This window comes from Cricetulus griseus, chromosome 2, assembly GCF_003668045.3.
Source record: "Cricetulus griseus strain 17A/GY chromosome 2, alternate assembly CriGri-PICRH-1.0, whole genome shotgun sequence".
NCBI lineage: Eukaryota > Metazoa > Chordata > Mammalia > Rodentia > Cricetidae > Cricetulus > Cricetulus griseus.
The window spans coordinates 177563090-177707268 of NC_048595.1; the positions used below are offsets into that span (position 1 = coordinate 177563090).

Genomic DNA, 144179 nt, shown 5'->3' on the forward strand with positions numbered 1-144179 from the left:
TCCAGGAAGGTAAGCTGGGCTAGAGCAAATGATTGCACATATATGTATGTGTGTGTATGTATGTATGTATGTATGTATGTATGTATGTATATCTTGTTGCCTGTGTCGGATGTGAGGCGGCTTTTCCTCATGAGAAGCTATTCATTAAAACAAAGGAACGATTCAAACGACGGTAAGGAATCCAGGCTTTAAAAGTATACTTTTGAGTATACCGGCAAGGCCGGGGAAGAAAGGATCAGAAATCCGAGATGTATTGAAGGGAGAATTGGCCCGTTAGAAAAGTGCTAACAGAACTGGATCCAGGAGGCAGAACTACGGCTCCTGCGTGCCGGTCAGTTGGAGGGGAGAAGTGCACCTCTCTTACAGGTGCTGGTTCTTGGCCCTCTGGAGGTCAGTGGTCCGGCAGAATAGCTGTCCACTCTACATTCGGGCAGAACTTCTGAGAACAGTACCTTCCGTAGCAGAGAGGGAGCCAGTGGCGGAATAGGCAGCCTTCTGAACTCTTATGTGAACTGGGAAGCCCAGTTCGCCCCTTTCCAGGCCCAGTGCCTTGCCCTCCAGGTTGTTTTGAGTGGAAAGCCTGGTTACCTGGCACGCAGTATGTGCTCGACAGAAGGCTGATGCCGATGATACAGTTCAACAAGGCTGTGCCAGTTAGGAACGACCTGGAAAGAATTGGGCTGTATACACAGTAAAATAAAAGGAAAACTTTAAAAAGCGTGTACGAGTGGAGCTGGGGAGATCCCAAAAGGGTAGCGCCTTGCAAGCAAGCGTGAGGGCTTGAAATCGGATCCCCCACAGCACTTAAAAGCCTGGCCCTTCTTGGGGAGTCTGTAACTCCAGCCCAAGGGTTGGGGGGTGGCAGACAGAGATAAAGGGTTCTTCAAGGCTTGCTGGCCAGCCACCCTAACCAAATAGGTGAGTTTCAGGCTCAGTGGGAGACTGCCAAAAAATAGGGTGGAGAGAGACCAAGGGAGACATCCTGCTAGGACCTCTGGCCCCGATTCACATGCACCACCCCAAAGACAAAAATGTACCCATGAAAGTATAATAAAATCAACGAGATTGTGACTAACAAAACACAGCACATACCCTAGTGAGAGTTCCTTAAACAAGGGTAACAGTGAAGTACTCCACTATTTTAAAAATACTTACATGTATTTTAATTATATGTATGTGTGTGCCTGTGTGTGGGTGTGTGCAAGTATGTGCAGGTACTCTCTGGGGTGAGATCCCTCCTCTCCCCATGGAGCTGGAGTTACAGGTGGTGAGCTCATGACATTGACAAGGGGAATTGAACTTGGGTCCTCTGGAAGAGCAACAACCATTCTTAACCACGGGGCCCTCTCTCCAGCCCTTCGGATTCACTGTGTAACCCAAAGTCAAAACTGAAAATGGAAACTACCAGATGTTCTAACGAGGATGGTTCCTAGGCTTCACTTGCCTCTTTCAAATGGAGCCAGAACCTAATGGTGTGTTTTTAAATGAGGGGAACAGGACATGAACTGGGACCTGGCAGCACCATTCTTGTTCAGACACACAGGCTTATTGAATGTCTGCCAGGGCACAGGATTCACCAACTGCTGGCTTGAATATCCCTTGGCTCAGCAGATTACCGTGGTAAACAGTGCCTTGCTTGATTCTGCCCCAGCTTAAATCAATGGCTTTTTATTTAACTAAGGAGGAGGGGGTGTGTCCGAGTGCTGTCACCAAAGCAGCATGACATTTATCAAGCTTGACACTCCACAGCCTGGTACTTGTTTATTGACAGACTGAAGAACTTTAAATCTGTGAATCTGGGAATTGTAAAGATACAGTTTGGGCAGACCCACTGATCTATAAAAGGACCTACTCTTTAAAAAACAACAAAAAAAAATCAACAACAACAAAAACAACCAAAAAAACTGTGTGGCCTCCTTTCTCTACCTGTCAGCCTTCCAACGAGAGCCAGGAAAGGGCAAATAACTGGTGTTGTTTAATTTGGGTTAAGACACATACCACCTGTCTGCCCATATAGTTACATAGTTACAAAGAGAAGGAAGGTGTGTGTGTGTGTGTGTGTGTGTGTGTGTGTGTGTGTGTGTGTGTGTGTGTGTGTGTGTGTGTGTGTGTGTGTGTGTGTGTGTGTGTGTGTGTGTGTGTGTGTGTGTGTGTGTGTGTGTGTGTGTGTGCTGTGTGTGTGTGTGTGTGTGTGTGTGTGTGTGTGTGTGTGATGTCTTTGCTCTTTCCCACCTCTGTATCACTGTTTTCTTAACTCACAGGACTCACAGGAGTCCTTTTTTCTGACATGGTTATTTTTAAACTTATGCTATGATTTTTGTTTCACAGTTGCTTCTTTCCTTTTATTTTATTATTTTGTGTATATGGCCTATGAGTATGTAGTAGTCCTCAGAAGCCAGAAGAGGGCACCAGATCTATCCCCTGGAACTGGCTTTAAAGCTAGTTTTGAACTGACACATGGTGCTGGGGATTGAATCCAGGTCCCCTGGGAGAGCTGTCAGTGCTCTAAATAGCTGGCCTGTTGCTCCAGCCTCCCCTGTTTCTAACGTTTTGAATTTTGTTTTTTTAGAGGAAAATCTATAGCAAACATGCTTCCTGTCTTAGCAAAAGGCTCCTCCACATTTTATGGCAGCTGTGTCCCCCATTCCTCCCCAAGACCCACTTACTGCATTCCCAGCAGAAGGGAATTTCCTGAGAAGTGATTTATAGAACACTTACAACCAAAACTCCTAGACATTTGCTAAAATGCTTCAGCCTAGTCCACTGAGCCAAAACTATCTAGGGGAAGTTCTGTCCTTCCTTCCTTCCTTCCTTCCTTCCTTCCTTCCTTCCTTCCTTCCTTCCTTTCTTTTTTTCCCAGAGACAGGGTTTCTCTGTATTGCTTTGGAGTTTGTCCTGGATCTTGATCTGTAAACCAGGCTGGCCTCGAACTCACAGAGATCCGCCTGCCTCTGCCTCCCGAGTGCTGGGATTAAAGGCGTGCGCCACCAACCACCGCCTGGCAGGAATTCTGTTCTTAATAGGTGTGTGTTTCTGGTGATTCTCATACCCTGTGCGCTGTGGGCGGTGGTTAGCGTGAAGGACTGTGCCCTCCTCTTTACACCCCTCTGTGTTGTTTACTTACTTCTATAATGAGCAAGCGCCTCCTTCATAATTTAAATATTAAGAATTTAAATATAATAAATTAAAATAATATTTAAAATATTTTATTTTATAATTTTATTATAAGTGTATTTATTTAATTGAATTATATAACTTAAATGTAAAGATGTGGGTGGCAATGAAGTGCTTGAGAGGGTGTGCACAGTTATCAACCTCAGAGAAATGAAAAAGACTGACTGTGCTTATGGTGACCTGGAAGCAAAGCAGACGAACTCACAGTGCTGTTGGGAATGTCAAGCCAGACATTTCTGTGTAAGTTAAGGAACCCTAGCAAGTGACCCAAACATTCTACAACTAAGTCCAGCTCTGTGGTAACAGAAGAACAAGTTAAGTAACAGGAAACAACCACTTGTTTATTCAGTATGTTGGTAATCATATTGTACTGACAAACATACACCCATAACATAAATATATTCATAGCAACATATGTACATTCATAGCAGAATATTATGCAGCTGTAAAGAGTGGTGAGGTATTCCTACATGCTACTGCATGGTCTGATTGAAAAATAATTTTCTGAAAGAAAGAGACAGCCATAGAGAATACATAACAACTAGTTCCCCTTTGTATAAAATTCAAGGGGAATTGCTGTTCCTTTTCTGACCTCAGCTTTTTTGGTGTCTTCCAAGAAGAAACTTGTATAAGCTCATATTAGTCTAACTCTGCATGCAGCAGTGCCACTGGCAACTTAATAATGGTTGTTTATGTTCATCTATATCATTCATTCAGTTTATTAACAGAGCACATATTATGTGATAACTTTAGAGCAGACAGTAAGTAATATATTAGTGAAAAAAAAATAAGACATGATCCCCTGCCCTGGCGAAGTTCATATTTTGTTGAATGAACTACCGCATAATAAGACAAATAAGAAAATTTGTTATTGAGGGCAGGAATGATTTCTTGGAAAGGGTATTGGAGTCAAGGATACTGGTCTAAGTTTATTTATTTATTTATTTATTGGTTTTTTGAGACAGGGTTTCTCTGTGGCTTTGGAGGCTGTCCTGGAACTAGCTCTTGTAAACCAGGCTGGTCTCAAACTCACAGAGATCCGCCTGCCTCTGCCTCCCAAGTGCTGGGATTAAAGGCGTGCACCACCACTGCCTGGCTGGTCTAGGTTTTTTAAAAAATATTTGTTATTGTGTGCATGTGTATGCACATGTATGCAAATGCCATGACGTGTATGTGGAGGTCAGGATACAACTTTTGGGAGGCAGGGTCTCTTGTTTCTGCCTCTGCACTGTGTATGCCTGGAAACTCCCAGGGTGGCTTCTCCATGCTGGCTGACCCAGAGGAGCTTCCAGGTGATTTTCCTGTCTGTACCTCAGATCTCAACATGGGGGTGTTGGGATTGCAGATTACATAAATTCCAAGGATTGAACTCAAGTCTCCCAGCTTGTGAGGTGGAGCATGTCCCCAGTTCCTCATCTGTCTTTTAGAGGAGTAAGGTGACCAATTTCATGGTTTTCTGTTCTGTGGGGTTTTTTGTTTGTTTGTTTGTTTTGTGTGTATGTGTTTAGGGCATCAAACTCAGGAACTTGCATAGGTTAAGCATAAAGCCTAGCCTTGAGAATACAGCTCATCCCTCATTCGCCCTTAAGATTTTATTAAAGCTATATCTATTTTTAAATTTTATTTATTTATTTTTATTTGTATGCGTGTTTTGCCTGTATGTATGCCTGTATACCACATGTGTGCCTAATGCCTGAGGAGAGGGGGTATTTTCCCCCTGGGATTAGAGTTACAGACAGTTGTGAGCTGCCCCGTGAGCTCTGGGAATTGAACCTGAGTCTTCTGGAAGAGCCATCAGTGCCCTTAACCACTCATCTATCTCTCCAGTCCCTATTAAAAGATATTTCTCAAAGATGAATCCTAGCCATCACGTTTTAAAGACAATGGTTATGCTGCTGCCATGCAGTCAGGAGTCTGTCATACTCCCCCAGGAAGAAGGTGGAATTTGAACTCAGATGGTCTCTAAGATAGGAAACACTGGAGGAATTAGTAGATATTGGTAAATAGGACAGAACTAAGACGTTTTACCAGTTCTTTTGTTTATGAATTTAAAAAAATTATTTCACAATTTCATATGTGCATACAAAGTATCTTAGTCATATACACACCTAACTCCCCCTTGCATTGTCTCTAGATTCCCCACACCCCTTTCCTACTTCACGTCTCCCCATTTTTTACTACTCCATGGAGCTAGTTAGTTCTGCCTGCATGTGCATGAATATGGAGCCATCCACTGGAGCACCTGCAACCTGCCAGTAGCCACACCCCTGGAAATAAAACACCCCTTCCCAGGCAACAACTGCCAATAATTCTTCAGCTAAGGGTGGAGTCTCATGATCCCCTTTCCCACCCAGGATGGAATGTTGACTGTCTCGATCTTGTGCAGGTAACCCACAAGTTTGCGAGTTTTCGAATGCGTATCATCCAGGCATGTCATGTCTAGAAGAGACTTTTCACAGCACGCCCCCACCCCATCCTCCAGCTCTTACAGTCTTCCCACTCTGTCTTCTGCCGGATCCCTGCAGAGGAGATAAAGCAAAGTGTGATACAGATGACCCATTTAGGACTCAACAGTCACTTATCCTCAGCTGACCAGTTATGAGTCTCCACATTAACTTTGGCCCACTGTAAAAAGAAGCTTCTCTTGCTAAGGTTGAGAACAACACTGATGTAGGGGTATAAACAAATATTTAGAAGTCAGTTTGACAAAATGTCTATTTAATAAAACAAAAGTAATTAGGCTCCCCACTAGAGCGTATGACCTTCCTAGCCATGGGCTTTTGACAGGATAACAGTGCCAGGCATTAGTTCCTTTGGAACAGGCCTCAAATGCAATCAGAAAACAGCTGGTTACTCACTAACAGTCATACCATGATTGCACCAGGGAGCACATCTTGGTGTCAAGTTTTATCAGTTTTTTAGTGCACATAACTGCCTACCAATGCATTTTTCCCCCCAACTTCCACAACCAGGTTTCCCTCCACCCCCTTGTTTTTAAGGATGTCTTGAGAGAATCACAAGACCTTGCTGGGCCAGGTTGTTGGACTACATGGCCTACAGCATTCCTTTGATCTACTGATGCAGCTGGCTGTCAGGAAGGGAATGAGGATAGTCCGGCATGACCTGTTTTTTTTTTTTTTTTTTTTTTTTTTTTTTGTTTGTGTGAGTGTGTGTTTTAAACTTTTTATCAGTCTGTGCTGACTCCCAGTGACCTGTTTCTTTTCAAGGGCTAAAAAACCATTTGTTTTGATCTAGTGGCGGAAATCCAATTCAGAGAACCTTAAGCCAAGGTGGAGGTAGAGAAGAAAAATGTATTTGCTCTTGTGAAACTAAAACCTTAAAAGAATCATTCTCCATTATGACTAGATTAAGTTACAGCCTCAGCACTCAGTCTCTCTCTCAATCCCTCAGTTCTATTTTTGGGGCAATAGCTGCAATTTCAGGTTATAACTCAGTTCTTATTAGCAGTGATGATGATGATGATGATGATGGTGATGACAGCAGTAATCATTTTAGTCACGATTAGCAGTTCTGACTCTATTTACCTGAATTTGATTGTTTGCAACTAAATCAGTCAGCAAGTATCCTTATATAACTTTTCGTCCACCTGGCCAATGATAATACTAGCTTTCTAGTTTAATTAAAAAAAATAGTAGCAAATAACAGACGAGAGCTTATCATGTTCTCGACACACTGTTAGACATTCTCTAATGAAATCTTCTAAGAACCCAATAAGAATGGCTAGATAAGCACGCTGGGAAAGCCAGCAAATTGATCACAGAATCAAAATTTCAAATCAACAGCTGGGTGTGGTGGGGCATTGCCTGTAACCCTGATGCTTGGAAGTGGAGACAAAAGGACCAAGAAGTCAAGGCCAAGAGTGGCTCTATAGGAGCTCAAGTCAGCCGGGGCTACTTGAGACCCTGACTCAAAAAGCCTAAAAGCAAAACAAACAAATGAACAAACAATCAAAAAAACGAAAAAGGATTGAAATTAGGTTTTCTTGGCTCTAGGCCTGGAAGCCTTCACAGTCCCTCTCAAAAGATCAGTTTTAGGGCCAAGAAGATACAGCAGGAGCCATCAAGTCATATGCCTCTTTGGAAGCATATTTTCCCCTCTTATTGAAAATAGATTTGTTTTTCCTCTCACAAACTGTATCTTGATATGGTTTCCCTCCCTCTCCACTCCTGCTAGTTCCGCTCCACCTCCCTTCCCATCCGGATCCACCCGCTTCCTGCCTCTCTTTAGAAAACAAACAAGTCTCTAAGGGATAATAATAAATACTGCAATAAAATGAAATATAATAAAAAAAAGAAAAGCTGCTAATACATCCGAATAGGACAAAACAAGCAAACGGAGGAAAAAGAGCTCATTCACACACTCAGGAATCCTATAAAAACACTAAACTGGAAGCCATAATATACATATACAAAATGGACCTGTAGAGTAAGAGGAGAGAAGAAAAAAATATACAATAGAATTAAGATTAAAAATAAGATAAATTTTTTTTTTAAAAAGGGAAGAAAAAGGAAAAGCCCTGTCATGACTTTTTTGTTTGTTTTTTGAGACAGGGTTTCTCTGTGGTTTTGGAGGCTGTCCTGGAACTAGCTCTTGTAGACCAGGCTGGTCTCGAACTCACAGAGATCCACCTGCCTCTGCCTCCCGAGTGCTGGGATTAAAGGTGTGCGCCACCACCGCCCGGCTTGGTTTTGGTTTTTGAAGACAGGGTTTCTCTGTAGCTTTGGAACCTGTACTGGAACTCATTCTGTAGACCAGTGCTGGTCTCAAACTCAGAGATCCACCTGCTTGACATGACATTATGAGACAAGGAGCCTCCTAAGATGCCATTGAGTTTGTTTTCTGTTGACCATCTGCTGCTGGGCACAGAGCATGAATCTTAAGAATATACATAGTAGTGTAACTTGAGAGATGGCTGAGCAGGTAAAGGCACTGGCTTTGCAAGCCTAATAGCTTCAGTTTCCTCCCCAGAACCCACTCAAGAAGCTGCAATGGCACTCATTGAGAATGCCAGCACATCTGCGGTGGATGGAAGGTAGAGACAGGGGAATCTCTGGAAGGTCAAGGGTCAGCTAGCAGGATGTACAAAGCCTAGCATTAAACAACAAAGACAAACAAGGTAGAAGGCAAGGAGGGTGATTAAGTAGATGACTCATTTTAAAAGAAACTGAGAAGTTATTTTTTGGAGTACTGCGCCCAGGAAGAGTTGGAGCCTTGAGAAAAAGGCAGATGAAGGGTATTTGTCATGGAATGTTCTTGATCTTGGCTCTACCAATGTCAGCAGGCCCGTAGTTGTACTAAATGTAATTCTGCAACTGACCATGTGAAACATTGTATAAAGGGCCCTTGTAACTTCTCTTTGTGTTTCCTTTTATAATTTAAAACTTATATTTATTTATTGTGTGCAGAGTTGGGTCTTTGCTTTCATGATGTGTGTCCTGGAAATGGAACTTCCATCTTTGGACTTGGTAACAAGTGCTTTTACTTACTGAGCCACCTCACTGGCCTCTGTTTCTTATCACTGCATGTGATAATTTGAGCTCAAAGATCCAGCTCATAAGTTGTGTTATTATTATTAATTTACAGAAAAATTGAAAAAAATCTCATTTTTTTCCAGTTAATTTTCAGTTTGCATCAAGGTTATAAAAATGTAAATTGAGCCCCGGTGGTGGTGCATACCTTTAATCCCAGCACTCTGGAGGCAGAGGCAGGTGGATCTTTGTGAGTTTGAGGTCAGCCTGGTCTACAAAGTGAGTTCCAGGACAGCCAGGAATACACAGAGAAACCCTATCTCAAAAAACCAAACCAATTGCAAAGTATAGTGATCCCTATTTCCATTAAGTTTGAATAAAGACGATTTTTGCTTGGCAAAAAAAAAAAAAAAAAAGAAAGAAAGAAACAAACAAAAAAGAAAGACCAAACCAAAACAAAAAAACAAAAAAAGTAAACAAAAAATGGAACTTGGGCTGACAAGTTGGCTCAGTGGGTAAAAGGCATTCGTCCCCAGGTCTGACAACTTTTGGTATTTGAGTCTTCTGAAATAAATTGCCAACAGATCAATAGGAAAAGATCACCACAGGTATATTTGGTCATAGTTTTAGCCTGACATGGAGGCTCCAGCCTGGGAAGCTATCTGACTTTGATACCCATGTTGAGATATGACTGGGAAGAATGAGGCATGACCCATGAAAATCCACCAATGGGGAATCCCAGGAGGCCTGCTCAGGCACTCGCCCTTTGTGTACAATATTTCTTCCTCCAGAAATGGGACAAGAGTCTTTTGTCTTTTTTGCACAAAAATTGCTATAATTTTTGTTTGTTTGTTTTACTGGTTTCTTAGTTTTCTATGGAATGTCTGTGAAAATGCCCCCAACTAAACACCAAAGTCTATACTAATTTAATAAGTGTTCTCGATTTTTTTTTGAACCTTCTGAAGTTCTCTAGCCCTGACTATTTTCCATTTGCATGGAGCCAGCTGTCAACTCTTGTTTTCCCCTCCCCCAAGGATTCCTTTGGCTTCTCTCCAGTATGTCAATCAGTATTCTCCATCTTTCTCTTTCTTGATTTATTTCTTTGGTGGGTGAATTTTTGCTCCCTGACTCATCATTTCACTGAAGGAACTTTTTTCCTGGTAAATTCCCAGTTGGCTGAGACTGGCCATGATTTTTCCTTTGTCCCCCTCCACTGTGGGCCACAATGGTACCTGCTCACTCACCCCTGGTCTGATTTAGTTCCCAGGAGATTTCTCTCATGCTTTTGTAAGCATAGCTCTACAGTTAAAGTCACATCTGTTTTGACATCTCCAAGTGTTTGGTAGTAGAGAGATTCTTCAGGTAATCTTGTTCATATATATCTTATATATATATATATATATATATATATCATATATCTTTTTATATGGCTTTAAAATCTAAAGACAACAGAGTAGGTAGGAGTTTCAGACTCAAAGGGTGAGGATCCGGAATGTGCTCAGAAAGGAGGAATGCCGGAGGGTGGAGGCTGGGAGGGGCACAGCAGCTGCAGAGAAGCACAGGGGTGTATAAGCAACCAGTGCCTTCTCTCTGGCTGGAGGGGAGAATGAGGGTGAGGAGGAGGGAGCTATGAATGCTGTAGGTATCAGGGAATGAATGCCATGATCACAGCTTGATTCAGGGACTTTAACCCAGAAACACATACCGGACAAATATGAACGGGTAGCAGCGATGGAGAAGCAGTCCTGGGACCTTTGAAAATCACCTGCTGGATGTGGTGGCACACACCTTTAATCCCAATACTCAGGAGGCAGAGGCAGCTGGATTTCTGAGTTTGAGGCCAGCCTGGTCTTCATAGTGTGTTCTAGGACAGCCAGAATCACACAGAGAGACCCTGTCTTGAAAAACCAAAAAAAAGGAAAAAGAAAGAAAATCACCTGGCCATGAGCTCTATGTTGTGACCGAAGGTGGGAGCCAAGAACCATGGGGAGCAAAGGGGAGAGGACTTAGCTGATCCAGAAGAAATGTAGGTCAACAGCTATGCCACTCCTGGGCATTCACCAATACCCCAAGTCAGTGCCTCCAGAGATACGTGAACATCAGTGTTTACTGTAGCACAATTCACAGTAGCTAAGTTATAAAAACAAGCTACATGTCCACCAACCGAGGAATGGTGTGGTTTAGAGACTGATGATTTCTTTTTAGCCCTAAGGAAGAATGGAGTTGTATCATTTGTCGGAAAACAGATGCACCTGGAGCTACCATGTTAAGTGTGTCTGAGAAAAACAGGTATCACAGGCTTTCGCTCACTCGTGGAGTATTAGGTTTCATACAGGAACAAAGGGGAGGACATGGAAGGGAAGGGTTGCTGGTTATCAGGAGAAAATGTGATCAGAATACATGTATATATCTACATGGGCATGGCCTTATGAACCCAGCATAATATATTTTTTAAATGAATGAATGAATGAATGAATGAATGAACAAATGATTCTGGGTCAAACTGGGGGAGAGGGGATAAAAGAAATTTAAGGAAAGTACATTGACTGAGTCCTGGGAAATGAATTTCAAATGTCATCGATGACCTGAGCTGTTGCTTGTCCTCTCATATTGTAGAGTCACTGCCCACAAATACCAACAGTTTCTTGACTGTTTACTAAACAGTTGACTCTGCTTGCAAATAATGTTTCAGGCCACTTGGTGACTGGCCTTCTAGTTAGGGACAGCATTTCCCAGGATACGCAACGAGGAGACCTATCTTACAAGTGAATGGTTTGTTTTGTTTTTCCCAGAACCCTTGGACATGGCTGACTTTGGAGCAGATGAGCCCTCCTCCAGGTCAGAGAGTCCTGAGCCAGAGGGCAGGGGCTCTGAGGACAAATCACTGCTCCATCAGAGGCTGGCCATCAGAGAGCTCATCGACACAGAGGTCTCCTACTTGCACATGCTCCGACTGTGTGCCTCAGACATCAGGAGCCGCCTACAGCAGGTACTGATGCAGCCCCACCATCTACTTCATAGGAGCAGGTGTGGGCTGCCTCCAAGATCTCTTATTCCTGTGAGGGCTTGTTGGAAAGGCCCCTTGGTGGGTGGGAGCCTGACCAGCCTGGAGGTAAGCCCCAGGACTTTATTTATTGTCCACGAAAACTTCAGTAAGGCCTTGAATGACTTAGACGTGTCTAACTTGTAGCCTATTAGCCATACGAGGCCAAGTATAGCTGTGAACTTAGCCCAACATAAAATAGTAAACTTACTTAAAACAGTATAAAAATATTATTGTTGTATTCTTTTGTAACTTGATTTTATAGTTTTTTTAAAAGATTTATTTTTATGCATATGAGTGTGTGCTATGTTTGTGTATTCCCTTTGTGTGCCTGGTACCTGAGGAGGCCAGAGAGGATGTGGGAATCCCAGGAGCCAGAGTTACAGATGGTTGTGAGCCTCCATGTGGGTGCTAGGATGCTGGGTCCTCTGCAAGAAGAGAAAGTGTTCAATTAAATGAGGTATTGGATAGACAAAAAGGGAGCAATAAGCAGGCTGTAAAATCTTGAAGTTAGCTTCCAATAACCTATTTCTTCTAGCAAGACGTGCCTCCTAAAGGTCCCATAGCCTTTCCAAATAATGTCCCCAACTGGGGAAGAAGCGTTTAAACCCACGAGCCTATGAGAACATTTCACATTCAAATCACAACACTAACCCCTGCCCACCTGCAACTAACTCACAAGATTTCCAAATCTTTCCAAACATTGCATTGGGCAGTCTTCCCACCAGCAGTAGGACCCCAGACAGCATGAATGCTCAGGACTGTTCCCTAAAGCTGTTCCCTCAGGACTGTTCCCTTTCGGATCTCCAGTCTCAGCCTTTTTTGTTGCTTCCAGCTGCCACCAGGAGATCTGGATGTCCTGTTCTCAAACATTGATGACATCATCCAAGTGAGCGGCAGATTCCTTCAGGGGCTGCAGGAGACAGCCTGCAGGGAAGAGGAACAAGTGCACCTGATTGGTAAGCAGAAGTCCGGTGCCAGTGGCCTTGCTTTTCCTTGCCTTTGTCCTCAGCTCGTGCTCCACAGCTCCAGGGAAAAGCAGCAAAGGGGAGTTAGGCATGTCAGAGGCAGCAGGGCCCTCATGGAGAAAGCTTGTAACACAGGAACTTGGGAGGATGTGTTGAAACCACAGTGCCTCCTAGTTTAGTCTCAGCATGGTACTGATTTATCTTTATTTTTATATGTATGAATGTTTTTGCCTGCATGCATGTCTGTGCACCACTTGAGTGCCCGGTGCCTGTGGGGGTCCAGAAGGCATTGAATCCCCTGGAACTGGGGTTGCAGATGGTTGTGAGCCCTCATGTTGGTGCTGACAATTGAACCCACTTCTTTTCCTTAAAGATTTTATTTATTTATTATGCATACAACATTCTGCTTCCATGTATATCTGCACACCAGAAGAGGGCACCAGATCTCATTATGGATGGTTGTGAGCCACCATGTGGTTGCTGGGAATTGAACTCAGGACCTTTGGAGGAGCAAGCAGTGCTCTTAACCTCTGAGCCATCTCTCCAGCCCGAACCCATTTCTTTAGAATTCTAGAGTAGTAAGTACTCTTGACTGCTGAGTCATCTCTCTAACCCCTAGTTTTTCTTTTCTTCTTTCTTTCTTTCTTTTCTTCTTTCTTTCTTTTTTTTTTTTTTTTTCAAGACAGGGTTTCTCTGTGTAGCTTTGGATCCTATCCTGGCACTCGCTCTGGAGACCAGGTTGGCCTCAAACTCACAGAGATCCACCTGCCTCTGCCTCCCAAGTGCTGGGATCAAAGGCATGCACCACCAACGCCTGGCTAGTTATTTTTATTTAATAGATTTTATTTCTTTAGAGCACTGTTAGGCCTATGGAAAACATTTGTGTTTTGCCTGTATGTATGTCTGTGTGAAGGTGTTGGATGCCCTAAAACTGGACAGACATACATACAGACAGGTGTGAGCAGCCATGTTGGTGTGGGAATTTAACCCGGGTCCTCTGGAAGAGCAGCCAGTGCTCTTAACCACTGAGTCAACTCTCCAGCAACACCCCGACCTGAATCTTATTTTTGATAAAGCTGTCTTCTTTGCCTCTTATCCCTATAGTACCACCCCTATTCCTTTATTCTTCCCATCGTATTCTACCAGCTCCCTGTAAGTAACTGGTTTCATATTTAAAGACACAGAACACTTTAGGCTATTGCACCAGGTCTGTTTCATCTTCTCGGTGCTGTTCTAGCTTTACTGTAGCCACTCTTGAAATAGAGCTTTCTGACGTGAGACCCCGCCCCCCCAGGCCAAACCACTCCCACGGCTTCCTGCCACCATTGATATACAAGAGGGGTGCCTGGCTGCATCCCACTTACTCAGATGTCCCATGCAACTTGGCTTTAGTGTCCTATTTGTCTCCTCCCCTTTTTGCCTGGCCCTCTCTGCTCCAGACACACCAGGGTCTGTGGCTGTCCTTGGGCCAGAGTTACCTGACTCTGGGCCTTGCCGTTGCCATCCACAGGCTTGGGATTTGCCCCTTCCCCCAGCTTCCTGGGGCTGGCTACTTCTGCTCCCTGGCAGATGGCCACATTATCCGTGGAAGCCTTCTTCAAATAGACACCCTCCTTCACAGCCACCACCCAATCTTTGATGCTTATTGGCCTTCTCTTCGGTTCCTATAACCCTTAATCATCCCTTGGTGTCTGTAAAGGATGGTTTTCCATGACACCCCACCCTCCCTCAGGTGTTCAAATAAGTCCCTGGTATAAAATGACATAGAATTAACATAAACTTACTGAAGTTCCTTTGCATACTTGAAACTATCTTTAGACCCGTTATGACATTCAGTGCCATGTCAGTGGCATATAGAAGGTTGTTATACTGTATTGTTCAGGGAATGACAATGTCGAGAAAAGTCCTCACATGTTCAATACAGACACTCTTTTTCTTTAAAGAAATGTTTGACACAATTTAACTGTAGAACAGAAGACAGAAGAGTGATTTTTTTTTTCCTGAGACAGGGTTTCTCTGTAGCTTTGGAGGCTGTCCTGGAACTAGCTCTTGTAGACCAGGCTGGTCTTGAACTCACAGAGATCCGCCTGCCTCCCAAGTGCTGGGATTAAAAGCATGCTCCACCATTACCTGGCTCAAGTGATTTTTTTAAAAAAATGATGAAAATAGCATTTTAATTGCAAAGGGCATGAAAATTTCTAATGTTCTGTTAATTTGTGAGTCTTTTTAACCTGCTGACCATGGGGAAATGAATACTGAAATTACAACAGGCACAAAGCAATTGTTAAGATTCCTCAGCTCTCAGTGGGCAGACTGAGAGGCAAACAGGTCAAAGGTTAGCAGAAGTATTCAAGGTCATTTAAAAAATTGTGGCAAGTTCTGTCCTAATTCAAAGCCAATTTTTTAAAAATGTAACTCAATTTTTAAAAACGAAACTCAAGTCAAGCAGCACATTTTATTTACTTATTTTAATTTTTTATTTATGTGTAGTATGTGAGCCTGTGTGTATATATGTCACTTGTGTACTGGTGCCCCAGAGGCCAGACGAGGGTATTGGATTCTCTGGAGCTGGAGTTATAGGTGATTGTGAGCCACCCAGTATGGGTGCTGGGAACCAAACTCACACCCTATGAAAGGATGGCAGATGCTATTTCTCTAGCCCTCTCAAGCAGAAAAGTCAGGTATTCCATCACAATGTAATCCAAAGACACACTAATTTGGTACATATGGAATGATAGTGGACAAACATCTTAAGTCTTTGTTTTCTAGAACTAAGCATTCTGGGTTTTTTTTTTTTTTTTGGCCTTTTTCCTTAATATTTACTTATTTATTATGTACACAGTGTTCTGTCTGCATGTATGTCTGCAGACCAGAAAAGGGCACCAGATCTCATCACAGATGGCTGTGAGCCACCATGTGGTTGCTGGGAATTGAACTCAGGACCTTTGGAGGAGCAAGCAGTGCTCTTAACTGCTGAGCCATCTCTCCAGCCCTGATATTCTGCTTCTCTAAGAGCGGAAAACTTTGTACATACTGTGAGGACACTGCAGTGCCTATCGTGCAGTAGTCTCTAGTCTGAGCCAAGCTGTTGCAGGCAGTATTCACTGGAGGTGGTGGCATGATGACACACACCTGCAGGGCAAAGCAGGAATGTTGTGTGTTCAGAACCAAGGCTGCCAAGATGTTTCATGATGCAACATAGGTGGGTGTGTCCAGAAACACCTCAGATTCATTATAGGTCTGCTTTAGAACTAATCTCAGGTGCTCTGTATTTGGAAACCTTTTACTCTTCCCAAACTTTTCCAGACCCCACTTTCAGGTCTGCAGCCAGCCCCACCTGGGGTTATGACTTACAGTTTAAGAACCTGGATTCAGCTTGGTGCATGGTGCATGGTGCATTCAGATGGTGCATGCCTTTAATCCCAGAATTTGGGAGGCAGAGGCAAGTGGCTCTCTGTGAGTTAGATGCCAGCCTTGTCTATAAAGTGAGTTCCAGGACAGCCAAGACTGAGAAAGAAAGAAAAGGAAAGAAAGAAAGAAAGAAAAAGAAAGGAAGGAAGGAAGGAAGGAAGGAAGGAAGAAAGAAAGAAAGAAAGAAAGAAAGAAAGAAAGAAAGAAAGAAAAAGAACCTGGACTGTTACTCACCCATGCAGCAACTTTACGAAACAGATGAAAAATCGATACAGGAAGGCTAGGTTGCTTCTACATAGTGACATGCTGGGCTGGCAGCCTCACCACAGAGCAGACCCCGCCTACCTTTCCAAACAAGGGACATGCGCACTTGCCCTTGATAACTCTTGCTGCTTGTTCGCCATCAGGTAACTTATTCTTAGAATTCCAAGAGGAGTTTGAACGAGTCTATAAAATCTACTGTGCCAACTACGACCAGGCCCTGCTGCTGGTCAAGGCATACCAGAAGGAGCCGGAACTACAGAAGTCGATCCAGGGCATCATCGAAGCAGCAGTGTGAGTAACATGTCCAGAGACAACCAAGTTTTGATCCTGTTCAGGTCTTCTCAGGCTGCTTTGGGCCTCTGTCTGTCTGTCCAGAAGGCCTTACTGCTAAGCAGTGCGCGCACACACACACACACACACACACACACACACACACCCTCAGTAGTCTCAAACAAGGTTCCACATCTTCCTTGTGCGCCTGTGCATTTCCTAAATATCTAATCTTATTTTCTCTCTTTCACATGTATAATGGTTACAAATATCTAATCTTATTTTCTCTCTCTTTCCTTTCCTTTTCTTTTTCTTTCTACTCCTTCTCTCCCCCCAACCCTCTCTTGAGACAGGGTTTCTTTGTGTAACCCTGGCTGTCCTGGAACTTGCTCCATAGGCCAGGCTGGCCTCAAACTCAGAGATCTGCCTGCCTCTGCCTCCTGAGTGAGTGATGGATTTAAAAGTGTCTGCCACAACTGCCTGGCTAAACTTCTAAACGGAAGCCAGTTACATCTATCTCTTTCCTGGAGGTCCTTCCATGTAAACACATGTCATTCCTTGTCATTTGACCCTCAGCACAGCTCTTCCACCAGGTGGTCTGACCTGTGTCTGTGGGTAGACATTTGGTTTGTTTCTCTCAATATTCTCTCAATATTATTAGTGGACCACAGCCCTTTTTTCAGGATCCACAGTCATCTTACTCTGCCACAAGGTACATTTTTTCAGGAGTGGAATGGATAGATCAGAGGAGATATGCATGGATAATTTTGATAATTAAAACCTCCCCTGTAAAGGTGTCCATGTATAGTCCTGTCAGCAGCAGATGTCTGTTGTCTCCCACAGACTTTCCGAAGCAGTGTGTCACCAAACCTTAAGATGCGTGCACTGGGTTAGGTCAGGATGAGGCCTCATCTGTCTAACTTTATTTGGCATTTGTCTTACATCAAGTTGGCCATTTCTTTGGATATTTAAGAGTCCTGTATGGATATTTTCTTGTGAATCTTTTTGTTCCCTTTTCTATATTAAAAAATTGTATGTGTGAAAAACAGATGGGTGGGAGACAGAGGCAGGTGGATCTCTAAGTTGGAGGCCAGCCTGGTTTACAGAAGAGTTCCAGGACAGCCAGGGCTACACAGAGTAACTTTGTGTTGAAAAAAACAAAAGCCAAACCAAACAGATTTCTCATTGTTATTTGATTTCTTTATTATTGATTCTTATCTTACCTTTTTCCTTCTATCACAAATTTAATAGTCCCTTAATTTTTTTTTTTTTACATTTTTTGAGAATTTCATACATGAGTGCTGTATTTGTATCCACACCTTTCCCTGCCTTCAGCTCCTTCTGGGTCCCATTGAACTCCCTCTCAAACTCATGACCGCTTCTCCTTTAACTATTATTGTTACATATATATGTTACATACATGTAACAATAATATATGTATAGATAACAATGATATATTTTATATATATATATATACACATAAAGCCTGCTGAATATATTTAGTGTTGCTCATATGTATATGAGCTAAGATTTTATGTATAAATGAGGGCTGACTTCTTGGGATTGGATAACCTATCAGGGGGCTCTGATTCTTCCTCACTTGGCAGCCATTAGTTGCCTCTAGCTCCTCATCTAGAGGGCTGGTCTTATTATTTTTTTTTTTAAAGAGGCCAAGGCAGGAGGATTGCTATGAGTTCAAGGCTCACCTGGACTACATAGCAAGACCATATCTCATAAATCCAAAACATGGCTGGGCACGTTGTTGCACACTTTTAATCCCAGCACTCAGGAGGCAGAAGCAAGAGGGTTTCTGTGAGTTCAAGGCCAGCCTGGTCTACATAGAGAGTTCCAGGCTAGCCAGGCTAATATAGTAAGACCCTTTGAATAAGCAAAATACTACAAAGCCAACAACAATGAAACCCCAGAAACAACCGCAAATCCCCAAACAAAATTTAAAAAGCTTGCCAAGTGGAAATTGACAGTTCAGTTTTAGAAACCAGAGTGGTGGAGGGAGGACAGAGGAGCCATCGTTACCTCACCCAGGTGCTCCTTCATGCCTGAGAGAGTGTTGAAGCTGGTGTGTGCAGTGATGTCATTTCCTGTGAAGCCCACCAGCCTTTCTCATCTGCCTTGTCTTTCTCTCACTTTTCAACCGCCCTCCTTCTATCAGAATCTCTTTTTCAAGTTCCATGTCCTAGATCCCCCACAAAAGATATTTTCTTCTCATTGGTTTCGAAAATGTAGGCTTTTGCAGGGCCATTAGATGTGTTTCTAAGGGCGAGAGGCAGATTATAGGAAACTGGGAAGCTAGAGCCCAATATGGGACAAAAGAGAGGAGTGAAGACTCTGGTAAAAGGGAGATAACAGACCCTGTGTAGAGCATGGCATGGCCTTAGGAGATTGTTGCTGTCAGTAACTGTCAGATAACCATCCCAAACAATACCTTAAAACAACATTTACTGGGCTGGTAGGGTGGCCCAGTGGGTAAAGGCATGTGGTGGTTTGAAAAAAAAAATGGCTCCTATTAGGAGGTGTGGCTTTGTTGGAGTCGGTGTGGTCTTATTGTAGGAAGTGTGTCACTGTAGAGGTGGCTTTGAGGTCTCATGTGCTCAAGATACTACTGCTCAGTAGTCTCAGACAACCACTTCCAGTCGCCTGCAAGATGTAGGACTCTCAGCTGCTTCTCCAGCACCATGTCTGCCTGTATGCCTCCATGTTCCACCATGATGATAATGGACTAAAACTCTGAAACTGTAAGGCAGCCAGGCCTAGTTAAATGTTTTTCATTTATAAGAGTTGCTGTGGTCGTGGTGTCTCTTCACAGAAATAGAAACCCTAAGACAAGGCACTTGCCTGCTGCCAAACCTGACTGCCTGAGTTCATTTTCCAGAATATAGTAGGAGACAACAGACTCTCACCAGTTGTCCTCTGGCCACATACATGTGCTGTGGCTCATACATGCCCACATGCATACATCACAAATAAATGCAAAAATATTAAAAATAGGACACTTACTTAGCTTACACTTCTGCACAGTATCAGTTTAGCTGGGCTCAGCAAGTGAGCCCTCTGCTCCTGGCTGAGCCTTCCTGTGTATCCACTATCAACTGCAGGTCAGCATTGCTGATTTTTTTTTGTTTTTTTTTTTTTTTTTTTTTTTTTTTTTTGAGACAGGGTTTCTTTGTGTAGCTTTGGAGTCTGTCTTGGCACTCGCTCTGGAGACCAGGTTGGCCTCGAACTCACAGAGATCCGCCTGCCTCTGGCCCTCCTGCCCCCCCCCCCCCCCAGTGCAGCATTGCTGGTTTTTCTGGACTCCTCCAAGTATCTGAGACACAGAGCCAGCTCAGGTCTGGGCACATGGCCTGTGTGCTTCTTGTAGCTGTTTTGTTCATTTGATGGTCACAGGGCTCTAGTTCAAGGAGGAGGGCAAACCATTGGATTATTCTTGGCCATTCAGGTCAGTTTTATACACAGTCCAGAAGGGACTAGGGAAAAGGACAGCATTGGTTGAGGGGGCTTCAAAGTCATAGGAAGTGCAACATTTGAAGCCATTTTCCTTGGCAAACCATCTGCATATGTTGCATATAGGAATGTGAGTCCTCTCTGGCCAGAACCTCTCATTTTTCCAAAGCAGCAGAAACTTAGGTGGGACACTTCCCATGTGTTCAGTTCTTTCCAGCCCTGCTAGAAGCAATTACTGGATGACAACGAGGCAGCTATTTGTCCTGTTTCTGCAGGTCTGGAGCCTGGCTTGCATGGTGGCAGATCTGGCCCAGCCCCTTCTTGTGAGAGCCATTTCACATCTCAAACCCAATTTCCTTATGGGTCTGATGGGAGCCTTAACAGCACTTGGTGGTGCGTAGACACATGGCACAAGGGACACTAAATATGTCCCAGCTATTCTAGTCATCTCAGTCAGGCAGGAACTGTGTCACACTGCAGTTCTCAGTCTTATCAGTAAGTATATTTATTATCCTGCAATAAATCCTGGAAAATGAACCATATATGTCTATATCTATATCTATCTATCTATCTATATATACATATATATAAACTGGAAAAAGTCAATATAACAAAACTATAACATGAAGGAGGAAGAAGAGGAAAGCATTTTCTAGTAATGAGGGTTTCAGTGTGCATTCAGGCACCACGACTCCAGAAGCTATGAGAAAGCAGTCTAAAATTAGCTTGCTCTATGTGTAGTATTAGTTTGGAGGCCAGAAAAGAAAGTCCTGAAGCTATTCTGCTTCAGAAACACAAGAAAATGAAGGAGCAGAGGGAGAGTGTACCCAAGGACAGCAACCCACAGTGCGGGCAGTCCTGACTTCCCTGTGTATGAGGCACTAAAGATAATGTTGTGGTTCACCCACCGAGGAGGTAGGGAAATGAGAATGGATGATATGCTTGCAAATAGCCTAAGTCTTTTGGGGGAGGGGGGCGGGGTTCGAGACAGGGGTTCTCTGTGTAGCTTTGGAGCCTATCCTGGTATTCGCTCTGGAGACCAGGCTGGCCTCGAACTCACAGAGATCCGCCTGCCTCTGCCTCCTGAGTGCTGGGATTAAAGGTGTGCGCCACCAATGCTTGGCGCCTGAGTCTTATGTATCAAAGGTAGTGTATAAAAAGCCCAGTATTGTGTCATGTGACTTGGCAATGTCTGAGAGTCACAGAAATATTTTGGTTCTTGAACTCATAGTACAGTTTGAGGCCCTGTTCAGGCTCTGCGTGTTCATGTGAGACCCCCAAGCTACTCTCTGTAGCATGGGTCTGTATGCAGGGCGTTGCCATTCCCAGGTAGCTCTCTCTTTGCTTCCAACTTGTGGATCAAGATGTGAGCTCTAGGCTATTCCTGCTGCCATGCCATTGTTCCACCATCACGGATTCTACTCTACACCTGTAAGCTCTAAATTAATTTTTTTTTTGGTTATGTAAGTTGCCTTGGTCGTGGTGTTTTACCGCAATAGTAGAAAAGTAGGACAGCCCTCTAGATTCCCCATGACGACTTCACCTTCAACTGGAATAGCAGTCAGGATAGCCTGCCCTTTAGGACAGAAACACAGACCAGGCAGGGAGCTCTGTATTGGGGAGTACCTTGCACAGACTGGTGTGGGAAAGGAGGCTTGCTTGGCAGAGGTGGATCAGCCCCGGAAGCCAAAGTTTTAGGAGGCTGCCTGGCACAGCAGTGTTTGCAGAAGGAAAACAACCTCTGTTTTCCCTTATCAGCTAGTTGTATTTATTTTAAATATAAAAGTAACATTCAAATCATACTCAAATCCATGAAGTCCGTTCTCCATTGGCTGAGGGTTACCGTCCTCTGTTCAGTTTTCTTCTGTGTCGTTAGAGACAGAAGGATACAGAAGCAGGCAGGAGGTGGTGGTGTTTTTAAAAAGCCTTTTACACTATTCTAGAACTTTTGTTTAATTGTAGCTGTGAATATTGTCTCACGACAGTGGGAATAATTTCTCCATGTTCTTTCCAGGACAACTCACAGACTCTACTCACACATTCTTTTATTGATGGACTTTTGTTTTTGTTGTTGTTCAGAGAGGTTTTCTCTATACCTTTTGGAGACTATCCTGGAACTCAATCTGTAGACCAGGTTGGCCTTGAACTCACAGAGATCCATCTGTCTCTGCCTCTCGAGTGCTGGGACTAAAGGAGTGTGCCACTACCGCCTGCCTGATGGATTTTTCTTCTCAAAGAATAATTTTTTTATTAATTTATTTTTACATTCCAATCCCAGTACCCCCTCCCTTTTCTCCTCCCGCTCCCTCCACTCTTCTCCTCCCATCTGCTCCTCGGAGAGGGTAAGGCCTCCCCTAGGAAATCTACTAAGTCTGTTCCATCATCTCTTTGAGGCAAGACCAAGGCACCTCTCCACCCCCACACCGTGTGTCTAGATTGAGCAAGGTATCTCTCCAAAGGAATTTTTTTAAATCATGGAGCTGCTGAACAACTGACCTCTATCCTTGTTTGCTTGAGCCAAGATTTCTGTGGGTAGATATTGTCTAGGCTGGGGTTGGTAGAGCAAAGGATTTGTGTATTTCTAAAATTGCCCAACTGTCCAAGATCTCAGCCAGTGACAATCTCTAGAGAATGTAAGAAGCCCTCTCTTATCACACTCCCCCAGCCTCCCAGGCTATACTTCCATTCTTATCGTCTATACGAGAGACTGCATACAGTTTTCTTCCATGTTACTTTAAGAAGGCTACAGATGTGAGTGGCTTCCCCCAGAGTGCACTGACTGCTTGATGATATTAAAAAGAAGAATTCAGTCATCTCTTTCAGGGCCCCTTGGCCTCTGATTTGTACTATGGTGGCAGTTGTCCCTGGGAGGCAGCTGGCTCTTTCCCATGGAATGTCAGTCAGCCTAGAATGGAGTTTCCAAAATGCCTGCCCACAGTTATCTGCGCTCAGGACACCCATGGGGAGAGCAGATGGACAGTGCAGGCACAGTCCCCCCGCTGCCATCCCAGGGCTCCCACCTGCCATGCCTATTCTTAGCCTCTGAGCAGTTTCTTTCCAGAACATTTGGTCTGAAGACTTTCCCTTAGGAGGGAGTTGAGGGCTCCATTATGAGGTACTGGTCGCTGGCCCCTAGGAGCACTAGTGAGTCTTGTAGGAGGCACACTGAGCCTGCGAAAGCCGCTCCCCCGTTGCCCTTGACCTGGGGAATTCTGATGAAATCTCAGACACCCAGCAGTCAGAGTCTGTTGTTCTCCTAAGTGTCAAAGCCCCACCCACAGTGCTTTTTAAAAAACATTTTCTAATAAAAATTCCAAATTTACACAAAAAACGAAGGTGATGCTATGAATATTCTCACACCTACCACCTTAAATGAGAAAGAGTTAACTTTTTTTTTTTTTTTTTAAGATTTATTTATTCTATATACAGTGTTCTGCCTGCATGTATCCCTGCAGGCCACAAGAGGGTACCAGATCTCACTTTGGATGGTTGTGAGCCACTATGTAGTTGCTGGGAATTGAACTCAGGACCTCTGGAAGAGCAGCCAGTGCTCTTAACCTCTGAGCCATCGCTCCAGGCTGCCTCCCCCGCCCCCAGTTAACATATCTATATCTATATCTATCTATCTATCTATCTATCTATCTATCTATCTATCTATCTATATTGTTGTTGTTTGTTTGTTTTTGGAGACAGGGTTTCTCTGTGTAGCTTTGGAGCCTATCCTGGCACTCACTCTGGAAACCAGACTGGCCTCCAACTCACAGAGATCTGCCTACCTTTGCCTCCCGAGTGATTAAAGGTGTGCGCCACCAAGGCCCGGCTAACATATCAGTATTTTTATGCTAAACTATTTAAGTGAAGTTGTGACTTTCCTACACATACTCTAAAAATTACATTCCTGTGATTTTTCAAAGCATTTTTAGATTAAAATTTTTACACTTATTACTTATTACTTACACTTATTTTGTGTGTGTGTGTGTGTGTGTGTGTGTGTGTGTGTGTGTGTGTGTGTGAATGCACATGTATGTATGTGGTGGCCAGAAGACAATTGGTGGGAATCACTTCTCTCTTCCACCATGTGAGCTGTGAAGCTTGAACTCAGGCCCTCTACTTGGAGATAAACACTTTTACCTGCTGAGCCACCCACTGGCTCTCAAACTGTTTAAAGGCAACAACCTATTTTGTTATGTAAAATATCAAGTGGGCAACCTCTGGGAGTTGTTCTTGGGACATTATCTGAGAAGAGATAGGAAGTCACAGTTGAGGGTACTTGATTGAGCATGTGAGTCTGGTGCCCTGGGACCAGAGATGGAAATGAGGGCTTGGGGTATTGAAAGCTATAAGACCACGTGAAGTCACCAAGGAAGCATGTAGATGAAAGGGGTCTCCAGAATGCTCTGGTGACACTGGACACAGGGTCTCTGGGTCCTGCTGAGTTACACCCACCAAGGAAGAGGGTGTGGTCAGCCATGTTTGCTCCTAAGAGGGTGGATGTAGTTGATAGAGCACTGGATTTTGTACAGACTGGGAATCAAAGCCCAGAAATGGCTCTGTCTGCCCAATATCTAGACTCTGTAAGTTACAGGAAGGACCACAGGGAGACAGTGGACTACCTGATAACACACACTGAGCTAAGTGACAGAGCTGGGCAACCACCCCAAGCCTCCTAGAACCCTAAAAGATGGTTTTTACCTACCTAACAGCAACCTTCTCCCTCAGGCCGCAAGCTGGACCTTCAGGTCTCAGTTTCTTGCTTGTAATCCCTCTGCAGAGGATTACCAAGTACCCCCTGCTGCTGCAGAAAATCCTGGAGAACACACCCATGGATGCCATTGCCCACCCTGTCCTTCAGAGAGCCACCTCTGCCCTCCAGGACGTGAACAGCAATATCAATGAGTACAAGATGCGCAAGGAAGTGGGTAAGGATTATGTTTAGGGGTGCATATGGGCAGCATTTCTTTCTTTCTTTCTTTCTTTCTTTCTTTCTTTCTTTCTTTCTTTTTTCAAGACAGGGTTTCTCTGTGGCTTTGGAGGCTGTCCTGGAACTAGCTCTTGTAGACCAGGCTGGTCTCGAACTCACAGAGATCCGCCTGCCTCTACCTCCCGAGTGCTGGGATTAAAGGCATGCGCCACCAACGCCCGGCTGGGGCAGCATTTTTAGTTCCAAAACTCATCCTGAGATCGCTTCATCTAGAATGAGAATGATGTGGGCCTGGTGTGGGTGCTTCTTGTCTGATATGTGTAAGGCCCTGGGGTTTTTTGTTTTTGTTTTTGTTTTTGTTTTTTTTGTTTTCCAAGACAGGGTTTTTCTGTGCAACAGCCCTAGCTATCCCGGAACTAGCGCTGTAGACCAAGTTGGCCTCAAACTCACAGAGATCACCTACCTCTGCTTTCCAAGTGCTGGGATCAAAGGTGTATGCAACCACCGCCCTGCAAGACCCTGGGTTTAATCCCCATCACTGATGGAGGTAAAATGGTGTGTATAAAGTGTGGGATGAATTCATCTCTTAGGTTGCTGCAGTAGAAAGGTTTGCAAAATGAAGCAGTGACCATGGGTCAAGAAACTCAGTTGCCCACTAAGAACATGATAATGAAAATTTAGCTCATGTTGACTTTTTAAAAAGTATTCATTTTTATATGGTGGGTGTATGGGGGTGTTTTGCCTACATGTATGTCTGTGCTCACATACTTGCCCAAGGAAGGTGTCAGATCCTCTGGAAGTAGAGGTACAGGTGGTTGTGAGCCACCGTGCATGCGCTGGAAACCAAACTGAAGCCCTTTGAAGAACAGCCAGTGCTCTTCTCTCTAGCTCTCTAACCCTCATGTGTCCTTTTAAAACAATTACCTCAAATTCACAAATATCTGTGGGGCAGAGTGTGATACTTCCATGCACATATACAAAGTTCAGTGTTTGTTTTTGTTTGTTTGTTTGTTTGTTTTTTTCAAGACAGGGTTTCTCGGTTTAGCCCTGGCTGTCCTGGAACTCACCCTGTAGACCAGACTGGCCTCAAACTCAGAGAGATCTGCCTGCCTTTGCCTCCCAAGTGCTAGGATTAAAGGTGTGCACCACCACCACCCTACCAAGTATATATTTTTTAAAGGCTAATTCTGCTATCCTTTTTATTTCAATGTCTTATTTGATCCTTGCAATGGCTGAGGTCATCCCAGTTAGTCCCATTTCTGGGCTGGGTAAACAGTGTGTACAATTTGCTTGTAGTCACTGGACTGTAAGAAACAGAGTTAAGTTCCAGACTTCGGCCTGGGGTCTTCAGGTTTTCTCGAATGCTTGTCTCTTTATCCATGTGGAGAGGGCAGAAGTGCTGAGTGGGGAGACAGAAATATGGTTTTGGTTTGCCTTGATGAAACTGGCAGGGGAACTAGAAAAATGTCCTTTTACACCTACTATCTTAGGTGACCCTCCCAGCAACCCTACAAGCTAGGAGTCCTCAATTTACAGAAAAGGAAACTAGGGTGCCATGGAGTGGTTACCTGTTAAAGTCCAGGAAGCAGAACACTCTTCAACCAGGACTCATACCTGGGACAAAGAGGACCCAAGTACTGGGCTTCCTTGTGGGACTTACCAATCTGCTAGATGTAACTTGGTGGGGCAGAGTGCCAAGTCAGGAGAATGTGGGGTTGTTTGCTTCCTGGGTCAGCCTCAGTCACCCACAATGCCCTTATCTTCGGTGTCATGGCAGCTTTAAAGTATACCAAGGTGGAGCAGCTGAGCCTTCGGGAGCGGTTGGCCCGCATCAACACACATACTCTTTCCAAGAAGACCACCAGACTGAGCCAGCTGCTGAAGCAGGAGGCGGGGCTGGTACCCAGGGTGAGTGTGCTGTTGGGGAAGATGAAGGGATGGAAGTAAGGTGAGGTACCTTCAGGAAGCGAGGCAGCTGAAGCAGAGAGTGAGGGACCATGATGAGGCCCACCATTTGATTCTCAACAGCCAGTGTTGGGGGCCTCTTTCCTTCCAGGAGAGCTAGGCAATGAGCTTGGGCAGAGCGCCAGTCTGAACGGTTCCTAGTAGCTGCTTAGGCTGTGTGCGTACTTCTTCCACAGCAATAGCATTTGAGCGGCAGGGCTAAAAGCATCCTTATTTCAATTTCCCACAGAGAAGCAGAGGCCCCCAGGAGATGAAATGTCTGCCCACAGCCACACATCTAGGAAGCAAATGAGCCAGGACTCACACCCCAGTGTCCAATTCCATAGACTGATTGCAAAGACTACCCAATCACACTGCGGTTTGCTTTTAAGACAAGGCCTCATTCAGCTGACCTCACCATCCTCCTGCCTCAGTCTCCTAGGGCTTACAGGCATGCACCACCACATGCAGTTCACGCTGCATTTTAACTGTAGTATGCCAGTTGCAGAGCTGGACGGACCAGCTCTTGCCTTTCCACATTCTCTGTGGAGAGGTTGTCCCCAGTGACTTCCCAAAGCATGGAATACAGTTGCATACTGCCCCCGTGTGGATATTCTGACCCTCACATGGATGACTTTACAGACTGAGGACAAGGAATTTGATGACCTAGAGGAGAGATTCCAGTGGGTGTCTTTGTGTGTGACGGAGCTCAAGAGCAACATGGCTGCTTACATGGATAATCTGGAGGTGAGAAGCATGCAGAATCCAAATGCCAGGCCCACAAGATGCAGAAGTACCAACTGCAGGGACTCTGGGGTGAGGTGTCAGTCAGGAGGGCTGGCAAGCACACTATGACCCATAGCCACAAAACTGGGGGCTAAAGGCAGCTTCTCAGCCCATTGGAGGTCTCATGGGTCAGGGTTAAAGATCCCCTGGAAGTAGAATTACAGATGGTTGTGAGCCACCATGCTGGGAACTAAACCCAGGTCCATTGCAAGAACAGCAGGTGCTCTTAACCACAGAGCTATCTTTCCAACCCCGGCCTTTTCTTTTTTAATGCACTGATTTGAATAGGAGTAGTTCGTTGGCTTACAGAAAAACTTGAATAGAATCTGTAGGACATACACCTGGCAAAAGAATCACCCAGGGGGCACACAGATAGGTGCGATGATCACAGGTGTCAAAGGAGGGAAGAGATGCCCTTTTAATCTCCCAGGGACAGAATGATGTAAGTGCTAGCTTGTAATAAGGCTGTCTGTGGAGGGCCTGGAAAACTGCTTGGGAATTGGGGGTTAGAAGTAAGATGGCCATGGTGGGACCTAACCACGTATCTCTTTTGGCCCCAGGCTTTCCTTTGCTTCCGGCCACACGAATGGATTCTGGACATCCCAGGGGGGCCTGCAGAACAGTACTGCAGCCTAGCCAGGGACCTTCAACTCGAGGCCTTCCTGAAGTTTGTGAGTGGGATTTCTAACTCCTGCCCCCTACTTTGATAGGCAGGAGGTGGAGCTGATGAGAGTAATATTTAGAAGTCAGGCACTTATACAATTGTTGTAGCCAGTAGGGGAGGGAGTGCTATTCCTGCACAGACTGATAAAAATAGCCCAACTGATGTGCAGCAAGCTGCACCCTGTACCAGGCGCCGTGCCCACCTTTTCCATTCTTGACCTCATTTACCCCTCAACACATGCTTTGGGGTGAGACTATTAATAGCCCCATTCTGCTAATGTGAGCTTGAGGCCTAGAGAGCGCCATCTTCTGGGTCATTTACACAGATGGGGTCTGAGTCATAAAGTAGCATTCTACGCAAATCTGTTTCAAGCTCTTTATGTAATAACAACACTAAGAAGTGCCAGGGATTGATAACCTTCCCTGGGCTGCACTCTGTGTACATTACATACCATCCTTATTATCAAACCATAAGACAAGACTAGGTGAGATTAGAGCAGGACTTCTGAAGTTTTTCCACATTGACCTCATTACCTGAGGAACTTCTATGTGACCTGGATCTATAGGTATATATAAGAGGTATACAAATTTACTGATAATAAATCATAAGGAAATTTGTTTTACAACAATTCTTGCTATACATATAGTTTGACTATTTATTAAAGGTAAGAGCAAATCTGTGCACTAATGATCAGATGATGTGCTGTTTATTTTTACATAAGGGGTTACATGTTGGCCTAATATTTGATACAGATATAAGATCTCTAGACATAGAACATCTTCAAATGGTTTCACAGTTGTTGAACGTTTCAATTTAATAATCATCAATGCTGAGACCATCACTTCACATAAATACATATTCCAGAAGTAATTTTGGGTCATTGCTTGTTCAGAAAACTTTCACCAAATCTTTTTCAACACCCGTGTTCAGTCACAACCCTACATGGATTGCAATTCATAGTTTAGGCAGCTGGAGATTAGGATATGCTACAAGTTACAGTTTGTCAATGGAGGGGGCCTGGAACCCCAGCTCCCTGCCTTCACTGCCCCGCCTAGCCCCTGCCCTTTGCCACCTTATATCCCAGCTCCCACGCTTCCCTTTCCTTGCAGAAGCAGCGACTGGAAGGCCTGGTATGGGGACCACTGTGCAGCCTGGCCAGAGCCCTGGCTGGCCCTCAGAACTTGATCAAGAAGCGTCTGGACAAACTCTTGGACTTCGAGCGAGTGGAAGAAAAACTGTTGGATGTGGGCAGTGTGACCTATGAGGAGGAAGCAGCCCGGCACACGTACCAGGCACTCAACTCCTTGCTAGTGGCTGAGCTCCCACAGTTTAACCAACTAGTCACGCAATGGCTGGGCCAGATCCTGTGCACATTTGTGGTCCTCCAGAAGGAGCTTGCTGATCAGGTGCTGAGAAGGGCAGAGAGCAGCATGGCCCTGGTAAGGCTACTGGGACTAAGGGTGCTGTAGAGCATAGTCAAGCAAGACCCTAGCTGCTGTCAGGGCAGAAATACAGGTAGAATGGGCTAAATAGGCAGCTGAGACCCAGGACCCAGCAGGGACCCTGAGATGTCTCTCATGCCTTTTCTCCCTCCCTCGGTAGAGATAGAGGCCAGGCTGGACTCTAGGTCATCCTGGAACTAGGGAGCTGAGGAGGTGTTTCTGAGAAAACAGCAGCAGACCCGTCCCTGGAGGATATGATGAGACGGTAACAGAGACAGGAGTCTCTTCTATCTAGTCAGGAGTAGAGGTGTCCAGCTGGGATTCCTACCAGTAATGCTAGCAGCCATTTCCTGTCGCGCACATATTGTGTGCCTCATTCAGTCCTCAAGCAATCCTATACAGTATGTGGTCCTTTCATAGCAAAAAAGCCAAGGCCCAGAGAGGGAAATGGCTTGTGCAAAGATGCACAAACGACAGTAGGTTTTGATCCCTGACTGTGCAGTGACAGAACTCTGAACACAGTGCTGGAGTCTTTCAAAAGGAACTCATGCTGAAGGCATGGGTAGATCTCAAAGAGCTCTCCACAAGCCACCACATGCAAACATGTGCTGGAGAATTTAGAAGTCTGAGTTGGTACAGGAGGGAATTGGTGGCAGTTCCACAGCTTGCTCCGTAATGTCTATGTCAGGGCTGAATGGCTCATGAGTCAGGCCTTGGGAGCCATTTCCATGTTCTTCATTCCAACATTGCCTTCTGTGTTTCCCTGTCATCTGACTCCTCACCCTGGACTCTCCTTCATTTCCACTTCCTATCTCCCTCCTTACCTCCTCACTGCAGCCAACTTTCCAATCTATGTCCCTCCCTCCAATACACTGCTTGAGTGTCACCGTGTCTCCTTCTACAAGCTCTTCTTCAGCTTGGAAATACCTCCTCAGCTGACCCCCAGGCCTAGTTCAAAGTCTGCTATACAGTGACAGATGAGCCAGGCTTTTCAGGAAGCACTCAGAATCCTTGTTGCTCTGGGGGAGTGGGAACTATGGCTTCCTTGCTCTCCCTCGCTACACCAGCAGAACATAGGATACATTACTGCTTGGTGCTTACCAGAGTCTGCCTTCTGCTGGAGTGGTGGGCAGCCACACTCTCCCTCAGTCAGAGGTGGGGTGGGGCGGGGTGTGAGTGGCTCCTCCTCTGGTCCTCAGTATTTAGTACAGGGCCCTGCCTCAGGCATACTTTTTGAGTTGAAGTAGGCCCAGAGCTGTGCAAAAAGAAGAGTGAATCTGATTGGATAATCCTTTTACAGTCCTCCAATTCCTCCCCTTTCTACCAGTCTGCAGTGTGGGTGGGCAGGGCTAAGAATGCCAGTGGGAGGAGGTTTATAGCTATAGGAAATGTGTGTGTGGTGGGGGTTGGGGGAGTGGGGAGAAGTGTGATGTCTCCTGATTGGTCTGTGCTATGTATAGTCAGGGTCTGCCTAGGATTGTTGCCAATCCTCCCTTGAATGTATCCAGTGGGTCATTCACCTGGCCTCACTCCTGTGGTCCAAGGCCAGTGTGGCAAACACAGTCTTCTCTCTGCAGCCCAGGAGAAAGGCTCTGTGTCACAAGTAAAAGCAGGGAGTCTGGCAATAACCTGGAGGGCTGGACATGCTCTTGGCTGTGGGGTCTCACTCTTGAGCTGTCTGATCAGAATGTAGGAGAGCCTTAATGGGGTGGGGGCCTGATCCCAGGAGGGGCCTGATCTAAGTCCATGGCTCTCCCTTGATCTAATCGCAGTAGCTTAGGAGAAGGGATGCCAGGTCTACCATCCAGCCACGAGACTAGCGTGTCATGATGGTAGAGGTGCTCCATCCCCATGGAGAGATGCTTTCTCAACAGAAAGATGGACAGAAAGCAGAGAAAAGCAGCAGGCAGATGTCTGGGACTAGAGGGTGGGTGTCCAGGCACCCCTTGGCCCCTTCCCCTGCAGAGGCTCTGCTGACAGCATCTTCTCACCCAGCTGCCTCATCAGCATGTCCTTGAGCCTGACTTCCAGAAGCTGCTGGAGGACACACTAGTCCAGAACAGCGGCCAGCTCCGTTCCTTTCAAGAGAACTTTGAGAAGGTGCTGCCACCCCCCACCACTCAGGTAAATGTCTCTCCTGCCGCTAATGCCAGCTACCCGCCACCCCCCACCACTCAGGTGTCTCTCCTCCCCTAACATCAGCTGTTCCCCTGCAGCTGGTGAAGCTTCATTCCCTCCTTTCTCTTATTTCTTTCCCCCATTACTCATTTCTTCTTGCCTCTTTCTGTGAAAAAGATGAAAAAAGCCCATATCCCAACACACACACACACACACACACACACACACACACAGAGGCTATCTCCCAATCCTCTTGAACAGCATACCTAGGCAGCCTGTGCTATTGTATTTTATTTTACTTTCTGTTGATTTTTTAAAGATAGATTTGTTTTTAGATAGATACCTCAAGCTGGCCTTGAACTTGCTACATAGCTAGGGCTTAGTCCGAGGCAGCTGTGAAAAGAGAGGGTAGCTCCAGGAATCTGTCAACATCTGGATTTGAGAAAACTGAAAGTGCATTTAGTCATATGAAATGTGAAATCCCAAGCCAGCACCATGACTTCCCAGATGGAACCAGAGGCTCCAGGGAGGCAGAGAAGCAAATGAAGGGCCTAGGAGAGTGGGGCAGGTAGAGGTGGTCTCCAGGCCTGTCAGAGGGCAGAGGGCAGCCGCTTGGGAGAGGCTGCCTCCTGGGCCCCTCTGTCCCACCCTCATGCCTCAGTGATGCCAGCAGAGTTCTCACAAGGAGGCCATGGACCCTGCAACTATGGGAAAGGGAGGGGACAGAAAATGCACACTGGGAACCTCCTTTCTCTTTGTCCTTAAAATCTTCCTTGTTGAAACAGCAATCTATCCTTCCTGTAGAAAACAGTTACAAGTCACATGAAAACGAAGCAAAAACAGAAACACGTGATCTCCTGGGTTGCATTTTGTAGGAAGGGACATCCCTCTCCTATCCTCCCTCCCTGCCCCACAGACCTCTGATTCTTCCCTGTTCTGGCTGCAGTCATAAAAGCAAATGGAAGTAGGGTGGCCCTGGACAGGGGCTGTCCTGGTCATCTTTGTGTACCTTCTCTGGGGACTCTCAGGTGCTGCTCTATTCTGAACTGGTTGATGCTGGTTGTTTTATACTCTTTGGCTCTTTGGGAGGTGGGGCACGACCCAGCTCTCAAGTAAATCACACATGGAGGCTTATTCTTAGTTATGAGTGCCTGGCCTTAGCTTGGCCTGTTTCTAGCCAGCTTTTCTTATCTTAAATTATCCCATCTACCTTTCCTCTCTGTGCTTTTCTTGTTCTCTTACTTCTGTAATTCTCCCTCTTACTCTGTGGACTGCTGTGTAGCCGGATGACTGGGTGGCTGACCCCTGATGTCTCCTCTCTCCACGATTCTCCCATTTATTCTCTCTGTCTGCCAGCCCCACCCCTGTGCCTGCTCCTGCCTTGCTATTGGCCATTCAGTTCTTTATTAGATCATCAGGTGTTTTAGACAGGCAAAGAATCACAGCTTCACATAGTTAAACAAATGCAGCATAAACAAAAGTCACACACCTGAAAATAGTATTCTAACACTATCCAAGTTGAGACTGGATGGGTTTGATAAAGAAGGCACAAAGTCTTACATCCTGGTTTTATGATTTTTAGTGGCAGTTTTTTTTTTTTTGTGGGGGGGAGAGGCTGGCTTTTGAGACAGATCTCACTGCATAGCCAAGGCTGGCCCTGAAGTCAGAGATCCACCTGCCTCTGCCTCCCAAGTGCTGAGATCACAGGTGTGCATCCTGTTTTTGTTTTGTTTGTGTTTGGTTTTGTTTTGTTTTTACTTCCTGTTTTTTTTTAAGATTTTATTTATATTATGTATACAACATTCTGCTTCCATGTGTATCTGCACACCAGAAGAGGGCACCAGATCTCATAACAGTGGTTGTGAGCCACCATGTGGTTGCTGGGAATTGAACTCAGGACCTCTGGAAGAGCAGTCGGTGCTTTTAACCTCTGAGCCATCTCTCCAGCCCTACTTCCTGGTTCTTAATGCTGACTCTGCATCAACACTATGGCAAGGGTCTTTGCCCAGATGTCCCCGATGGACATGGATGTCTACCTGCCCTATACCTAACACCTCCCTACTCCAAAATAACCATGTGCAGTACAGTGAGTACATACATGCATACATACAGAATAAGTGAAGAATATGGTAATTTAGTTTACACATTGGGTTCTCTTTGGTTTCACAAAAGGAGATAATCATACTGGAAGCCCTTCTTGATAACACATTTGTTGAGAATAGTGAATGGAAAAACAAAAGAAATGCCAGGCAGGCAGTTTGGGAATAAGCTTAGATCCTCACTCCCAAATCTCTTCTCCCAGCTAGATGGTAATTTCTGTCTGAGCAAAACTCTGCTGTAAGTTTTTGCTGTGCCAGGGCATAGTGTTCTTACTGTACAAAATATTCTGTCAGGGCGGTGGTGGCGGCACATACCATTAATCCCAGTACTTGGGAGGCAGAGGTAGGTATATTTCTGTGAGTTCAAGGCTAGCCTGGTCTACAGAGTGAGTTCCAGGATGGGATCCAAAGCTACACAGAGAAACCCTGTCTTGAAAAACAAAACAACAACAACAACAACAACAAAAAATCTGGTGCCTTGAATACAGAAGGTGCCGAATACTTGTAGAGTGGAAACTCCCTGAGTCATAGCTAGCTGTCCTTCATCCATCCTGTATTTCCTGTATTGGCCTCTGAAGATGGCATATGGCTTAGGCCTGGTACATCATGAAGCCCACAACCTGGTATTGTTCAAAAACCTGGATAAGACATTTCCTGTGGAATGACTAAGCATAGGTTATAAACAGAATTTAGGGCCCAGTCCTACCAGTTCTATAACTGACAGACATCCACACTTGAATTAATTAGAGGTGTCTTCTAAAATTCCATTGGAAGCTGAGAGCCAGCCATGTAGTAGAGGGCACGGTTATCCCCATCAGATAGAACTTTCAGTGACAGAGGTAGGGCTGGACAAGATTCTTAGGTCTCAGCTCATGTTGACACAAACCTTGACACTTAACTCAAGCTCCGGTGTCTGTGTCTACTCTCTCAGCCACTCCTCCCAGGCTCTGAGTACCAGCTTCAGGCTCTCCTGACCAGATATGGCCCCGGGAAGCTATACCAGGTGACAAGCAACATCAGTGGGGCTGGGACTCTGGACCTGACACTGCCACGAGGCCAAATCGTGGCCCTCCTACAAAACAAGGATACCAAAGGCAACAACAGTCGCTGGTTGGTGGACACAGGGGGTATGTCAGCCTCTGTGACTCCTTCATCTCCTTTGGGAAAGCCAGTTGCCAGAAGCTGGTAGGGAAGCACGGATACTCTTGTGTGCCAATCTGGCTGTGCAAATTCAGGAGGGATGAGCCCCGTGACAGATACAGTAGCTCAATCAGCTTACAGTGATTCGGTGGTGCATGAAATGCCAATAAGAGTCAGGGTAGCCTTTCCCATCCAGTTCCTGGGTGCTGTGCAAGGAAGACAAGCCTTAGAGAACTTACAAGCTATTGGGTGATAAGATGTGTGGAAGGAGCTAGAAGAGTACCTTGAAAAATACAGATGTGTGCTGAGAAGGGATGCTTGGTTTCCAGCCACACTCTCAGAATCTGATTTAGGCCTGGGACAGTAAGACTTCTACTGGTCATGGTCTTGGGATGTGCCACTAAGGTCTGGGGGTCATGTGTAACTGGGATGAAGGGAAGCTGTACTGTGAGCCCAGGATAGCAAAATAGCCCAGCAGCATATTCTAAATATGAGGGTTGCATAGGATTATTGTGGGAGACCTATAGACAGTTGTTTCACTGCCTCACAGTGATATAATAGTTATTTACATACTTTTATGTGTATTATAAAATGCAGCTGGTCCATAAACTCATGATTGTGTTGATATTGTTGCATGGCATAAGGCCAAGCTTTAAAAAGCAAGTCAGTTTTAAAAATTGTGTAGAGCATTGTATGGTGGTGTATACCTATAATCCCAGCATTTGGGACTCAGAAGCAGGAGAACGACCCCAAGTTCAAGGCCATCCTAGCTCTGTAGAGAGATTTAGGAACTATACAGTGAGAACTCTTCTAAAATAATAATAATAATTTTAAGAAATAAATAAGATAGAAAGTGGTACAATCGAAAAACACATCTAAGGAGTTTTAGAGGAAAGTTCCAGGGCTTTCCTAATTGGGTGGTCACAGGGAGCATAGAGCTTCTCTGAGCTCAGCTTCATCAGCATGAGACAGAGACAGTGACAGTGACCCAGACAGATCTCAGACTGGTATGAAGACTGTAACCACCTGGGAAGCAGGAAGTGATGGATACTCATGGTGACAGCAGCTGGGCAGTGCGAGGATAGGTGCTGGTGAGAAGGACCCAGGAAGGACACCAGTAGAAGGCAGGCCTGGTTCTGAGGAGAGCTGGGGAAGCAGCCTTGCTCCATGTGGCCACTAAAGGACCATGAGCAGTAATGCCACCCATTAGAAACTGTTGTCATACCAGCTCAGGGATGAACTTCATCCTGTGGGCTGTCCCACTGGAGAGCCTCTGTCACTGGGGGTGAGTAAGCAGCAGCTAGGAGCAGTGAATACAGAGTGGGGAGGTGGGAGGGAACTCTCAGGGTTCCCGGATGACCTTGTGCCATCCCTTTAATGCTGGGAAGCCAGACACTTAGGCACTTACATTTGCTGGCTTTCCCCACCACTGAAAGGAAAGGAAACTGAGTGGCAGCCAGTGATTGAACTTTCTGCCTGTTTCCTAGGACACCGGGGGTACGTGCCAGCTGGAAAACTTCAGCTATACCACCATATTGTTCCCAGTGAGAAGGAGCTCAGAGGCCAGACGGGGATACATGAAGACTGCTGGCTTTCAACTCCAGAGCCCACCCAACCCTCTGTCCCCACTGTCCCAACCATGACCCAGGTGAGTCTGGGAGAGGGCTGAGGGCTTGCTTCCCCAGGGCCTGCTCCTTGAGAAGTCAGGCTGTGACCAGTGATAAGTTCTTATCTTGGCCAGGGATAGAACCCAGAGAGAGAGACTTCCCATGTGAACACAAGGGAGTTAATCTGTCAGTGCCACCCCCACCAGCAGAGCAAACAGGAGTCCTCCATTCACTCAGCATTTGCCAGGGGTGGTACTAAATGAGAGTGGCAATGATGGACAGAAGTCATGGTCCTATTCAAGTTTACAACCTGGGGGGAACAGTGATTAGATTATCAGCAAGAGTGTGAGTAAATGCAAGGTTCCCTGCTGTGGCTGGGCGTGTGGTGCACACCTTTAACCCCAGCAGAGGCAGGCAGATCTTTGTGAGTTTGAGACCAGCATGGTCTATAAGAGAGTGTTCCAGGACAGCCTCCAAAGCCACAGAGAAACCCTGTCTCGAAAAACAAAACAAAACAAAACAAAACAAAAGTTCCCTGCTGTGGCAGAGTCCCAAGTTCCAGGAAAAGAGAGGCCTTCCTAAGGAGAATGTGTTTGCCTCACATAGGAAGGGTACATAGAAGTTAACTGGGTTAAGTGGGGTACCTGGGACATGAGTTCTCAGAAAGCATATAACACATGCAGAGAGGCCCAGAGATAGGCGAAGAATCAATGAAACCAGAGCCTGGGAGAAGAGAGAGGGCAGGATGTAGCAAGGTACTTGTGGCAAAGTCTGCAGGGGTGGGCTACCAGGACCATGTGATCCTTGAACAAGGTGTCAGTCTTCCATACAAAAGCAGGAGGAGCATAGTCACGCTTGTTCATGGAAGCATTCCTTCTAAGAACCCAAGTATCACCTGGCAATGGTAGTGCATACCTGTAGTCCCAGTGCTTGGGAGGCAGAGGCAGGCAGAGCTCGAGGCTAGTCTGGTCTGCAGAGTGAGTCCCAGGACAGGCTCCAAAGCTACACAGAGAAACCCTGTCTCGGAAACAACAACAACAAACCCCTAGTATCCATCATAAGGTAAACCAGCTATGATATAGCCATGTTTTTAGAACTCTTTCCCTGGAAAGATGGAAGCAAATGTCTACTACCTCCTCGTGGGGCACCAACAGCAAACCAAAGTGGGGACCTGTGACTTTATTGGGCTTACTTATAGGAGATGGGTGAGATGTTACTCTTAGAAGTGTGGGTGACCCCAAAGTAGCTGGTAAGTCTCACCCCACCATAAATGATGACTTCCCCAAAGCTGTAGAGACGGAATCCTCCTTTCAGTTAACCTTCCACTGTCTATATAATTTAGCACCTCCAGATGCCATGAGACCACGTGCGGTTGGTGTAGAATCACACTCAAATGGCTGAGAGGTGCAGGAGGAAGTCGCTGGAATCTCAGATGAGGCTCCAGTGTTCTTCCTCACACTCCTATGAACTTGTGTGCTTCTTGCAAGTAGTCACAGCTGTTCTGATGAAGACAGTAGCGCTTATTACTGGAGGTTAGGGTTCTATGGCACTGTGGAATAGAGTATTATTTTGATATAAAAATGAACAAAGTAGGTCAGTATGGGCATGCTACAACAAAGATGAGCTTGCTAAGTGAAAGAAAGGCCAGAAACACATGGGGTAGGATCCCATTACATGAATGTTCAAACTAGGTAAATTGGTGGAGAAAGAAAATAGATTTGTGTGTGTGTGTGTGTGTGTGTGTGTGTGTGTGTGTGTGTGTGTGTGTTTGTGTTTGAGACAGGATTTCCCTGTGTAATAGCCCTGACTATCCTGCAACTCCCTTTGTGACCAGGCTGGCCTTGAACTCACATAGATCCACCTGCCTCTGCCTCCGTTGTGCTGGGATTAAAGGCATGTACTACTATTGCCTGACTAGGTTTTTGGTTGGCAGAGGCTGAGGTGAGGGGTGTGGGAGAGATTGCTAACTGGTATGGACTTTCTTTTGTCACTTTTGTCCCAATGTATTTTGAAATTACAGTGGTGATGGTTACAGGCATCTGTGAGTATACTAAAAGCTACTGAATTGTATACTTTCAAGGGATGAATATTATGGGATATGAATAACATCGAAAGGAAGGAAGGAAAGAATCTGTGGTAGGGATACAGCTCAGTAGTAGAGTGCTTGTCCTGGGCAGAATAACCCCTCAGATCTGGGGAGGGAGAGATTACTGAGGCTGTGCAAGGTCCTGGTGCTTAGTCCCCAGTGCACTGAAGGGTCTGGCTTTACAGGGCTAGGGATCCTTGACCCTCTCAAATAGCCCCTTGGGGGGGGTGGTGGCTTGGGAGGATTGGGTAGATCAGTAAAGCCAAGCAGGTCCCGCTGTAGACAATCACAGAGTCTGCTCTCAGCCAAGGGAGAGCCACAAAGATGAGAGATGAGTGACAGAAAGACTGGACAGAGAGGGGTGGGATCCAGAGATGCTGAGGACAGGTATGGGATGCCTTGGGTCAGGGCATCATGCAGCCTTGAGCCAGCGTCCATGGAGGTATACAACTTCCACCACACCTACCTCCTTTAATGTCAGCCAGATCTACGTAGAATCCCCAAGAATCCCACTAGGGACCTGACCAGCCTACCCAGTACCCCTCCCCCATGAGGAAAGTGAGGTAGCTGCAACCATCCAAAAGCTCTGCCTAGTATCTCAGTGGTCCATCTGTCCTTTCCTCCATTCCTGGACTCTCTGTGGGACTCCCAGGTACCTTCCCATGATGCTTATGGCTCCGAGGCTTGGCCCTCATCAGTCACACTAATGGTAAAGAGTCAGAGCAAGCTGCATTGACTGTGCCCTTATTCTGCAGCAGGCACTGTAAAAAGCCTGCTCAGGCACTCATCCATTCTGTTTTCCCAATAACCCAGAGGGTAGGATGCTGTTGTTGACACTTGTAGGTGATGACAACGAGGCATATAGAAGTTAGACAGTAGTTTGATTAATGCCCTCCCTTCTTATTGTTTTTTTCCAGTTCAATGCTTGGCCCTAAAAAGGAGCCATGTCTCCCAGACCTCACTATACCTAGGTTAGAAACTACGCTGGACAGAGAAACCAACTCCCTAAGTTTGGGAATGGAGAGGCCACTGAGGCTACCTACCAGTGTGGCTGCAGGGGTTCAAGTATACCTGCTCTTCTGAGCAGTGGTGGTGCACACCTTTAATCCCAACACTAGGGAGGCAGAGGAAGGCAGGTCTCTGAGAGTTAGAGGCCAGTCTGGTTTACAAATTCAGTTCTAGGACAGCCAGGGACGGTTACACAGAGAAACCCTGCTTCAAAACAACAACAACAAAAAACAAACAAATAAAAGTCCCTATACTGAAATCATGCAGGCCTGATTTTACAGTTATATGATTGTTGTGACTGAGGAGTTCCTTGACTTCTCTAAGTCTCAATTTCTGAAGGAAAAAAAAATCCAAAAAACTACAGGGATGAAATTGTTGTAAAAAACCAAAGCCTAGGAAAGTGTTAGAACAGTGGTGGCCACCCAGGAATTACTAGCTACAGTGCTAGTAGGCATAGCATCTTTAGTGCTTGCTGTCAGGCATAGCGTCTTTAGTGCTAGGAATGTTCTTTGGAAGTGATGTACGACCAGCAATAGAAACTAGAGTGTTATGTGAGGATGGGAGTATAGGATGACATCCTTGATGGATTAAACTCAGCTATCTACCACCCTGACCTTTTCTGTGTCACTCCCATGTGTTTCAGGTGGTGGCAGTGTACCCTTTTGTGGCCAGGAGCACGCATGAACTGAGTCTACAGGCAGGCCAGCCTGTAACAATCCTAGAAGCCCAAGACAAGAAGGGGAACCCAGAATGGAGCCTGGTGGAAGTGAATGGACACAGGGGATATGTGCCTTCCAACTTTCTGGCCAGGACCCCGAGCCCAACTCCCTGGGGCTGGAGCCTGCCCTCTTAGCATGCCCTCTTTGGAGCCCCCATTTTTCAGGAAAGGGAGAGGCTTCAAGGTTGTGTGACCAAACAGTCATGATGTAAAGCAAAATGGGGGTGAGAGGAGGGAAGGGCATTGAGAAGGCAGCAGGCAGTGGTGACAAGGCCTTACAGAATGCCTGGTGTGGGTGACCATAGTGGGTGGTTCAAGCATCATCACTCGTGTCTGCATAAAGAATCCATCTCAACGCCACAACTGACCAGCCAGGGCTTGCCACAGCTTGAAGCTGGTCCTACTTGTACCTCTTGCCTCTTTCATGTCTAGGATGAATGTAGCACACACGTGGGGGCATCACTGAAGAAGAGCCGCCTGCCTCAGTAGTGCACTTCCCACAGCACTGCCAGGAGCCACCATTGCTTACTGGTTACCTTTTCTTTCTTGCTGCCTTGAGTTGAGTTACTACTATGGACAGGGAACTGTGGAAAATCGTGCTCATACTTGAAGCCATGGGTCCAGGTGATTCTCTACTGGCTCTGGGAATGGGTATGACCTAAGCACAGTTCTGGAATGTGTGTACAAACCCTGAGGTGGTTCCAGGGAAGAGGGGAATTTGAAGGTGGATGAGCGGGGTGTGTGAGGCTGATGCCAATCGTGTATCCTGCTGCTGTTTTCTTTGGACGAGGAGACAATGGGACTTGGCACTCAGTCACGGTGGAAGCTCTGTGAGATAGGTGACTACTGGCCTGGTGGGTTGGATAGGTGAAGAATAGCTTGGTTTCCCAGCTCCGGATGAAGAGCCAGGGGAACCCACGTGGCCTAGGTTTGTCTGGCGGCAGCAGAGAGCTTCAGTCAGATGGATGTGGGGGCTTAGGCATAGGATACAACTACAGTTTTCCACCTAGGGGGGAGGGCTGGAGAAATGGCTCAGTGGTTAAGTTTTCCACCTAGAAAGAACTAAGTCACAGGATACAGTAAAGATGACATGAGGAGGATGCAGAGGCCCCTTGTCAACCAGGAAGTGTGACACCCATGCAAATACGGTTAGTGGTGTTGGCGTGGCCCAGCCATTGGCTAGCCTGGATAAGCAGACTGAAGCGGGCCTGTGGCCACCTCTCTTCTCATGTCTATGCTAACAGTGTGCCCTTTACCTTAAACCTAGGGGCCCAGTCAGTATGGATTAACAATAGACACATTTTGAGGCAAACCCTGTTAGGGGCTTTTTTTTTTTTTTTTTTTTTTTTTTTTTTTTTTTTTTTTTTTTTTTTGTGAACACCATAGAGTGTGCAAACTAACAAGATTACAACATTACTAGGTGATATCATCACATGGGACCATGACAAATACACAGCCATTGTCTGAAGTTGACGGCTGCATGGTACAGAACAAGAGTACAGTCTAAGTAGCCAAAATCCATATTTGGTGAGCAAGGCATTTCTCAAATCTGGAAACAGAAGTCCCTCAAAACTAGATCCTGTTCCAGGATGAGAGACCCACTGGAGCAGTGTTGGGTGTAGTCACTACTGAACAATGAATGTCCTTAGGCTGTTGCTTTAGGCCAAGAGTCATTGGAAGATCCCAAGACAGAGAAAAGGGTAATCCCCTGTGATCTTTGTACAGCTGACAAACTTGGAATCAACCTTCTTGAGACTGAGTGTAAAACAGGTGGCTACTTCAGTATTTTCAAGACTATATCTGCTTTTCAGCTCAAGTGCCTGTTTGTTATCTCTGGCTTTTGAAGGGCTCTTGAGAAAGTCATCCCTGTCTGTGTCAGATGGTCTGTAATGTGCCTCCTCTGGGCTTGTGAAAGCATGGAGACTGTATGATGCAAGAGCAAGACTCCCCAGTCCCTTTCCCAATCTCAGGTTCACTCAAGTGTTCTCAGTTCACTTTTCCTTTCTGTTTCCTTCTCAGCCTCCTGGTAAAAATAGGAAGCACAGACAGACAGGTGACACAGCGGGAGCCGTACCCGAGGCTTCCACACGTTTTTATTGACAGTTCATTGTGTGTTGAGACGCTAGCTTGGGGTTCTTACCATGGCTTGCAATGACCTGGGTAGAACTGCAGCAAATCAGGAGCCCACCCAGAGAAAGCTGACGTCTTTGTCCTGGCCATGGCCATGGCCTTAGGCTTCAGGAAGGTAACCAGGTGAATCTCACACACAACCACTTTAAAGACCTCTGCCCTAGACATGACGAAGTGAACAGTTAGACATGGGGGCAGAGGTGGGAAAGGGTAAGATAGGTTGAATCCCAGCCGAGCTTTATACTAGCTGTCGAAGCAGGAAGCGTTAGAGGCAGTTTGAAATAGGACAGCCTGTTCTGTCAGGTCCCAGAATATGTATTTATTAAGTGCCATTAAAGGGGACCCGAACAAAATTGGATGTTCTTGTAGTCATAAGAGAGAAAAATGAAATATACTTAGAACCAAGGCTATCTCATGAAGGGGAAATAAAAATGCACTCAGTACATGTGGGTTATGGTTTCTCGGACCAGGGGTGAGATTAAAAGTCACTGGAGAGTGAGAGAAGGCATACTGAGAAGATGGAGCGTAGCCTGGATTTTCTCCAGGGGACTCTGTGTAATGTGCCTTTTTACCCCCAATGCCTAGAGCCATCGCACTGTGTCTTATTTATTTCACTCTTGGGCTGTCACGTGCATACTCACCAAGATAGTTGCCTAAGAATGGAACAAAACTCCCAGGAGTTGAAGGATAGTTCACATGGTATCCTTGCTCCTCAAAGTGAAGTCTGAACTCATTAACCCTTTGAGATCCAACTTAGTTTAGGATACAAGGACATTGCACTACATAAGGGGAGATGAGTGGATTCTTGATTAACATGATGCATGACATGACATGAATGTTCCTGGCAATAAAGGACTTTCTATGACTCCTGCCATTGGCTAGTATACCATTCATTCACTGGTCTTGCTCGATATGAAAATGGCACCTTGTTCATTCATGCGTTTATTTGAGTGTCGACACCTTTGGTGCCTCTAAGATTTGGGCATAGATGCTGGGTATATAACAGATGAGCTGTGTCGTTTCTGAACCCACAGTCTTGGCAGGGAAGTAGACAAGTCAGCCCTCGGTTCCGAGTATAAGTATCAGGAGAGGGCAGAAGCTGGAGCCCAAGCGAGGTGTGGAGCGCTGACATGGACGCAGTGACCAAGGAAAGCTTCCTAAAGGAAGTGATATATGACTTCAGACTCAATGGGCACCTGAGTTTAGATGGTCAGAAGGGCATATGCAAAAGCTAGTGGTGGCAGTAGATGACAGAATTGAAATACTACGAAGTCAGAACTCAGGGATGGCTGGGTGTGGCAGAGGCAGTAAGAGATATTAGTTGGGGACTGGAGAGATGGTTCAGAGGTTAAGAGCATTGACTTTTTCTAGAGGTCCTGCGTTCAATTCCCAGCAACCACATAGCAGCTCACAATCATCTATAATGAGATCTGATGAGATCTGATGCCCTCTTCTGGCTTGCAGGCACACATGAAGACAGAACACTGTATACATAATAAATAAATCATGAGAGAGAGAGAGAGAGAGAGAGAGAGAGAGAGAGAGAGAGGTCAAGTCAGCAAGGTAGAGAGCTTCAGAGTGTGCATGGGAGCCAGTGAAGAAGTCAAAAAGAGAGTGAAATGCTCAGGGCTGCAGTTTTTGGGAAATCACCTGGCTCTGGCTAGGTGCCTGCTGTGCCCATAGATGACTACACTCTACAAGGACAGGACATGCTACTACCTTCCAGAACCTTCTAAACCTCTGCCATGAGCCCCACGTTAGAGGTGTTCAATACATACTGACAGCATAGATAACTCACAGAAGGTTCAGGAACACTGAAACCCTGTCCTTATGAAAGTCATAGGACTTTCTTGAATCAGGCTTAGAAGTGCTCAGACAAGGGGAGATTGAGAGGGTTGAGGTGGTCGTGGTGGTGGTGGTGGGGGTGGGGGGGATTCCTGGAAGAGATGGGAATGGATTTGGGACCTTGGAGAGAAGTAGGATTGGAAAACCAAATGGGAGAAAGGAGATCTCCAGCTAGAAGAAGCCTGGTTCTAGGAAGCCCAGTGCAGACACATCAGGGCAGATGTGTGTTCAAACTCATAGAGACTGTGACAGCATGCCAAGACCTGAAGCAACTTGAGCCAGAGGAAATCCCAGCATGGGGGAGGGGAAGTGGGCACAGAGTCTCACCCCTAACCAAGAAGCTGTTTGAAACTGATAGCTATTGGGAGAGGGAAAATCAAATGCTGGGTGGTGGTGGCACACGCCTTTAATCCCAACACTCTGGAGGCAGAGGCAGATGGATCTCTGTGAGTTTGAGGCTAGCTTGTTTTACAGAGTGATTCCCAAGACAGCCAGGGCTACACAGAGAAACCCTGTCTTGAAAACCAAAGAGAGACAGGGAAGGAATCAGTTTTCTTCAATAAAGTGACACTGGATATATCAACCATGCTCAGAAATGGCTAGCCAACACAAATCAGTCTCTATAGTTGGTTGGTATTTTGTTTTCCTTAATTTTTATTTATTTATTTATTCATTTATTTATTGAGACAAAGTCTTACTATATAGCCCTGGCTGGTCTGGGACTCATCTGATTGCCTCTGCCTGTTGAGTTAAAGGCATGTGCTACCATGCCTGTTTTTTGTTTTTAACTACTTAATTAATTTATATTTAATTTTTAATTTTTCTTTCGGTTTTTCAAGACAGGGTTTCTCTGTGTAGCTCTGGCTTTCCTGGAACTCACTCTGTAGATCAGGCTGGCCTCGAATTCACAGAGATCCACCTGCTTCTGCCTCCTAAGTGTTGGGATTAAAGGTGTGGGACTACTACCACCCAGGTTTTTTTTTTTTAAGAGAGGAAAATAACATGAAATTGGGTGGTTAGGGAGGTGGGAGATGCTATGGAATGAGTTGTATTGAAATATGTTGTATAAAATTCTCAAAAAATAAGTAACAGCATTTAAAAAAAGAGGGTAGGCTTGGTGGTGCACACCTTTAATCCCAGCTCTCAGGGACAGAGGCAGGTGAATCTCTGTGAGTTCAAGGCCAGCCTGATCTACAGAGTGAGTTCCAGGACTGCTAGGGTTGTTACACAGAGAAACCCTGTCTCAAAAATCAAACCAAACCAACCAAACAAACAAACAAAAAAGAATCAAACAAGAGTCTGAGAGATGGTTCAGCAGTTAAGGACACTTGTTCTTGCATAGGACCTGAGTCTGATTGCCAGCACCCACATGGTGGCTCACAACTGTCTGTAACTCTGGTTACAGGAAATTTGATACCCTTGTCTGACCTCTTAGGGCACACAGGTGGTACACATGTATACACAGATAAAACGCTCACATACATAAAATTAAAATAGATAAATCTAAATATTTTTTAAAGAATTAAACGAGACTTTTTTTAAAAAAAGAATTGAGACAAAAAGAAAGGGTGTGAATGGTGTAGGGGTATTGCTGATGCTAATTCAGGAAATGTTTGAATTGTGACCACCAGGAGGCAGCAGGGCCCTTCCATTCATCCATGAAGGTTTTTGGGAGGCACCTTTGGGGTCAAACTGCAATGCCTATGCAGCTAGCTGGGACAGCAAGGCAGAGAGAAAGGCTGGGAGAGGGACTTTAGGGAATAATGGAGACTGCATTGTATTGGAGCTTGCACACCACATCAAAGGGCCGCAGCTTCCTGGTTCCGAGCCAACTGCTGCTATATCCAGGTGTCACTGCTGGCATTAGACTGACTGACTTTTCAAAAGAATCCCAGAAACCAGAGGTTTTGTTTGGCTTTTATTATTTTCACTTGTTTCGTTTTGTTGTAACCCAGGCTGACCCGATGCTTGCATCAATTTTCCCTCCTTGGCCTCCGAAGCACTGGGATTCCAGGCATGTGCCACCGCTATGCCCAGCCGTGTCCTCCTTTTTGTATGGAAGTCTTTATGTGGTCTACAACAGGCCCACCTTTGTACCTGTGGCTGAATGTGGGTTGACTGCCCTGGGTGGAGAATCTTCTCTAAAGAAATAGTTTCGTGTCTTGACTTCATAGGACATGAATTTCCCTCCCTTGGGTCTCTGGGAAGTGCAGTTTCCCTTGTGTCATTCCTTTCTGTCAGTTCCTTAGTCATATCTTACCACAGGGCCACACAGGGCCTCTGAGAGCTAGTCACCAAGATTCCCTGAGAAAGAGAATGGCACATTGATAAATCCCCTTGCCTAGCACTTGGCTCGTCTCTATGCCCAACAACGTAACTGTCATTGGGGAAGCTTGGGAAGAAATGTGGGGAATTCGCAGCATGGCAAGGAGGAATGGCTACACACCTGTGTAGAAGCCCCTGTCGGTGTGCTTGGCATGGGTCCTCCGGGATCTGGGTCTCCTTGGAGCCTGAGTGGCATCAGAGCTCTTCACAGTGACTGCAGACTGGGGCCGTCAGGATTCCCAGGTGGCTCAGGAAGAAGGTACACAGAAACTGCTGCCATGCTTGCTGAACAGCTAGCTCTTGTCTTCCTCATTTCCTTCCCCTGCAGATGTGAACTGCAGGAAACATTTATTTCCAAGGCCCCTTTGCCCTCTGCTCAGCTAGTAGGTTGGATCTGTGGGAGGCTTGGCCAGTGGGAGGAGCCAAGGTAACCCTGCCCTTCTCCAATTATCTGCTGGAGTGTGGTCTTTCCTGTGGTCTCTGGTCACCCTGAACAGGCCTGGCTATGCTTCCAGAGTCAGTTGGGTGGCTCCAAATCCTGTGTACCAGTGGCACTCTCTACTCAAGGTTCGTCAGTCCAGGTGTTCAAATGCCGTGATCTTGCCAACCTTTGAGTGTATCCTTCCCCTGTAAGACACAATAGAGTGGTTTCTGGGTTCTGCCTAGACTGATCTATCACAGAAGCCGAGGTTCAAGGAGAGGCTGGGTCTTCAACTACTTGGACTTCTCAGATAGCCCATCTTATGAGGGACACTGGAGGCCTTCACCAGCTCTGCCAGCACTGTCCAGGGCCAAGGTGTTATGAATACAGCATCATCCTTCTTCACCTGTAGCTATTGAAGTGTCTTCAGCTACAGACAGCTGAGTAATGGCTGGAGGAATCTGCTGAGCTGGTCCCATCTTGTCCAGCTGAGCCTCTTACCTCAGGGCCCAGAGCAGACAGCTGTGAGAAGACCCATGAACCACAGTGTCAGGGCAGAACTGTGGGTGAGGCCAAGCTCTGGAGGAAAGGGACGAGAGGGACAAGAGTCTAAAGCCATAGTGTCTCAGGAGGGGCAGCAGGCCCCAGATCTGAGAAAAAGGAAGGACAGACTCCTGACCAGAGAAGGGGCTGCTTGTCTTGACTCTGGCTTCTGGGTCCCTGGCTCCTGGGCCCATCAATGGAGTGTCAGACCAAACCAGCATGTTAGTAGCCATAACTGTCGCTTTCCCTTATCACTCATAGGGCTGTGGGGAGGTTACATGAGGGAATCCACGTTACATGATTAATTCAGCTCCTGTCACATAGAAAGCTCTGAAGAACAACACTTTTTTTAAAAAACAAAACAAAACAAAACAAAACAAAACCTATCAAACAAACCTCAACAGCAACCATGGCAGCCAGCCACTGTGGAGTTCTTTCTGTAGGCACCCCAAGAGACAAGCATTGGGATTGAGCCCCGGGCCTCTCCCCTGAGGCAGGGCCAAGCCCAAGGGTACAGATCTAGTTGCCAGAGCTAGAAGAGTTGGGTCAGGAGAAAGAGCAGAGAGAGTGAGAGGACACTGTGACCCTTGGGCACTCTCCCCAGGGATGGGGAGCAGCAGGTGTCCAGCAGACACAGCCGCAATGGGACACTTGGGGACAGGCATCTCACAGTGTCCAAACAAGACAGAGGTCAAAACCAGGTTACAGCATGGGCAGCAGGATTCCAGACTTTGGGCCATAGTTCAAATAAAAGGCTAATAGGGGACAGAGACAACTTAGTGACACCACCCTAATGTTGGGAGATAGTATTGAGAAAGGGATGCAACAAGGCTGGGGTCCTACTATCAGCGCAAGGGACTTTGCACTGGGCCCTGGATACCAGCCTGGAACTGCCCCAAACCCTTGCATTTGGGGACAGGTTGGTTTTCAGAGCTAAGGGAACTGACTAGGGGAAAAGGTATGGGAATAAAGAAAAGGAGCTACGGGGAGCCCTGATTTTTTCTCTTTGCAAGATGCTTGTATTCAAATCCCGACCCACAATTGTGGGCTGGGTAACCTCTTTGAAACAAGTTACTTAATCTCTTTTAAAAACCTAATTTTCATCCAGGTGGTGGTGGCGCACGCTTTTAATCCCAGCACTCAGGAGACAGGCTCTGTGAGTTCAAGACCAGCCTGGTCTACAAGAGCTAGTTCCAGGACAGCCTCCAAAGCCACAGAGAAACCCTGTCTCACCTCCTCCCCCAAACAAGCAAGCAAGCAAACAAACAAACAAACAAACAAACAAAGCCAACTCATTTTCCTCTTTGCAGGTAAGTCACAGGGTGGCTGAGATGTTGAAACAGAATAAAAGCATGGCAGTCCTGGGCAGTGTGTCTTCTGTGCTAAGGGCTTGATCCCTGTCACCAAACCCTTTTCTGCTTCCCTCCAAGCTTTCCAGGCTCAGGACCCCACACTGCTTCAAACCTTTAGCTCTGATGCCCTTGCTCCCGACCACTCACTCTGCTAGGCTGAAATGCTTGCATAAATACTTCCAAAACTGAAAGCAAGTAGAAGTCTCCAAGCAAGTAGAGGCTAAGGGTCACTCCCTGCCCCGCCCCCAAGTAAGTGTGCCTTGCCCTCAAATGCTCTGTGACCCACACATCAGCCATCTTGGATTGTTTCAGTCTTTGAAGGACCTCCTCAAGCTGTTGACCATGCAGTTGTAGACAGTTTGCTGTTGTGGAAGATTTCAGGGAAGGTCCTTCCTTTCCCCTACTTTATTTTTGGGCTTTATTTTTTTTTCAAATTTCTTAATGTTTTTATTTCACTTTTTAAATGTCTTGTTAAAGTCTGTGGGATAGAATAGTAACTGAAATAAACACACACACACACACACACACACACACACACACACACACACACACTTGGAAAAAATCTCAACATATATACATCTATCCTTTGCCTTTTACAGACGCCTTGCTTTATCTTCCAGGTTAGTGATTCTAAAGTGTAACACATCCCTTCAGGACCACATGTCCCTCCTACCTCCTTTCCTCATGAGAGCCGCAGTCAAAATCTCAATACCTGGATTTATTTCCATAGTTCATATTGTGAAGATATTTTTCATAACTTACCAAAATATGCATATAATACTTTACTCCACCCAGAGGGTGTTGTGCTTCTTTAGCCCTCCAAAAGTTACAACATTTAGAGATGCCTCTCCCACACCAGGACACCCAAGTTGCATAGTCTTCTCCTCAGGAAATTGTCCATGCCGCTAACCAGGGATCTCGTCTCAGTTCTCTGTACTCAATCCTTGGGTGAGTCCTTTTGGCTCTACCTTCAAAACCTCCAGAGATCGCCCCACATCCCTTCCACCTGCATGCACCACTGCTTTCCCCAGCATCTTCGGCCTGGACCTGTGTAGCGGTCCCTGATGGCCTCTGTCTCATTGTGTTCTTCACTTACAACCCACTCCTCAGAGAGGGACCAGCCTGATTCACAAAAGCAAGTTAGAGAATGCCTCTCCTCTGCTTAAAATGAACAAAATCCCAAGTCTCTTCTCTGATCCAAAAGACTGTCCTGGAAGGTCATCCTACTCTATGTCCACGACAGGCCCCACCCAATGTCTTCCCACTTGTACCACTCTCTTTTTGCTCATCTTTATGTGGCCGTGGTCTCTCCAAGTCCAGCTCTGACTCAGGGCCTTCACATTAGCCGTTCTCTTCCCTCACACACTCCTCCATCATAAAATGATACTGAGTTGGATGAAGGAGCAGTGAGTTGAAGGACACTGTGACCCTTTTCAGGGATAGGAAAGTAGCAGGAGTCTGGTGGTCAGGTGATCACACAGTCCGAATGTCCCGCCCTCCCACCCATGAACTGTCAATACAGAACAGACTATTTTTTTATTCGCTAGTAGTTGTCATTTATTTGTTGTGTGGTTACTCTGTTAGAAGACAGGTTCTCTGAAAGTAGGTGCATTATCTCTTATTCAATGCCAAATTCAAACAATCTGGGATATAATCCTGTATTAAAAAATTATCCATTATTTATCTGACATTCAAACCTAACTAGGTGCCTTGTATTTTAAATGGCAATACTACTCAAGGCTCGTGGGGCCATGTCTTGGGATCATGAACCCAAGGGAAAGAAGTTGGCGTGAAACAAGAAGCGAAGGGTAAGAGGCAAAGCAGTTGCTGTTGGACTCTGACGTCATCTAAGTCTCAAGTTCACTTTACCCCTGACTTTCCTATGGTTTGTTTTTCAGGTATCAATAAATTGCCTTGTTGATTAAAAACAATCTCCTGCATTTCTTGAGCATTTGTGCATCCCAGGCACTGAGCCAAGTGCCTCGGATGCACAAACTTATTTATGCTGTTACCTCACAATGACGCTTGGGATGCTACTGCCACACTCCCTCCAGAGGAAGAACTAAGGACTGGAGACTTTAAATAGCACACCACGGTGCTGGAGATGCTAAGCAGCAGAGCCTCGGGAGTCAGATTGTCATTGCTAGGGCTCTTGGCCACTCCAAGCCCTCACTGTTGCTTTAACCAAGGAGATTCAGGTGGTGGTGGCACATGCCTTTAATCCCAGCACACTGGGAGGCAGAGGCAGGTGGATCTCTGAATTCGAGGCCAACCTGGTCTACAGAGTGAGTAACCAAGGAGGTCTTCATGGAAGCCGGATGAAGTAGCCTTAGCAGAAGGACTAACTCAATAGTGGGTTCAGGCCCCGGAGCCTCAAAGGCAGGATGGCATATGGGCATGGAGCAGGACCATAGGTCAAATCTAAATCCCCTTAACCCACAACATGACTTCAGGGTAAGTTCTTTAAGTACCTCGTCTTGGGGTGTTACGTCTCTCTCTCCCCATTAAAATATTAATAGATACTGGTTGTTATTTTTTATTCATCTCTTGCACCCAGCATAGGGTCTGCCACAAAGCAAGTGCTTAGGTGACTTTGGTGGGTGAGGATGACGTAGGAGAGTGTTATCTAGGATTGTTAGTGTTCATTTAACATCTACCATATACAAGCATTGTGTTGAGCACCTCATGTGTTGAGCACCTCACACACAGCTCAGTCTCCATGCCATCGGTGTCTTATAGGGATCCATAGCTCCCTTTTAAAGATGAGAAAACTGAGACATGAGGACTTGTCTCAAGTGACCAAAAAGTCATGGAAAGAGGCCCAGAACTGGGATTTCAGCTCTGGTCTGCGGTTGTGTTGCCTTTGATGAGGCTAGAAAGTAGATCGTCACATGGGGAGCCTTTTTTGTGGGCTGAGCTTTGACCTCTTACCAGTGTTTTCCCTGGCATCCTCACATCCCTCACATATGGGTCTCCACAGTTTTCAATGTGCTGTTGTCCCATTTGATGAGTTTGAAAAGCCCCATACTGTGATGGAGTCCTAGCGGCCAGGGATGTGTTGAAGGCCATCTAGTAGTTAGGGAATAGCACAGGATTTGAACATGCCTTCATCTGACTCCAACTGCAGTCTGTCCACTGTACCTTTAGAGAGGTACAGTGACAATTGTCACCTAGAGCATGTAATTGTCACCCAGAGCATGACATCCCTCGGACAGAGCACCAAATCACCTGCCTTTTCTTTCCCCACATTCTAAGTTTGGGTTTCATGAGGACTCATGTTGGTTCCTACATGACCTGTGTGTATTTCCCATTTCCAGTCCTTCTACCTGCCTTCCAGTCTGCAGAGGCCCACCTCAGGGTCTGCCTCAGATATGCAGATCTGCTGTCACTCCTTTCAGGGCTCTTGACCATGGCCACATGTCTGGCTCCTATTTTCATCCCCTCCTTGAACTGAACTCCCTGGCTGAGCAGAACCATCTACACTGCTGTCTCTGACCTCTTCACCACATACTCTTGCTTCAGAGTGGAACATCTGTATCTCTGTGTTCCCACTTGAAGCTCGTTCAAGTCTCAGTAATTGTCACTTTCTCCAAGAAGCTTTCCTTACTTGGCTTAGGCATTCTTCCTATGTGTATGTCTGTGGGGCTCTTCTTTTGTTGTGAAACTTTCCTTAAGGATCTCTCCCACTGAGCTAGCTCCACAAGGGCAAGGGTGTTGTCTGTCTGCTCTGGCTGCAGCCCTGGTGCCTGACATGGTATCCGGTACATGGCAAGTGCTCGGTGAAGCACCGCTGAATAAATGAACAAATGCACAGGTGAGGATTCTACCCCCCACCGTCAGCATTTACCACCCCCACCGTCAGCATTTACATTTAGCAACAAGCTATATTTGCTGCACATCATAGGCTCCCAAACACATCCAGTAATAATGACTGAGTGAGTGACTTAGTGATTTCTATGGCCCAAGCCCCCACCCAGTCTCATTTGTCTTCTCTTGGCTTTTGGACCTCTCCCTGTTTCAGCACCCTCTTGCTGAATAAGAGGGATCCTTGAGTGGAAATACTACCACTCCTTCACCAAGACGACTTTAAGGTTACAGAGGCCTTTCTGTCTGGGCCTCAGCCTCATTTCAGAATGGCCTCAATCGGTCCCGAGCTGACTAATAAAGTGTGAAATTGACTTCATCCTCCACCAAGTCTCCCCATCCAGCTGGTCCCTGTAGCATCTCTTTGTGCTCCAGCAGATGCAGCAATACTGACATCTCCTCCGTCACTGGCGGACTAGAGCGTCATCAATGCCCACGCAGCCCCAGGGCCCAGTGCTCTGCAAAGCCCACAAACGTTATTTGGCCAGAGGCCAGATGAGGCTTTCAAAACCAGAAGAAACCAACGGGGAGTGTCTGCAGTGCCTCTGAGCCAGTCATCGGCTCCTTCTGTCCTTGTTTACTCCACTGCTATAGGCTTCTTAGGCAGGGTGGGGACCAAGCCCAGAGGCTTGCAAGAGGAGATTAACGGAGACCCTAGCACCTTGGGAGGTGATTGGTGTGCTATTCTAACACAATAAAGACCATTGGGTCTATTTTGTTTATTCACCCCTGTTGAAGATTTGCGAGAGTAAAAGAAATTCCGTGGCTGCAGTATGTCCTACTTCCCTATCTTGTCTATGGATCAGAATTAACCAGCAATGAAAGAAATACATCCTGTGAGCCCAGTAGCACTTATTCTTGCTTAGTAGCATCCATTTGCTTCTTCTCTGAGGAGAGCTTCTATGTTTCCTTAGAGAGGCATCCTTAATCCCCCCCCCAAATCCATGTGGTTTCAGGGGAGATCCTGACTGTTCCCCTGAATCTTGAGGGGACAAATGTGTCCTATACATGGCCAATCAAAAGGAAGGTGAAAGTCTGGGGCCAGAGCCAGGCTGTAACAATAGCAGTCATAGCAGGAGAGAGAGAAATCCCTTCCTCCCTCAGAGGTCCTAGGCTAGTGGCTGTCATCTTGGAACTGCCAGCTGAGAAAGGAGCCAACACAGAGGCGAATCAGGACAAGAGGGAGGGGCTGCTGACAGACACACACAGAGACAGGCTGCATGCTATGAGGCAGTTGGATCCAGGCTTACCTTAAACTTGACAATAAATTCTGCTTTTTGTTTGCTTTGTTGTTGTAGTTTTCACTTCAGCTCATTTGGTGGTCACCTCAGTTCTACTAAATTCAGAGTCCTGTAGATAGAGTCGAGAATCTTGTATTTCTCAAAAAATTTTACAGGAAATCCTGAAAAGTTTTGCTCCAGCCTGGGACTGATTAAAACCTGAACAGGGGCCAGTGAGAAGGCTCAGTAGGTAAAGGTGCTGGCCACCAAGTTTGATGCCTTGAATTTGATCCCTGCAACCCACACGATGGAAGAAGAGAGCTGATTTCCAAAAGAGTTCCTCTAACTTCCACATGAAAGCTGTGGTATACACCCACTTACTCATCTACCCACACAAATAAAAAAAACATAATAATATAAAGTTTAAAACTAGACAAAACAAAAACCTAACCAAAGTGGGGCTTTCCTAGAAGGAAGAGGACCATCATTGCTGGGGAGTGTCTGCCCTAAGGCTCTGCTTAGTTTTCCTGAGTATTTGCCTTTCTGTGGTTCTAGAGGTGTTGACTTGGTTTAGTCACTCTCGTTAAAAATTTCCTAGGAAGATCAAAAGATTCTGTGGCCAATGTTTTGAAAGTGCTACCTGGGAAACAAAGGAAGTTTTAGGAAGTAGAAACCACTGAAACATCTTTAGATCATGGGGAGTGGCCTTCAAAGAGACTGTTTGTCCCCAGTCCCTTCTTCTTGTCTCCTTTACTTCTGGGGTGAGTGGTTTTCTGTGTCATATACCCCTGTCATGTTATGTCGTCACAGACACAAAGCAATGAGGCCTATTGATCATAAACTGATACCTAAAAGCAAGAGCCCACACAACTTTTCTCTAAGCTGATAGTTAGAACCACTTGTTATAACATACAAGATCTCTCTCTCTCTCTCTCTCTCTCTCTCTCTCTCTCTCTCTTTTTTAGTTTTTCGAGACAGGGTTTCTCTGTGGCTTTGGAGGCTATCCTGGAACTAGCTCTTGGAGACCAGGCTGACCTCGAACTCACAGAGATCCACCTGCCTCTGCCTCCCGACTGCTGGGATTAAAGGTGTGCGCCACCAACGCCCGGCACAAGATCTCTTTTATTCCCTCTTTAGGAGCTGTGAGCTTTGAAAGAAAGTCAACTGTCAGTTCAAACACCTCCCACATATCCCATCTTTCCAGCCTTCCAACACTGCCCATAAGGCAACCTGAAGAAACCTTGCCCTTAGACACTGCCGGACACTCTTTCTGGCTGCACAGCTCACTTCCTGTTGGATTCATGCCTGGCCACTTCTTTGCCAAGAGGACCAATAAGGTGGCAGGCACTTGCTGTTGCTACTTGTCACTTGTTTCCCTGCTTCTGATCACAGAATGCACACTGCCTCTTAGGTACCCATACTTCTCCACTCTCAAGCCCTGTGGTAAAAGCAACCCAGACCCCATTAACTCTTCTTCCACAAGGGAGTGTCTGCCTGGGGTCTGTGATTTAGGCCTATCCAATCCCTGTGTTTGACGCTTCTTCCACACAGTTTGATTTGTGATGGACAACATTCTTGGTCTGTTCTTGTGAAAAGCCATGTCCTATGCCTTGGGCTCACAGCCTTGAGTGAGAGTTTCATTTTTACAGGCTGCAATGTTTGAGCCTGATGCTTTCAGCAATCTTCTTGAAACTTCTTGGAAGAAAACTTGTCTAGGAATGGAATTATTACAAGAGGCAGTAAGCTACTGGGTCTGGCTGAGCCGGATGCCAGAAAACTCCAGATACACTGTCATGTGATCCACAAGTCTCTTTGATGGTCAATCTGCCTTGGTGCTGTCCTTGTAATCAGAAAGCAACAGAGACAGCAGGTGACTTTGACGATGTTTTCTTGTGACAGGGACATGGATGTATGAGGGGTGAAATGGGTGATAAGGTTAGGTGAAAATTGGACAACCCTTAGGTGGGCCACTTGATCTTTGAGATCATTGAGAATGTAGTTTTTCCTGAGGCCAGGTGAGCCTGGGACTTGCTAAACAGGCTCTCTGCTGCCTTGAGAAATTCATTCATGTTTCCAGAGCTGCTGATAAAGTCGGATTCTTGGCCTGCAGCAAGACCATCCTCCAGGGATGCTTCAGTCAGAGGAGAGTTGGTGAGTTCTGCACTGCTGAGGATATTGTACACAGCTGGGGATAATTCTTCATAGCTGAGGATAATTCTGCATAGCTGAGGATATTCTGCATAGCTGACGCTATGCTGCACAGCTGAGGATATTCTGCATAGCTGAGGATATTTGGAGACCGGGAGCTGCTTGTATTTATTAACCAGAGTGATGTGGGTACGGGAAAAACTAATGCATCTTACAAGAAGGACTGAAGATACCATACAGTAGATCCATGTTCCTCTCAGATTGCCTAGAATAGGCCACAGGCTGGTCACAGTGATGGGACAGATATCCTCTGCATCTTCACACAGAACTACTTCTTTCTTTATTTATTTTTATTAATTTTACTTTAATTTACCAGCCTTGCGCATGTGAGAGTGGACTGGATTCAGCAGCTCAGCAGCAGGGCATCAGGCTTGCATGGCAAGAGCTCTTATCTGCTCAGCCATCTCACAGCTTCATGCACCTACCTACTTCCATCAATACAGCCAAAAGCACCAACTGCTTTGCATTTATATACACGTCAGGCACGTTGCTATTAAGTCTCCATGGCCATTTCAGGTGTTCTTATCTTTCTCCCATCTGGAGAGAACCATCCCCACATTTGTCTTCCTTTAGGATGCCAGGAGTCAAAACCTCTTTCTTGGGGAGTTGGGTGTCAAAGAGGAGACAAGAAAACATCATTCGTTCTGTCCCTATGACTATTACTGTTATTGGATAGCACCAAACAAGACACAGGGCACTCTCGGGATCGCCCTTGTAACATGTTACCTGGACAGCAGCACCATGATCCCACCAAGACCCTTGGAGATCAAATTCCATCCACAAACTGTTATTCACCTCATTTGCACACTCTCATGGCTTTGACAGTTTTCCTCTGAGGTCTTCCTTTGAGTATCTGAAAAATAAGGTTTTCCCAAAACAGGTCCAGGGCTACCATTCCTTCCAACTAACTTTAAAACACAAGAGAAATGCTTAATTCTTCCTAGCCATAATCACACTTATTTATGAAAATAACACGACGGACTGAGTAAGTCAATGATTTTCATCCATTGACATAGTTAGCCCCAAAACAATCCACAGAGCCCCTCAACATCCCCTTCTACTATATTTTTTACATTCATTTATTTTATGGGTGTGTTGCTTGCACGTAAGTATGTGTACTGTGTGTGAGCCTAGTAGCCATGAAGGTCAGAAGAGGACATTTTAACTCTTGGGACTGGAGTTAAGGACAATTGTGAGCCACCGTATAAGTGCTGGGACTTGAACCTGAGTCTGTTGCAAGAGCAACAAATGCTCTTAGCTGCTGAGCCAATTTTCCAACTCAATATGTCTTTTTGATAGAAGATGGGACCAAAATGTGTGCAGATTAAGTGACCTTCCCCAGTGTCACAGATCAGAACTTTGAAATGAAATAGTCCGTACCCTTAATTAATCCTGTACCAAGGGCTGGCATATGTTTTCTGTAATGGCACAGGTAGAATTTTAAACACTGAGGGTGGCTAGACAAAGTCTGCCATAGTTGTTCCCATTGCTGTCATGGCAGCACGTTTGTGTGCTGTGTGCTGTGTGCCGTGGGCCGTGGGCCGTGTGCTGTGTGCTAGTGTAGGCAGGTCTGTTTCCAGCCTTCCGATTGCACATCATGAGCTATTCGTCTCTTGACTCCCTTCTAGCTATTTAAAAGCATAAATCAAATGTGGCTTTGTGTTTTGTTTGTGTTTGTGTCTCATGTGGTCTTGCAATGTCGATTAAGACCAGCCTCAAAGCTGGTGTTGGTGGAGCACGCCTTTAATCCCAGCACTCAGGAAGCAGAGGCAGGTGGATCTCTGTGAGTTCGAGGCCAGCCTGGTCTCCAGAGCGAGTGCCAGGATAGGCTCCAAAGCTACACAGAGAAACCCTGTCTCGAAAACCCAAACCAAACCAAAACAAAACAAAACAAAAAAAACCCAACAAAAACAAAATAAAACAAAAACAAAAAAGACCAGCCTCAAACACATGATCCCTTTCCTCAGCCTTCCAAGTTACTGGGATTACAGATTTCAAATCCATCCTCGACTCATGTGCTGTGCTTGTGTGACTCGTGGTGGCCAGACCTGCCCTGTGCTGTCCCAGATTCTGACACTTTCCTTTATTATCTTCATTTCCCAGCAATGAGTTGAGGAAGTTAAGGACTTATGCAAGGTGTCCAGGGAGAGGCAGGGTCAAATTTTCTAGCCTTTGGCCTGCAGAGTCAAGAGGGCTAGCTAGGCAGGGAGGTAGGAGGCTAGACTCAGCATTGCCTGGTTTGCCTTGACTGTATCAGTCCACCAAGGGCTGGCAGAACTTCCTTGCCTACCCCAGGAATTGAGTACAATAGCCGAAGGACCTGCTCTGGTTGGTGGGTGTGTGTGAGGGAGGGTGGGGGAATTTGTTGTTTGTTTTGTTTTTTGAGACAGGGTTTCTCTGTGTAGCCTGGCTGTCCTGGAACTTGCTTAGTCGACCACCACGCAGCTGGAAGAAGGACTCTTTTTTTTTTTTTTTTTTCTGAGACAGGGTTTTTCTGTGTAGCTTTGGAGCCTATCCTGGCACTCGCTCTGGAGACCAGGCTGGCCTCGAACTCACAGAGATCCGCCTGCCTCTGCTTCCTGAGTGCTGGGATTAAAGGTGTGTACCACCAACACCAGGCTGGAGGAAGGACTCTTAATTGATAAAATGCCTCCATCAGATTGGCCTATAGGCCAGCCTGTGGGGCATTTTCTGGATTGATGATCAGATTGATGCTTAATGTGGGGGCCCAGCTTCCTGTGGGTGGTGCCACCTCTGGGAAGGTAGTTGTGGGGTTTATAAAGAAAGCAAACTAACTGATCAAGTGGGCAGGGGAGGGGAGCAAGTCACTAAGCAGCATTCCTCCATGGCCTCTGCTTCAGTCCTGCCTTGGTTTCACTTCTTGGTGATGGGCTATAACCTGTAAACCAAGCTGATTTTGATCATGATGTTTATTACAGCAACAGAAAGCAAACTGCCCCACGGACCACTGCTGTCTGGTTCCATACCCTCCTGGGATTTGTAAGCAACATAAATACTCGACGTTCCAAGCCTGGAGCCAGAGTTCCAGCAAAGCCCAGAGGCTGCTTTGCCTTGGTCTAACCTTGTCAACTACAGCCACTAAGTGAGGGAAGACTCAAAGGGTCCTGAGAGGTCACCTGTGAAAATATTTCAGACCTGGCCTGGTTGGGGAAGGACAGTAGGGAGGGACCGAGAGCAAGCAGAAGGAGAGAAGAGGCATAGACCCAGAGGCACACAAAGTTGGGAGTTGCAGACACATGTACATCTTTGCACACACACTCAGGCACACTCATGTTGAGATTGTGTAAGAGCGGATTCTCAGCCAGGCATGGTGGCTTATGTCGATAATCCCAGAACTCAGGAAGTTCACAGGATGGTCACAAGTTGAAGCCAATTTGAGCTACACAGGAAGATGCTGTCTTAGAGACGAATTGTTCTTCTGAACCAGAACACTATTACCTTGATCACTAATGCTGTAGGAAAAAAAAAAAAAAAAAAACAAAAACAAAAAACAAACAAAAAACCCATTATTGCAGCCAGAAACCTGCCTGCTTGACTTATTGCTGTTTTTCTTTTATAGGCTCCTATATCCTTAACGTCATTCAAAACAATGAGCAAGGTCCTCAGATGAGCAATACAGAGATCACTTACCTGAGAAAGGACATAGGGCTCAGAGAGTTCCAAAAATTTGCTCCAGGCGCACCAAGTTAATGGTCAAGCTGGAGCAAAGGTAGCAGCTCCTAATTCTGGGGGCTAGGGCTGTAGTGGGGAGCAGAGCAATTGCCTAGCATGTGTCAGGCCTTGGTTTCTGCCTGTAAAATCTCTAAAACCAATCTCCATGACAAAAGCAGTGGGGCCGGTGTGATGACTCAGCAGGTAAAGGTACTGGCTAACATACCTGACAGCTGGAGTCCAATCCCTGCAACCCACATGGTCCAAAAAGAGAACTGATGCCCACCTCCAGAAAGTTGTCTTTTGGCCTATGCATACCCCTCCCAACAAATAAATGAATAAACAAATAAATAAATGTAAAATTTAAAACAAATAAAAATCCCAAAGATTCCTGGATCCCAGAACAAGATGTGCCAGGGGATTCTGCAGTAAGGAAGGCACATATATTAAATGATCTTCCTAAAGTCTCTAAGTGGCAGATCATAAACTTGAACCTGAGTAGTTTCCATACTCACATCTGTGCTGAGGGTTAGCAAGCTTCACATGAGTCGGAAGCTCTTGATTGGGGGTTGCATGGCTTCCAGTCTTCCCCGAAGGACACCATGGGAGGGCCCACTTTCTCTCCTCCCTTCAATAAGTGTGACCCTGAAATCGGTTCTGGACCAGGACCGGACAGTGACCTCTTATATTGAAGAGAGCAAAGCTGTGACCAGGCATGTCCTAGTAGTCAAGAAAGCTATGAGATGGACTCCAGGGCAGCTGGGTAGATTGGAGACAACAGAAGATTGTCACCATGGGATGGATGCTGATGGGTCTTTTTTTAACCAAGGATGTTATGTCACACAAGTCTTCAAGACTTAAACTCGATGACTTAAGCTCCCACCCACCACTTCTGAGAATTCTTTTTTTTTTTTTTTTTTTTTTTTTTTTTTTTTTTTTTTCGAGACAGGGTTTCTCTGTATTCCTTTGGAGCCTGTCCTAGAACTCGCTCTGTAGACCATGATGGCCTCGAACTCACAGAGATCCACCTGCCTCTGCCTTCCGAATGCTGGGATTAAAGGTGTGTGCCACCAACGCCTGGATTACTTCTGAGGATTGTTTACCCAGTTTGGGATCCTTTTCCCAGGGCAGTTCTGGAGTGATCACTTAGTTTGATTTCCATATCCAGAGGAAAATAAATTGATCTTTGGGGCTGCAGTTCTGGGTTCTGCCACATTAGGACCCTGTTGAAAAGACATAGCTTGGTTGCCTGGTGGCAGGAGCTAGGGAATAGTCATTAGCACCTGTGGGCCCAGCCTAGATGAAGTCCCTATACTCTAAGGATTTTTTTTTTTTTTTTGGTGTGTGTGTGTGTATGTGTGTGTGATGCTAGAATGGAGCCTACTGCTTTTATGGTCAACATTGTGTCCTCAGTGATGTTGCATTTGTTTCTCAGCATGTTTTATGAAAAAGAATGGAGATCTTCCATATAGCTATGCTTGCTCATGGCCACACAAACCTGAACATTTCATGTGACAGCTCTTTACTTACATATACACCCTCAAGAACAAGTCAGTACCTCCCCAGACTTACCAGCAGTGTGCAAAGGAAGCGAGGTCAGGACAAGATCCAGGTTTGGTGGCAAACTGTACCTGGGAGCAGCATTCCCCCAGCTCTTACCCTTTCTGGGCTGCAATGTCAGAGCTCTTGATTTGAGTCTTACAGCCTCCCTCCATCATCCTAAAGACACCCCATCCCATGGAGGGAAGTGGCTGCTCCCCACTGCACCAGAACAGGGGCTATTCTGGTTCCTGAACTGCACTGATGACTTCCTTCAGTTATAGTCACAAGGGTCTGACCCTTCCTCTTTCACCTCTCTGGAGTCAGTTGGTGACACATAATCTCAAATGCTCTTTCCCGGAACTTTGAGTCTGGCAGTGAGAAAGCAATGGGTTCCAACCAGTGGGTTTGAACTCTCTGACCTTAAGTCAGGATGAAACAAAGCCATTTCCATGGGCCTCCGGCATTCCACTGTTCCTCAGTTTCTGGAGCTTGTTTCAAGAATCCTATCTGATTCAGTCTCCCAGGGGAGAAGGCCTTGCCCTTCTCTTCCTTCCAATACTTGCTTCTGTTTGTTCCCCAGGAAGACAGTTTGGGTACCCAAGAGAAAACACCTAGCTTTCCCTATATAAAATTTCACAGATTAAAAACAAAACAAAACAAGGCTAAGGTAATGTGCTTCTTAAATGTTGGCAGTGACAGCTGGGTTGGTAAGGTTCCTGGGGGGACATCATGGTTCCCATTTTGTTCATCATTGCCACACATTCTATTGCAGTTGCAGACAGCTGTAATAGAACGTGTTGTTTCTACTGCAGCCAGAGAACCTGAGACAGTGACAGAAAGGCAATGAGGGCCGGCCAAGTGCCCTATTCCATGTCCTTGAGGAGCCTTGGCTGGCACTATGGCGCTGCCTGCTGCCTATTATCACCTACTGGCTTGGGTGTAGTTATTGACACAACCAATGACCGATACCTTAGTTGACTTTGCATATGTGACTCAGGGCAAGTCCTTGGTCCCAGGGCCCCCAGTCTCCCACTCACACAAGGAGGGGATGGGACAAAGTGACCTCTAGAGACCTGCCACTCAACCTTGGGCCTGATGAAAGAAGCATCCAGGGAATGAGCTGGGGTCACATTCCAGAGCCCGGGAGGCACAATAAGATCCCACACAGTCAGGTCTCTGTTGACTGCACAAGGCACATACCCACCCAAAATGAGCTTGGACAAAAGTGTGCGGGAGTAGGGGGTCAGTTTTTGTTTCATGGCACTGAGAAGTTTTGGATTCTGAGTGGCTGGGTGCCAGGAATAAACAGAGCCAGGAGGACTCAGATCTCTTCTTGCTTCATCCTTGGTTATGTTCTCCCCAGACCAGTCAGCAGACCTCATGAGCTCAGAGAATCCACTGGGTGGATTCTGGTGACAAGCCATCTTTCACCCCTGGAGTTGGGATACAGAGGAGTTTCAAAAGTGATTCCTAGGAATGGTTTTGGGGGGGCACACCAGGACTGTTCCCAGAGGTGGAGATCATGATGGGAAGAAAAGACCTACAGAAATCCCCTCAGGCTAAGCAGTAGTCCCCCAAGTGTGTCCTTGCATGGGTGTTATCATTGAAGAGTTGCTAAGAAATGCAAACACATAGGCCTAGCCTGGTGAGAGTTCAAATTCACACTGAAGCTGAAAAGTTCTGCAGAAACAGGGCTTTACCCAGATGGCAGCCCCTCACTGGGGAGTGTTCATGATGCTAGGACCCTGCTCCCAAACAAGCTGCCTGTTTAGATAGGATCTTGCTACATAGCCCAGAGTGGCCTTGAACTTGTGCACTACCATACAAAACTTCCAATCAGTTCTTTCAGGGTAAGGAGGAAGTAGGTCCATTTAGAAAACGTTTCCAGTTCTGGAAGCAATGACTCAGTTGTTAAAAACACTCAATGTGCTTCTGGACAATCCCAGTTTGGTTCCTAGCACCCATGTTGGGTAGCTCACAACTGCCTGTAATTTGAGCACCAGGGGATTCAGTGCCTTTTTCTGGCCTCTCTGCCCTGGCCCCCTCACACTCTCTCTCTCTCTCTCTCTCTCTCTCTCTCTCTCTCTCTCTCTCTCTCTCTCTCTCACACACACACACACACACTCTCTCTCTCTCTCTCTCACACACACACACACTCTCTCTCTGTCTCTGTCTCTCTCTCATACACACATACATACACACTCTCTCTCTCTCACACACACACACACTCTCTCTCTCTCTCTCTCACACACACACACACACACACTCTCTCTCTCTCTCTCTCACACACACACACACTCTCTCTCTCTGTCTCTCTCTGTCTCTCTCTCTCTCTCATACACACATACATACACTCTCTCTTGTACACACATACACACACTTAATTAAATAATGTAAGTTTCTCCCAAATGGTCCCACTAGAAGCCCCACTGAAAGCAAATCGCGTCCTCCACATGCTGATGAACAAGAATGTGGGTAGGCGGTCTGCCAAGAACTGCCTGGGAAGAGTGACTTGGGAGGTGCCACTCACACCAAACCAAATGAAGTGTGACGCTGGGGTTAGTGGTAAGCCAGTGACTGTGGATTTTGAACCTGGAACTTCCTTCTTACAACAAATTAACCTGTGCACCCTTAGGGTTGGTTCACCAAAGACAGGGAAAACCATGGGGCAAAGTAGACATGGTTCCAAAGTTATTTTGTATTTATCTCATTTAATCAGACACAACCTTGTGAAGTGTGTAATAAACAGAAATATAAATATGAGTTAGGTAATTTTTAGGAGAAATGCAAAGTATGAGGTTGGTAATATTAAAAAGGACTGTAACTGGGTAGATAAGTGCATCCATGCACCGTGTGTGTGCCTGGTGCCCACAGAGGCCAGAAGAGGGTGTCAGATCCCCTGGAACTGGAGTTACAGATGGTTATGAGTCACTATGGGGGTGCTGGGAATCAAACCCAGGTCCTTTGGAAGAGCAGCCAGTGCACTTAACCACCGAGCCATGCCTCCAGCCCCAACAAATGTACCTGGCAATCTAGCAACTCCAAAGACTATCTTCAAGAAATGCTTCCCCTCCACATGCTGATGAACAAGAATGATGAGCAAGAGGGCTTAGTGGGAAAAGGTGCTTGCTGCTAAGCCTGAAGACTTGAGTTTGAGCTCTGGGACCCATACAGTAAGAGAACTGACTCCTGCCCATTGTCCTCTGACCTACCCCCATGTTCACAGAGTAAATAAATACATAAGTGAATAAATGTAATAAAAAATGTAAGAGGAATCAAACTGTTTTCCCTACATACAAGAGGCTGGTGGTGTACTGGTTGGGGACAGCCAGCAGCCAACACCAGGAGATGTGTGTAATGGCATGGAAAACTTCCCAAGGGCTACAAGGAAAAAAAAACAGATCTCAGAGTATATTTGGTTATTATACCCCCCCCCACAGTGAGAAACTTCATATCTACTACGATAGCTATATAGAAAGAAAAGACAGATGAAGACAGAAACCGGAAGCTTATGTATTTTAAATGAGAATGTAGAATAGTGCAGCCACTTAGGAAAGCAGCCTAGAAATCCTTCAACATCTAAGGTCAGAATTACCATGTATGTGGCGAGTAATTGGTGAGATTCCAACACTGAGGGGGTAGAGGCAGGAGAGTCAGGAGTTCAAGGTCATGCTTGGCTACATAGTGAGCTGGAAGCCAGTGCAGGCTACATGAGACTTATTTCAAGCCAAACAAAATAAAAAGAATTACCATACAGCTTATTAATTCCACTCCAAGATATATGGCAAGCGCAAATAAGAACACAAACTCATACATGAATATTCATAGAAACATTATTATAATAACCCAAAGTATGAAACAACCTAAATGTCCCAGAAATGGATGAGTGGATAAATAAAATAACTGCATAGCCACAAAATGGAATCTTGTTCATTCAGCTGTTAAAAAAAAATAAGAAAAGAAAAGCTGACACGTGGTACACAGACAAATCTTGACAACCCTCCTAAGTGAAAGAAGCCACTCACAAAATACTCTTCATGAGTATGAATGCCCCAAACAAGCAATCTACAGACACAGAAAGCAGAGCATGGTGGACAAAAGCTGCAAGAGTATGGTGGGGCATAGATGAGGGCTAGATAGGGAGTTTGGCAGATAAGGTCTAAATCTGTAAAAACTCTCACCCTGAGTTTTATACCTGAACTAGGTAAGTGATATGGTGTGCTGTCTATGTCTCAGAAAAGACCCAAATAGATGCAGAAGTTTTACAATGGCACATGCTACAATGCAAAAGACGACAAACAGCCTTAGTGTTCCTCAATCAGAGATGAGCTAAGGAAATTATGGTGAAATCGACTGCCACGACTAAAATGAGGATGTCTGTGTGAATGGGTATTGCATGGTCCCACAGTAGGCAAACAAGGCGTACAATGGTTTGTTTCCTCATGTCACATGCAGAAAAAACTAAGCAGTGAGAGTGTCTATGCATTTTATTAGCTTGTTTGTGTTTAATGTGTAGACCAGACAGTAACAAAGTACAGCTCCCTCGTCAAGTGCAGCCTGTTGCCTCTTGTGGTATAGCCATCGATAAGAATGATATTCAGAGTTTTCAATAGTTGATAAACAACAAAAGCATTTAACTAGGAGATACAGCTTGGTAGTAGAGCACTTGCCTAATGGGCACATAGCCCTATCAATCCCTAGTACTAAGGAGTGATGGTACTCAAAATTAAAATTGGTGTCTAGGAATAAAGTTTTATTGACATGTAGTCATACTTATCTGTTATGTGTTGTCAACAACAACAGCTGTTCTCTTAGTGAAAGACTTGATTAGTTGCCAGAGACCATGAACCTGCAAAACCTAAAACATTCACAACTAAGCCCATTGTAGACAAGGTTTGCTGACTCCTGGACTAGTAACAATTAAAAGAAACACTGAAGCCTTTTTGTCCAGTGGACTGAGCTGGCAGGGGATTAGTTCCTGGAGGCAGAGGTTAAAGAGAGTTAACTCACCCTGAACCCTTTGGACCAATTAAAAGAAGTCAACACAAGAAGAATGTGACGGTAATACAGTAATCCCAGCATTTCAGAGCTGGAAGCAGGATAACCAGCAGTTCAAGGTTTGGTTTGATACATGATACGTCTAAAGACAGTTTGGGCTACATGATACTCTGCCTTAAAACCCAGCAACAACAAAAAATGTCAACTCAGTGATGTCTGTATGCTTCCATATTAGGACATTCGTGTATACATATTGACATGTATGTTTTTGTTTTTAGACAGGATCTTATTATGTAGCTCTGGCAAGCCTGGAACTCACTATGTAGACCAGGATGGCCTCAAACTCACAGAGATCCCCCACTCCCCCAACATCCAAGTGCTGGGATTAAAGGCATGTACCATCATGCCCAGTGACATATATAAGTATTTTACTTATGATTGTTTTTGTAGCTGTACCCCAAATGGACAACTGAGGCTCCTTTGAGAGAAGATCTAACTGAGAAGAAGGAAATCAAGTGGTTTCAACTATATGTGTGTGTGTGTGTGTGTGTGTGGCTGACATAGTCTTTAAAATTTAACATTTGTTTGTGTATGTATGTGGACAAATTGCAGGAGTCAGTTCTCTCCTTCCACCATATGGGTTCTTGGGGCTGAACTAGGATCATCTGGCTTAGTGGTAGGTTCCTTTGTTGGCTGAACCATTTGAGGATCCCATCTATTGTTGATGTTCAATAAGGAGAATCATTTATGTATAGTGCATGTAATTAAAAATAAAGAGCCTTGGCTCTAAACACTACATGGAGGTTTGCTTTGCACCCTCTGTACTTTGTACTTAGGCCCTCTGTGGCTCTTCCTGGGCTGTTATTGTCTGGAGACAGGCTGGGTGGTAGTGGTGGTGCCTTTAATTCCAGCACCCAGGAGGCAGAGGCAGGAAGATCTCTGTGAGTTTGAAGCCAACCTGGTCTACAAAGTGAGTTCTAGGACAGCCAGGGCTGTTACACAGAGAAATCCTGTCTCAAAAAAATCAAAGTAAACAAACAAAAAAGCCCAAACAAATCAACACGAATGATTCTTGCTTTGGTAGCACATATAATAACATTGGAATAACATTGGAATGGTGCAAAGATTAGCAAGGCTCCTGAACAAGGATGACACAAATTTGTGAAGCCTTCCATATTTTAAAAGGAGGAGGAGGTAGCATTTGTACAGTGACCATTGCACTTTTAGAGGCCTACGTTCAGACAGGTTGTAGGCTCTGCTGGGGCACAGGGTAGCCCCTTGGCATAAATCATGGTCCCCTGCGGCCTATCTCAGTTATAGGGTGAATGGGAAGGAACAAAGAATGTGTTAAGAGGAAGATGTGCACATAAGGAATGCACACTTAGGGAAGAATACGTCTGGCTGTGATAGAGAAACCCAGGAAGATATTAAGTCTAGAATGGCAGAGATGGGACATTACCCACAATGCCACCTTATCCCATGGCTGAAGCTGCTAGTCTGCAGAGCCTTGGTTTAGGGGTCCTAGCTTTTCAGCCTCTCCCGCTGCCCATTCCCCATAAGGGTCATGCTTTGGTCTGTCTTCACAGCTTCCTGAAGGACAGTGAAGGAGTCTAGCTGGGTGCCTCTGTAGCTACTGCTAGCTGTCTTGTCAGTGGGGTCCTTAGTCTCTGGGAATGGCAGGAAGACTTCCCACCGGGAATCCAGAATCCCCTACCCAAGGACCAAGCCTTGGTGGCTGCAGCAGGACTACATGCCCAGGGACAGTCTGGCTGACTGAGGACCATCTCTTTTGTTTGCTCTCATTCTTTTTTTCCCTAAAATTCTTCAGGTCTGCCAAACCCTGCACCCCCCCCCCACACACACACACACAAGCATGCTCCCACGCAGGCTCACTACCCTTCATGACTGAAATAGTTGGGCACCCTGAATTATTATTATTATTATTATTATTATTATTATTATTATTATTATTTTGTTTTTTGGGGACAGAGAAATCCTGACTGTCATGGAATTCACTCTATAGTCCAGGCTGGCCTTGAACTCAGAAATCTACCTGTCTCTGCCTCTGGAGTGCTGGGATTAAAGGCATGTACCATCACTACCCTGAATTCTTTTTCAATTTAAGCAGCATGGATGGAACTAAGCCAATCCTGGATACAAGATTGGGCCAGTCAGATTATTCCATTCCCCTGGTCACTGTGATGGTTCAGAGTTGGGCATGTGTGTCCATGAATGGCAGTCCCAGACTTTTGCTAGTGCTCTCAAAAGAGGGGGCTGGGTTGTTATAGGAGGTTTTTTTGCCACTATGCAGAACAATCTAGCCGGGGAATAAGGCTGTGATAGAAGCAAGCGGCTCTGCGAGTGAGAGACCAGTTCCTGGTGGTCCTGTTTGAGTTGGCTCTGTTGTGCTTGAAGCCCTTACCTAGCTCTAGCCTCTTCATTGGAAGGAAGACAGATAGTCCCTTTGCTCAGGCTGCTTAGCATTGGCAAGAGTCATGGCTGCTACTCAGGCTTGGTGGAGCCTTGGCTCTGAACACTACATGGAGGTTTGCTTTGCACCCTCTGTACTTTGCACTTAGGCCCTCTGTGGCTCTTCCTGGGCTGTTACCTGTCTAGAGACAGGCTGCTTCTCTAGCCTGCTGATTTTCACCCCTGGGTGAGGTGTCTGACCTGTCGAACATCATCCCATTCCTCTGAATTCTAGTCCTTGATTCTTCAGGCCTGCTGCCTGCCTGCCATTTCTCTCTCTCACACACAGACATACACACACACACACTCATCGCCCTTTGTGACTGAAATATAGTTGGGCACCGATTTTGGCCTTTAACCTTTATTGAACATTTCCTGTGTAACAGACTGTGCCAAGCACACTCATGGATAATCTCCTTTGGTCTCAATAACTCTTTCCACAGGTTTTATGATTATTATTCTCATTTTCAAGCAATGGGAAGCAAAAGCTTAGGAAGATTGATATCAAACAGCCAAGGCACACCAGAACAAAGCAGGCCATAACTGGGGACTAAGCCCAGAGGCTTGCCTCAATCCCTGAAACTGTGCTTCTACTCTGAATGGGCTCCAGGATTGCTTGAGCACAGGTGCCCAGCCCAGAACCTTCCCTTGCCAAACATGGGGTCACGCCTTAGTAGGTCTTGCAAGCCTCTTGGTTGAATAAGTGCCTCAGAGGACACTGAGACAAGGGTCTCCTCATCAAGTAAGTTAGTCAGGGTCTCCTTATCAAGTATGTTAGTTAGGGTTTCCTCATCAAGTACGTTAGCCAGTGTCTCCTCATCAAGTAGGTGGCTCTAGGATAGACTTTGGTGTAGCCAGGTGTCTTCTTGCAGGGGTTGGAGGTCTACCCTGGCTGAGGAATGGCTGCAGCACAGGACAGCTTCTCTGCTGACAGAAAGAAGAGACTGAGAACATGGACGAGCTGCTCCAGCTCGAGGGGGGAAACAAAACTTCATTCCACTCTTCAAGGGTGGCTTGTGATCTCTAAGAGGTAAGGTCTGTAAACCAGGGTCTGAGAGAAATTCAGATTCTATAAGAATTCTAAAAGAAGAAAAGATTGCTTCATTTTCTCTCCTTTTAATTTTTGTTCATTTGTTTGTTCAAGATAGGGTTTCTTTGTGTGGCCTTAGCTGTTCTGGAACTAGCTCTGTAGACCAGGCTCGCCTTGAACTCAGAGGTCTGTCTGCCCTGCCTCCCGAGTACTGGGACGAAAGGTGTGTGCAACCACTGCCTGGCAAATTTTTTTAATTCTTCTTCTTCTTCTTCTTCTTCTTCTTCTTCTTCTTCTTCTTCTTCTTCTTCTTCTTCTTCTTCTTCTTCTTCTTCTTCTTCTTCTTCTTCTTCTTCTTCTTCTCTCCTCCTCTTCTCTTCCTCCTCTCTCTCTCTTCTCTTCTTCTTCTCTCTCTCTCTCTCTCTCTCTCTCTCTCTCTCTCTCTCTCTCTGTCTCTGAGACAGGGTTTCTCTGGGTAGCCCTGGCTGTTCTGGAATTCACTCTGTAGACCAGGTTGGCTTTGAACTCACAGAGATCGGCTTGCCTCTGCCTCCTGAGTGCTGGGATTAAGGGCATGTGTCACGGTTTAATTTTTAAAAGAATTTTATAGACTATATTTTGATCATACTCTTTCCTCTCCCCTAATTCCTCCCAGATAGTCCCACCTATCCAAGTCCATGTTCTTTTGTTCTAAAAACAAAACAAAAAAGCGTGTGCGCGCGCGCGTGTACACACACACACACACACACACACACACACACACACACACACACACCATAGGATCTCTCTTGTGTTGTTCAGCTACTCTTGGGCTTGGGGCCTGCTCTTGAGAGATTGATATACCTAGTGCCCCTTCACTGAAGAGAACTGATTTTCCCTCTCCCAGCAGGCACAAATAGCAAACAGCTTCCTGGCTAGGGATATAACTCTGTACCCAATTCCCCTTCCTTGTGCTGGGGTTTTGTCTGACCTGAGTTTGTGCAGGTCTTGTGCATGTGTCACAGACTCTGGGAGTTCATATGTGTATCTGCCATGTCTGGCTCTTACAATCTTTTGGCGATTTAAGGCCGCCTTCTCTTCCTTATACATCTCTGAGCCTGGAGAGGAGGAGTTTAATAAAGACATCCCATTTAGGACTGAGTGCTCCACAGTCCTTCACTTCTGCACACTGTCCAAGTGTGGGTCTCCCTGTTCATTGCCATTCACTGTAAGAGGCTGAGCGAGTCACTGATCTATGCGTGTAGCAGAATGTCACTAGGAGTCATTTGGCTGCTGTCTTCCTTTAGCAGAACAATAATAGCAGACTTTTCCAGGGCTCATGATCTATCTAGTCTCAGGCTCTTGGCCTCATTGTGTTGGCTTCCTCAAAAAGCTAAAAATCAATTTACCACAGGATTCCCTCTGTATCAGTCTTGGGCATATACCCAACGAACTCTGCATCCTACTACAGAGACACTTGCTCAACCGTGTTCACTGCTGCTCTAGTCATAATAGAGCAGATATTGGAAAGACACCTGGATGCCCGTCAACTGGGAATCAATGGTGGAAATGTGGTACACTTACACAATGGAATATTATTCAGCGGTTAAGAAGAATGAAATTATGAAATTAGCAGGTAAATGGATGGAGCTAAAAACAATCACCCTGAGTGAGGAAACCAGACCCAAGAAGACAAATATTACACATTTGCTCTTTTTAAAAAATTTTGTTATTTATGCAAATAAATCTTATTTTGTGTATGTGTTTTGCCTGAGTGTATGTATATACACCACATACATGCTTCCTGTCCACTGAGATCAGCAAAGAATAGGATCTCTGGAAAATGGAATTATGGATTATTATAAACTACCATTGGGGTGCTGGGAATCGAACCTGGGTCTTCTGCAAGAGCAGCAAGTGCACGTGCTCTCTGGGGCCATCTCTCCAGCCCCACATGTTTTCATTTATGTATGGTCATTAGCTTTTAAGCTTTAGGTATATATGTGTATGATCTAGAACACTCAAAGACATTAGACAGATAGTAAGGGAACAGGTAGGAGGAGGGGATTCTCTAAAGAAGGGGAAATAGAATGTAGCATGTAAAGCAATGAGGAGGAGATAGTTAAATGGAGAGGGAATGGGAAGGTAGGGTAAAGGAGGGACTATGGGAAGGGACAAATAACACTAAAGGCCTTTCAAAGAGTCATATAGAAACCTAATATTGTAGAAGCTTCCTAAAATATATACACATATAAAAGGAGTTTAAAATATATACACATATAAAAGGAGTTTAAATATAGTCACTTAATGGAGGACAGTATCCCAACTAGACATCATATGCTACCAAATAAACCCTCAGCACTGGGAATGTGTTAAATATTTTTGAGATGTTGGCCAAAGGAATACCATAGAAAGCCTCCCAAGACATTAGAGGTCAAAGAAAGTGGCTACCCTCCATAACGTGATGATGAGGCCTTATTGTCAAAGATACCACATACTTAGGTGTGAAACATGAAGAAATCTAGCTAGACCCCAGGAATCTACATCCCTACTGACTAGGGTCCACAGTTCCAGAAGGTGTTATACACATCAGCTTGAGGAGAAAAATTGTTGTTGTTTTGTTTTTGTTTTTTTTTTTTCCGAGACAGGGTTTCTCTGTGTAACAGCTTTACATGTCCTGGAACTCGCTTTGTAGACCAGGCTGGCCTCGAACTCCCAGAGATATGCCTGCCTCTGCCTCTTGAGTGCTGGGACTAAAGGCGTGTGCTACCACTGCCCAGCTTACTTGCTTTTCTTACCATGTCTCAATCCTACCACTCATGCTGTATTTGATATGTATGGTTTTTATCACTGGACCATGAGGTTCCTGAAGGTAGGTGGATGTCTGTTTTGTTCTCTATCATATTCTCAGAAATAGACACACTATAACAATTCACTGAATGAACAAATGAGCAAATGGAAATTGAAAGAAATCAACCAAAGCAGACACCGCCCCATCCAAAAGTGTAAAACCCAATAATTATATACTGATGACTTATGCCTTTAATACCAGCACTCTGAAGGCAGATGCATGCAGATCTCTGTGAGTTTGAGGTCAGCATTGTCTACATAGTGAGGCCCTGTCTCAAAAAAGAAAAAGAAAAAAAAAAGATATGAAAACCTAAAAGCCATGCTGGGCGGTGGTAACTCACACATTTAATTCCAGCACTTGGGAGGCAGAGATAGGCAATCTCTGTGAGTTCGAGGCCAGCCTGGTGTACTGAGTGAGTTTCAAGACAGCCTCCAAAGGCTCCAGAGAAACCATGTCTTGAAAAACCAAGAAAGGAAGAAAGAAAGAAAGAAAGGAAGGAAGGAAGAAAGAAAGAAAAAAGAAAGAAAGAAAGAAAGAAAGAAAGAAAGAAAGGGAGAGAGAGGAGGAGGATGGAGGGACGGAAGAAGGGAGGGATGGAGGAAGAGAGGAAGAAAGGAAAAAGAAAGGAAGAGAAAACCTAAAAGCCTGGCGCAGGTGTAGGTGCCGTTACCTACAGTGATTTTTATGACCACTAGGTGGCACACTGCTGTGTATCCTAATTGGGAAGGATGGTAGGGGGTAAAAGTGAAAGATTGGCAGGTGGATGGGATAGGTGAGACTTCACAGGGGTTTCTGATATTCTCCAAAAGGAGGGCCTGCACTTTGCTTGTGTGCTCAGGTAATTGCCTCACTGTAGAACCAGCTCCACCCCCACCCAGGCTTACATCCCCAGGGTGCTACAACATCAACGCTTTTCTGCATCAAAAATATGGGTTTTGTTAATGCTTTGTTTGTTTTTGTGATTGCTTGAAATGATTTTATGGATTCCTTCTTCTTCCCACTGTGTAGGATTGAAAGACCCCCGAAGAGGTACTTTCGTAGAAGGAGACCCGTACCCAAGAATCAGCGAGACCACGAACTTGGATGCAAATAGCAAGAGGCTTCATTGGATACACGGGTACCCGGGGCGACTTAGCTTCTGTGAGGCCAAGCTCGCCAAGCCAAGAGAGAGGGGTCCTTATATAGCAAAAAAGCGCAAGCGAGAAGCAGGGATTCTATTGGATAATTCAAATGAGACGCAGTACAGAGCTATTCCCATTGGTCAATGTAAATGAGGCGCTACTCAGGGTTATTCAAATGAGGCGAAGTATAGAGTCATTCAAATGAGGTGAAATACAGAGTCATTCAAATGAGGCAAAGTACAGAGTCATTTCTATTGGATGGTTCAAATGAGGCACAGAGCCATTCCAGACCAGCATATTCTCAAGGTCTGGTGTCTGGTACAACAGACTCAATTCCCCCCTCCGCGTCCAGATGGCTGACCTTAGGGGCGGAGACCGAGTGTTCCCCATCCGGCGGGGGGTTCGGGGGCAGGGCCCCAGGCCGGCCCACCTGGTGCTCGCCCTCGGGCCGGCCCACCTGGTGCTCGCCCTCGGGCCTCCTCGAGGGCTCCTTGCTCGGCCCCAGCCCCGGGGCGCGGTGCCAGGCGGGCGGGCAGGGGGCACGGGGGCCCCGCCGGGGTGGACCAGCTTTGGAGGGAACCGGCGGCCGGACGTGCGGCGGCGGGGGAAGTGGAGGCCGGCGGGGGTGGAGATCGGGGAGGCACAGGAGCGAGGCATCCGCCGCGCGCCCCATCAGCTGCCGACCGGAGGAGGAGGCAAACTTAAGAGCTAAGGGGCAGGGGTCTTTCAGGATTTGGATGGACTCTTGTCACTTTTAGCATCTGAGCCATTTTTTATTTATTTATTGTTTTACTTAAGAACAAACAAACTAATACTTCTCTTATCCCATCACAACATAAGTTAGCTAAACTTTCAAGGGACCACATTTTATATAAAAAGACAACTCCTGAGTGTGAGTGAGTGAGTGTGTTTCTGGGGATTGAACCCATGCTAGACAAACACTCTGTCACTGAACTACAAGCTCAGCCCAGAGTTAATGTTTCATATTACTTCCTGAGACTTCCAAGGCACATAACAAATAATGACAAAAACAGAAAGACAATGTTGGGGCTGGTGAAATAGCTCAGTGGGTAAGAGCACCAAGCATGATGACCTAAGTTAGATCTATGGTACCCCAGAGTGAAAGGAGAGCACCAACTCCCAAAAGTTCAAGTTGTCTTATGGCTTACACACACACACACACAAACACACACCACATCAATCAGTCAATTTAATTTTTTATTTGATTTGCTTTTTGAGACAGCATTTCTCTGTGTAACAGTCTTAGCTATCCTGGAACTCATTCTGTAGATCAGGTTGGCCTCGAACTCAGAGATTCACCAGCCTGCCTCTGCCTCCCTAGTGGTGAGATTAAAAGCATGTGCCACCACTGCCCAGCTCAATTTAATTTTTTTTTGAAAAGTAAATGAACCTAAGGCAGGAAGCTGATGGATAGCTGGCATACCCACAGAGCCTCACACTCTGATTAGAATGCAAGTGTACCCCACAGAATCTTTTTTCTCTGGAAGCTCATAAAAACCCTTGTTTGGCAGAGGTTCAGTACTTTGGAGCCTGTAAGAAGTCAGGAGTTAGGGATTGGTCTGGCTGGGTTAATCCTTGACTCCAGTTGGTGTTCCCACGAGGCTCCTAGCTTCTTTTGCCTTTCTTGTGCATCTGCCCAGTGAAGGCAGCAAGGCTGCTGGGCTGGCCCTCTGAGGGAGTGTAGGGTGTCCTCTTTGCACATGTATTTGATTTGGAGCTGGTTCCAGATCAGTAGAGCCACAGAGGCAGTTACAAAGACCTCTGGCAATCTCTCCTTGCTGGACTCCCCAGTCGATGCCAGTTTTGGCCCATTATAGTCTTCATATCTGAGCGGTTTGGGAATTATTTAGAAACGGTCTTATTTGTTCTGCAATTCAGCCAGTATGACAGCCATAAAGATTGCTTTGTGGCCCCTTGAGCTGTTGATTGGAAGGTGCAGAGGGAAGCAGAGCTGACTCAATCAAGGGCTTTGGCACAAGGTTGTCCAGAAAGGGCACATTGCTAGTGAACTTGGCTAGCACCCAAGGCCAGGGCTTGGAGGCTCAGGTGGAGCATTCACACTCCTGGGATGTATGCCATGTTTGTGCCTATGTCTCTTGTGTGTCTCTGAGTGTCTATGCATGAATCTCCACATGTGTCTCTGTGTGTCTTTGTCTCTGAGTGTGCCTGTATATCTGTGTGTAGCTGTGTCTCCATTTAGACACAAGGTAGAGGAGAAACATATGAGCTATTAAGTTGCATCCTTCTCTTAGCTGAACAAAATCAGTTTGGTGTTAAGCTGTGAGTTAGATTTGGCAGGGATTTCTTGGCTATGATACTAAAGGCATAGGCAAAAAAAGATAAACAGCAAGTTGGACTTAATGAAATTTAAATATTTTGTGCATCAAAAGACTTTCTCAACAGCTATGATTAAATTTATATTAAAATCTTTTTAAAAATAAACTTTAACTTTGCCTCAAAAATCAAGCCAAATATACTTAAAAACAAAACAAAGCAAACAAACAAAACAAAGACTCTTTTGATAAAGTAACAAGCCAGGCATGGTGGCTTACAACTGTAATTCCAGCACCTAAGAAGTAGAGGTAGGAGGACTGCTGCAAGTCTGAGGCCAGTTTAGTCTGTCTACACGGTGAGTTCCAGAGGCCAGCAACTGATTAGTAAGACTCAACTAAAAAAAAAAAAGAAAGAAAAAAGAAAGGAGCAAAACTACAGTCTGGCGGTGGTAGCTACACAGAAAAACCCTGTCTAAAATAGAAAACCAATCAAACGAAAAAGAATAGGACTACAATCCCACAGAATGGCAGAAAATATATATGGATAATGTATCTGATAAGATACTAACATCCAAAATATATAGAGGACCAAAAACAACAGAGCAACCTAATTTTAAAACGAGCACAGTATTTGAGAGTTTGCCCAAATAACATATGCTAATGAGCAATAAACACATAAAAAGATGCTCACCATCATTAATCATTAGAGAAATGAAAAGCAAAACTACAAAGCTAGCCGTGATAACACAGTCTGTAACCTCAGAACCCAAGGCAGAGGCAAGAGCTCAATTCCAGGCCAGTCTGAGTTCCATAGTAAGCTCCTATCCCAATATCACTCTCCCACCTTAAAAAAACACCTACAATGAAATGCTACCTCACACACTAGGGTGGCTATTGAAACCAAAAAAGGAATAAAACAAAACCCAGTTATCAGTGAGGGTGTGGAGAAACTGGTAGAAATATGAAAAAGTCTAGCCACTGTGGAAAATTGATGGCACTTCCTCAGGAAATTACAAATAGTATTACCACAGGCTCCAGCATTTCCACCTCTGGATAGATACTGGAAAGACTACAAAGCAGTCCAAGAGATATGTGTACACTACCCTCCCAGCAGCATCACACACAATAGCTAAGGTGGAGAAGCTAGCTATGGGAGTGAATGGCTAAGCAAAGAGATGGAATGATATTCAGCCTTAAAAAAGGGAGATGGCTATGACCCTGGGGGAAGTTATGTAAGTAAAATAAACAAGTAAAAAAAGACAAAATCCATACAATCTCGCTGGTTTTTGTCAACTTAACACAAACCTGGGCATATCTGGGAAAAAGGAATCTTTTTTTTTTTCTTTTAGATTTTATTTATTTATTATGTATACAACATTCTGCTTCCATGTATATCTGAACACCAGAGGAGGGCACCAGATCTCATTACGGATGTTTGTGAGCCATCATGTGGTTGCTGGGAATTGAACTCAGGACCTCTGGGAGAGCAGCCAGGCTCTTAACCTCTGAGCCATCTCTCCAGCCCCCAGAAAAAGGAATCTTTTTTGTTTTGTTTTGTTGTTGTTTTTTTGGTTGGTTTGTTGGTTTTTTGAGACATAATTCCTCTTAGTAGCCCTGGCTGTTCTGGAACTCACTCTGGAGACCAGGCTGGCCTCGAACTCACAGAGATCCGCCTGCCTCTGCCTCCCAAGTGCTGGAATTAAAGGCATGCACCACCACCGCCCTGCAGGAAGAGGGAATCTTAATCAAGAAAAATGTCTCTGTAAGACTGGCCTGTACACAAATCTATGGAGTGTATTCTTGATTAATGATTGGTGTGAGAGGGGCCAGCCCATTGTGGGTGGGGCCATCCCTGGGCTGCTGGTCATGCTTCTGTAAGAGAGCAGGCAGAGCAACCCAGGAGGAGCAAGCCAGTAAGTAGCACCCCTCCATGGCCTCTGCATCAGCTCCTGCCTCCAGGTTCCTGCCTTGAGTTCCTGCCCTGACTTCCTTTGATGATGGACTATGATGTAGAAGTGGAAGGTGAAATAAACCCTTTCCTCCCTGAATTGCTTTGGTCATGGTGTTTTATCACAGCAATAGATACCCTGGCTAAGACAGATAGTTCAGCACAAAAAGCATTTGCCTGGCAAGCCTGACAACCTGAGTCCACCCCTGGAACCCAGGTAAACAAAGTCCATGCGGTGTCTGGTGCCTGCAATCCTAGCACTCCTGTGGAGAGACAGGAAAATTGGCTGGCCAATATACAGGACAGTGGCAGAAATGAGACAGGCTGACTCTAAAACAAGGCAGAAGAAGACAACTGACTTCCCAAAAGTTGTCTTCTGACCTCCATACCTGTGCTGTGACATGGAGTGAACACACATACACACACACACACATACACACACACACACACACACACACACACACACACACACACACACACACATCAAGTAAATAGGTATAATATATCTTCTTATAAAAGCAATTCTAGCTGGGTGGTGGTGACACACACCTTTGATACCAACACTTGGGAGGCAGAGCAGGCAGATCTCTCTGAGTTCAAGGCCAGCTGGGTCTACAGAGTTTCAGTACAGCCAGAGCTACACAGAGAAACCCTGCCTCAGAGGGTGGGGGCGGGGGTGTTGGGGAAGCAATTCAGTATTGAGCTCACTGTGGTTGGTAACAGAGTCAGAAGAAACAAGATGCAGTCCCTGGCCTCAGAGAACCTGAGGTGTAGTCAGGAATGCAGAGTCAATAAACCAAGAAGATAGGGGTGCAAGGCAGCTTCCCTGTGACTTGAGTGTCAGCTGATGCCCTGCGTCCTGAAAGATTAAGAATTGGCCAGAGTGTGCCCTGTCTCCAGCAGAAGCTAAGTGCCTTCCAAAGGCTCTTACAAGTTCAAAGGGCAACTGAGTCCATTCCCTGGTTCTCAGGCCTGGGGCTCAGCACTCCCTGAGGCTGTGTGGTCCTTGGGTCACCAGACCTTGCTTTTCTTGTTGCTCTCCATGGAATTCAGTCCAGCCATCCTACTACTAACAGCTCAGTGTAGTCTTAGAGGCAAACAGTTGTAACTTAAACCCTGGCAGATCTCAGTTGAGGTTTCAAGCCAGCAATATGACCCCTCCTGGGCCACCTTCTTTCAGAGACTTCATCTGTGTGTGGGTGCCTGGCCTGCCACCTCAAAGCCCACTATCTGAGCCACCCTATGGCTGTTTGCTGGTTTTTTTTTTTTTTTTTTAATCCTCCATCCCCACACCTCCCAATCCCTGCACATTCAGTCACTTTGTGGAATTCATGACAAAGTCATTTAACTGTGTGACACACACAGTAACATTTATTTCCAATGAGCCAAGTAACTACTTTACAAGGCCTTCTTAGGTTCTCACCATTTACTACAGAGACAATGCTATAACTCCTTGTAGTTTGAACCTACCGTCTCTTCTCTTCTTAGCCTAAGACAAGAAAGCCCAAGGGGATTCTTTTTCCCCCACCCAAAAGAATTCTGCCTTCCCTCTCAGGGAGCAGAAGTCATCACCATGAATTTGAGTTTTACAAGACATTTTCTGTCTTGCCTCCGTTATCGTGGGCACTATCCCATCCATTCATTTAACAAACAAGTGGATTAACAGAGGCAGGTTTTGTGTGGCCTGGAGTGATCTTGTGTGGCTTCATGGGAAGGATGCAAGCTGACCCAGGGCTTCACACCTTGGAGCGGATAAGTTAGATAAATTAGCAGATGTTAGGATAAGATGAAGGGCAGGGCAGGTCTTGAGGGGGTATGGGGATTGATTGGCACAGATAACTCAAGATCTCCATGCGGTGAATGTGTATGAACATTCCACAGAGAGGTGGTCCTGAGACAGACCCTCTAGCAGACAGCAGACATGCGTGCCCCCCACATAGCATGAGAGAAATGCAAGACCACAGGGTCATAAGAGGAGGAGGCATCCCAGGAAGACCTGGGGGGTTCCCAGGTGAGAGGGCTGTTTCAGTTGAGTGTTTGTGAGGAGATGCCTGAGTGATGTGAGAAGCATAGGTTCAAGCTGAGAGAGTACGAAATACTCAGTCAAGCGGGCTGGGAGGGGTGGAGGGTAAAGCTGGAGAGGCATACAGGTAGGCTGCTAGTAGGGTGTGCTGAGCAAGCAGGGCAGGAGAAGGGGCTGTGGCCCTAGGAACAGGAGAACAGGCCCAGGCCTCTGAGCCCGTGTAGCCTCAGCACCTGGTGGGCATTTGCAGATATTGAAGGAACAGATGTAGGAACACGTGGGGCGCCAGGGAGGCCAGGGAGGCCAGGGAGGGAGTTACAGCTGTGCTAGGGAGCTCTGTTTGGTGGCAGAGGTAGAGCTTGCAGCTAGAAGGGGGCCGAAAGTGATCAGGGACACATTGGAAAACAGGAATCAGCCTCCAGTTCTGGTGAAGAGGCCTGAGCTGCACTGAGGACTGATGATGAGGCAGAGAATCCTCTCCTCTCTGGGAGGGGCCTGCGGCTCCTTAGGTTTGTCTGAGATCAAGATAAAGGCCTCTGTGGGGTGGAGTCCAGGAAAGCAGGCAGGCATGATGGGCGATAGAGCATTTGCTCACAGTGAGAAGGAAGGCCTCTCTTTCCCAACGCCTCAAGGCCTCAGGGAGAAAGCCTAGGCCAGTGCTGGAACATGTTGCATTCATTTTCATGGCTGTCTTCTACTTACAATCAGGGAAACCAGATTTCCAATTAAGGCAGTGACAGTGACGTCTGTTTTTCAAAAAAGCCTGACTACCTTAAAAGTATGCTAGGTAGTTGGAGACAGGTGATGCAGATTGCTTTGGGAGAACAAGGAGCCTGGAGTTTGGAGGCCTGTGGGGTGTGTGAGTGTGTAAGCACTTGTCCTCATGGGGCATGATGGGTGCCATGGTTGGGAAGGGGCTTCAGGATCCTGAGAGGGAGGCCAGTGAGGGGTGGCTCTGGGGACATCCTGTTTCAAAAATCATAAGAGAAAGTAGCGCCATGGTGACTCTCCTGGTGGATCAGACATGAAGTGGAGCTGACCATGTGGGAATAAGGTAGTACATTATTATTATTATTATTGTTATTATTATTATTCCAATAACTTTTAAAAGAAATAAAACCTGAGAATATGGCTCAACATATCACGTGGCTAGCATGCTCAACTCTCAGTGTCATTCCCAGATGAGAAGGGAGAGAGGGAGAGAAATTCTCCAAAGATGAAATGATTCAAAGTAAGCTGGACAACCACCTCCAGGCCATGTTTGTTCTCAAGTGGTGTCTTACATTGAACTTCAGCAGAATTTGGAAGGTCTGGTATCCCTAGAGTCAGCTCAGTGTAATCCCTTGAGTGGGGTAGACAGTCCTGGCCTCTGTCAGCAAGGGGAAGCAACTCCAGGGCTGGGGATTGCCACAGTTGCAAACTGAGGGCATGGTGTCCCATCCATGGGGGGGTTTCCTCTCAGAAACTTTCCATCTTGGTGTTGGGGTGTGTGTGTTTGTGTGTGTGTGTGTGTGTGTGTGTGTGTGTGTGTGTGTGTGTGTGTGTGTTCCTGCCTGTGGCCCTATTGCCAGGCTGTAATTAGAAGGCTTCCTTCAGAGCTACTAGATGGTCACCTTAGTTTAGCCTGTCTGTGTTTACTTGTCATTTAAATTAAGAGGACAGAGCTTGCTCTCAGCATCTAGCCCAAACACCTTTCACAGCAAGTGCTGCTTGGCGAGTCTGTGGTGAAGTTCACTGCAAAGGCCAGGGGCAGGATCCCACTCTCCTGCTTCCTCCCAAGGCTCCAGACAGAGGCATTAGTGCACGAGCGAAAATGCAGAATTGGGAGATCGGCCTTTTCTTGCCCCTGTGACCTCATAGTCCATAAACGGGATTAAAGAATGAATGCTCTCAAAATGAAAGCTCAAAGAGTTTGAATGGCACTGAGATCAAAATCTAAAGCAATATTTCAGGAAAGCTACTATGCTCCCATTTACTACCCAAATGGTCCCTCGGCAGAAGGGTTGGGATGAAGAAGGCTCCTGTGGCTCCGTGGATCTCTGAGGATGGATGGAGATAGATTGCCCAGGTTCAGTCTCATTAGTAGGTTCACTAAAGTTCTAGGGCTGACTGGCACCTCATTTTCATACAGAACTACTCATGGCTATGCTTTCAGGTTGGGTTCATATCTTGTCTGTCACTTGATAGCCATATGACATTGGGCAAGTCAATTCAATCCCATGAGTAGGGATAATCATGGTACCTTTGATTACTTGAATGGATACATATAAAGTTCTCAAGACTGTCCTGCCAGGTGTGGTGGTGTGTACCTTTAATCCAAGCACTGGGGAAGCAGAGGCAGGTATGTATGAGCCTCACTTCTGGAGCATGTTCCAGGCTAGCCAGTGCAATATATTGAGAATCTGTCTCAAAAAACAAACCAGTGTTCTATATACATAGTAGGTACTCAATAAAGATAAGCTCTAGGCTGAGGCAGGAAGATCGTGAGTTTGAGGCCAGCCTGGGCTACATAGTGAGACACAGTCTCAAAGAAACAAAATCAGCTTTTGGACTGAGGATGTAGCTCAGTTAGTAGAGTTCTCACCTAGTGTGCATAAAGCCTGTACACACTAGTAATCCAGGCACTTGGAAGGCAGAGACAGGGCAATCAGAAGTTTAAGGTCATCCTCAACTACATAGTGGATTTGAGGCCAGCCTGAGCATCGTGAGATCCTGCCTTTAGCTTTAATAATAATTATCTATCTCACCTTCTCTTAATAGCCCAGTTCTAAGCATAAAGAACCATAAATTGTTTAGAGGGAAAATATGATTGACTATTACTAACCAATTAAATATGTACTTATTATAATGAGATGATTCCAGAAGAAAAGTGCCATCAATGAACTTGGGTGCTCCCTCCTTCACCATCTCAGACATGTCTCTAAAGATGTGTGATATCTGTTTATTTGCCCTAAGTGCCCCCAACACCAGAGGCCTTACCAAAGTCAAGTGTGACTGGTTTCTGCTCTCCAACAGGCAAGCAGAAGCGAGTCCTTAAAGTGTCATCACTATATCCAACAGATTAACAGCTGACCATAAAATTATAATTATTGTCTGAAGGATTATACTTTGAAATGCAATATACTGATGGTGAGAATTTGTAGAGAAACTCAATTTATACATAATACATTTTATGTCCCTAAGCTAATACCTTTTGACCTAGATAGAAAGGGATTGCACTCAATTTTAATCCTCCTTTAACTTTGTACCCTGCCCACTCGGTCTCTCCAAATGCTGCCAAATATTCCCACAGGGTCTTCACACTGCCACCAGCCTTCCATTCTGCTCTGGACACACACATCTCCCCTTCGGTAAAATCAGCTTTTGGCTGGAGGAATCAATGTCCCAGAGAGTAAGGACATGAAGGGGTGGTCTGGGGACCTTCTGGGAATGAGATCCATCCATCTCCCTGTCAGAAGTCCTTGGTTTCCTTTCGGAAAGGAAGGCATTCCCTTTTAGTCATTAAAAATATAGGTGTGGTCCAGTCCATCTGTAATCCCTACATTTGAGAGGCTAAGGGAAAAGGATCCTGAGGTTGAGGCTAGCCTGGGCTCAAAATAAAATCATGTCTCAAAAAGAGAAGAAAGAAACAAGAAACAAAACAACAACAAAACACAACAGAGATTGGGAGAGCAATATCTGTTCTTTCAGAACCAAGTAGCAGGGTTGATCCATCACCATCATCTGGCTTTTCTGGGTACATATATACACCTTTTGTTGTTGTTTGTTTGTTTTGTTTTTGTTTTTCGAGACAGGGTTTCTCTGTATAACAGCCCTGGCTGTACTGGAACTCACTCTGTAGACCAGGCTAGCCTCGAACTCACAGAGATCCACCTGCCTCTGGCTCCAAAGCTACACAGAGAAACCCTGTATTGAAAAACCAACACCCCACCCCCCAAAAAACAGATAGACAAAAACCCCAAACAAAGCAAAAGAGGCAAATTGTAGAATTTTGCTTTCTTTTGATGCCCCACAGCAGGAGTCCCTATTTTATCAGGGAGGGATGGCGCAGGTTGTATCAGGTGACGACATCTTATCAGCCAGGTTGTTGTGAGTGCCAGCTGGGGCAGCTCTAAAGTTGCTTGGTAGGCCTGAGGATGAACAGACACCTCTGGATCAAGAGTATCTTTACCTGTGTAATGGGAATGATGATCATATATAATGACCAGGCCCTTCCTCCACACATCATGTGGAGATGTGCTAATGGATGGACAAGTGCTTTATAAAATATTAAAGCAGCCTGACAGGCAAAGTAGGAAGAATGGTGAGATGCACAGTAAGAGGAAATGTTATTGAATGAGTTAAAAAAAAAAACAAAAAACAAAACACAAGTGTTTATTAAGCAGCTACTATGCACCAGACATTTTACACACACTCCTGGGAGTCCTCAGCACCACTCTTCAGGGACCTTTCCCAATCTCTTGCTGGGGGCAGGGCATCTTGCCAGGAGTCACATGGTTTGTGTGCAGTGGAGCCAAGATTTGAGTCAGCATGGTAAGGTTCTCCTGCAGGCAGTGGATCAGGGCCTGGGTATGCTAGGGAGAAGGTCAAAAAAATAAGAAGGTGAGGAATAAAACAAGCATCTCCTGCAGGGGTCACTCAGGCCGAGACAAGGCCCTGAGGGGCTCCAGAGAACTTCTCTGAAAAAAGGCAGGAACTAGAGACAATGGCTTAAGATTTTGTAAGAGTTTCTAACTCTCAGTCGCTTTCCCTTACTGGTTCTTCCACTACTCGGGCTTTTTGCCTATAAGTAAGAGGCAGTGAAACCTACCCTTCTGGCTGCTCATATTTATTAATGTTTCATTGTGGTGCCAGGCAGGCCAAGGGCATGGAGCTAGACACATTTATTCACAGACAGCAGGGAGAGGGCTTTTGGGTCCAACTCTGCATCCGCAGTAGGGGATCCCCAAATAACAAGGGTTGCTAGAAAGAGAAACAGAAAGCTCATGGGTCTCTGAAGCCCTCAGAGAAAAAGCAGAACAGAGGAAGGGACCGGCCCCCATTACACCCTCTGAGCTAGGGTAGGCAGAAAAGGGAGAGCACCTGGCCCTGTCTCTGCAGCGGGCTACCTCAGGGCTAAAACTGCCCTTGAACTGGCCTGTGTCCTCTCTGGCCCTCCAGGCCCTCAAGTTTCTCCTCCTCCTCCCTCCTCCCTCACCCTGCTCCACAAGGGCCCACCCGCATTCTTAGGGAATCATAGACTAAAAATAAACGTTTGCCACCAGACTAGGGCACAGGGGCAAACTGGTTCAACAGAGGTCTTGTAGACGGTGAGATGGGTTTGGTGCAAGATGGAAGAGATGGAAATTTAAAGTCCCCAGACCTCCCCCACCCCAAACTGGTGATGAAAATAATTCTTTCTTCAGTGTGGCTCTTGGAGAGCTACACTTGCCTTCAGCTCGGTGACCTTCTATGGCTGGGACTATTTGGATCTCCAGTAGTGTCACTGTGCCTGCTGGAGAGATAGACATGTGGCAAAAAATAGCTTCACCCCTTTGCAATATTCCTACCATAACTGGACACAGCAAGCCTTTATCAGCCCAAAGGCATTTCCCCCGCTAGAGCAAAGGTGCTTTTCTGGGAAGGCAAAACCCGTGACTCTCCAGCCCACAGAAGACATAGAGGGGGCTCCCGTTAGTGATAACATGGCTGGACTCCTTCAGAAGACAGTCCAGCTTTAGGAATGGGAGGCAGGGTGAGAGGTGGGGGCCCATGTCAACTGGCAGCACATATCTGTCATCTAAGGAGCCTTCCTGGGTCTTAGCTGTCCCGTACTCTCACTGACAGATATGAGCCCTCTCCTGAAGCTTACTTGATGGACTCAGGGAATATTATTCCTACTGAGTTGTTGCTTCACTTTGACTACAAGAGTCCAGGGGCCAGAAGACCCTCCTGGGCTCCTATTAGCTTCATGTTTAGCCATATTAGAGACTGCTTCTCCAGGGCAAGGGGCCTGGGCTCCTGAATATTCCTGGCAGTACTAGGTCTCCTGGGCTGAGCTCTGCTGATGAGATGCATTAGGCTCATCATGCCTTTATGTGGCTGCACATGGCTAATCCAGCTGAATCACAACAATCCTAGAAGGCCATATTAGATATTCCTGTCCAGTTTACAGGGAAAATGACACTGGATAGTTAGGCTGCCTGACCATACACTGGGTGTGAATGATGACACCAGGCCACTGATTCTTATCAGTTTGGCTCCTGGTTGTGTGCATTGGGCCCCAGCAAGAAACATTCCAATTCAAATGGAAAGGGAGATGGATGCTATGTCAGCGGCAAAACCTTGAAGTGTTTGCCTGAGGAGCTGTCACTGTGCTCTGTCCTCTCCTGTCCACAGCGTTTCAGATCATGACAGTGCATATAAGCATCTGAGATCTCTGGACTTTTCATGTGCAGTGTTCTCTGCTTCTCAAATTCTCTTCTCTGGCTCTGAATGGTCAAGTTCCACCCACCCTGGAGGTCTCAGCTGAGCAGTGATTTCTGCAGGGAAGACTAGTCTGGCCAGGTTTGGTCTCACCACACCATACTCTCCATTTTGTGGACTTCAACACAGGTACTATTGAAACACATGCAAGAAGCATTTTGTGGTTACTATCTGTGACTCTGGCTGTGATGTAAGCAGGAACTCACCAGGCTATTGGTGCAATTTAACCTATCCCCCAGCCCCAGAACATAGTAGGTGCTCAACAAGTCCATGTGCATGAAGGATGGTAGGAGTAAAGGATCAGTTGGGCACTAGCTGGATCTGGCTGGTTGGAAACAGCAGCCAGGCTGACAGGAATGAGAGGTGGTGTGAGAGACAAGGAACAGGAGAGGACCGACCCAGTCTGTAATGGACTAGAACACCCTATGATTCCTACTGGGGTCACAGATTTAAGGGTCACACTCCCTAGGTGCTCCACCCTCCACCTCCTGTTATCCCTGAGCTGTCATCTTAAACTTCACAATGTGAATTCTGAACTTGATGGGGCTACGGCTAATAGAATTGCTTTGAAATGGTGCTGGTGGAAGATGGGGGTTCCTGTCATCTCCTTTCTTCTTTGCATATTACTGTAATGACTCCTTCCTCCTTCCCCTTTTTCTTCCAACCAAATGTATCCTTTCTTCTGTATTAGGGTCTCTTCATAAATGTATGACACGGAAGTGTCTCCCTTTTAAGAAGTTTATAATTGTAGTAAAAGGAGAGAAAGAGGAGCTTGGGTGTGCCAAGCTAAAGCAACACCATCGTTGCTTACTTTTAATTGTCTTTATATATATATTTTAAATTGTCATTCAGTGAAAGTGACTTTTTTGTGCTAATCCAGTTCTATGAGTTTTGACATAGGGTGTAGTTTTTGTAACCACTACCACAATTGAAATATAGATTTGTTTTGTCAGCTGAAAAATTCCTACAGCCTTTCCCAGCCCTGTGAGATCTTCATCCATCCCTCTGACTTTGTTTTCAGAATCATTTTGTACAGCTGGGAGGTGGTGGCTCTCTGTGTAGCTCTGGCTGTCCTGGAACTTTCTCTGGAGACCAGACTGGCCTTGAAGTCACAGGGATCCACCTGCCTCTGCCTCCCGAGTACTGGGATTAAGGGCGTGCACCACCATTGCCCATTTAGATTTCTAATTTTGATGAAGACAATATCAGTCAATTTTTTTCTCTGCTAGATTATGTCTTTGATGCCATATTTAACAGCTCACCTGGTATCATTATTTGTCATCATCTTTTTTTACCTTCCTATATTACATAGTTAATTAATAGTTACTATAGTCCTATGAACTTGGCACTATTTCTGTCTAACTTCAAATATTCCTGATGGCAAAACAGAGGCACAAAGAGCTGAAATCAATTCCCCAAGACTCACCCAGATTTTACCAGAAGACCCTGGGGCCCATGCCTGTCCTCCTTACCTTTAGATCAAGATGAGGGAGGACAGTAAGAACTCTACTTGGGAACACATGAGGGCCAGGACCCAGTGACAGTCACCCCTTGTTGTATATAGTTCTTAGCTTAGATGCCACCACCTCAGGGATCTTCCCTGCCTGCCTCTCCCAAATCATTCCTTTATCTCCCCTCTCTGATCTCCACTCCTCTCGTCTTCCCTCTCCCACCCTTCCTTAGTAGAGCATGAATGTCTCTGGGTACAGCATCTCTCTATCTGGAATTGGTTAGGTCCCTCTGGTTACGCGTTCTCTTCTGCATATTTTCTTTCTCGCTCACTGGAATGTCAACAGGGTGAGAGCAAGGACCTTGTCTTCTCACCTCTTTATCTCCAGCCTGGAGCCTTGTACCTGGCACATAGTGAGTGATCAATAAGTGTTTGTTTGCAGACGTTAGTGGACAGATGGATGAGTGGGTGGGTAAGGTTCTTTGTGGTTGGGGTTGGCCTCTTGAAGGAGCTGTAACCTTGTAGCTAATTCAAACTGGATAGAAAGAATGGAAATTGCCTTCCCTAAGGACACACTTGTCTCTGTGTGTGCATTTGTACAACTCTAAAGACATTTAGTAGCTATGTGAAGTTTTTTGATAAAGCAGTTCAAGAAGCTGCAGCACTAATTATTTTCCAGAGGAAGAACGAGGCTAGGACATTAGGGAGAGAATGAGGCCACTTTTCATTTTGAAACCTTACAATATTTGAGTTTCTGTCATGTGTGTATCTCCCATCCATCCATCCATCCATCCATCCATCCATCCATCCATCCATCCATCCATCATCTTTTTTATTCCCTCTCCTTTTCTTTGGTCTTTCCCCCTTTCTTCCTTTCTGTTTCTCTGTCTCTCTGCCTGTCTCTGTCTCTCTCTGTCGTCTCTGTCTCTCTGTGTCTGTGTCTGTGTTTGTGTCTGTCTGTCTGTCTGTCTGTCTGTCTGTCTGTCTGTCTCTCTCTCTCTCTCACACACACACACACACACACAAACTCAGAGCCCTGCACACACTAAATAGGTACCTGTCATTGAGATGTTTCGCAGTACCACATATTTCTAACATAATAATAATTTAAGGTTTCTTTTCTTGAGGAGCTGAGCAGCAGAGCAAGGCAAAGAGGTAATCAGAGGAAGGCATTGCGAAAGCAACTAACTCCTTCACCCAGGCTGATGTCATAGGGACTAAAACAGGGCCAGAGTGAATGCAAAAGGTTTCCCAAGACTAGTTGGGTAGGAAACACTGAAGCTATTGCTAGCAGACAGTGCTTATTGGCAATACAATCACAGTGCTTATTGGCAATACAATCTGTACCCCTTGCAACAACTCAAACTTGAAGGGGAATCTGAATCCCATCAAACTCTTCTGACACAGTTATTCTCTCTCTCTCTCTCTCTCTCTCTCTCTCTCTCTCTCTCTCTCTCTCTCTCTCTCAGTTTTTGAGATAGGATCTCTCTATGTAGCCCTAGAGGTCCTGGAACTCACTTTGTAGACCAGACTGGCCTCAAACTCACCGAGATCCAGCTGCCTCTGCCTCCCAAGTGCTAGGATTAAAGACATGCACCACCACCACCCAGCTACTCTTTAACATCCATTTTCCTTCAGATGTTTTAGTGATGACCTTAAACTGGCAAGCATGGGACTACCTTACTTGTTTTAGTAGCTACACGATATATAATAGGATTGACAGGACTGCAAGGTTTTGTTTTTCCTTGTTATTACAGAGAGTTGCAATGAATATAGGCACCTTTAGCTATTCGTCATCCATTTATCTACTCACCTACTTACCGATCTACCTACCTAAGGATCAGTCTATCATTTATTTGTCATCTATCCAACATGTAGGTCTATCATCCATCCATCATCTGTTTATGATATGTCTATAGATTCATCTATCATCTATTATCTATTATCATCTATTATTATATATATATAATTACTTCCATTTCTGAAAGTTGACATGCATCCTTAGTCCTCATACTTTCTTTTTGTGATGATATTTTGAAATTATTTTGTAAAGTCTGTTATGTTTCACAGCTTAACAATGGTTATGCAATTTTTGTGTTGTTATCAGCCATAAATGTTGCCATCTTTCCCTTTTTGTATTAGAAGATATACAGGAGCTCATTAGTTAAGTTCTATCCTTCTATTTATATACATATTTATTGCTCACTTTCCTTTTTGTTTGCTAGCTTTTATTGCAGTTTATTATTTATGTATGTGTGCATTGTGTGCGTGTGCATGTACCTGCTTGTGCACAGTGTAGGCTGAGGGACAGACAACCCATGGGATTCTGTCCCTCCTTCTATTGTGTGTGTGTCTCAGGGATTATACTCAGGTCATCAGGCTTTTGTGGCAAATGCCTTTTCCTAATGAGCCATCTTGCCTGACCTGTTTGTTTTTGAGATAGGGTTTTTGTTGTATACCAGATTGGCCTCAAACTGAAGATGATCTTAAACTCCTTATCCTCCTGCCATCGAATCCTGAGTCCTGGGATTATAGTCTTGTGCCACAGTGCTTTGTTTCATGTGATGGTGTGTGTTAAACCCAGAACTTTGCTAGACAAGCCCTCTACTAACTGAACTAGAACTCTGGGCCCTGCTTTTGTTTCTTGAGATAGAATCTAGCTCAGGCTGGCCTGGAAGTCTCTGTGTAGCTGAGGCTAGCCTCTACTGATACTCTTGAGTTTCCCGTGTGCTGGGATCATAGCAAGAGTTGTCCGCCCTATGCATTATTGCTCATTTTTATTTCCTCTTCTGAAAACAGTTCACAGTCTTTTGCCCATTCTCTCCTTGGGCCATTCATGGTTCTTCCATTTACTAGCTGGAGCATGTTTGTACCAGGGTGGTAAATCTTTGTCATATAACATTGAAATATCTTCTCCTGTACTCTCATTTATCTTTTGGCCTCATTGGTGATGTCTTTTGTTATAAAGAATATAGTCAAATCCTTGCATTTTTCCTTTAAAGTTATTAATAGCCACATATGTTTGTGTAGCCCAGTGGTTTCCACACTATCCTAACCTTAGGATTTAATGGAGATGAATGGAAGTCTGTGGTGTGGCAATTGGGGTATGGCTCACACTAGCTCTTCTCTAGTCATTGATCTTATATTTTATATTACCTTCAGTGCCCAAGCAGAGGAGAGCCTGGCTCTGTGGCTGAAGTGACTGAGCCAGTCACTAAGGCCCCTGGGCCTTGGTTTCATCTACAAGATGGGAGTTTAGGAGAGTGTCTGCCCCCCAGGATTATGGCTAGGTTTCAGTGTGTATATCTATGTCTACTTGGCACTTGCCTTCAACCAAGTGCTGAGTGAGGCAATGTGTGTCCATGTATTTCCACTTGATCCTTATGGTTCCTGTCTTCCTGAGAGGCCAGCATGATTGTCTCTGTTTTACAGAGGAAACTTAGGCCAGACAGTTTAGAGAGATGGCTTAAAAGCACAGCAGGAGGGGGATATCCAGCATGGTAGGAGGAATAGAGAGCATGGCAGGGGTCATAACCAGTGATGAAGTTGAGATTTACACCCTGTTTTCTGTGTTTCTGTGTGACTTCAAGATGATCATCATCTTTGTGTGTATGGTGTGTGTGTGTGTGTGTGTGTGTGTGTGTGTGTGTGTGTGTGTGGGCGCGCGTGCGCACGCGTAAATGTATAACATGACACATGTGCAGAGGTCAAAGGACAACTATGTGGAGTCAGTTCTCTCTTCCCACCTTTGTGTAGGATCCCAGGATGGAACTCAGGTTGTACCTTTACTCTCTGAACCATCTCACTGACTCTGACTTCAAACTCTCAGTGGTTACTTTATCCACAGTCTTTGTCACATGCTACTCAATAGACACCTGCCAATGTGCCTGCCCAGCGTAGGTGAGTATGGCAGTCCCAATCTGATGCTGTCTATTGGGCAACACAGTGATCAACAATCAACTCCTAGTTGTGGTTGAATGCAATGAGCATTGAGCTTCAAGAGACATTAATGCTGATAGCTGTTTCAGGCTGTGGAGTCAAGAGAGGCCTTTCTGAAGTAACTTCACCCACCTTAGACATAAAGTATGAGCACAACATGCCAGATGGAAGCTGGTGTGTCCAACTGGTGGGTTTTAGGGCAGAGAAAGAGCTCGGCTGTCTCCAAGACTGGGAAAGTCAATGTGATGGCTTGAATATGAAGTCCCCTAAAGGCTCATGTATTGAGGGCTTGGCCCCAGTTCCTGACATAGCTATTAGGAGGTGATTGGAACATGAGGGCTCTAGCCTCCTCCATGGATTAACCTATAGACTTCATAGACCAATGGGCTACCAGGGGTGAGGCCTAGTTAAAGGAAGTGCATCACTGGAAGGGTGTTTCTTATCCCCGACTCTCTTCATCCTCTGCTTCCCAGCTACCATGAGGTAAACAGCTTTGCTCTGTGATGCCCTTCCCTGTGCCATACTGCTCACCACAGGCCCCAAGGCAAAGGAGTCTCTCTTGCTATATTTTCTCAGGGCTCTTCCCTGGCCCTGAGGTGAGAGTTTTTAAGCACGGGATACTACATCAGGTCGGGAAGGGTTTTGTCATCCTCCCATTGGCTGCTCTAAGTCTTTCTTATTTTTAGTTGTAAATAGACTTGGTTTGTACTGGACTTCCCAGTGTGCATCTCCAAGCCTCAGCTTTCAGGAAGGTTTCACAGAGCAGGGTGAGCCACCAGCACTGATCTCATATGACCTTTACTCTTGTCATCACCTACTCTTTGGCAATAGGTTGCAAGCCAGGGCACAGGGGACTATGTGTGCCTTCACTGTTATTGTTCTCCCAGCTCGGGGCGAGCATATTGGGGGTGGATCAATTCATCCCCTGAGCTCACAGCCCTGTTCCCTGGAGTCCTCTGAGCCATGTTCCTTCTCCATCTGGACTAAACCCATGAGTCCCAGCCAGTGACTGTGAAGCTGTGTCTAGCTTTGTCCATAGCTTTCGCCCAGCAAAACCAGAGTCCACTGGGCGTTTAGGGACATGCCCTAAGTTTACAGAATCCCTTGAAAAGACTCATGACCACAGCTGACCTGACATCTACTTTTCAACTGAATTTGGGCACAGTTACAGGCAAATCAAATACCAAACCTGCACCCTTCTCTCAAAGGACCAACAAGGGTCACACAAAGCAGCAACTCAGTTTAAAATGGTGTCACTGCATGAAGGTCTGAGGGAGGCAACAGTTACTAGGCATGGAAGCCTTTCAACATGAGTGCCTTTTGGAGAACAGTCCCTACCAAGGAAGTCATGCTAATGAAACAATGTGTGTGGGCAAAAATGAATTCAGGAAGACATCTACAAAGCACTGCTTAGCACAATCAACATTCCCAACCACAGGGGATCAGCTAAACGTGGAAATCCAGACACTACCCTCCTGCTCATAGAAAACAAAGGTATGGCTGGGTGGTAGTGGCTCACACCTTTAATCCCAGCACTTGGGAGGCAGAATCAGATGGATCTCTGTGAGTTTGAGACCAGCCTGGTCTACAAGAGCTAGTTTTAGGACGGCCTCCACAGAGAAACCCTGTCTCAAACCACCTCCCCCCAAAAAAGAAAACGTAGGCATGCTGTTATAGACTTGGACCTAGGTCCACAACATGCTGTGTGCCTGTTAGGAGCTCCCAGCAGCAAGTGACAGGCATTCTTCTTCATGAGGGTGAGATTGTTGGAGCATAGTATCTGAAGGCAAGTTAGAGAACCATGGAAGAGAAGTCCAGGGAGACCACACTAAAGACCCCGTAAAATCCAGGACTCCTCCAGGACTTTTCTTCATCAGCTAGCTATGTTTGCATCTCTGTGCATGTCAGCCCCTGTTCTTATGGCAGACCACAATGTCCATTAAAGCTGAAGGCAACAGAAAGCATCTACCAGAAGCTGTCTCTAATGCAAGCTCCACGAATCCTAAGCAAGAAATACACTGGCCACCTCAGGTCATACACTGAACTGTGAGTGGAGCAGTGAGGATCTGTGATTGGCCCAATGTGAGTCAAGACTCTCCTCTATGCCAATTAACCAAGACCAGGGGGTAGAGCATCTTTGACCTAATATGCAGGTCCTAAATTTAAAAAGAAGGAGGTGGACAGTTCCTAGGAGGTTAATTGGTGGAGCTCCTCATGCCTCTTTTATTAAAAGGCTCTGAGAGCTCCCTTTTCTGTAAAGAGGGGAAGATGGAGGGAGGTGCTTGATGCTTGATGGAAGCATCTAAAACGATGTCCTAAAATATTGAAAGTGGTTTTCCTGAGTGAGTGAGATGCTTGGTGGATGGATGCCTTGCTGTGCAAGGCTGGTGACCCTAGTTTGATCCTTGGAATCCACAGTGGAGGGAGAGAACTCTTGAAGACGCTCCACAAATGTCCTCCTCCCCAAATAATAAATAAAAGAAAGAGACCATGGCTGTGTTGTTTTCTCTACAATGAACATCAATTATTTGTGAGACTGAAAACTTGGAAAGCTATATGTGTCCAGCCTTGGAACACCCTCCCAGACAGTGACCTGCAGATGGGGTCATGTGATGACCTGACTTCAGGCAGCCATCTAGCCAACAAGTAGATATTCACAGGGCCTGCTAAGTAACAGGAGGTGCTATGCACTGGAGACACAGTGAACAGCAAAGCCAGGCTCTTCCCTTCAGAGTCTCATGGTGTGGTGGAGAGGGAGTACATAGGCAGCCATGCTATAAGAAACTCAAAGCATGCTTGGCAGTGGTGGCACATGCATTTAATCCCAGTGTAGTAGGCTTTCTTTTGGACCACTAATGAGACCCCAAATCATGACACAGAGACTTATTATTAGTTATGAATACTCGGCCTTATCTTATGCTTGTCCAACTAGCTCTTATAACTTAATTTAACCTGTTTCTCTTCATCTACATTGCCTCAGGCTTTTTACCTTTCTTTCATTCTGTATGTCCTACTTTTCCTGCTTCTTCCATGTCTAGCTGTCTGTCTGGCTGAGACCTGACTGCCTGGTCCTGGGTGTGTCCCTCTCTTTCTCTTTCCTAAGCCTAGCTTTCTCCTACTTATTCTCTCTGCCTGCCAGCTCCACCTATCCCTCCTCTGCCTAGCTATTGGCCATTCAGCTTTTTATTAGACCAATCAGGTACCTTAGGCAGGCAAGGCAACACATTTTAACATCATTTAAAACAGCATAAGCAAATGTAACACACCTTCATATGAAGTAATATTCTGCAACATAAACAAATGTAACACATCTTTGTATAGTTAAAGTAATATTAATATTCCATCATATTTCCCCCTTTTGTCTAAATAAAAAGAAAGGCTTTTAATGTAGTTGTTTTTAATGTGCATTGTTGCCTTTCCTGCATTTATATATGTGTAAGGATGTCAGATCTTGGAGTTACAGACAGCTGTGAGCTGCCATGTGGGTGCTGGGAATTGAACCTGGATCCTTTGGAAGAGCCGCACAGTCAGTGCTCTTGACCACTGAGCCAACTCTCCAGCCCCAAAAGAAAGATTCTAGCTTTAACATAGTAAGAATTAGATTTACAATATCCAGTCCATTTGTATTTGGCAAGTTCAGAGAAAATACTGCATTATTTATTAAAAAAAATATTCCATTCCACAGCATCCCAGCACTTGGGAGGCAGAGGCAGGCAGATTTCTGTGAGTTCAAGGCCAGCCTGGTCTACAGAGTGAATTCAAGGATGGCTGGGCTATTACACAGAGAAGCCCTGTATTGGAAAAGAAAGAAAGAAAGGAAAGGAAAGCTAGTGCAAGCCCTTTACTAGGAAAACACAGATTGAAGATAACATACTCCATTTAAGGAGCTCTGGCAAGATAGTGTTGAGATGTTGGGTTTCCAATGGGGCCATGAGCCTTGAATGTGCACATTACCCAGTAGGAGAGACCATGCATGCAAAGGAGGAGAGGGCTCACCAGAAGGGCCTGGAATTGGCAGGTAGTTGGCAAGCAGTGAAGTATGATGGAACATGTAGCAAATTCTACTCATTGATCATTTAGTGAACATCTATTACGTGTCAGACTGAGGGCTTGCTTAGGATAGGAAAGTATTTGGGATTTAAGTCCAGAGGGTCTTGGATTCTGTTCTATCTGTTTTCCAAGAAAGTTGAGATTAAAATGTAGGTTTATTGCTGGGTGTGGTGGTACATGCCTATAATTCCAGCACTTGTCGGGTGGAGGCCAGAGAATCAGAAGCTCAAGGTCCTCAACTATCTAAGTGAGTTTAAGACCAGCCTGCATGAAACCTGTCTCAAAAAAGAAAAGAAAAGAAAAACATGAAAACCTAAAACAAAATGAAATAAAACCCAAACAGTAAAAGGTGGATTTCTTGTAGAAGAGGTCATTGTCTTCCTCATGTACAATTCCTGAGTGCCCACAGCTCACACATCTGTATATTTAAAGAGGAGGCAGGACAATTTCTCAACACCGTCCTTCTTGGGGTCACAATTGTGATTTGAACGTGCAATGTCTTCTATAGGCTGACGGGCTTGGTTCTCAGCTGTGATGCTAGTTTGGAAAGTTGTATAACTTTAAAGAGGTGGAGCCTAGAGGAAGTGGGGCACTGGAGATAGACCTTGAGAGGTTTTGTTTTTAAATCTCTGTCTGTCCATCCATCTGTCTGTCTTTGTATTCCACATGTGTGCACAATAAATCTTCAGAGACCATAACATACCTGGACTTGGAGTTACAGGTGACTGTGAGTTGCCTGATGTGGGTGCTGGGAACTGAACTCAGGTCCTTTGGAAAAGCAGCAAATTCTCTTGACTGCCAAGTCAGCTTTTCAGAGTCTGGGCATTGAGGTGATACAGCCCAGTCTCACTTCCTGTCTGCTCTCTGCTTTCTGACTACAAACACAATATGTTCAGTCAGCTCCTCCTGCTGTCTTGCCTATATGATGGTCTATGATCTTTTGTAAGTTGTGGGTCAAAATAAACCTTTTGTGTTGGATTCTGTGGTGATTTACATAAGACACTTTCTCCATAGGCTTAGGTATTTAAACCTAGTTGGTGTTGATGTTTGGGAAAGTTATAGAATCTTGAGGAGGTACAAGCTTGCTGTACCAGAGGAGGTCGGATTTGAGGGTTTAGAGCCTTGCCCCACTCTAGCTCAATCTCCCAGCTTCCTGTGTTTGCATTGAGATGTCTCTCAGCTCCCTGCTCCTGCCTGCAGCATGCTGCTCTGTCATGATGGACTCTTCTCCCTGTGGAATTCTAAGCCAAAATAACCTTTCTCTACTTGCTCTTAGTTGTGGCATTTTGTTGTCATAGCAACAAAACGTAACTAATACAACTCCCTTCCTTGTTGCTGTGATAAAACACCCCAACAAAAACAATTTATGAGAGAAAGAGTTTATCTGAGCTCACAATTCTAGGTTGTAAGTCCATCATGGCAGGAAAGCCATGGTGATAGGAACCTGAAGAAGCCAGTCAGGTCACAGAAGTGTAGAGTGAGTAAATGAATGCAGACTTGCGCTCACTTTTACCTTTTTCTTATATAGTCAATGACTCAAACTCAGGGATTGTAGTGACACTGCCCAGTTTTAAACTAGCCAATGGCACAACAACTAACATAATCAAGAGCATTTCTTGTTAGGGGAATTCTGTCACCGGTCCGCTAGCCAATTGAAAGGAGCATTTTGGTTCAAGAGGCATGGTTTTCATTGGGAATGGATGCGACTGAAAGGAAAGGTGGGGTTGAGGGATGTGTGACCCCTTTTAAATCCAGAACGAGCAGAGGCTGCAATGGCTGGTAGCTCGGTTCAGATTCCCATTTGTCTTGTGATATTTGTAGATGAATTTTGCTTGTTAATAAATGGTAAAAATAATCCTTTGACCATTCTTTATCAATGTCTCACAGATGTCTCATGGATATACGGACCGGACCAGTCTTGTCTACACAATTTTTCACTGAGCCTCTCTTCCACAGTGATTCTAGATTGTGTCATATTGATGATTAAAACCATCACACCTTCCTCCTGTACATTGTTCATTAACAGCTATTTGGTCACAACAAAAACAGTAGCTATAGAAAATTAGTACCAGGAGTAGGGTTATTGCTGTGATAAATCTGACTGTATGGTGCTTAGGCCTTTGGTATTTTTGTCAGAGAAATGTGGAAGAATTTGGAGCTATAGGCTAGCTAGCAAAACTCTGGAAATATTTAATTGTCCATTCTGGTAGAATTTTGGAGAGAAATCTGGACAGTGGAGGCTTGATGCATGAGATTTCAGAGAGGAGCAGGGATTATGTCAGGAACTGAGCTAGAGTTATTCCTGCTGTATTCTGGCAAAGAGTATGGCTACATTCTGCCTCTCCACTCAGAACTGGAATGAGGCTGAATTAAAAAGTAAGGAATTGGCTTTTCCTGTCCTGGAACTTGCTCTGTAGGCCAGGCTGGCCTCGAACTAACAGAGATCCACCTGCCTCTACCTCCCAAGTGCTGGGATTAAAGGCATGCACCACCAACACCTGCTACTGCTTTTTTTTTTTCTTAAATAAAGTTTGGAAACATAAGGGGTGAAAAAGCAAGGCACTAATTTGTTTAGTGGAGGAAATTTCAAGATGAGATATCATTCCGGCTGTGTCATTGTTACTGTTCTCCACTCTTATCTATGCACACAATAAAAGAAGAAAGACAAAGCCAGGCGTTGGTGGCGCACGCCTTTAATCCCAGCACTCAGGAGGCAGAGACAGGTGGATCTCTGTGAGTTCAAGGCCAGCCTGGTCTCCAGAGCAAGTGCCAGGATAGGCTCCCAAAGCTACACAGAGAAACCCTGTCTCGAAAAAAAAAAAAAAAAAAAAAAAAAAAAAAAAGACAAATAGGCCAGAAAGTTATGAAAAATGTGCAGTTTAACAAGAAAACGAGAGTTTAAAGTTACAAACATGATTGGTTCGGATTCAGAAGCAACTCTATTTGTTGAAGAAATTACAATAGGAGGTGCCTTGAGGACACCGCTTCACCCATTGGTTTCCATCTAGGGAAAATGCAAGTTCATTTGTGAGGAGAGAATCGGAACTGCAATTGTTGCTGAAGGGGTCCTTGATCAGAAAAACAACTGTTGAGGAAAGTGTTTTACATCCTATCTCCAAAGGCTCACAAAGGCCACTACAGTGTTGGCCAAAGGAGCAAGGGTACATATCCGTCTAGAGGCAGAACTTGGCAGCATTGTCTACCTGGTACTGGTTTTGCTAGTATGAAAGATGAAAACGTAAGTGGGACATGGAGGTGCACACCAGCGAGCTGTCAAAGCCAGGCAGTGTGTGGCAGGGCTGGAGTCTCTGCCACGAGGCTCCATTGTATGAAACTGTGAAGGTAAAACCCAAGTGGTAACTCCAGCATGTTGGAGATGCCAGGACTGTGGAATGTCAGCCGAGGAAAGAAAGCTGCAGGGATGGAGTATAGTTGGCCCCAGAGAAAGGCGGTGTGTTGCCGATGGCAGAGCTGGAGGCAAAGGGCTTAGGTAGCCCTTTGGAGCGCACGTGATTCCATCACAAGTCCTGGCTGCAGGACATGGAGCTGAATGATTTAGCATTGTTCCTATAGGGGGTTTTTGATTTTCATCTGATCTTGTTATCCTCTTGTTCTTCACTTTTAGAGTGGAAATGAAACTCCTATGCTGTATAGTGCATGTATGTAACTTGCATTTTGATTTTACAGGGGCTCATAGTTGATTGCTTTGAATCTCAGAAGAGACTTTGGGCTCTTGAGCACTGTTCAGACTTCTATAGGGATTTTTGAGGTTGGAATAGATGGATTTTGTATTATGAGATGGCCATGACCTGTGGAGGCCAGGAGTGGAATGCGGTGGTTTGAATGCAAAATGCCTCACATAGATGTAGGTTGGCAAATGGTGGCACTGGTTTGGATGGTTGTGGAACTTTCAGGAGGTGGCACATTGGTGACTGAAGTGGTTCACTGGGGGAGGGGTTAGCCTGAGGTTTTATAGCACAGCACCAATTCCTGTTTACTCTTTTTCCTGAATAAGGACACAATGTGGCCAGCTACTTTACTCCTGTCTCCCCACCCTCCCACCACGATGAGCTGGCTGCAGCCTTTATTGTTATTAATTATTGTATGCATATATGTGGGCATGTGGACATGAGTGTACATGCCTAAGGAAGCCAGATATTGCTACATGCTGTGTGAATATATGTCACTGTAATTGGTTTAATAAAGAAGCTGACTGACCAATAGCTGAACAGAATAAGGTTAGGGAGAGAGACAAACAGAGACTGCTGGGAAGAAGAATAGCAGGGTCGGGGGAGTAGCCAGCAGATGCAGAGAGAAGCAAGATGGGCATGCTATACCAAAAAAAGGTATCCAGCCATGTTCCAAAGCATAGATAAGAAAAATGGGTTAATTTCAATGTAAGAGTTAGCTAGTAACAAGCCTGAGCTATTGACTGAACATTTGTAATTAATATTAAGTCTCCGTGTTGGTTATTTGGCAACTGGCAGGCAGGAAAGAAAAGTCTGCCTATACAGAGGCATCAGATGACACCCCCTGGAGTTGGATGTACAGGCAGTTGTGAGTGATGGGAACTGAACTCAGGACCTCTTTAAGAGCAACGGGCACTCTTAACCACTGGGTTATCTCTCTAGAACCTGTATCTCTCTTTAAAATATATTTTATTCTTATTTTTAGTTAGGGGTATGTGTGTGTGTGTGCCTACGTTGGGTTATGCATGTGAGCGCAGTGCCCACAGAGGCTGGAGGCTTCAGATCCCACTGAAGGTGGAGTTATAGTTGTTTGTTAGCTATCCAATATGGGTGCTAGGAACTGAACTTAGGTCCTCTGCAACTACAGTAGGTGCTTTTCCTCACTAAGCCAGGTCGTCAGCCCCTATATGCCTTTTTAAAAACCAAAGTAAACCTTTCCATTTAAGTTGCTTCTAGTTTGGGGCTGACAAGATGGCTCACTAGGTCAAAGTACACGCTGATTACATGGGTTCAATCCCCAGAATCCACATAAAGATGTAAACAGAAACAGACTCCAGAGTTGTCTGGCCACCATGCAACATACTCATCATAGCCCCTCCCCAAGTAATAACTAAAAAAAATAAAATCTAAAAGAGTGACTAATGCAATAATCCTATTCAGGTTCCATGGCAACAACGGAGGAAGAGAGGCAACCTCCCAGGAAGGCTTTGCAGTGAGGACCAGAACCATCATGGGCAAGTCCCTCCCAGTTCTGCTCTCTGAAGGGATCCGGGGAAGGGGATCACTGGTCGCTCAAGTGTCTTTGATGAGCTAAGTTCAATGACCTTGGCCTGGATTGCTTAGGGTCATGTGAGTGTAGGTAGCCACTTAGTCAAAAATAGCTTTCTTGCTGACTCCGGCCCAGAGAACAGCATCCAAGCAAAGGGAACTAACTAAGCCTTGAGGGGCAATCCCCTCCCTGTTTCTCTCCACTGGACCATTATTGCAGCGTGCTAAGAGACACACTGTGCCCTTCTGTTTGGCTGCAGGAAAATGGCCACGTGCTGCAGCACAGAAACCAAAGGGACCGTGAATGCAGAAACTCCGAGAAAAGCATTAGAATAAATGTCAGCAAGTGGATGTAGCAAGGAGGAAGGTGTTGTTCCCACCATGCATACTCCAGAGCTAGTTGTTCCCAATTATTCAGTTAACAAACAGGGAGCAGCTGCTACATGACAAAGACTGTGCTGACATTGGAGGTATGAAAAGGGAAAGTACCCTTCCTCTCACCATCCCTCATTGGTAAGCTGTCTCGGCCCCCATCTTCACGGTTACTTTTACATTTTATGAGAAATGTCCTGTCCTGTGTACTTTATAAGACACGAAACCCACACAGTGAAAAGGCCAGATGGTTTCTGGCGCTTTGCTGCTTGCAGTCTAGAAGGAACAATGGACAAATGACAGAACCCAAAGTCGAAGACCAACTGTCTTGGCTCTAAGAATCCCAAGTGAAACTGGCTGAGGGTCCTTGCAGGCTGAGAGGAGGCCTCATCTGCAGGTGGGGAATGTCACTACACTGCTCAGATTTACTGTCCGGAGTGTGCCAGGGCTCCCGGTATGTTTGTCTGTGCGTGACATTGGGGAAAATGTATCCGGGTTCTGCTAGGGCAGCAGGCACCTCCAAATTCCGTTCAGAGAAGGTGATGTTCTGATGTTTTTGGAGGAAAACTTGGAAACATTCATCAAAGCTTTAAAAGAATGTCTCTCCTTTGACCTAATAAGTTGGATTCTGGGAAATAATCCAAAGGAAATAATTAGATAAGTGCACAGGGATGTACGTTAGAAGGAAACTCACTGCAGCCTTATTTCTGGTAGTTAAAAATTTGAAGTGATCAAGATAGTTAATAATTAGAGATTGTTGAAATTAATTGTAGTACATCCAGTAAATGACATAAAATGGTTCTTTTCCTTCTATGATAATATAGAAATATGTCCATTATCAGCCAAGTAAGAAAATATTGGTTTAAAACAGTATATGGAGCCTGGAGAAGAGGAATATACTTCCAATCCAGCACTCCAGAGATGGAGGCAGGAGGATCACAAGTTGTAGGCCATCCTTTGCTACACAGTGAGTTTGGGGCCAGCTTGGGACGAGTAAAATCATGTCTTAAAAGCAGCAAGCAAACAGACAAGCCAGCGATTGAGAGTCCACAGGACTCTCAATGCAGTTGTGGTTGCTGGTTTTCAAGCAGGTACCTCAGAGACCATTGAAGAGAGAAAGAGAAGTTTCTTCAACAAAAGTGCTAAGCCAACTGGATAGCAACAACAAGAAAATGAAATTGGACTGCACCTCACACCATCCACAAAACCAACTCAAAATGGAGGCTAGCTGGGGATAGATGCTCTTAGAAGACACAAGAAGAATAAATCTTGATGTTGGGAATAGTTCTTAGACCAAAAGCATGCACACACACACACACACACACACACACACACACACACACACACACACACACACAGATAAATCAGACCTCATCAAAATTTTAAATTTTTGTATATGAAGCACTCCTGTTTCAAGGAGTGGAAGGAATGTATTTGAAAATTATATGTTTGAATATAGAAAGATCTGGAATATAGAAAGAATTCTTACAACTCAACCAGAAAATGCAAACAACCAGAGGCTTGAATAAGCATATTCTCTAAGGAAGATAAACAAATGGTCATCAAGGTTATGAAAAGACATTGACTGACTCTGTCATCAGGGAGGCACAACTCAAAACCACAATAAGACACTGCTGCCTGCCCATAGCAAAGGGCAATAGCCAGGGTTGGCAAGGAGCCATGTGCATTGCTGATGGGAAGGCAAAGTGGCACAGCCACTGGGCTGACTAGTCTGTGTTCCTCAGTAAGTTAAGTGTAGACAGACCATTCAACCCAGCAATTCCAACTCATCTGTAAACCCTGAGAATTGAAAATGGTGTTCAAATAAAAAATGCATACACGCATGCTCATATAAACTATTCACAAGAGTTCCAAGGTGAAAAATGATTCAAATGTACCTCAACTGATGAACGGAGCAATAAAACATGCCACATCCACACAATGGGATATTATTTGACTCTAAAAAGGAATGAAGAACTGGTTCTTCCTGCAGCATGCATTGGTCTTGAACACATTATGTTAAGTGAAGGAAGAGAGATGCAAAAAGCCACATGCTGTCTGGTGTCATTCAGTGTGAAATACCCAGCACTGTGATCCATAGAGACAGACAGCAAAGTGGTGGTTGCCAGGGGCTGGGAACAAGGGGTACTGAGAATAGCATTAAAAATGCAGTGTCCTCCTGGGGTGATAAGAACACGCTAGCGTCTAGAACAGGGTAATGGTGATGGTGTGGTACTGTGAACATGCTGAGTTCACCAAATTGCACTCTTTTAAGTGGTTAAAATAGAGGAAAAATATGCCTAGTTTAGAAAAAAAATAACTGTGAAGACAGGTAATCAAATATTAGCTGACTATATGTGCAGGAGTTGTGCCTTTTCACCCCATTTTTATGGTCTGCCTAGTTTACAGTAAGTACCTATTACATTAGTAATCAGAGTGGGAAAAAAGACATAACAAACTTTTCATTTTAAAAAGCTAGAACAAGGTGTCACCAAGGTGGCACAGTGGGCAAGGTGCTTGCTGTGCAAGCCCAATGCCCTGAGTTCAATCCCTGGAACACACAGTAGAAGGAAAGAACTCATGTCCAAACATTGTCTTCTGACTTCCAAGAGCATGCCCCCTCACACGTTAATAATAAATAAAATTAAAATGAGAAAAATCTAGAACAAGTACTGGAGAGACAGATCAGTGTGTAAAATGCTTGCCGCGTAAGAATCCGGCTTAGATTCCCAGCGCTCATACACGTTAACAGCTGGCAGGATACTCCTTGTCTTAGCTACTGTTCTATTGCTGTAAAGAGACACCATGACACCGGCAACTCTTATAAGAGCTGGTATTTTACTAAGGCTTGCTTACAGTTTCAGGGGTTTACCTGTAAACTCCTCATGGCAGGGAGCATGGCAGCATACAGGTAGACATGGCAGCTGAGAATTCTACAGCTAGATCTGAAGGCATTAGGAAGAGAGAGACACTGGGCCTGGTTTGAAAACCCACCCCTGTGACACACTCCCTCCAACAAGGCCACATCTCCTAATCCTTTTGAATAGGGCTACTCCCTAATGACTAAGTATTCAAATATATGAGCCTGTGGGGGGCCATTCTTATTCAAACACTACACTCCTGTAATTCCAGTGCTGAGGAGGTAGAGACAAGAACATTCTGGAGGTTTGCTGGCCAGTCACTCTAAGTGAGCTATAAGTAAGAATTCCTGTTTAGAACTATAGGGTGGATAGCCACTTATAAGCAAAGAAAACATTATCTGAATGAACTCTCATTCATATATTCTGTTAACTATTTAAGTTGATCCTAGAGAGGAAAAAAAAAAACCTTAATGTTGAACATGGTACAAAATAGAAATCATGACTTTTGCAGGTAAGTAGATATAACAAGAGAATATTATATCATGTGGTAATCCAGATGCAGAAAGACAAACATCGAATTTCTCTGATTTGTGGTTCCTAGCTCCAGATCTCCAGGTGTGAGTATATGACCTGGAATAACCACAGAAACCAGGAAAGTAAAAAGAGACCATGGGGGTTGGGGGAGCAGGGGGGGCAGGGGTGGGGGAGAACACCTGGATCTGATGGGGGATGAAGGCTAGGAAGGGGGCATGAATGATGAAGGGGGTGGGGTTTTCCCTGGGGAGGTGGAAGGGAGGCAATACAGAGGGAGGGGAGGGAGGAGAGATAAATAACACTAAGAGTGTTTGAAAGAATCACATTGTTTTGTTTACCTAAAATTACACGAAAGTGTGTGTGACTTATACATGCATGTACACACGGGCTCCATAGTTTCAGTGAAGTTACACCACACAGGGTCCTAATGCTCCCCTTACGAGCCGTGGACTACCTAACAAAACTCCAGGTACCAAGCCTGAGAATACTCCCTTTGAGCTGTTGGTCAGGGGAGTCCAAAAGTCCCCAAAACAATAAAGGCCGTTGCCCTCAGTTTCCTCCCAGAATTTGAAGGTAAAGCTGAAAGACTGGTAGAATGGCTGAACTGACTCCCTGAACTGGGTTTCGCAGTACCAGAAAGTGCATCACAGGGAGGAAACTAATCAGTAGTCCTACCCAGCTGTGACACTATTGAACCACAACAATGACCAAAATGCTGAAATATCACCAAAGATGCAATATATCTTGGGGGTGACCAAGAACTGTCTAGCTGGACTTAAGACCCTGCAGCAAGTGGGAATCTATGCCTGGTACTGTAAACATAGCCAACTACTCATGGCTGGTGAGGTTGAAGGAACCGGCTTCCCTTTTGGCAGCCATAATGGTCGAACATGTGCTTCTATAACCTTGACCTAGACACTAGAATGTCAGATGCCTGTCTCGTGACAGGGAGCCAATCAGAAGTTACCTGGTGGCGCTATGCTTTACCACCTTAGGTGTGCTTTACGGACAAACGCATGACAATGACGTAGAGAGCATAGCAACCACCCTGGGAGGGCCTATGGACCATAACAACCAGTTGACCAATCAACACAGGGCAAGCCCTCCAAGCCTGGAGGCACACCAATCGTGAGCCTGTGCGTACCCCTAGACACTCCCCTTACGCTGCCCTATAAGATCTTTTGGGAGACCCAAGGAGCCGTCTTTTCTAGCTGTCTGCCATGGCGGGTGGGTAAAAGACCCGAGCTAACATGGGGTTAGTTCGTTAAATTACAATAAAGCCTCGTGCAGTTTGCAGCAAGCTCTCGAATCTGCCTGGTGATTGGGGTGACCGCGAACCTGGCCTGAGACCCCGGATACTTGAGTTTTTCGGGGGTCTAACAAGGTCATGAAAGCTAGAAGAAAACCTGCCACTGCCACTTTCCAAACCAGTATAATTCCTGGCTGCATTCTAAATGCTTATCCTTACACCCACAAATAAGTGTAGCTCTCACCCCTCGTCAGAGAAGCTCCTTTTGCAGCAGACAGAGACCATTACAGAAAACCACAACAGGTCAAAATACAGACAACCACTGACCATGGGGTGCCCAGGCCCGACTCATAATCTACAGCACAGCCCTTACATTTAGGGCTCAGGGAATATCTACGAAGAAGACGCAGAAAGATCGCCAGAGTCGGAGGACCAGAAAATCTCCTGTGAGACACGATAGGGGAACTGCACCCGTGAAATCTCAGTAATATGACTGTCTAAATAAGACCTGAGTAATGATAACACTGGCTGGCATGCCAAAGAGGATGAGAGAGGTCTCACAAAAGTCCCACTCCTAGATGAAAAGCTACAGGCATTAATGAGTACTGAGGGAGTCAGTCTTCCCCAGAGATAGGCCCCCTACTTGGTTATTCGCTACAAAATAAGCAGCCCTAAAAATGTGTGTATATACAAGCAATGCTAGATGGACTCAACAGGTTGTATTTATATACTTATTAATGTCTATATAAATAATTAAATATGACAATAACAACAAATAAGCATACATAAATAATTATTAAAGAAAAAGTGGTCATGAATTTGAGAGGGAGCCCACAGGAGTGGGGTGGATGGAGGAGTGGAGAAGTAATGTAAACATAGTACACATATATGAAATTTTAAAAATTTTTAAGGAAAATGAAAATATATAAGGAGGATAGTAGCAGAGAAGACACCTGATTTTTGACTACACACACACCACACACACACACACACACACACACACAGGCACACAGGCACACACACACACACACACAGGCACACACACACAGGCACACACACACCACACACACACATACACACACATATGTATATGCACAAACATACATACACATTACATACATAAGAAGAAAGAAAAGCAAAAACAAAAGAGAAAGAAGGAAGTGGGAAAATCGGGAGAGAAGTAAAGAGGGAGGGGCTGCAGGGAGTCGTTGAAAGCAGGAGGGAATAAGAAAGCAAGCCTTTGAACTGCACCCCACCCCACCTGTGTAGAGATGAAGGCCTTGCTGAGGTCAGACTGGGAGCTGTAAGGGTTTCTGATAGCAACAGGAAGGACTCTAGATCAGCAGATTTTCCAACAGACACAAGTCTATATGTCCTATGGAAAGATGCCCAAGATACCTGGTGGCAGAACTCAAGTGCCACAGTTAATGAGACCCAGGATAAACACGTCATTGCTACAGAGGGAATATGCGTGCACTTGCACATGCAAAGATTCTCCACAAGAGTAAATGGAAAGCCACAATGGTTTTCCCAGGCAGGCCAGGTAGCTTGGGGGTGGGGGGGTGGGGGGGAAGGTTCTAACCTCCAAGTCTGACCACTTAATCCCCAGAACCCACATGGTGGAAGGAGAGGGCCAACTATTGTAGATTGTTCTCCAATCTCCACAAATGTGCTGTGACACACACACTCACACACACTAAATAAATGTGAAGAAGAGAAGGAGGGGGAGGGAGAGGAGGAGGAGGAAGCAGTAGCTGTCACAGGGTGCCATGGCACTTGTCATTAATCCCAGCACTCAAAAGAGGCAGAAGCAGGCAGATTTTTGTGAATTTGAGGTCAGCCTTGTCTACAGTGTAAGTTACAGACCAGCCAAGGCTACACAGCGAGAGTGTCCTTTAAATTTTTTTTTTTTCTTCTGATCTGACAACTGGGAACAGAGAGACAAGGCCAGTGCGGCTGCCCCGTGGCCCTAACAGTACCAGTGTGGTACAGGGCGCCTCTTCACACATACCTGCTAGGTTGAAAATCTTTTTAAAGAGACTCATTCTTTGCCAGGGTACCTGCTTGATGCAATAAAACAAGTCTCTCACTCATAAGATCAAAGCTATTTAAGTCAAAAAATGCTTTTCTTATCCCTGCCCCATTTGGTGTTTGCCGAATTTTCATAAGACAATTATTTAACACATGGACACAAGCAAACATATTGTAGCACATGGAAACAACCAGGAATGTTTGCAGTAAAAACAGAACATTTTTCCCAGCTAACTTTCAAAGAGAAAATATATTTATAAAGAAGTATTTTGCCCAGCATCTCATACAATATGCCAATTCAAATGTTATTAACAAAAATTAAAATATACATATAAAATAAAGAAAAAATTTAAGATGTTAGAGAAAGCCATCCCTCCATGCTTACATTTTTTTATGGTGCTATCTATTATTGTCCCTAGGAAAGTCAGTACTTTTCAAGCTGACTTAAGTTCTAGGTGGCTGCCAGGGCAATGCCAGGCTGACCTTGACCTCCACCAGTCCCCTCTGGCCCGGATCTCTCCAGCCTCCTTGGCATAGGCCCTGCTTGCCTCATTACCCTCCTGCAGCTGCCCAGTCTCCCCATCAGAGCCCTGGGGCCCCTGTGGAGCTGTTTGGGCCTTTGGACAGCTTTCACGGTCCTCCTGGGCTACTCGGGCTGTTTTAAAGCTCTGTTTATCCGACAAACATCATGTTTTGATATTTTATATAGATTAGAAAAATAATGGTTTTAAAAAAAAAGAACTTTTAAAAAGGGATGGCAGAGGGGGCTCACTGGAGTGACTGCCATGAGATGTGCCTGTCCCTTAGCTTATCTGTGTCCAGATATATCACTGGAAACCTACCTTGGACTTTCTTGTCATCTAGGGCCTGGGGTATGTGTCATGTCTCCTGGGATTATTTTCTGAGCCTTCCCTCATGTTGGCTTCTCTACTTTGCTGCTCCTTGCACATGGCAAGGGAGATGCTGAGGGATGTGGGGGTAGCCAGTAAAAGCTTCCCAAAGCTGGGCCCACGCCTTTAATCCCAGCATTCTGAGGCAGAGCCAGGCAGATCTCTGTAAGTTCAAGGCCAGCCTGGTCTACAGTGTGAGTTCCAGGACAGCCAGGGCTACACAGAGAAACCCTGTCTTGAAAAACCAAGAGAGAGTGGGTATCCTATTGTTCACTGGGGGCCTTAATAGAATCATTTTTATTACTGTTTTACTTAGCTTTTTATCATTCCTTGTATCAGCTATTTGTTTTTAAACCCGTGTGTGTGTGTGTGTGTGTGTGTGTGTGTGTGTGTGTGTGTGTCTTAAAGGCCACATAGGCTTTAGGTCTCCTAGAGTTGGAGTTGCAGGTGGTTATGAACTCAGTACGGGTGCTAGGATGGGAACTTGGGTTTTCTGCTCAGCAGGATGTGTTCGTAATCATTAAACCATTTCCCCAGACCATTTTATTTCTTTGAGACAGAGTCTCAAGTATCTAGATTGGCCTCTAACCCACTATGTGGCTGAGGATGACTTTAAACTTCGGATCCTCACGTTTCTTCCTCTTCAGTGCCAGGATTAGAGGGGTGTGGCACTGCCTTGTTACTGCATTGCTAGAGATCAAACCCAGGGCTTTGTGCATGCTAGGCAAGCACTCTACATTCCCAGATCTTTACTGTTGTTACTTTTTGCTTTTGTTGTTGTTGTTGTTTTGTTTTGTTTTGTTTTGTTTTTTGAGAGAGAGAGCTTTCTCTGTGTAGTTTTGGCTGTCCTGGAACTCGCTCTGTACACCAGGCTGGCCTCAAATTCACCGAGATCTGCCTGCCTCTGCTTCCTGAGTGCTGGGATTAAAGTTGTCACCACCATTGCCTGGCTTTTTTTTTTTTTTTTAATAGAATCTCATGAGGCTGCCTAGGCTGGTCTCAAACTTATGATTCTCTCCTTCAGCCTCTGAGCCCTGAGGTAGTCACACCCAGAGATTTTTATCCTTCATTTTACAACAGGAGACAGTGTTGTTCCAAGTCCGCTCTCTGATGTGCTGTAGCTGTTAGAACTTGGGGGAATTTCTTTAGGCCATTTGCTTATCTGCAAAATGGGGATAATAACTGGCTCTACCATACAGGGCTCCTGTGAGGAGCCAATTCGATAATGCAGGCAAAATGCTTTGCCAACAGTCCAGTGCAATAAATGTCAATATTCCTAGATGCTGTGCTGAGTTCACTTTTCAGGGTGTGCAAATAATACCACAGTCCCTACCCCTTTTTCACACTGAAGATTTATTCCTTAAAAGACGTTCCCGGAAATGGAATTGCTGAATGCAAAGGGTCCGGATCCTTTCCAAGTTCTAGTCAGGAGAGGCAGAATCCTGGCTTTTGGTGTCACTTATCCTCTGGTGTAAGACATTGAGCCTTGTCACATACAGCTGCAATGAGTATGAATTCAGGAAATTTCTTTCTTAGAACAAGGCTATTGAGGTACGGCCTCTTAGCATCTTCTGGGGCCTCCTAGAATAACCCTGAGACATCAGTTTTACTCTAAAACTGGAACAAGGATCTCGCTCAAAGTATGGTAAGGCGCAATCAATAGCTAATGGCTGGAGCTGACTTTTGTCCCCTTCATCATAAAAGACCTTTGAATTGCTTGGCCACTTCTGAGTTTCTGAGGAAAATGATAACATAAGGCCAAAGTTCATAGCAGTTGGCCAGGCTCCCTCTCTCCAGTGCCTGTGAGCTGGAGGGCGGGAGGGATTGACCAGTCCCATGAGTGTAGGAACAGGTTCACGGGAATTGGGGTCACCAGGGGAGAAGCCATTTCCCCACTGGTCTTTGCACATACCCCATCACAGAAATGCCCCATTAATTGTTTATCTACTAACAGTTTATCTACTGACATGGGTAAGATTTGGCACACAGTGAACAGAAGACCCAGGTACAATGAGGGGATCCTTGGTCAGCCATGACACAAAAGACACAGATCAAAAACAGGAGTCACCCCCTGTGATCACTATCCAGCCTCCCAGAAGCACTTTCCCAGAATGGCTGACTCAAAATTCTCTGTCCCTGAGTCTGGACGTCTGCATTGTGTCCTCAGAAGATTGTATCATCTAGCAAATTAACTAAAGGAACACAGAGATCCACACACCAAGTATTATCTGCTCAGCTTTCTTCTGTGTTCAAACACAGTCCCCACCCTGCAGACCGAAGCCCGAGTGCCTAGTGTAGTGTTCAGGCCTTAGCCTACTCTCCAAGACTTTCTCTTGTCCCCCAAGCTTTCCCCCTCTTACAGCCCTGGGGAGCTCCTGGTGCCTGAATAGGCTAGAGGCCTTGCTTTGCTACTCTGTTAACTTTGTAAAAATCCTCCTGACATCAAGGTCCAACTTGAAGGCTCCAACTCCAGGAGTTTATTATTTAATTTCTATAGATTTGTGGGTTCCTCAAATCTCCTTCCATCATTCATTTCTATTTTCTCTCCATAGTAATCAGAGAATACACATTACATACTTTGAACCCTTTCAGTTTATTGAAATTTCTTTTATGGACTAGCACTCGGTGTATACTGAAAACATCCCATGTGTTCCAGACAAGACTGTGTGTTCTGCCAGGTGTGGTGGAGCATGCCTTTAATCTCACTACTTGGAAGCAGAGACAGGCAGATCTCTGAGTTCAAGACCAGCTTGGTCTACTGACTGAGTTCTGTGACAGGCTAGACTACACAGAGAAGCCCTGTCACAAAAACAAAAGCACAACAGAGTATATGTGTTGGGTTCTACTTTTGTTCATTGGTATGGTCTATAGATGTTTCTGAGGTCTATTGAGTTCACAGCATCCTTCAAGACTCCTGTTTCCTTGTTGCTCTTCTGTACCTCACACAACTTTAGTTCTTCTACGAAGTAGTAAGCAAATGCTTCCTTTGATGTCACTGTCTTTTAGAGGTTAGCTTTGGAGGCCTGTTTACTCCATTTGTCCAGGTCCCAAGTTTAACCCTGTGTCTCTGAGTGTATACATATGTGTATTCATATGTGTGAGGGGCATATGAGTGTCTGTGCATGCATGCCTGTGCACATATGTGTAGGAGCCAGAGGTCAACCTCAGATGTTGTTCTCAGGCAATGTCCACTCCCTTTTACTTTTGGGGGCCAGGATCACTCAATGGCCTGGAACTTCAGCTGACCAGCCAGCAAGAACCAATGATCACATGTCTCTGTCTCCACAGCACAGGAACCGCAAGTGTGTACCATGGCAGACAGCTTTTTAGTTTTTCTTTATAAATGTGAGTCTGGAGGTTGAACTTGGGTATTGTGCTTATAAAGCAAGCACTTTCCCAACTGTGCCGGTTAGTTTTCCTACTTGACACAAGCCAGAGTCACTTAGGAAGGAGGAACTTTTAAGGAATTATCTCTACTGGATTGACCCTTGGACATGCCTGTGGGCATTTTCTTGATTAATGACTGATGTGGGAGGACCCAGCCCACTGGGGGTGGTGCCACCCCTGGGAAAGTGGTCTTGGGTTGCGTAAGAAATCAAACTGAACAAACCATGAGGGCAAGCCAGTAAGCAGCAGTCCTTCATGGCCTCTGTTTCAGTTTCTGACTCCTGGTTCCCGCTTTGAGTTCCTGCCCTGACTTCCTCCATGATGAACTATAATCTGTAAACTGAAATAAACCCTTCCCTCCCCGAGATGCTTTGGGTCATGGTGTTGTAGTCACAGCAACAGAAGCCAAGCTAGCACTTCAAGTGAGTGATCTCCCCAGCCCTCCAAAGTTAATCAATATTAATGCTTTTCATATGGACAGACTCCCCATGCTTCTGAGGGCTCCATGCCTAAACTTCCCTGGCCACATAACTCTTTAGAGGAGTTCTGGATGAGTCAGCCTGACTCCCACTCAACCAAGCCAGTGCCACCCACCCCCAGTTTTGACAGAGCTCCTGCTCTGTGTAGCCCAGGTTAGCCTTAAATTGGCAATCTCTCTATTTCAGGCTTTAGAGTACTGGGATTACAGGTGGTCCCAGCACACGTAGCCCTTCCTTTCTTGTTTCCTTCTCTCTTGCTGCCTTTTTTCTTTCCTGCACATCACTATCCTTCCATCCAGCCACATCCGTTTGTTCCTTCTGGCTTTCTTCTTCCCATCCAGCCATTCATTTTGCCTTTCCTCCAATCATTCTTCCTTACTTCTACTTACCAATTTACCTCCCCTACTCCTCCCTCCCTCCACTGCCTTCCTCCTCTTCTCGCCACTCCCTTTCCTGTCTCCCCTTTATCTACCCATCCACAGCAAACAGACTCAAACAACCTAAAACGCTGAATCTCGAGTAAGGTTTTGTGGCGAGCTGGAGCAGAGGACCCTGGTTTCCAGTCCCCACTACCCGCCCAGGAATCTACAGGGTGACTAAAGGTGTTTCTTTACTTAAAATTGTCTGTGCAATACCTGACGTGTTCTATGCACAGTGCTAGGCACTATAGGGGTTAGGGTGGGGAGACCTGTTCTTCACAGGGCCAGAGACTGACAGAACCACAGTACAGTGGCCTGCAGTTTTGAGAGCAAGAGCTCCAGGAGGGACTTTGAAATGGCTTCATGGAAACGGTCATGCTTGGTTGGGCAAATGTTTTGCCTGGCAGTGGTGGCAATTGCCAGCATTCGGGAGGCAGAGTGCAGGCCAATCTCTGTGAGTTTGAGGCCAGCCTGGTCTACAGAGCAAGTTCCAGGACAGCCAGGGCTACACAGAGAAACCCTGTCTCAGAAAACAACAACAACAACAACAAAACAAAACCAAAAATAAAGGACAAGCATTTGGGGTGAGGGAGGTTGGAGGGATGGAGGGGTGGTGGTGGTGGTGGTGGTGGTGGTGGTGGTGGTGGTGGTGGTGGTGGTGGTGGTGGTGTTAGAATCAAATGTGAAAATGTCACAGAGAAACACAGAAGTTTACAGTTAAGATAGCTTGATGAAAATAATTTAGACTAATTACAATGATTTCAAAATGATTTAGACTAATTACCATTGTCCAAAGCGGTGTCTGTGCAGGCTTTAAGACTGCAAGCCCATTTTCTATAGTGGGAAACCCATACCCAGAGTAACCCGGTGAGCTGGAGGAGTCCTGCAGAGTAAGGGCTTTGAGGGCAGACCAATTTTGCCCTAAGCCCTGCTGTTGCTTTGCCGTTACGTACGTGTTCATCTGTGGAAGAAGGGTGTAGCTAGAAGACGGCTTGGCGAAATAACATGTGTAGAGGAGGGCGGCACATGTCGTGGGCAGCTCTGGCTGTGCAGGGGAAAGGCACCAGGCAGTGGTGAAGTGAATACACATTTTCCTCTAGAAAAGATGCTTTTGTCTACTGTGGAATAGCCAAATGTATAACTGCAAGAAAATTACTTGGTCTTTCTTAGCCTTTCATTTTTAGATAAGATCTCTCAATATTATAAAGAGAAAGTAAAAACCTGTCAAGAGAAAAGTTTTTAAATTTATGAAATTCAAGTAGAAGCCACAAAGATGTTCACCCTAAGTGTTGTTTATCATGAAGGTGTTGGGGGACTGGAAACAACATCAATGTAAAGACAATAACAAACAAACAAACAAACAAAGGTAGACTCCAGGACCAGAGGATATAGCTCAGTTGATATATTGGTTGCCCAGCATGCAAAAGCCCTGACTGAATCCCAATACCATATAAAGACAGGTATGGTCTTAACACACCTGTAATTCCAGCACTCAGAAATAGAGGCAGGAGGATCAGAAGTTCAAGGCTGGCTGTTGCCTCTTCCTTTGGTCTGCCCTCTTCTCTGGGGGATGTACCTTGCTTTTGCTGTCTTGCCTGCTAAAAATAAAGCTTGACCACCAGCTCACTCTAAAAAATAAATTCAAGGTATTTCTCAACTATATATTAAGTTTGAGGTCAGCCTGGTCTACATAAAAAGTGTTAGTCTGGCTGGGATAACTCAGTGAGATTCTGTCTCATAAACAAAACAAAAACAAACAACAACAAAACAAATAAGAAGTTTAAAAATAGAATGTTTAGGATACTTGTTGGATGATGACCAACAAAGTCTTCAGGAAAATGTCTAGTGTTTGCCAGCACATGGGACTACTACAAATTTCTAGAGGGTGAATTGAAGCATGACAACTGGCCCCAACTAGAGAGAATCCATGGGTATCCAATCTCATCAGACTACCAGAATGTAGACGAGGATGTAATGGCCTGAAAAGAAGGTCACAATATATAGTGACATAAAATAATCGGACACAGAAGAGGTGGGTCAATGTCAACCTTATGCTAGCTAAAACAGAAAAACACATGCTCATCATCTCTCGGTGGTGAATCAAGGGGGTTCCCCTTTGATTATTCATGCTTTATACTTCCCTTTGCTTGATCCGCATCTACTGCTTGTAAAATTAAAAATGATGTGAGAAGCTGGATGCGCTTGAACTGAACTTAACTGGATCTGACCAGTTGCTAAAGAAACTGAGCTAGAGGTCAAGCAACATTGTCAAGGTCAAGCCGAGCCTGAGTGGTGCATTGATTTATGGGCAGTTCCATGACTTTTCCACTTGACCAGGAGAAAACACCTCCCTGGCAGTGTGTTGAGTGCCTCTGAGAGCCCCAGCTCTGGAAGGATGGGCCTTGCTGTTAACTCCTACCTTCTCCCTCACTCCCCTTGGCTGTTTACAGAAGACCATGACTATGGGGCTGCTCTAGGCAGAGTCTTCCCAGCAGAATGAGCAGCGGAGCCTCCTGCAGATTGAGCCAGTATAATCTGTGACTCACATGTGCAGATAACAATTTTTGTAAAGGTGTCTGTTGTGTGATAAGGGCACATAAAGGCAGAGACAGATGCAGCAAGAGATGTCAAATAATAACCGGAGAACTGAAAGGGCCCTTAGAGATCACCTGATTGGTGACCAAAGACCTGGGAAACTGAGGCATGTGTTAGCAAGCCAGGGCCAGAAACCAGGGGGCTTCTGTTTCTTTCTTTCTTTTTGGTTTTTTTTTTCGAGACAGGGTTTCTCTGTGACTTAGAAGGCTGTCCTGGAACTAGCTCTTGTGGACCAGGCTGGTCTCGAACTCACAGAAATCTGTCTGCCTCTGCTTCCCGAGTGCTGGAATTAAAGGCATGCACCATCACCACCTAGAGGGGCTTTTGTTTCATCACAATTTCTTCACTCTACTCTTTTCTGCTCCTCCTTCTTCCTGCTCAGCCCATGGGATACCACAAATCCCTAGCTGAGGTGTTGTAATGATAAATCTTTCTGCCAGCCGCCCAGCCACACAAGTTTCGCCCTGCCACGTGGACGCCCAAATAACACACATTGCAAATATTATTTACAATGCTGCTGGCCAATGACTAGGATTTCTCATTTGCTATCTCAGTCTCAATTATCAGCTATATACATAATCTATATATTTTATAAGACTTATTGTATAGGCTGCCAGCGGCAGGTGTCTTCTCTTGCCGGGATCACATGGCAGCTCCAGAGAAGAGAGGAGGAAGAGGAAGAGAACCACTTCCTACTTGTCCCTGCTTATAGTATGAGTCTGCCTGCTATATCACTTCCTACCTGGATCACAAGACTACTGCATTTCCCAGAATCCTCCTTGACTCCTACTCCCACCTATCTTTCTGCCTCATTGGCCGAGCAGTGCTTTATTCAACAACCAATAAGATAAACATACACAGAAGAACGTCCCTCATCAAGGTGTGTTACATAGGGACAGCCCCTGAGCTATCCTGAGGACTCTGGACTGTAATATGAGCCCATGAGGCACCATGGAAGAATGTTGAGATAGAGTGCATGGAGAAAGATCTGGATTTCATGGTGCAACTGCAACCTTCTCACTGCTGTATGTAGAGGGAACCAGAGGCAGTTAGAGCATCCTCAAGGATAATACTGAGGAAGCTGATTTGGCTGTTCAAGCAAGAGGCAGTGGGCCTGGATGGAAGCAGTAGCAGCAAACATGGAGGTCATCAGTGGTAGTCTCCATGACACCCTTGAGTCAGGTCCATCCCCTCCTTTACCACCAAGTCAGTAGCTATATAATGCCTAGCTTGGGCTTGCATTTGGTAGGATTCTTTTATGTGTGCTTGTAGAGGGACCCAACTTAAACCAGCACATACTTAATTCTGTTGTGTAGTACCATGTATGTGGCAGGTGTTTGGTGAATGCATGAATGTATTAGTCAATGGCTCTTGACTTCTGGACCATTGTTCTTTCTACTGCACAAAATACTGGCTTTATGCCCAAGTTCCATAGTCCAGAATGTTTTTGTGCCCAATTCAGGAATCCCCTATACAATGTACTTGGCAAATATCCATTCAGAATGTCTTTGGGATTCTCCTGAGAGAGGAGAATTGCCTCAAAGAGGAATTCAGGGCTGGTGAAATGGTTTATCAGGGGAAGGGTTACTTGCTACCAAGACTGACAACCTGAGTTCCATCCCTGAGACAGAAGGAGACAACCAACCCCTGAAAGTTGTTTTTTTGACCTCCAGGAGTGCACCCAACCCATATATATATATATATATATATATATATATATATATATATATATATATATGCAAAATAAATAAATGTAATAAAAATTAAAAAACAATTCATCTATAAAAACAAAACAACAAAATGCACTATATGTATTTTAAACATTAGTTTCCCTGAAGTTCAATTTGCATTCAATGAGATGCATCTGATTTGCTGCATTGGTGTTTGACAAGACTGAACAGTCACACAATGCAGTTTTAAAATATAGAATATTTCCATCATATGGGAGATACCCTGTGCTACGTGGCAGCCAATCTGCTCTTTTAATCTTTTGTTACCATAACGTTGCTTTTTCTAAAAGTTCATTTAAATAGAATTATACACTATATAGTCCTCGGAGTCTGGCATATTGCACTCAGTGTCATGTATTTGTGATTCACTTGTGCTGTGGCATGTGTGTTGATAGTATGTGGTTCTACTATCACAGGATAGTACTTAATTGAATGGACATGCCACAGTTTGTTTACTCATTCACCAGCTGAAGGACTAGCTTCCAGTTTTTGATTATTATTAATAGGGCAGCTATGAAAATTCTCACACACGTATCTTTATGTAGACATTGTTTTAGTTTGCTTCCATAAATACCTAGTGTGGGATTTTTGTGTCATATAGAAGATATATATTTAATTTTATTAGAAGCTGCCAAACTGTTTTCCAAAAATGTTTATAGCATATCTCATTCCTACAAATGTGGCAGGAGTGTTCAAGTTGCTGCCTGGTATCACAAGCAAGTATTGCCAGTTCATAATTGTATTCATCACAGGAAATGTACAGTGTCATATTCTGCTTTTTAAAATATACTAATGATTTTCCCATGTACTTATCTGCCATTCATATGCTGTGTGCTGTAGTTATGTGTACATGTGTGCATGTGTATGTTTGGAGGTCTGGAAGTGAAAAACGGGGCCTCACTCATGCATGCCAGGCAAGTGCTCACACTTAACTGTACTCTCAGCCCTAAGTATAGCTATAAAATTGTAATGGAGGCTTTTCTGTCCTACAGGCTTTCCAAATAATCACTCAGAAGCTTAATATTACTTATAAATACTTGGCCAATGGCTCAGGCTTATTATTAGCTATCTCTTACATTTAAATCAACCCATTTCTATTAACCTAAGTATTGCTACATGACCATGGTGTTACTGGTCTACTGGCATGTTGTTCCTTGGGTGGCTGGATGGCATCTCCCAGACTCCACCCTTCTCCTGTATCTCTGCTTGGATTTTCTGCCTGGCACTATCCTGCCTTGCCATAGATCAAAGCAGCTTTATTTATCAACCAATTAGAGCAACACATATTCACAGCATTCAGAAAGACATCCCACATTATAATGTAGTACCCTTTTCTGTTAGAAATGTCTAAGCTCAGCTAGTCACAGTGTAATTCCAACACTTGAGAGGTGGAGACAGGAGTCAACCTTGGCTTCATAATAATTTTGAAGCCTAGGCTACATGAAACACTGCCTCAAAACAATAAATGGGAGACAAGGGGGAGGGAAGAAGAGAAGGAAGGAAAGAAGGAAGAAGAGAAGGAAGGAAGGGAGGAGGGAAAGGAAGGGAGGGAAGGAAGGAGGGAAGAAAAAGGGAAAGAGGGAAGGAAATTTTCAAGCTGCATCTGGGTATACAGGTACACTTACTTATAATCCCTGCACTGTAGGCCAGCCTGGGCTGCATGAGACACTGCCTGTAAATAAATAAATAGGCCAATGAGATGGATGGCTCCACAAGGAAAGGTTTTACCGCTCAAGCCCTAGGACTTGAGTTCAATCACTAGGGGCAAAAAAAAAAAAAAAAAAAGGAAAGGAAAGAAGAGAACCAGGTTCACACGGTTTTTATCCTCTGGTTTCCACGTGTGCAGGTGGCGACACTCCCCCACCAACTTACACGCCCTTACTACTTACAATAGTAAGAAATAAAGTTTAAAAATAAGTAAATCATAAACAACAAGAAGAAATCCCTAAGCTCTGACTATTGATCAGACCACTTTCTCTGTCCCACACCCTGTCTGGATACTGACAGTGCTAGTCTGGCTGTTTTCACTTCCTGGTGGGGAATGGATACTTTTAAGTGTTTTCTCTCAGCGTTTAGATGAAGGGGAAAGTGAGGAAAAACATCTACTTATCCAAGGGTGACAGTGGGTAGTGGAGGCTGGGGTGTGACTCACCCTTGCTGGCATTTGTTCATCCAATGCTCAACCAGCATCCTCTAGGAACCAGGCAGTATTTCATAGTGGACCTCCACCACCTGTACAAACCTCACCACTAGGAGCAACACATTTGCTTCCTTTCCTTGGGTCAACTTGGTTTTTTTGTTTTGTTTTGTTTTTAGATCTACATATTGAATTGCTTAGATTTAAAGACACCTAGACAGGTTTCTGTTGCTTGTAAATGTTGTATAATTTTATATAGACACTTCACTGTGATTTTTAAATTAAACATGTACTTATCCAGTTCTTTCAGAGGAGGACCTCACTTGAGCTGCATGATCAATGAGAGGTCAGGATTATTGTCATTGAATCTGAGAGTCAGGGAGCTAAGATCTGGCCCAAGGGCACTGAAAATATATGTCTGCATCTAGATCCTGGCCTTTTTTTTTTTTTTTTTTTTTGGTTTTTCGAGTCAGGGTTTCTCTGTGTAACTTTGGAGCTTATCCTGGCACTCCCTCTGGAGACCAGGCTGGCCTTGAACTCACAGAGATCCACCTGCCTCTGCCTCTGAGTGCTGGGATTAAAGGCGTGCGCCACCAACACCGGGCCTAGATCTTGGGCCTTTGAGTTCAACTCCTACATTGAGTTGTCTAAGTACTGATGGTATGTTTTTAGTACAATTTTAGGATTAAAGTACTAACCCTAATCGTTAAAATTAAGGTCCAAGCCATTATGGTTTGGATTATTACCCAGGATTTTCTAGAAATCTACCAAATCCATGCATTGGCCTAGGAGAATGCCCAGGGGCTCAGTGGGGAGAGCTCAGGGTGAGTCAGAGCCCAAGTTGAGGTTTCCTGACTGTGGCTCTGAGAGCAATGTCTCTGGGAGTGTTTCAATTGTTTGATCAATCCCTGTTTATTTATTGAGCTCAATGAGCTCCGGGAGTAGTGTGTCCTGCTCCAGGCCAACGTCTCAGTTCTGTAACTAACAACCTTCCAATTCTCAGTGTCCCATCTGTGAAGTAAGGAATAACATAGCAGAACCCCACAAGCACCAACAAATGTCTGGAAAGCTGTTCCCTTGACCACTGCACTTCACTATTTACTAAATTATGAAGAAATACAAGCACCTAGCTCCAGTTGACCCTATAGTATCAGTGGATAAATTACAGGAGAGCTGGTTTTTCTGTTTAGTCATTTCACTAAATAGAAGATTGTTTTTTTTTATAATGAAGATCAAATTAAAGGAAATTTTAGCAGAGAACATTATCTCTAAATTCTAACCTCAAATATATTGTTTCTATTTCTCCATATTTTTTTAATTCAAAAGTTCACCCTCACATGGAAATTTCATTAAACTCATTTATTATTAAGAAATTGACAACATTAAGAGTACATCGAGGTTGGGGACTTTTTTTTTTTTTAAACAAGATCTCACTCTGTAGCTCTGGCTGTCCTAGAACTGGATAGTAGACCTGGCTGTCCTTGAACTCACATATATCAGTTTACCTCTGCTTCCAGAATGTTAGAGACTAGAAGGGTGTGCCACCAAGCCTGAGAGATTACATTTTTTCCCCAGTATTTCAAGAAAGGGTTTCTCTGTGTAACAGCCCTGGTTGTACTGGAACTCGTTTTGTAGACCAAGCTGGCCTAGAACTTACAGAGATCTGCCTGCCTCTGTCTCCCGAGTGCTGGAATCAAAGGTGTGCATCTCCACCTCTGTCTTTATGTGTTTTATAATTGCTATTATCTTCTTAATCTCAGTTAAATTGGTAGTTGTGTCCCCGTCACACTTTTTATTTAGTAATACGAGTCTCTTTGTTTGTTCAGAGGTTTCGTCCATTATTGTCATGGAGGAAAGCATGGCAGCATGCAGGCACACATGGTCCTGGAGAAGGAGCTGAGAGTTCTTACATCTTTGCTCACAGGCGACAGGAAGTGGTCTAAAGACACTGGGCGTGGCTTGAGCATATATGAGACCTCAAAGCCCACCTCCACAGTGGCACACTTCCTCCAACACAGCAAGACCTACTCCAGCAAAACCACACCTCCTAATAGTGCCACTCCCTTTGGGGACATTTTCTTTCAAAAATACCACTTAGTCTTTGTTCACAAACCCTGGTTTGGGTAATTTGTATAAACCCTCTCAACTCCTGGATTCAGAAGGCATGTAACTGAATTCTGGCCAATCAGACCAGGGATTGGCTAAGCAATGAACTTTTGCACCAGACTGACACCATCAGTGAACTTAGACTTGTGGGGGGACAGTCCAGAGTGGGGGGGGAGGAGCCCAGAGTCAGAGTATGGGGACAGTCAGAGTAGGGGGACAGCAGAGTGGGGGGGGGCAGCCCAGAGTGGAGGGATAGCCCAGAGTAGGGGGGACAGCCCAGAGGGTTCCTTTGCTACATTGCTAAGAGGATTAGACCTGGACCTAGAATAAAACACCTGGACATCCAGGGTAGAGACCGCAGAGGAGAACAGCTGAGAAGAGAGTATCCACTCCTGACAGTTCTCCATTTGGTGTGCTTGTTAAGTCGACCAGTAAGTTACCCATGGAAGCCAGTCTGCATAGTTTCCTGCTCACTGAAATGGAAGAAATACTAAATTGTCATACTAAATGTAGCAGTGTGCCCAGCACAGAGTAGGCTGTTTACAATGGGATGATGAGTGAACCCCAAATAATGCATTTTGGCTAATGCTTACTAGACTCTGTATGCAGATCTGCCTTGACTGTGTGTTAGAAGACCAAAGTTCAGTATAAGTATCCACAGGCCTTTGAGGGTTTAAGAAGAAAAGGAACTCATCCATTCTCATTATTTTCTTAGCTAACTTTGCATATTCTTTTATTTTCCAAGTTTGCATGTTCTTTAGTAATGTGGCTGGGACTAAATTACCATCTGGAGAAAACAAATCTAGTATCACAAGGGATCCATGGTTACAAAGCTAGCTGATGACACATTTACACGGGGCATGTGAGTGTCACAGCACTTGTGGGTAGGCCACAGGAAAACTTGCAGAAGTAAGTTCTCTCTTTCCACCATGTGGGTCCTAGGGATTTGGTGTTGTTTAATATCGTTTACAATTAAAAATTAAAGCAATGAAATGAAGGTGGATGCTCCCTTTCAACTTGCACCCCACCTCCCCAACCTCCATTCCCCGACCTGGGGCCAATTGTCTGTTGGATTCTTGAGGAGGCTGGAGAGAGGTCAGTATATACTACAGCAGCCACACTCTGCTGCATTGAGGACCCAGCATGCTTTGCTCCTTATGATGGCATCTCAAGCCTGGAGGCCATGCTCTCCCTCTGGATCCCGTAGTAGTCCTCTTGGCTGCTCTAGAGCTGAGGAGATTCCTCTTCATATAAAACACTCCTGGGGTGGCCTACTGACCTGAATTCTGACTCCAGCTGCCTTTGCTGCCAAACTATGCACGGTCCAAATGACTTCTCCCACAAACAGGAGTTAGAACATCTCACTGGGGTTGAGGCTCTGGAGAGATGCCTGAGTCTGGTACAGTTCAAGACCATCATTGTGCAGAGTGAGAGCTGAGTCTCTGAGGAAAAAAAAAGATTTGTCTTAAGTGGCTCTCATCCCTTCCAGCTTCCAGTGAAGAACTCATATCTCTCCTGACTTGTCTGGCAACTCCTCATCCCTGCACACTGTGGAACCCAGAACCTTGAAATACCTGACAGCAAAGGCTAAAAATGGCCACCATTTATGGGCCCATACCCCATCAGGATTTACACATTTTGTTGAAGCAAAGTATACATAAACATCATGCTATAGTTTTCCTGTCTTTTGAATCAGTCTTAAGTTCTCTTAAAGAAACATTGTTAATTACTTAGAGCAATAAGCATTGAGTTCAAAGTCTTCTAAACATAAACTGGATCCACACAAAATTCTACAACAAGTTGGAGACAAAGGATAATCTTCTCCAAGGAGTGATTTCCCCAAGACTCCAAAGCCAGAAAATGACAGAGCCCTGGGATATCCTTTTTGTCTGATATTTATTTCATACATATGAATATATACATATATACACATATAAAATTGAATATAAACTATGTTGCCTTTTAATGATTTATTTTTTAGTGGTTTACTTTTATTTAATGATTTATTTTTATAAGCATTGTTGTTTTTCCTGCATGTATTTATGTGTGGGCATGTCGGTACCCTGGAGCTGGAGTTACAGATAGTTGTGAGCTGTCATGTGGGTGCTGGGAATTGAACTTGGGTTCTCTGGAAGAGCAGCCAGTGCTCTTAACCACAGGACCATATCTCCAGCCCCACTATGTTGTATGTTACTATTCTGATTATACAGATATCATTCTAATATATATAGATATTATATATGTATGCATATATTTGAGGTTTTTTTGTTTTGTTTTGTTTTGTTTTGTTTTGTTTTTGAGACAGGGTTTCTCTATGTAACAACCTTTACTGTCCTGGAACTCACTTTGTAGACCAGGATGGCCTCAAACTCACAGGGATCTGATTACTCCTGAGTGCCCAGATCAAAGGTGTATGCCACCATGCCTGGCTGCATTGTTTTTTGAAACAAGTACTTTCTATGTAGCTCTGGCTATCCTGAAATTTTCTATTTAGACTAGGCTAGCCTTGAACTCAAAGAGATCTTCCTGTCTCTGCCTCCTGAGTGCTGCGATTAAAGGTATGTGCCACCATGCCCAGCTGGTATAGAGTACACATTAAATAATAACCTAAGAAAGATACTACATCTTTTGGGCCTCTATTTCTATTAAATGGGCCTGAGAAGAATCCTGCTGAAGACTTTTACAGATAAGAGAAAATAAGTTTCTACTTCTTCCAAATTTCTCTGCCCCCGTGTTTTGTTTTGTTGTTTGTTTGTTTTGAGAATGAGGGTTGATGGAGGACAGCCTTTGCAAAGCCTAGAAGCAACAAGAAACTCAAGAGCTGCTTAACACTGCTCAACTGCTGATTCAGAGGCCCTGTAGTCATTCGTAGCACATGAAAGAACACGAACTGCTATTTCCTTCAAATGCATCCTCGAAGCCACAGAGTACCACTGTCAGAAGACAAGGGCATCATTAAACACAAGATGTGCCTTGATTGTCTTGGACCTTCAAGAAAGTGACAGAGGCTCCCACCAGCAACCCTAAGACCTTCAAATGAAATCATCTAGGTGATTTCTGGAACCCAGATTTCCAGTCCTGTCTCTGCCACAAAGGGCTTTGTGATCCAGGTGACATCCTCTGTCTCTCTACAGTTCTGAAGTTCTGTCACTCAGTGGAAGACAATGGTGACAGTTCCTGCCCTGGCTTCCTTCAATGAGGGACTATAATGTGGAAGTGTAAGCCAAATAAACCTTCTTCTCCCCTATTTGCTTTTGATCATGGAATCAATAAAAACCCTAAAGCAGAAATTGGTACCAGGAGTGGGGTATTTATGTGATAGATATGACCATGTTTTTGGAAGGATTTTGGAACTTTGGGCTAGAAAAGCCATTGAGTGTTGAGAGCTCAATGAGCTGTTTTTCTGGAGCTTTGAAGGTAAGAATGTTGAGGGCAATGCAGACAATGCAGACCTGGCTTGTGGGTTTCAGAGGGGAGTCTGAGAATCTCTTAATGACTCTATCAGGACTTTTTGCTATTTTGAGTTAATAATCTGTGGTTCTGGTTATCTGGAGCTGAAGAATCTGCTGTGATTAACAAGATACCAGAACCACTGAAGTAAAACTTTTGCTTTCCTGGGACAATTGATGCTGGTCAGCTAGAGCTGAGAAGTCAGTAGTGAATAGGAAGGGATCAGCATCACTGAGGTAAAATCTTCTGGGAAGTGTTTCCTCAGAGTCTGCACACACAAGTCATGTTCAGAGGTGGCCAAGGTTATACCTTTTGTTTGCAGTCAAACTCCATCACATGTAAGAGTCTCCCAGATGGTACTGGCTTTGAAGGCATGAAGGGGCCATAAGGAGGAGCTGAGGCTTGGCATAGTGAGAGGCCAGGAGAGGACACGGTGAAGGTATAGCTGGAGTAGTAGTGGAAGCCCCAGGAGAGGTTATTGGTGAAAGTATAGTCCAGTTGCAGCAGGAGACCTTCATAACCTCTGTATTAACTCCTGCCTCTGGGTTCCAGACTTGTTTGAGTTCTTGTCCTGGCTTCCTTGAATGGCAAATTACCATCCAGGAGTGTAAACCAAATAAACCCTTTCCTGCCCATGTTGCTTTTAGTCACGTGTTTTATACAGCAATAGAAAACCTAACTAGTCAGGGACTTTTAGGATGAACTATACAAAGATGCTGTTTTTAAAATGTTCATCTTGGCCTGACTTCCTGCCTTGGGCACAGAATCTGGGAAATAGAGCAGCATGTGGCTATGTGGCACCCTAGCTTCAGGCATAGGCTTACAGAGTTGTGGTGGCTAGCAGGAAACCTCACTGCCTGTGAAGACTCATGTCCTCCCTCCGTCATTGAACAATAGTTTGCTTAACAATTGTGTTGGCCAGTATGTGGGCAGGGATGGCAGATGTTCTATGTACTGGCTTATGTGTGCACCAACTGCAGGAGCTGGTACAATAGCAGGTGCTCATTAAACATCTGTTGAATGATGGGCAGCAGAGTCACCCAAGGGAACCTGTTAAATCTGGGTCCACTTCAGATCTACTGGATTGAAATCTGGTGACAGAGCTCAGGTGACTGCTCTGTCCTCAAGAGTCTGGGAAGCACAGCTGCAGTGTCTGAATAGATCTTTCTCCTATTATCAGAAGAAGAAATGCTGAAGTTTTCACTTTGCAAATTTGTGGGTAGAGACTAAAATATTCAAGTCCAGTCCTATAGGTTCCTTTTACTAGGGCCATATCCAAGGAGCCTGGAGTGCTCTTGGCTTTGGGCTGGGTTGGATATGCACCACACTCACTTTCACTACTTTCAAGGGAGGCAAAGCCAATAAAGAGGGAGAGGAGGTAAAAGCAGAGCCACATGAAGTCCAACTCTGGCAGTATTATTGCCTTTCCCTTGAAAGTCATAAACTAAGAAGTGTGCCACCGCTCTGGGTTCCTCCAAGTGGCCAGCTGCTGGGAGCTACTTCTTATTCCCTTCTCGGGGCCTGTAGCTTGGACCTGGTACATACCTAGGCTTAGCCTTAGCTGGACCTCTAGCTGATTGGTCTGGAGCTAACCAGACCACTTATTCCCTTTTGCAGTGAATACTGGGGATTTAGCCTAGGACCTCCAGTGTATTGGGCAAATGTTCCACCACCAAGCTAGAGCCCCAGCATTAACCCCTTTTAAGCTTTCATTTCCCTGGGGATAAAATGGATAAATTCGTCCTATTGAAGGCTGTGGGAAGGATTAGAGATGACACAGCTCAGATGCATGGAAAAGCTGGGAGGCTTGGCCTGAGAATGAGAAGCTAACAGTACATTTGGGTCAGAGACTCTTCAACCAGCTGCTTTTTCATTGCCAGACAGAAGCCCAGCAAACAGCCGGAAATGATCTGCCACCTCGGGTGTCTTGAGGACTTTTCTTCTCTTTTTTGAAAAGATGTCTCTCTATGTAACCTAGGATGGCCTAAGACTTCCTTTGCTGTTCTGCTTCAGCCTCCTGAGTTTCCCGGGGTTCCAGGTATGAGTTATCACACAATGTGCTTGATGACTTTCTCAAGGATGAACAAGGAGGCAAGAGGGTCATGAGGCCTAGACTGTGTATCCAAGGAAAAAACTCCTGTAAAGCAAGCTGAGCTTCTCAGGTGAAGGCTCACTCTAAATGTCTTGGCAGCCCCAACCTAATTAGAGGATGTATAGACAATGATAAAGTCCTCAAGGCTGGGCAATGGGTAGTATTTCTAACAATGCCAGAGTTTTAAAAACAAACAAGCATCTGACAAATGAGGAACCAGCATAGAGACCAAACTAGACTCCCTTAATATAGGTGACAATGGTGTGACTGAGACAATATATGAAGCTACTGGCAATGGGTCCAAGATCTAACACTAATGCACAAACTGACTTAGTGGAGCCCATTTTATTTGGAGAGATACTTTGCCCAACCTAGACACAGGGGTGTGTGAGGGTGGAGAGGTGCCTTGGTCCTGCCTCAATGAGATGACAGATTTAGTAGACTTCCTAGGGAGGCCTTACCCTCTCCGTGGAGCAGATGGAAGGTAGGGGGTGGGGGTGGGGCAACTGGGATTGGAATGTAAAACTAAATTAATAAAAAAACCCTGCAAAATATTTTTAAAAAAAACTTCAGAATGAGTCTTTAGCAAGGTACTGAGCGGTGCAGTAACTCTGCACAGCCATGGTCAGGGAAGGCTGGCTGGGGAGGAGATCCAGTGTGTTTCTTGGGCTATAAAAGGCACAATACCAAAGGGCCAGACTGATTGGGGACAGTTCTGCAAACCATTTCACTGGACTCCTACTTGGTCCAGCAGCAGCCCTAGGAGCATTCAAGTCCTTGGTGATAATGAGGATGATAAAGATGGTGATGGGCACTTGTTATCTGTTGGACCAGGGCCAAGCAATTTATTTTACACACATTGTTTCACTTGATGCTTACAAGGGCCTATGTGGAATAACACCATTGGTATTCCCCATTTTGTAGACGAGGAAACTGAGGTTCAAAGAGGTTAAGCTAGTGAGTGACTCTCGTTTTTTGTTGTTGTTTTGATTTTGTAAGACAGGGCCTCATGTAGCACAGGCTGGCCTCCAACTTGCTATTGTAGTCAAAGGCTAAAATCAGATAAAGATACAATTTTAATTTTTACTTTATGTGTGTGGGTATTTTGTCTTCATGTATGTTTGTGCTCCATGTGTGATCCTTCTGTCTCTATCTCCCCAGTGCTGGGATTATAATTTATGCCACAATACCCAGTTTTATTTGGTTCTATGGAACCTGGAACTTCATGCATGATAGGCAAATTGTTCTATCAAGTGAATTGTGTTCCCAGCCCTTGTTTCTTTTTTTTAAGGCAGCATCTCATGTAGTCCAGCCTGTCCTATAATCCTTTATATAGCCAAGGATGACTTTGAACTCCTGACCCTCCTGTCTCCACTTCCCAAGTGTTAGGATTACAGGCACGCACCATCACACCTGACTCTCCCTTTTCCTTTTAGGTAACAGTGGCACATAGTGAGTTAGTTGGCATCAGGATTCAGACCTGAATGGAGTACGGAGTCTGTTTAAGTGTTGGAGGGAAGGTAAGCCATGATGGCCAGTGCCTGTAAGGGTATTTTCTCCCAGCCAGCTTAGTACTCCCCCTGAGGTCAAGCCCTGTGCCAAGCACTTTACATATTTTATCTATCTTCATAGCATCACTATGAGTAAGTGATTTTACTATCCCCATTTGTATAGATGACGGACCAAGGCCTAAGATCAGATGACTTGCTGGGGTTCAAAACTGGGCATCGACCCTGACTGAGTTGCCCAGTACTGGAACAAGAGACAGCATGGGCTGGACCAGAACCCAGGACTCTTCTGAGGCTAGCTGAACGTTCTCTGTTGGCAGCATTGTTCCTTAAAAGCGTGCTGGCCTTAAGCCCAAAGAGTGAAATCACACCCTGCGGTTCTGGGAACCTCAGACTGGAGGAAGAAGGAAGCTGTTGCCGTGGCTCAAGTCTGAGCAGGTGCGCTGGGCTCTTTCCTTCTCTTGCTGGAAGGAGCCTGCTGGCCTGGCAGGGTGGGGCGACCCTTGTCAGTACCCTGTGGGAGCAGGGCGGGAGGCAGGTGTGCCCAATAAACAGGTCTGAGTCTTCCTGCTTTCCAGCCTTCATTCAGCCCCAGCACGCCCCCCTCCCTCCCTCCCGCGCACACACCTAGATGCCTGCTTGGCAAGCATCGAAGCAATGAGAGTTCAAGGTTGAAGTCAGAAGGTTTGCTTCCTGGCTTTGGTTCAGGACTCTCCTGGTGTGCAGTCCTGACCTACAGTTCCCTCATCCGTATAGAGTGTGTGTTGGTGATGGCAGTGGGGCAGTGGAGGTAAAACCCTCTAGCGTTTTCAATTAACACATTATTTATTAAATACCTCTGGTGAACCAGAGTAATAACCAAAGCGAGATTTAAGCCTGGTTTCGTGTGTCTTAGACTCTAGCAGGGACAGATCGACTCAGATCAATTCTTCACCAAAGCCAAGGTACACAGGTCGCTGAGATACCTCTAAGGAAAAGGGTCGCATAGGATTGGGGCTGGAAAGCAACAAATGGGATGGTATTTACAAGGGTGATAGATAAGGATGCCCTAAAGATGCCTTTTATTCGTCGAATGGCCGATCGACATAGCGGCTCCTCTCCAGAAGGTTCATACTAAGAAAAGGGAGAAGGCCTATAGGCCCGGGGGGGGGGGGCTGGCAGAAGCCTAGCCAGTTCGAGACACTGTGGGTTGTGGTAAATGACATGATTGAATTTTTTTTTTTTCAAGGAAGGTTATTGTGTAGCGCTGGGGGAGAGAGATGGTTAGGCTTAACAGGAAATGGGTAAAAAAAAAAAAATAATGCCTCAAAGAAAACATACGAATGCCACCCTCTCCGAGAAGCCTTCTTTGATTTCTCCGCCTTTGACCCGTACCTGCCTTCCTCCCTGTCTGGCCTTGCACTCTGGATAGAGAACTTAGGCCTCCGAAGCTTTCTCTTTTGCTGCAGAAGCACACTGCGGCTTCAAACGCAGTTCTAAAGCTCCTGGAGCCTCAGTTTCCCCGGCCGTGTAGAAGCAGGTTGTCAGGCAAGGGCCCGCCCAGCGCTAACGCAACGTGATTCGCTCTAGCAGTAAGGAGGGGGTGCCCGCATTGCTGCGCAGACACCGGCTGCTGGCCCGGGCACCGCCACCTGGCTGCCGGCGCGTTTTTTCCCTGCGGGGGGCTCCGAGACCTGGTCGCCACGACAGACTCAGAGCAGGGAAAGTGGGGGTGCGACCCCAGGCTCGCGCGGCCCCGCCCCCGCAGCCTGCCGGCCTGCCGCAGCCGGGGGCCCGAGCTCCGCCCTCCACCCGCCCGCCAGGCTGCCTCCTCCCTCCTCCTCGCTCGCTCCCTCCCCCGGGCGGGCTCGGCGCTGACTCCGCCGCACGCTGCAGCCGCGGCTGGAAGATGGCGGGGAACGACTGCAGCGCGCTGCTGGATGAAGAGCTCTCGTCCTTCTTCCTCAACTATCTCTCTGACACGCAGGTACAGCCAGCTGGGAGCGCAGGCCAGACACCAGGGTGCAGAGCCGCGGGGCTGCAACCGCAGCTGCAGAGGCAGGAGCGCAGCGGTGGGCGCACCGGGGTGATCGGGGGGTTCAGGCTGCAGAGCCCCCCTTCCACGTGCCTTGCGCTGAGCTCCGTTACAGGCGTAGCGAGCTGCAGGTCGCCGGCGCATGCTGTAGCATTGGGAGACACAGCCACCCGGGAGGGTCTGGCCAGGGTTAACTGAAGTCTACGGTTCCCCCACCGGCAAAGTTGAGGGGTACCGCGATTCCTTGGACAGCTAGAGTCTACCCAGGATCGGAGGGACCCCTAAGGCTGGCTCTGGGTGCTGTAGGCGCGTCCTCGGCGCCCAGCACTTGCTGCCGTACTTTCACGTGCACTTGTGGCGGGGGGTAAGGGAGGCTGTCCGCAGCCCTTGGAGTCCCCTCGTTCTCCAGCAGCGGGTACCCCAAGTGCTGTCACTGGTTTTCCCGCAGTCCCCCACCTGCTCCCGCAGCGCAGAGTTTCCTGTCAGTTGCCGGCTAGGGGAATTAGGGGTCTGCGGGGCACGTGGACATGCGGGCGGAGATGGTGTCTATCAGCTTTCGCTATCCGGAGGAGACCCTTTAGGAAAGAGCAAGGCTGGATCGGGGCGGAAGGACCATTTGGGGGGTGCCTGGGTCCCCCTGCGGCGCGCGGCCCCGGCGCGCGCTCCACGATGCAGGGGGAAGGGAAGGTGAGGCGGCGTCCCGGGCTCTGGCTGAGCCTGGGAGCTTCACCGGCCACACGCGCGTGACAGGAGTATGCTTTGGTGTTCGGGAGGGAGGGCGATAGAGCCAGGGGCTTGGAGACCAAAATGGGGTTTGCTCAAGCTGGGACAAACAGTTGCGGGAAAATGTGTGCACGCGGCGTGCGCGCCCCCACCTCCTCCGTTTCCCCCGGCCCGTGCCTGTTGCAAGCCTGAAGTTTGGCTCCCGAGTTAGGGCTTTTGCTCCCGGCTCCTGGCTGCATGTCCCCGAGAGGCTTGGGATGCCGCGGAGCTTGGGAGGAGACCCCGGATGCGGGGGACACGTCTGGGTACAGAGCCGGGCTGTGGGACGGAAACCCGCGGGACTCGCGGGGACAGACTGAGTACCTGGAGTGGAAGCGTTTGTGCCGGCCCGTTTTGCATAACACTAGGAGGGAGGGGAAGCCGGAGGAGGGTGGGGGGAACGGGAGGTGGGAGGAGAGAGGGAAACTTTGCTTCTGGTTAGAATCTACCAGTCTTTGGGCGGTAGCAGCTGTCATGGGACCGGGTGGGCGGGGAGAGGCTTGCAAGCTGATTCCTTGCGGTGAGACGCTACTCGGTGGGGACGCAGCGGCTGAGACATTCGGCTCCGGGAAGACTCCCGGTGGCGACTTCAGGCTGGCGACTAGAACAGGCGGCGTGGCGAGGTGTCGCCTAGAGGAAGTCCGCCGCGCGCGGAAGACGGCGGGCCGTAGCCCTCTGCAAACGCCGCGGCGTCCTGGAGATGCCGGGCCGCGTGGTGTGTGGCTGGCGCGCTCGGGTGGGTTCGCAGCAGAGGCCCAAGGGGAAGGTGGCGAGTGATCGCGCTCCCTCAGGTCGGGAGGGGGTGTTTATGAGTCGGCTGTGTGTGTGTGTGTGTGTGTGTGTGTGTGTGTGTGTGTGTGTGTGGAGTCGGCTGTGTGTGTGTGTGTGTGTGTGTGTGTGTGTGTGTGTGTGTGTGTCCTGCGCGTGTGCACACGCCGCGCGCGCCGGGCGCGTACCTTTACCTCTGACGAAACTGCGGTGGAGCTCCCGGCAGCGTCGCCGGGCTCGGTCACACGCCCGGTGTTTGTGTCTGCGAAGTCGGGCCCTAGCCTCAGTACCCCGGGAGTGGATAGCCTGGGACCAGGACTGGAGTTGGTGGGGGTTTGGTGGCCCCCGAGAAGACCTGCATTTTCTCTATTGCCTGGAGTCGTCTCCATATCTCTACACTTAAGAACCTAGCAGAAATAGCCGAAATAGGCAGTGAGACTCCTTCACCCATACCAAGATTGTCCGCTCTGGACATGAATGACCCTGGCCTTCAACTCTATAGCTTTGGCGTTTGGCTCACCACTAATTGTTTGCCCTTTTAGCCGCCAGCCTAGCTTACTTAGTAGGGCTGCTTCACCAAGGAAACTAGAAAAAAAAAAAAAAAGTAATCAGGTGTCAGCAGAAGCAGTGCACTGAAAGTTAATTTGGGACGTTTGTCTTCCCCCCCCCCGCCCCCTTAACCACGTGACAGGCCGAAGATCTCCGGGTGATCTTTGCCGGGCCAACTTGGGAAATGTAATTGATACCAGGAGCTTTGCAGCCACCCCTAGAAGGTTCAGAGCTGAGCGGGAATGGGCGGGGCGGCCCGCCGCCTCATTTTACAGTTGGGGAAGAGGCTGTGAGGGGTGAGCTGCTTGTCCACGACCACTCAGCCAGGGGGTGACAGAGCCACCCAGGGCTCCTGACTCCAGGTCCTGTGTGTTACCTCGAAATAGCACTGGACTTGGAGTCAGAAGGCCTGAGTGGAGTCACCTTCCCCGCTCTCTGGCTGGGTGATCCTGGAGCAAGCCATTTTGACTCTCCAGCCGGGTTCCTCCATCTGTCCAATGGGGCCGGTGGTGCTGACGGAGAAGCCAGAGGCCTGCTGGTGGGGGTGAGCCTTGTTTGCATGTGATATGTCTGGCTGTCCCTGCTGCTGATTCCCCACAGCCCTTCCCGGACCCTCCCCTTCCCCCAGCTCTCCCCTTGGGAGGGTTGGGGAAAGTGGATCGTCTTTGTCCCCAAAAGATTTCTCGTTGTCTTTCGTGGCTAACCCAGACGTAGATTAAGGAGAACTTGGGTTTCAGGGACTTTTATCCATTGTTGCTAAAGTAGCTGATTATCAGAACCAGGATTGTGGCAGCCTCTTGGAAATGTTTGAAGAGTGTGTCCCAAAGACCTCTTTGCTGATTTCTATTTTGCTTAGACGGGACCCCTTGCCTGGTGTGCCCTCACCCACCATCCCGCATGGCTTTTTCCCTTAGTAGGCCTTCCTGCCAGTTTGCCCTGCTCTCTCTGCTGTTTTTCATAGTCAGTTATAAAACCAAGCACTATGTGTTTGAGTCTATCCAGTAGGATCTAAGTTATGCCTTTTATCTCTTTGTGCCCACATGGCACCTGCCAGCATGCTGAGCAATGTTCCTTTGCCCAGTTCTTGATGAGGTACATGGATTACAAAGGGGTACAGTTGAGCCTTGCCAAACAGAAGCTCCCGGGCTGACAGGGGAGACAGCTGGGCAATGAATATGGGAGAAAGGAATGTACAGGGTTACAGCTGCTAGCAAAAGCCTGGGCTCCAAAGGCCACATGGAAAGCTCAGTAAATAAAGGGGTTATTTGAAATCACTAGAGTGCTTGGAGTGACAGTCATAGTGTCAGAGATGACAAAGGCATCCAACCCTTACTGAAAAATTTTAAAATTTCAACATTGTTAGAAAACATCTCCAAACATCATAGAAAAGGATGTATCCAATATTTCAAAAGCTGTTTAATTTTGTGTGTGTGTTTGCATGTATGCTCTGGTATTAATGTGTGTGGAGGTCAGAGGACAGCTTGCAGAAGTTCTCTGCCACCAAGTGGGATGTGGAGATTGAACTCAGGTCATCAACCTTTACCTGCTGAGCCATCTCACCAGTCCAGAATAATGTAATGGTATTCAAAGAGAGCTACTCTAAAGTCATATGTACCTCAAGATGTTTTTCTTTCCTATCCATATAGATCACTTATTTGGGAAAAAAAAGAAAACAACAAATGGAATTATTCTGATACACTAATTTGTAAATTGGAAGCACACTGTTTTGTAACTTGCCTTTTTTTCTCCTCCTCACAATATGCTGTGAACATCTTTTCTCATCAATAAATATTGTGCTTAATATCTTAATGGTTGTATAGTATTTCATGGAGGGTTGAGCCAACATGCACCAATCAGTCCTTCAGTTGTTTGCATTTATGCTATTGTAAGCAGTGCTGACATGAATATCTTTGTGTACATGTGTTCTTTCCTTCATTTAAATTCCTAGAAGTAAAATTGCTCTATCAAAGGAACCATGCAGGCATTTGGTAAACACATATTTAAATTATCTTCTAGAGAGATTGTATTCATTTACGCACTCATTGACATTGTTTGGGGATGTGATTGGCCATACCCCAGTTATTCATACTATTTTCATTTTTACCAGTCCAGTCAAGAATACACTGTTACTCTTGCTGTTTAGTGTGTATTTCTTTGGTAACATGTGCTATTCAACTGCTCCCCACTTGCAAGGCTCCAGGGACTTGACCTGACTAGGGCAGAGAGGGAGTAAAGAAGAGACAGACACAGGGAGACACAGAAATGACTGGGATGGGGGTGGACTGAGCTCTCTAATGGAGAAACCCTCAGATGCTCGGAGTGTGAAGTTACTGCATACAGATAAATGAGGAGGCAAAGTTTAGGTGCTGCTGGATCAAGAGTTCAGTTTAGCTAACTTAGGTAGGAGCTGTCTCTGTAGGGAAACAGTCTTCAGACTATAAATATCCAGGGGAAGAAAACTATGGTGGACATTTTCTGCATTTACTGTTGACGGTCATACTCGGAGCCCCAGAAGGTTTTTGCTATGTCTCTTTTTGAGCCTCACTTTGGTGGCGACAGTGGGTTAGGACTCTTTGCCAGTTTCCTATGGGTCTGAAGCCATGCCCATGCCAACAGTGTCCATTCACTCAGGGCTTTCTCTGCTCCCTATGCTCAACTTCTTCCCATAGATAATCACTTACAGCTGGTTCCGTGTGGCCCCATGGTTGTGAACTTGTTCCATTTTACGGTTGGATCTTTGTCTCCTCTTCACTGTTAAGCTGGAACTGAGCACACAGAAAGGGGCCATGGAGAACTGGAGAAAGGACTTGAAGTCCTCCTGCCACTTCATAGGTCTGGAATACTGCTGCCTCCATTGCCCTTGAAGCCAGGGCCAGCTGCTGTCCAAGTCAGAATTGCAGCTGTGTATAGCAGGTGCATTGGCCCACCTTTGGCCTGCATGAGACTGGGGGCAGGGTCACTTTTTCATGAGTACATCTGGGGACATGTAGCCCAGAGGCCTGAGCTCCACTTCTCTGGCCAATGCTGTTGGTGAGCGTGTCTATGATACCCAGGAAAGGCAACAGCCTAGCAGTTGGGCCCCTGGGGCTCATGTTTCCCCCTGGCCTTGGGGCCTCCTCTCCCCAACTGGTGCAGGTCAGCCAGGAACTCCACTATGCTGTGCTATGAGTCACCCTTTTCCTTCCCTCTCATTTAGAAGGCTTGAGTCAGAAGCAGCCCTGCAAATGGGGCCTCAGGCTTGGAAGTGAGGTCATGACGAGAGCATTGCAGTGCTAACAGCTGCCTTCCCTTCCCAGGCGGCTGCTGCAGCAGCCGCATTTATAGCATATCCCCCTGGTCACATGTTCTTTGCTGAGCCTCTGTTGGCACTGTTACATTTTCTTCCCCACAAAGATCTGTACAGTCTAGGTAGTGTTTTTACAGTTTTAAAGATTCTGTGGTCCCTAAGAACTCACTGACTTGCTACTTTACTTACACTGCCTTAGAGTAAGTGAAGAGGCAAGGATAGTGGTACATGCCCGTACAACCTGACTCTTAATGCTGCCTGAAGAGAGGCTGTTCTCTGTGCTCATGGTTGTTTCTCTGGCATCTCAAACAAATGATGACACACCGAGAGAGGATAGAGTCTAAAGTAATTTTGTTGCTTTGGGCCTCGGTTTCTCAACCTGTGAAATGGGGGTAATACACCCTGTCTGTCAGGAATGAAATAATGGATTGTAAAGTGAGCATTGACCTGCTGCCTAGACACATTGCAATTTTCTCACTGAAGCATTTTCATGGAACAGAATTAAACTTAGAGCTAGCTCTGTGCATGCAATCTTTTTTTTTTTTTTTTTTTTTTTTTTTTTTTTTTTTTTTTTTTTTTTTCTTTCGAGACAGGGTTTCTCTGTGGTTTTGGAGGCTGTTCTGGAACTAGCTCTTGTAGACCAGGTTGGTTTCGAACTCACAGAGATCCACCTGCCTCTGCCTCCCGAGTGCTGGGATTAAAGGCGTGCGCCACCACCGCCTGGCTTGTGTATGCAATCTTTTGTTTGGTTTGTAGTACTGGAGATTTCACTCAAGGCCATGTAAAGACTAGGCAAGCATTTTTACTTTCATTTATTATTTATTTTTTTCTTGTTCTTTTGAAGCAGGGTCTCTCTATGTAGCCCTGGCTGTCCTGGAATTCACTCTGTAGACCACCAGGCTGGCCTCGAACTCAGAGATCCTCCTGCCTCTGCCTTCCTTAGAGGTGCGCACCACCACCACTCAGCCTGAGTTGACCTTTCTGTGTTCTCTCCTTCTTGCCAAGGCCCTTTTCCCATCTTCAACTAGATTCTTAGAGCTGCTACCAGTCTTTACCACACTAGACTTTGCCTTCTCTTATTTGTCATTGGTCTTGGTCACAAGATTGAGAGGAAGGGAGCAGATATTTTTCCATATAAGCCTGCCCCCAGCATGCATAGCCTCCCCAGTCATCAGTGTTCCTCACCAGAAATCCACTGTAACAGTAGACAAACCCACACACATCCGTCATGATTGCCCAGAGCCCCCAGAGCCCCTTAGTTCACAGCATGGCTCACTCGTAGAATTGCGCATTCTGTGGATTGGGACAAAGATGTTAGCAATAGTACATTGTAGCATTGCAGGGCTGTCCCATGTCCTAACAGCTTGTAGAACTCTGTCTTTCCACCCCTTTGCTCTCATTGCTGCCAACTTGTGGCATTTTATTATTATTATTATTATTATTATTATTATTATTATTATTATTATTTATTAGTTCTAGTTAGGGAACAAGCTTATTTCAAGTCCCTTCTCCCTCTCCCTCCCCTCACCCCCAACCCTCCTCCCCTACCCCCAGTCTACCCCCACCCCATCCACCCACCACTCCCCAGGCAGGTAGGGCCCTCAACTGGGGCTCTGCAAAGTCCACCAAGTCTTCCTATGCTGGTCCTGGGCCCTTCCCCATGTGTCCAGGGCCAGAGAGTAACCCTTCACATGGGATGGGCTCTCAAAGTCCCTTCTTGCACCAGGGAAAAATACTAATCCACCACCAGAGGCTCCCTGGAGTGCAGAGGCCTCCTTATTGACATCCATGTTCAGGGGTCTGGATCAGTCTTGTACAGGCCTCCCCGACAGCATTGGGGTCGATGTGCTCTCCCTTGTTCAGGCCAACTGTTCCTGTGAGTTTCTCCAACCTGGTACAGACCCCTTCGCTCTTCATTCCTCCCTCTCTTCAACTAAATTCCCAATTTCGGCTCATTGGGCTCATTCGGATGTCTGTCTCTGCTTCCATCAGCCACTGGATGAGGGCTCATGTTTGTCTTTTTTTACTGTGTCCATAGGTTTGCCTTTTTCAGAGAATCACAGGTTTGCAATCATGCAGTCATGTAGTATGTGGGTGCAGATGGGCTTATTTCAGGTAGTAGTAAGAGTTAAGATTCCTTCACGTCTTTTCATAGTTTGGCACAGCTCCCTACTACTTTTAACTTAACCTCCAAACTTGAAGTTTGATGTGCAAGGACATCACTTGCTTGATGTTGGAGCCTAGGCCCCAGGGTTTGTCCTGAGTTGCTCACTTTTCCCAATTTTAAATCAGGACTTACAAGCTCCATAACCTTGGGCAAATGTCTTAATGTCCCTGAGCTCAACTGGTTCCTGTATAAAATTGGGGTTCGCAGCACATTTGTCTGAGGCTCATCCCAGAATGTGCTGTGAAATTTCCTCCCAAAACCTAGGTTCACACTGTCCCTTGCTGTCTCTTCATCCCTCTCTCACCATTTCTATTTACCTGCAAGAGCCGGCTCTTGTGACTGTGCTATGCTCTACCTGCTTCACCATCTGCTGGGCCTGTAGAGCTCTGGAACTTCCACCTGGTCTGCTGGGAAACCTCCCTAACCACTGGAGACCACAGTCACACAAGCTTCCATTCTTTTTTATATTACTTTGTAAAGTATATGTTTTGATCATGTTTGTCTCCCCCCCCAACCCCTCCCAGATTGCCTCCACCTCCCTACCTGCCCACTTTTGTTCTTTCTATCTCATTCTCAGAAAGGCACCTACCCCCATAAAAATCAAAACAAAACCCAATAAGACAAAAAATGCCAAAACAAAACAAAAAATGAAACCAAAAGTCTACATCTGCAGAAAATAAAAAGGAATTCATTTTGTGCTGGACAGCTACTCCTGGGCATGGGTCCTACTCTGGAGTGTGGACACTCCATCGGACAGAACTGATCCCCCTCCCCCTTTGCTAGCAGGTATTGATTGCGAATAACTTCTTGTTTACCGATGGGAGCGTTTGTTCTCCCTTCAGTGCTGGTACCCCATCTGGCTTCAACCTGAGCAGGCTCTATGTGTTGCTGCCACAGTCTCTGTGCATTCATGTGTGCATCAACCCTGTTGTGTCTGGAAGACACTGATTCCTTGGAGTCATCCATCACTTCTGGCTCTTACATTCTTTCCATCTCATCTTCCATATAGATCCCTGAACCTTGAAAGGGGAGGGGTTTTATGAAAACATCCCATTTAGGACCTAGTGCTCTAAAGTCTCACATACTCTGCACATTTGTCCAGTTGTGTGGATTTCTGTGTTCATTCACTGTGTCATTGAATACAGAGAGGCTGATCTGGTGCCCAACTGACCAGTATTTGTGGTGTTGGAACGCACTCTGCACACTACTGGAGGAGAAAGGTAATCATCAGTACCACACAGCTACAGACCCTGCAATCTACCGCAGCAATCGGCCTGAAAGATATATTGGTGTAATAGTGGCACAAATGCCACAGGAGTAGCCAACCACTTTTTGATTGGATTTAAGGCTAACTACATGAGATAGAACCTGTAATGGACACTGCCAAAGTGTCTAAGATCCTGAGTCATAGGCCTTGGGGGAAAATCTACTACTATTATTATGCTAAAAAACAAAAGGACTGGAGTGATGGCTCAAAGGTTAAGAGCACTCACTGACTGCTCTTCCAGAGATCTTGAGTTCAATTCCCAGTAACCACATGGTGGCTCACAACCATCTATAATAACCCTACCCCTACCCCTAACCCTAACCCTAACCCTAACCCGTCATGCAGGAATACATGGAGGCAGAATGTTGTACACAAAATAAATAAAAAACAACAAAAAACAAAAACAACAAAAAACTAACAATAAGATGACTCCTAGTGACATATTATGCCATACCCACAGAGCAGTGCCCTCATCAGACAACTCCATTTTTGTAAAGAGCAATAAAAACAACAACAACAACAAAAACCCAACAGCATGAATTTATAGAACTGGGGGACCAGTTCTAAAACATCCCTTATAGAGGTCACAAGCCGTGTCCCTTTGGAAATTGCTCCATTTTCTTCCTGAGAGAATAGGCAAGCCCAGTGCACAGCAAAGGTTAGTATTCCCTTGAGTGGATATGTTCTCCTGGGAGCAAGGCACCCACTGGTTTTCACTGTCTTGGAGTTCCAGAGAAAGGCCATTACCCTTGCTGTCATCTTAATATCTTTATAGCCAACCTGAGCTTTAAGCCCCTGCCTGAGACCCTGTCCTCCTTGGGAAGCTATTTAACCCTCTTCCACTCAGGCAGAGTTTGCCTCCTGCCATGGTTTCTGGACATGAATTCCTCCTTGCAGCTTCACTGAGAATTCTGGGAGACTGGGAAAGAAATATTTGACTCCCAGGTCACCGGTGTGGTTGTCCGTGATAATGACTAGTTGAGGCAGTGCCTATAAAGTATTCAGTGGTCCCCTAGTCCCTCAGCACACACTTGCTCCATTATCAGCATTATCAGGGTATCATTTCATATCCTGCACACCATGCCTTTCACTTTAGTGTTTCTGGTTTCTGTGAACAGATGGTCATGACCATGGATGGACTTCCTGTAGTGATCCTGGGGGCTGGTTGCGTGTTCTCCATTTGGTGAATTCTGAAATGGAGGCATAGAGAAGTTGGGTCAGTTACTCACAGTCTCACAGCTGGCCCAGAATTTGAACTTGAGTAGCTTCCTTTCCCTCCAGGCTTTGGGAAGGCCCTCAGAGAGCATTGTATTCAGCCTGCGTTTCACAGAAGAGGGAGGGGATTTAAGGTGCCTAGAGGTTTAGACATGTCCTTTCCAGCTGGATCTTGGCCAGCTCTAGGACTTGGTTGGGGGGGAGGGGGTATGTTGGTTAGAGGGAGCTCAGGACAGGAAGTTTTCTCAGGAATACTACTGCCTGGCCTGCTGGGCTTAGGGTGTCTGTTGGACTCTGAACTAGGATTTTTCTTGTTCTTACATTCCTAAATCCCCAAGACCACACATGTGCACTGTTTGCAGCTGACCCACATAGGTTCTCTCACTAGATACTCGGGCCCTCTAGTGAGGAGATGCAGAGAGCATGAAGAGGTGTCATAGTCAGCAACCGGTTCACAGAGCTCCCAGAGATAGGTCCTGCCTTGAGGGCTGGTCTACAGGCTTTAGGTGGCACTGGGCTCCTGGGACCCCACTCTGCTCTTTCCCAGCATGCAGAGTTGCTACCTGATCTAGAGAGACTTACAAAAGGAGAGGCAAAGTCACTGGTTAGTTAGCTCCACAATCCCGCCATTGGTGCAGTATTTAAAACAGGGCAGTAAGGGGGCTGGAGAGATAGCTCAGCACTGACTGCCCTTCCAGCGGATCCAATTCTCAGCACCCATATGGCAGGTAACAACTGTCTGTAACTCCAAGATCTGACACTCTCACACTCTCACACTTTCACATGCAGGCAAAACAACATTACAAATAAAATAAAAATAAAATTACAAAAAAACAAACAACAACGAAATAGGCCAATAAACCTTTGCCCTGATTGTTTCAGAAGCAATGGGCTTAGAGTTCTGTGGACAGTAGGCCCTTTGGCCTTGGCAAAGGATTTCTTTGTGTCTCAGCATTTTTGTCTACAAAATGGGGATGGTAGTAACACACTTAAGTCATTGTGCAAACTGCCTGAGGTAGTGCCTGTGAGGTGTGCAGAGATGTTTGGTGTATAGCCTCCTATGAAGAGACAGATCTTGGGATTCCCTACCGCCGCCGCCACCACCACCACCACCACCACCACCACACTCTAGGTCCTTGGTCCTGCCTAGATATGAGGTCCCTTTGTCAAAGTAATTGTTTTCCTTCCCCTGTACTAAATCTAAAGGAATATCCCATGGTGCCTTAGCAACTGTTGCCATGGTGGCTTTCACCTCTTTAATACCAGCACTCAGAAGGGCAGAGGCAGGTGGATCTCTGAGTTGGAGGCTGGCCTGATCTACAGAGCCAGTTCCAGGACAGTCAAGGCTTCACAGAGAAACCCTGTCTCAAAAAACCAAAAAGGGGTGGGGGCAGAAAAAAAGAAAGAAAAATAAATCCAGTTGGATGCCACTTGAAAATAGAGATGAATGAAGGAATATTTGGTAGTGGCTTTGGAGTTTAGCCACGTACATTTTAAGCCAGGGCTTTCCCACTTCTTAGCTTTGTGACCTCAAGCAAGTGTTATGATCTCTCTCAGCCTAACTGCTTCAGATGAGGATCGGGGGATTAATTGTTTGGCCTTCTTAAGAAAGCATGACATCACTGCATTGGACCCAGAAGGCTAGCCTCACTTACATAGTAAGTGCTTGATAAATGATTGCCACACCAATGATGGCAAAAGCAGCAATGGAAATTATACAAATGTCATCTTGAGCTTTGAGGGCAGTTCAGAGTGCCTTGGGGATCACCTTGCTTACTTTTCTTACCTCAGAGTGAGGAAACAGCCTAAGAACAGATGAGATGCCTCCAGGTCACACAGCAGGGACAGGATGGAACCCTGAACTGCTGTCTTCTTGCCATGGCTTGCTCTGCTTAGCAGGAACTCTGCTTTCTGGGACCCACTGTCTGGACACATAGCTGGGTAAACCCTGCCTGGCTGAGATGGATGCTCCCCTACAGCTCTGCAGCCATATTTTTCCCTTGTGATTGCCTGGCAGAACATAGTCATTTAGAACCAGGCCCTGAACAGTTGCAGCAGCCAGCCCACGGGTCCCTCCCTGATGTTGCCATGGCAAACAGCCTTGGCAACGTGGCTGCTCAAGCCTTTATTTCTGGTCTCAGGATCCGTGTGGGGAAATGTGGTACCCAGAACAGTGAGAAGGGCTCTGTTATGCCTCCTTGGCACTGAAGGTGGCCCAGCCTTCATCCTGCTGGAGATCTCAGGCTATTATATCTTTTGATAAAAAATCTCTGCAGCCCTCTATGTTTCTGTGTGATCTGGAGAAACAGACCTCTGGATATGACCTTCAAGGTCTCAAATGCCCATCTAACCTCCTCTCCACCTGGCAATCATCTACTGCATGTGTGATGGGCTATGATGAGCAGAAAAACATGGTATTTGGAATGTGATCTCCTTCAATAATAACGGGGAGGAAGAGGATAGGTCATGACTACTGTCTAACCTTTCCAAGAGATTGCTTGGCTCTGTGCTGAATTCTACCCTATGTTTTACCTCTGAGGAAGCCCATGAAGTAGTCTCAACCAAGCTCCATTTCACAACTGGGTAGACTGAGACTGACATAGAGTTGCCTTGGCATTGTTCTATAATTCCTGCCCCCAGGTTGCTTCTGAGAGACACCTTCATGGGTGGGGGGGATCTGATCCTCACTGCCCTAATTGCCACCTTTAGCACCCAGCTCAG

General features: G+C 45.7%; 2 protein-coding genes and 2 non-coding genes across 6 annotated transcripts in view; all 4 read left to right on the forward strand.

Annotated features, from left to right (window-relative positions):
• Positions 1-9890: 9890 nt before the first annotated feature.
• Positions 9891-41931, forward strand: Arhgef37 (Rho guanine nucleotide exchange factor 37). 2 transcript variants are annotated; one of them, XM_027402791.2, is made up of 14 exons: positions 9931-10025; positions 10869-10952; positions 11456-11652; positions 12542-12665; positions 16493-16640; positions 24801-25000; positions 26780-26910; positions 27589-27693; positions 28293-28403; positions 29506-29835; positions 31834-31962; positions 34987-35182; positions 36683-36843; positions 40540-41931. In XM_027402791.2, the coding sequence occupies exons 3-14, from the start codon at positions 11467-11469 to the stop codon at positions 40747-40749; spliced, it is 2031 nt and encodes a 676-aa protein (XP_027258592.1). In that variant the 5' UTR covers positions 9931-10025; positions 10869-10952; positions 11456-11466; the 3' UTR covers positions 40750-41931. The 2 variants fall into 2 exon arrangements, with proteins under 2 accessions (XP_027258594.1, XP_027258592.1); XM_027402793.2 differs by lacking the exon at positions 10869-10952 and having other exon boundaries at positions 9891-10025.
• Positions 41932-67806: 25875 nt separating this feature from the next.
• Positions 67807-67915, forward strand: LOC113834343. Its single transcript, XR_003482802.1, has one exon. It is a non-coding gene; the product is annotated as a U6 spliceosomal RNA (small nuclear RNA).
• Positions 67916-131103: 63188 nt separating this feature from the next.
• The window catches only part of Ppargc1b (PPARG coactivator 1 beta), a 113081-nt gene continuing 100005 nt past the window's right edge, over positions 131104-144179 (forward strand). The window contains exon 1 of one of the 2 annotated variants that reach the window (XM_027402796.2): positions 131104-131396. In XM_027402796.2, the coding sequence (XP_027258597.1) occupies positions 131319-131396 (78 nt within the window). In that variant the 5' untranslated portion in view covers positions 131104-131318. The remainder of the gene's footprint in view (positions 131397-144179) is intronic. The other variant, XM_027402797.2, reaches the window with a different exon arrangement.
• Positions 133864-133942, forward strand: Mir378 (microRNA mir-378). The gene has a single exon (NR_105229.1). It is a non-coding gene; the product is annotated as a microRNA mir-378 (primary transcript).

Excerpts from the sequence above, each read along its gene's own strand:
- Arhgef37 (XM_027402793.2), top strand. The coding sequence starts at position 11,467 with ATGGCTGACTTTGGAGCAGATGAGCCCTCCTCCAGGTCAGAGAGTCCT. Across the intron at positions 12,666-16,492 it reads GGAACAAGTGCACCTGATTG|GTAACTTATTCTTAGAATTC; the intron begins GTAAGCAGAAGT and ends GTTCGCCATCAG. Across the intron at positions 28,404-29,505 it reads TCGAGGCCTTCCTGAAGTTT|AAGCAGCGACTGGAAGGCCT; the intron begins GTGAGTGGGATT and ends CTTTCCTTGCAG.